This window comes from Leptodactylus fuscus, chromosome 2 (genome assembly GCF_031893055.1).
Source record: "Leptodactylus fuscus isolate aLepFus1 chromosome 2, aLepFus1.hap2, whole genome shotgun sequence".
In the NCBI taxonomy this organism is placed as follows: Eukaryota; Metazoa; Chordata; class Amphibia; order Anura; family Leptodactylidae; genus Leptodactylus; species Leptodactylus fuscus.
The window spans coordinates 25,040,141-25,146,271 of NC_134266.1; the positions used below are offsets into that span (position 1 = coordinate 25,040,141).

The 106,131-nt window shown below is 43.8% G+C and overlaps 2 protein-coding genes across 4 annotated transcripts; one reads left to right on the plus strand and one right to left on the minus strand.

The window, feature by feature from the left end:
* The first annotated feature begins 382 nt into the window (after positions 1-382).
* TTC3 (tetratricopeptide repeat domain 3) lies at positions 383-83,303 on the plus strand. 2 transcript variants are annotated; one of them, XM_075263519.1, is made up of 46 exons: positions 383-536; positions 7,271-7,338; positions 9,939-9,987; positions 12,139-12,271; positions 13,615-13,708; positions 14,296-14,361; positions 14,905-15,046; positions 15,138-15,223; positions 21,620-21,714; positions 22,287-22,349; positions 30,885-30,939; positions 40,098-40,260; positions 40,789-40,837; positions 42,418-42,499; positions 46,629-46,683; positions 46,760-46,817; positions 48,753-48,807; positions 50,067-50,204; positions 51,664-51,744; positions 52,194-52,306; positions 52,933-53,059; positions 53,231-53,353; positions 53,909-54,010; positions 54,118-54,210; positions 55,696-55,760; positions 56,206-56,333; positions 56,423-56,746; positions 57,973-58,248; positions 58,771-58,817; positions 61,154-61,213; positions 61,620-61,693; positions 63,414-63,572; positions 63,827-64,532; positions 66,288-66,353; positions 70,329-70,478; positions 71,146-71,285; positions 71,611-71,679; positions 71,864-71,963; positions 72,780-72,883; positions 75,310-75,388; positions 77,133-77,231; positions 77,639-77,982; positions 78,143-78,287; positions 79,309-79,434; positions 79,844-79,936; positions 80,417-83,303. In XM_075263519.1, exons 2-46 carry the CDS (start codon positions 7,273-7,275, stop codon positions 80,522-80,524), a joined length of 5,550 nt encoding a protein of 1,849 aa, XP_075119620.1. In that variant the 5' UTR covers positions 383-536; positions 7,271-7,272; the 3' UTR covers positions 80,525-83,303. The 2 variants fall into 2 exon arrangements, with proteins under 2 accessions (XP_075119620.1, XP_075119621.1); XM_075263520.1 differs by lacking the exons at positions 383-536; positions 7,271-7,338; positions 9,939-9,987; ... (6 more) ...; positions 22,287-22,349; positions 30,885-30,939 and adding an exon at positions 34,412-34,562.
* A 1,663-nt stretch (positions 83,304-84,966) lies between these two features.
* VPS26C (VPS26 endosomal protein sorting factor C) lies at positions 84,967-104,328 on the minus strand. Of its 2 annotated transcripts, none has more exons than XM_075262584.1 (9): positions 104,210-104,328; positions 94,926-95,007; positions 93,321-93,464; positions 91,142-91,291; positions 90,772-90,852; positions 88,283-88,357; positions 86,100-86,250; positions 85,361-85,513; positions 84,967-85,268 (listed from the first exon to the last, which is right to left on the minus strand). In XM_075262584.1, the coding sequence occupies exons 2-9, from the start codon at positions 94,980-94,982 to the stop codon at positions 85,186-85,188; spliced, it is 894 nt and encodes a 297-aa protein (XP_075118685.1). In that variant the 5' UTR covers positions 94,983-95,007; positions 104,210-104,328; the 3' UTR covers positions 84,967-85,185. The 2 variants fall into 2 exon arrangements, with proteins under 2 accessions (XP_075118685.1, XP_075118686.1); XM_075262585.1 differs by lacking the exon at positions 104,210-104,328 and adding an exon at positions 95,523-95,578.
* Between the last annotated feature and the right edge of the window lie 1,803 nt (positions 104,329-106,131).

A 106,131-nucleotide genomic window follows, 5' to 3' on the forward strand; every position in this document is an offset into this window, starting at 1 on the left:
TTTTTCAACGTCACCGGTGTCGTAGTTCCTGTCCCACCTACCCTGCGCTGTTATTGGAGCAAAAAAGGCGCCAGGGAAGGTGGGAGGGGAATCGAGTAATGGCGCACTTTACCACGCGGTGTTCGATTCGATTCGAACATGCCGAACAGCCTAATATCCGATCGAACATGAGTTCGATAGAACACTGTTCGCTCATCTCTACTACCTACCCTTTTTGGCTTGTTCCTTTAGTGAGCTGTTATTCATCATCACACCGGCAGGTGGCGCTGGCATGGAACGCAAACAATGTGACCCAAAATCTTCGGTTTACAGGCTGTTCTGCCATTTCACCAGCAGATGGCGCCAGTAGAGACAAGCTGATGGATTTTAGCTGTGACTTCTCCTTCCTGTGTAGTATTTTGGACACTCCTCGTCCTGCTTTGTATTCCTTCTCGTCATCACATTGCGTCTCAGTAGGAGCCTGGCATCTGCAGGGATCTGCTGAGGGTCTGTGAGGGGGCAAGAAGGGGCTTCAGCCTCTACTTGTGTTTCTTTAGGTGAGTGTCTTATTACCCCAGGCGGGGGCATCATTGGCATGGTAGTGGTGTGCTGGGGGCATCTCAAGCATGTCCGTATGGGGGGAGGGGGAGAGAAGGGATTGGCGCCAGGAGAGAGGCTGGAAAGTGAAATTATCGCAAAAACTTCCTACAGACACTTTGTAACAATGTATCAGCCCCTATATACCCTCACTATATACAGGGGTCTTATAGGAAGCCTTAGATACAATGTATATCACACTGGAAGTCATGCAACAGGATATAACCCCCCCCCCTTTATTACACTGCAATATACAGGGGGGTCTTATAGGAAGCCTCAGATACAATGTATATCATACTGGAACACATGTAACAATGTATCAATCCTCCGTATTACACTACTAGTGCTAAACCCTCACTATATACAGGGGTCTTATAGGAAGCCTTAGATACAAAGTATATCACACTGGAAGTCATGCAACAGGATATAACCCCTACCCCCTTTATTACACTGCAATATACAGGGGGGGGGGGGGGCCCTTATAGGAAGCCTGAGATACAATCTATACCATAGTAGAACCCATGAAACAGGATATCAGACCACTCCCCCTTACTACACTGCTATATACAGGGGTCTTATAGGAAGCCTTAGATACAATGTATATCACACTAGAAGTCATGCAACAGGATATAACCCCCCCCCCCCCTCCCTTTATTACACTGCAATATACAGGGGGGATCTTATAGGAAGCCTCAGATACAATGTATATCATACTGGAACACATTTAACAATGTATCAATCCTCCGTATTACACGACTAGTGCTAAACCCTCACTATATACAGGAGTCTTATAGGAAGCCTCAGATACAATGTATACCATAGTATAACCCATGAAACAGGATATCAGACCCCTCCCCCGTACTACACTGCTATGTACAGGGGTCTTATAGGAAGCCTCATATACTTTATCCCATTATGTATCAGTGCTCGCCTTCCCTACTTACGGTATATTACTCAGTCCTATAATAACCAGACCCCACATATACTATATCCAGATGTATAATCCTATACCGTAGTCGCCTTGTGGTCTCATATACTGCAGAACCATAGGGAACGGTCTTTGCCTGCAGATGATGTCTTGTAGGAGATCTTGTAATAGTGTACAGTATATCTCACATTCTAGGATATGGTTACACCTAGGAGATATCTGTAGAGTGGACATTCCCATGTGACACAATATGAAGCTGATAATATTTCTGTGTTATGGGCTCCATGATCACTATTGTGGTAAGACCCGCAGACGTCTTCACATACATATATCTGTAGTCATGTACTAGGCTATAATGTATATACTAAATGTAGATTATTAGTAATATTCATCTATTCTGGTCATAGCTGCATATAACAGTATAATATATCTATCCCTGTCTGTAAATACCCCTGTATGTATCTGCGCTCTCCCTCCTTATATATGGGTCATTCCACATCAAGTGGACCAAGTTTTTAAAATCGTCCCCACTCGACCTTCTCCGATTTTGCTGAAAATTTATAAGGATGTACATGTATGTTTGAAACGAGGTTCTGTAAATTTTTAGGGCCAGATAACAAATACCTGGAGCACTGTTGACCTTTCACTGGAGGTTCCACCAAGACCGCGGCTTCAGCTAAGAGGATTTTGCAAACTTTGGCACATAGCCATTAGAGTTCTATACTGGCTATGATCCTGAAATTTGACATACTAGCTCAACTTCTGCTGCTAAACACGGTAAAATTATTACCGGCTATCACAAAACAATATATTGGCCGCAATTTTGTGTCAAAGTAGCTTGAAAATCACGCCGCATGACATTTATGCCAAACTTTGCCCAAATATAACTCAAGACCAAAAACCAATAGTAACTGGTGCTTTGCCCTGTACACCAAACATCTACATGACTTTGCAATATCATGGTCAAAGCAGATGTATTTGTGGAGATATTCACACCCACATATGATGAAAAACGGAGAAAATTCAAATTTTACCTATTTTTAGGTCAAATCTCTCAAAAAGGCTACCCCTAAAATCTATTAATTCTGATATCATTGGAAAGAGCACATTTTTCTCTACAAGGATCATCAAGGTTTTTTGGAGTCTCTCAGTTTAAGAAAAGAAAAATGCCACTGAACATGGTGTTTTTTAATCATACGCAATGAATAGTAACTGCACTATTCAAACTCTTGCGTTGGTCCATGGTGGTTATAGCACTACCGATTCCCTAAGAATTGGGATTATAATCCTATTAAGAATTGTAATAATGCTGTCTTTCGAGAATTGGCAGCCCCATCGCCTAGGAGCCATGGCCGATAGCCGTGCAAGGCCGAAGCCTGCAGGTTTCCGAAGCCTGAGGGTGGGTGTCTTTGCCTAGGATCCCAAGCCTAATATTGGGTATCTTTTGTTGGTTCCCAAGCCATAATGTTCAGTCTAAGTGGTCTGGAATTGTTACTGAATTTGCAACATAATCGGTTCAGAGAAGCTGTATTGTCGTCCCATTGCTGTTGCAGCTGGTACTGGAAGTATTGCAATGATTGATTGCTCGGGAATCCAGCAGGTATCATTTCTCGCTGGTCCATGAGGATGCATAAAATGTATTAATGCATCATGGTCGTCGACTGAAATTTCAGAAATATTTCCAATCCACCAGTTGCTATCGTAAATGCAGGCAATGTATTGCCCTGGCTGGAGGTTTGCAATTGGCACAAAAGGCATTTCTGATCTGACAGATCTATCTACATGGGCAATGAAAGATAACGTGTCATTTGACACCCTTGAAATGCAAATCTTTTTGTCATCAGTTGGCACAAACTGGTGATTTTCTCTTGTTGCAGCAATTGTATGTCCATCTTTGAACCTTTCCTCTTGAACTACCCGTATTTCGTCAATTTTTTCTTTTGGAACCAAAAAAAAAACTTGATTCCATGCAGTTGCTCGTTGCAAAAGTTGAATAAATCCACCGGGGTCAGTATTTGGTTTTCAGTTGGGCGTTGAAGACTGGCACGAGCTGCCAACCTCTTTGCTGTCCCTCCAATCCCATCATAGGGCGACTTTCCATGACTGGTACCAAAAAAATTCCATTCAGCGCTGATATTGAAATCAACATTGTGGTGGCACAGGTTGAGAGAATTTTTGAAATTTTTGTACTGGGCTGCAGATCCATCGCTGAAGTAGTGGATATGACGAATCCCATAGATGAGAGTCTTGAGATACTCCACAATTACTGTTAAGAAAGTGTGGACTGCAACTGTGTCATGTCGTAAGCAATCACTGATTATGCACAAGCTTATATTATAAAGGTTATAATAGACATTGCTAGCAACAATACGACTCTGTAATCAAATTAAGAATGTGATAAGAATCTGAAAATCAAACACAAAATCAATGCATTACGCGCATAAATAACCCCATGCTCAGTGGCATTTTTCTTTTCTTAAACTGAGAGACTCCAAAAAAAACCTCAATGATCCTTGTAGAGAAAAATGTGTTCTTTCCAATGATGTTTTTTGGTCTTGAGTTATATTTGGGCAAAGTTTGGCATAAATGTCATGCGGCGTGAAATTGCGGTCAATATATTGTTTTGTGATAGCCGGTAATAATTTTATCGTGTTTAGCAGCAAAAGTTGGGCTAGTATGTCAAATTTCAGCATCATAGTCAGTATAGAACTGTAATGGCTATGTTCTGGCCCTAAAAATTTAGAGAACCTCGTTTCAAACATACATGTACATCCTTATAAATTTTCAGCAAAATCGGAGATGGTCGAGTGGGGAGCACTGGTCCACTCGACATGGAATGACCCATATAGAAATTTATGACGACACTCCAATATACCCCTAATATATATATATATATATATATATATATATATATATATATATATATATATATATACACACATCTCTGGACCAGACATTACCTCCCTGCTGGCCAGAGTTCCAGATTGTTTAGTGGCTGTAGCCTCCTTTCTCTCTCCTCCCGCTTTCTCAAACTCATCTTGGAGAAAACTCATCTTCACCCCACCCCGTATGGCCCCTCTACCTGACCCATCTATCAGATTTAACAGAACCACGCTTACCCCCATCCCATGGGTCTGCTGCCTTGGGGTAACCCTGGACTCCGACCTATCCTTCAAGTTGCACATCCAAACCCTCAACACTTCCTGCCACCTCCACCTCAAGAACATCCACCGAATCCGCTCCTTCCTCACCCCAGAAACGACTAAGATGCTTGTCCAGGCCCTCATAATCTCCCTCTTAGATTACTGCAACACCCTTCTCCATGGACTCTAACACCCTCGCCCCCCTCCAGTCCACCTTAAACTGCGCTGTCCGCTTAATCCACCTCACCCCCCCCGATCTTCATCGGCTGCTCCCCTCTGCCAGTCCCTCCACTGGTTACCTATAGCCCAGCAAATTGAGTTCAAGCTACTAACGCTAACATACAAAGCCATCCACAACCTGTCCCCTCCTCCATATATCTCTGACCTAATCTCCCGCTACCTGCCCACACGTAACCTCAGATCCTCCAATGACCTCCTACTCCGCTCTCATCCGCTCCTCACACAACAGTCTCCAAGATTTCTCCTTTGCATCCCCCATACTCTGGAACTCCTTACCACGACACATAAGACTGATCCCCACAATCACAGGATTCAAGAAGGCCCTGAAGACTAAAGGAAGGCCTCCAACCTCCAATAACACTATCACCGCACTGTACAGTCTCCCCCCTCTCCTTCTGTCTCTATTCCTCTCCCTCATAGACTGTAAGCCCTTGCGGGCAGGGCCCTCTACCCCCCCATGTGCCAGTCAACCACTGTTAGGGTATGTTCACAATGAGTTTTTTGCAGGCGGATTTTGATGCGGAATCTGCCTGCAAAAATGGCTCCCATTGACTTCCATAGGAGCCGCTTGCCTTTCTTTTCCCACTAGCTAGTATCGGAAAAAAGAAGTGACATGAATTATCTTGCCATGGATTTGCAGCTGAGTCAGCCACGGCATCCGCGGCTCAAGACACGCTCCTGTTTAGGCTCATTCATTCAGGTCTAATCGGAAGCGAGATGCTGCGACACGTGGAACTTTACATGGTGGAAACCATTTTCCGTAGTGTGAACATACCGTTAGTGTTATACTTGTTTGTATATATTGTGTACTGTATGTAAACCTTCAAATGTCCAGCGCCATGGAAAGAATATAATAATGTCCAGCGCCATGGAATGAATATAATAATGTACAGCGCCATGGAATGAATATAATAAAGTCCATCTCCAAGGGAATGAATATAATAATGTCCAGCGCCAAGGGAATGAATCTAATAATGTCCAGCGCCAAGGGAATGAATCTAATAATGTCCAGCGCCAAGGGAATGAATCTAATAATGTCCAGCGCCAAGGGAATGAATATAATAATGTCCAGCGCCAAGGGAATGAATCTAATAATGTCCAGCGCCAAGGGAATGAATATAATAATGTCTAGCGCCATGGAATGAATATAATAATGCCCAGCGCCATGGAATGAATATAATAATGTCCAGCTCCAAGGGAGTGAATATAATAATGTCCAGCGCCAAGGGAATGAATATAATAATGTCCAGCGCCAAGGGAATGAATATAATAATGTCCAGCGCCAAGGGAATGAATATAATAATGTCCAGCGCCAAGGGAATGAATATAATAATGTCCAGCGCCATGGAATGAATATAATAATGTACAGCGCCATGGAATGAATATAATAATGTCCAGCGCCATGGAATTAATGGTGCCATATAAATAATAATAATATACAGGTTCATCACAATAAACTATAATATCTATTTCAATAATTCAATTCAAAAAGTGAGGCCTGGTTCACATCTGTGTTCAGTAATCCATTTGGGGACCCTGCAATGGGGACCCCCGAACATAATACCGAACGTACTGAGAAGTGGTGAGCTTATGAGACCACATAAACTATAATGGGGTCCGTGTGTTTTTTGTGCAAAGTCCACGTGGGACCTGCGGAGAGAAAAGAACTTCATGAACTACTTTTCTCTCCGCATGACTTGTGTGGACAGTGCGCGGAAAACACACGGACTGAGTGCTCTCATAAGCTCACTTTTTATCGATGCGTTCGGTATTCCGTTCGGCGGGTCCCCATGCGGACTCACCAAACATAAATGTGAACCAGACCTTGTAGATTTATTCCCCACGCAGGGGGATGTAGTGTGTGTGGTCTGGTTCATTATGGGGAAGACTGCTGACTTGACAGATGTCCAGAAGGCAGTCATTGACACACAGGGGCAGCCCATAAAAGGTCATTGCAAAGAAGCCGGCTGGTCACAGAGCGCTGTGTCCAACTATATTAATGGAAAGATGAGTGGAAGGAAAAAATGTGGTAGAAAAAGGTGCACAAGTAGCAGCGATAACCACAGCCTTGAAAGCATTGTCAAGGACACGCCATTTAAGAATTTGTGGGAGATTGACAACACTAGGTCAGCAGATGCTCAGCGCTGTTGTATCTATTAAACTTTATTCAGCTTAGACCCCCACCCCTGTGCAGGCAGCCCCTCCTAGCTGGGTGTAGAATATAAATAGATAAATTGCTACAAATAGGCTCACACATCTAGGTTTTGGGTTATCTTCCCCTCTGTATCAAGTATTATTTTAACTTTTTGAATGGAATTTACTGAAATAAATGAACTTTTCAAAGCCTTTCTAACTTACTGCACCCCTATGTGTTTTATTCTAGCCATGTCTACCGAGGTTACAGAATTCGGCATACGCACTACTCGGCTTATTCTAGGCAAATGTGATTTGGTAAGTAAGTGATTCAAAGACGGAATTTGTGAGACTTCTGTCCTTAATGTAATTCCAGTCTCTTCCTATGTACTTACAGTAGTTTACATTACAGACACTTATGCCCTATGCACAGGATAAGGGGGGGATGTGTCAGATTGCTGGGGTCCGATCGCTCAGTGATTATAAGGACAGAGACCCTTGAAGACTCCTTGTGAATGAAGTGACAATGCTCTTGTGTGACCGGTGCTCTATTACTTCCATGGGGCTGCTAGAGATTGCAGGCACAGAAGTAGTTGTAGTGAATACACTGGCACTTCAGTCATCCCAGCACCCTGACCCCCTGTGAAAAGGGAAAATGTGTCTTTAACCCCTTCCCGACAACCGCCATACTAGTACGATATATGCCAGGTGGTTAACTATGGCAGCCACACTGGAGCTGGGCTGCCTGGTGTCTGCTGTTTTATACAGCAGACACCATGTGCTAATGCCTGCAGTCGGTGCCTGCACTAATCACAGACATTAACCCTTTTGGCGCCTCAGTCAAAGCTGACTGAGGCGCCATTTTCCCAATGGCGTCTGTGCGTCACCATTTTGCCGGTGATCACGGGCACCCAGAGCAAGCTCCGGGGCTGACGTCACGTTGGCATGAGAGCTGGGAGCCTTGTAAAGGTTCCCCGGCCTGTCTGCAATGATTTTCTTTTACAGGCTACTCTATGTAGCCTGCAAAAGCAATGATGATTTTATTGTAGTGCATTGCATTAGTGATCAGTAAAAATACTGTAATACTGTGAAACACACACATTAGGTGTCCAAAATCGCCCGCTCTACAAATCTATAAAAATATTTTTCCTGTATGCTAAACGCTGTATCGGGAAAAAGTCAAAAGTGCCAAACCGCTGCTTTTCACTGTTTTGCCTCTGATAAAAATTTGAATGAGAAATGATCAAAGCAAAAGCAATTCCCCAAAATAGTAGAACTGAAAAGTACACCTGGCCCTGCAAAAAAGACGCCCTATGCATCCCCGTACACGGAAGTGTAAAAAAGTTATGGGTGTCAGAATATGGAGACTTTTCGGAAAAAAAAACATTTTTGCACAGTTTTGGATTTTTGTTAAGGCATTAAATGTAAATAAAACCATATAGATTTGGTATCCCAGGAATCGTACCGAAACACAGAATACAGGGGACAGGTCATCTTGGCTGTACAGTGAACACTGTAAAAATGAATCCCGTAATAAAGTCGCACAAATGCACTTTTTCTTCAAATTTCAGCGTCCCAGTACATTGTACAGAATAATTATTGGCGGCATCACGAAGAAAAACTTGTCCCGTAAACATTAAAGGGATCCTATCATAGAAACCTTTTTTTTTTTATGAGTACCACGTCAGAATAGTCTTAAGAAAGGCTATTCGTCTCCTACCTTTCATTGTCTTCTCTGCGCCGCCGTTCCTTAGGAATCCTGATTTTCTTCGGTATGCAAATGAGTTCTCTCACAGCACTGGGGGCGGGTTCCAGCGCTCAAACAGCACTGGGGGCGTCCCTAATGCTATGAGAGAACTCTCTCCAGCGCCGCCTCCATCTTCGTCAACAGTGTAAACGGCATCTGAGAAATACTGGGAGGAAATTTATCAACTCTGCCATTATACTGGCGTCGAGGGAGCACATTAGGAGCAAAGACCTTTGTTGTGCCAAACCTGCCCCTGTTTAATCCCTCGCCGACCACATTGTGCCTCTTAAGACTGATGTCAGAAAAAGATCACATAGTCTGTCTAGTCTGTCCTTATGTTGTTTTGTTTTTATCCCTTAGGATAGACATTTTTGTAATCCAAGTTTTTATGTACATCTTTTTCTTTTTAAAATTTATTCCATGTCTATTTCTTTTATTTTTTTTTTAACATACTTTATGTTGCAATTTTTACTTTAGTCACTTAGCCTTATAATTGAAGCTTCCAATTCTGTTGGGATTTTTGGAGCAGTTAGTTATTTTCACAGACTGTATTAGAATAGAAGAGAACACCTCTATAGAAAACACCAATGACCCATCATTACATCAGCTACAGACAATAGATGATGTCACAGGATAGCTCCTCCCCCTACTTGCACTGAGTGTCTAGAAAACTCTCCCCATAGTTCTCAATGACTCAGTTCCAGCCCATGGCCATGACTGTGCAAATCACTATATGCTGTTAACAGAGCAGAGAAGAAGCTCAGGCAAGATGGCCACCCCCCATTATCATGTATAGAAAAGAGAATAAAAAAAAAAATCAGATATGGGGGTCAACTTTTGGTCCGGTACTCAGGGCTGCGTTATTTTTTTCATGGAGAATACACGTATTTATTAAGAAATGATAGAAGACATGACAGATCTTCTCACCATAAACTGTACAGATACTCCTAGATGGGTGAGGGTTTTGGAGAGGCAGTGAATGCACTTTGGACAGAACTGTAGTCTCCCATAGAAGCCATGCCTTATATTAGGGGTGCTGTATCCTTACAACGTGGTTGTCTGCACTAGGCACTGTTCGATGTTTTAAGTTCCGTGACTTCATGTATTGTTCTATTCTTTAATGTAACAGATTATTTATGATTGATTACTAATAAATTGTCTTTTGTTTCAGAACCATGATAAATTAATAGAAGTGCCTATGATTGATATTGTTACAAAAGGTAATGTCCCGTCTGTGACGCTATGTAGAGGGGAGGTGATGGGAGTTATGGCATTAAAGGAGTGTATAGGTAGTCTTATTTACTTCCTGTGGGGTTTTTAGATGCTGTACCTACAGTCATGGCCAAAAGTTTTGAGAATGATGCAAATATTAATTTTTACAAAGTCTACTGCTTCAGTTTTTCTAATGGCAATTTGCATATACTCCAGAATGTTATAAAGAGTGATCAGCTTAACAGCAATTACTTGCAAAGTCAATATTTGCCTATTAAATGAACTTTATCCCCCAAAACACATTTCAACATCATTGCAGCCCTTCTTTAAAAGGACCAGCTAACATCGTTTCAGTGATCGCTCCATTAACAGAGGTGTGGGTGTTGATGAGGACAGGGCTGGAGATCAATCTGTCATGATTAAGTAAGAATGACACCATTGGACACTTTAAAAGGAGGCTGGTGCTTGGCATCATTGTTTCTCTTCTGTTAACCACGGTTATCTCTAAAGAAACACGTGCAGTCATCATTGCACTGCACAAAAATGGCCTAACAGGGAAGAGTATCGCAGCTAGAAAGATTGCAACTCAGTCAACAATCTATCGCATCATCAAGAACTTCAAGAAGAGAGGTTCCATTGTTGGCAAAAAGGCTCCAGGGCGCCCAAGAAAGACCAGCAAGTGCCAGGACCGTCTCTTAAAAGTGTTTCAGCTGCGGGATCCGGCTACCAGCAGTGCAGAGCTTGCTCAGGAATGGCAGCAGGCAGGTGTGAGTGCATCTGCACGCACTGTGAGGCGGAGACTCTTGGAGCAAGGCCTGGTCTCAAGGAGGGCAGCAAAGAAGCCACTTCTCTCCAGAAAAAACATCAGGGACAGACTGATATTCTGCAAAAGGTACAGGGAGTGGACTGCTGAGGACTGGGGTAAAGTCATTTTCTCTGATGAATCCCCTTTTCGATTGTTTTCAATGAAATGGAAAGACGGCGCTCTCAGGTCACAACAGGATTTTATTCAATAAGACAATGATGCACAACGCTAAAAAAAATCGCCGCGTTTCGGGCACACCTGCCCTTTCTCAAGTGCGTAACTTCACACAAAGCTCGGTCAGTCCGGAAGATGTATACAAATTTATCAGACATTCTACACTATATAGTGTGCTCGGTGTCTCTTTTTTTTTTTTTTTTTCGATTGTTTGGGACATCTGGAAAACAGCTTATTCGGAGAAGACGAGGTGAGCGCTACCACCAGTCTTGTCTCATGCCAACTGTAAAGCATCCTGAAACCATTCATGTGTGGGGTTGCTTCTCAGCCAAGGGAATCGGCTCTCTCACAGTCTTGCCTAAAAACACAGCCATGAATAAAGAATGGCACCAGAATGTCCTCCAAGACCAACTTCTCCCAACCGTCTAAGCAGATTGGCGATCAACAATGCCTTTTCCAGCATGATGGAGCACCTTGCCATAAAGCAAAGGTGATAACTAAATGGCTCAGGGAACAAAACAGAGATTTTGGCCTGGAAACTCCCCAGATCTTAATCCTATTGAGAACTTGTGGTCAATCATCAAGAGATGGGTGGACAAACAAAAACCTACAAATTCTGACAAAATGCAAGCATTGATTGTGCAAGAATGGACTGCTATCAGTCAGGATTTGGTCCAGAAGTTGATTGAGAGCATGCCAGGGAGAATTGCAGAGGTCCTGAAGAAGAAGGGTCAACACTGCAAATATTGACTTGCTGCATTAACTCATTCTAACTGTCAATATAAGCTTTTGTTACTCAGAATATGATTGCAATTATATTTCTGTATGTGATAAAAACATCTGACAAACACACATAAAAACCAGAGGGCAGCAGATCATGTGAAAATATAAGATTTGTGTCATTCTCAAAACTTTTGGCCATGACTGTAGGGGTTCTGACAAAAAACAAAAGAAACAAAGTACTCTAAAAATTAACTTTCAATAATTCAATTAAAAGGTAGAATCATCCAGACAGCGCAAACTCCTATTTAGATGTACAAGTCTCCATAGGGTATGTAGGGTGTTCATAAGCCCTACAAGATTATATGTGTTTGATAAACAGCGGCACTCCTGTCCATAGGTTGTGTCACTTGAGCTGCGCAGCTATAGGCAGTGTCTTATTCTTTCTTTGCTCACACAGTGGATCCGGTTGGTTTTTGGCTTTCCCAGTCCTATGAAGAGATTAAAACCAACTGTGATTTAATGAAGATCTATATGGTGTGGTCAATGATGGAGCCTAAAAGTGGAGATAACGAACCGCAATGTGAGCCTGGGTAAGTTACTCTTCTCTTTATCTATATCCAAGACCACTGGTTCCCATCCTTCTTAAAGGGAGTGTGTCACCAGACCCCAGCATATCACACCAGGTAGATAGTTTAGGGTCACTTGAATCTAACACTAGTTGGGATCTGGTTACACACTCCTTTTAAGTGAAGGGAACGTCCAGGACACTCCACTGTAAAATCCTAGTGCCTAGATTCCTCCTCAGAAAATGGTGACAGGTTGTTCACTCCCACCCCAGTCAAAGAACTGATTTTAAGTAGAAAAGGCACAGCTTGGTATTTCTTCTGTGGTGACATGGTATAGATCTTGGTGATGCTGACCTGTCACCAAAACAGCTAACAATTGGATTCAGCGGTCACATCTTCGTGTCGCGATGTCGCTGCAGAAGGTCAGTATATACTGTAGAAACAATGGGGGGACTGGGAACATTAGTACTGTATATACTCGAGTATAAGAAGAGTTTTTCAGCACAGTTTTTGTGCTGAACAAGCCCGCTTTGGCTTATACTTATAGGAGTCAAGCGGTAGCAAGACATCTGTGGCCGGCCACTAGAGCAGTGCTGCTGCCGATAGGTGATTGGTGAAGCAGTAACTGTCTCCAGATGTTTCCAGAGTGTCTTCTCTGCCTTTGAAACATCTTGGGGCAGCCCTGGAGAAAGCACTGCTTCACCACTCACCTATCGGCAGCAGTGCTGCTCCAGTGGTCACCCACACTCAGCAGCGGGCCTCCGCTCCAGTCCCCGCCCCCCACGGCTACATCACACACAGGGTAACGTGGCCACGTAAGCTCAGGTCAGTGAGTAGGCCCGAGCCCAGGCTGCGATTCCACTGCCGCTATTATATTCGGGGAGGGGGGTCTTTTGAGACCCCCAAGTATAATAATTGGAGCCCCAGGGGAGGTGAGAGAAAATAATAAACAGTTTTACTCCCCTCTCCAGGATCCGATGGTAATCCTAGCCGGCTTCAGGTCTATATGGTAATATCCCAGACGTCACGTGGTCTGGGATATTACCATATAGGCCCAAATCCTGTGCTACTAGTAATAGCCTGTTACTGCTAGCACAGGTTTTAGGCCTGTATGGTACTGCTAGCATTTTTCCCCCTCAGCTTGTACTCGAGTCAATAAGTTTTCCCAGTTTTTGTGGTAAAATTATGGGTTCGGCTTGTACTCGAGTATATACGAATATATACTACTTTTATTATTTTTATACCATTTTAAACCACCCTAAGCCACTGTGAAAGATGTAAGTCCAGGCCATTAGGGATATTAGACCTGAATCCATAACCACTCTACACCACCCTGGATAAGAGTGTTTAATAAATGTATTTCTCAGTTTCAGGTTTCTACAGGCTGTAAAAATGTCTATAAGGGACTTGAATTTCATCGAGCTATTAGAGGACCTTGCTGAGCTATTTAAGAGAGTAGCGGTAAGTAACGTAGAGGTGCAGATGCCTGAAGTACAGACACTGTGAAAGTATAAAGGTGTTTTATATATTTTTCTGCAATATGGCCATGTACAATGTTACAACAGGGCTGACCAGTTCCCTTTAAAGAGGACCTTTCATCAGATCGGGCACTATATATACTGCTGGAAAGCCGACAGTGCGCTGAATTCAGCGCACTATCGGCTTTCCCGATCTGTGCCCGGTGTAAAGCGCTATCGGTCCCGGTACCGTAGGGCTTTACAGTCAGAAGGGCGTTTCTGACACTTAGGCAGGGACGCCCTTCTGCCCAGCAGATCCTATCGCGCTGTACTGTGGAGTGGGGAGGAACGCCTCCTCCCTCTGCTCACACAGCTCGTCCATAGACAAGTATTATCAGGAGCGGGAGGGGGGAGTTCCTCCCCGCTCACACAGTACAGCGCGATAGGATCTGCTGGGCAGAAGGGCGTTTCCAGCAGTATATAGAACTGCCTGTGCCCGATCTGATGAAAGGTCCTCTTTAAGAGATGGGAACGATACTTTGGTCCATGTAATTTGTGGCTTTTACTGACCTCAGCTCATTCTCTTTTCAGGATAATCGCCGCTTCATTGAAGGAATACTGAAGATAGGAACTGAAATGGAAAGCTTAATGGACGAAGTAAGTAATATTCATAGGAAATAAAAATGATTTGTCTCCATTTGTAAGTTGTTGCAGACTTGAGTTCATTAAAAAAAAAATAAAAAAAAAAATAAAAAAAATTTAAATTTAGATTGTGACTCCCATATAGGGATCACAATGTACATTTATTTTCCTATCAGTTTGTCTTTGTAGAACGGGAGGAAATCCACGGGAAGAACATGCAAACTCCTTGCAGATGTTGTCCCTGGCGAGATTCAAACGCAGGACTCCAGGGCTGCAGTGCTAACCACTGTGTTGCTACCTATTAAGAAAAAACAAAAAAAAAATCTTTGTATTGAAGGGGATGTCTCCATGTTGTCATGTCTGTAGCAATTTCTTTTTTCTTTCAAGGCTTTTATTCATATGTCGGAAACGGGCATAAATGGTTCCAATACACCTACTCCTGTTGTTTCTCCTAGATTAAGGCTGGTGCCCAGGTGGGGATGGGAGACCTGAATGCAATGAAAGTAATGTTTTTTTTGTTGTTGTTGTTTCTTAATATTCCAACTTGTTTTTGTTCAGCCTGACGATGAACCAAAAATGATGAGCATCGCAGAAGCAGTATATTGGGTGAACATCACCGAAGACCAAGTTATGCTTAAAAAAATCATGAACTCACCCAAAGATCTTCGTAATAAAGCTCTCTTCACCTTCTTCTACCAATGTACGTAATGACGCCGCCTTAAAGATAACACTGTGATGTCCTGTATACGATGATCAGTTTTATTTATGGTGTTCTTTACTCTTGCCAACAGATTCTTATTTATTGACTAAGATGGGGGAGGAGTGTTATACATTGACGGATAAAGTAAGAAAACGGGAGTGTGAAAAGTGTGATGAGGTAAGACACCAGAGGCAGGAACATCAGTAAGACTAAGACTAAGCTCCTGCACAAGTCATTGAGTGCTGCTGAGGATCAGGTTTACCCAAAGTGTTAATTTTAAGTTGTTAAACTCTGTTCCGATGTTTCTTGGTGACCATTGAATTGGTCCATCAATAAGATGACTCCTGTTCACATGATTTGGACGTATAGAAGTCATAGGGGAAGCGCCTATATTAGGAGATTTTTGACAAACAACTATTAGGCATTGTTAAGTTTTGCATCCAAACTACAGACCCATAGCCCACTTGAACACGGATTTGAAGCTCTTTACGAAGATTCTTGCTAACAGGCTTAATGCTTGGCTTCCGTCCTTGAGCCATAAGGACCAGGTGGGTTTCGTCCCTTGTTGTCAAGGAGGAGACGACACCAGAAGGCACTTGGACCTAATTGACGCACCCAATCATTCTGCCACTCCTACCCTGCTCCTAAGCCTTGATGCAGAGAAGGCCTTTGACCGCCTAGACTGATCCTTCTTGTTGGCCACTCTCCGATCCTTTGGCTTCTCAGGGGCTTTCCTCATGGCGATCGAGGCATTATACTCTTGTCCTGCTGTGGCAAAACTCCCTAACTCTATGTCTGCCCCTTTCCCCATTCGAAACGGCACGCGTCAGGGATGCCCCCTCTCCCCTCTTATTTTTGCTCTATGCATTGAACCCCTTGCGGCCCAGATCTGCGCCCATCCTGATATTAAGGGGGTCTCGGTGAGAGATGGGGACTTCAAAATTAGCCTATTTGCGGATGATGTCCTTCTGACCCTAACCAACTTGCAGGCTACAATGGTCAGGCTATAAAGTTAATCCTACTAAGACGGAGGCATTGCCCCTCAATATCCCCAACTCTGATTTGCGCCTGTTGAGGTCTAATTTTGATTTCCAATAGAGGGACCGTTTCATTTGATACTTGGGCATTCAGTTGTCCACCTCCTATTCAACACTGTATGCTTTCAATTATCCTGGTCTATTCGCTGAATTATGATCCCTTCTGGATAAGTGGCGTTCTCTTCGCATTTCTCTATTGGGTCGTATAGCCGCGGTTAAGCTGTCCCTTCTCCTGAAGCTACTTTGTCCATTGGGGAGAGCTTCGTGCTCTTCAGAAGTCGATTTTCCAATTTATATGGGATGGCAAATGTCACTGCATCCCCCGCTTGGTCATGCTTGCAGGTAATGGGGGGGGGGTGTATTCCGTTCTGGGCAGTGTCTCGGGCGTTGATGAAATGGGCAGAGATTGAAAAACTCTGGCTGGCCCCAGTCCACCCCAATGCTTTTCTGTGGTCCTGTTCTCCCCCTCTCCTTGGCCCCATCCGCTTTACGCGGTCTATCTGGGCCACTTGCTCGAAACTTTTCTCTTTGGCAGCCCCCTGTTCGTCCATGATTTCTTTCCTCTATAACCCTCTCCTCCCAGAGGGACTTATTGCAGGGATGGTACACCCGTGGAGTAACTTGGGTCTTTTTCATATCACAGACCTGATTGATCCCTTGACTTTGGAGCTCAGGCCCTTTGACTATTTCTCATCTGTATTGCACTTGCCTACCTCTGAATGGCTACACTATAGGCAGATCGCTCACTTTATGGTTTCTCAATTTGGCTCTCTGAAGGGCTCCTTGCCCACGGTTTTTGAAAGAGTTTGTAAGGCGGGCACATCCACTGCTGGTTTAATCTCAGGTATCTATAGGCTTCTTGCTTCCTCAGGAACGAGTGACCCTCCCTTTCATAAGTACATGGACCGGTGGTCTAGGGCATTGAATAGGGAGATTTCCCCTGGCCAATGGCAGGTCATTTTGTCCCGCGCGGCCAAATCCTCCAAGTGCATTGCATTCATAGAGACTCAATACAAATTGTTAATGCACTGGTACCTCATCCTTGCCCTTCTGCATTCACTCAACCCCAGCGTTCCATCTTTTTGCTGGCGTTGTGGGGCAGGAGTGGGTATCCTGTGCCATATTTTTTGGGACTGTCCAGGTATCCGCTCCTTTTGGCGGGAAGTGCAGTCTCTCACGGAAGCTCTCTTTATTCGAGAGGTTTCCTTGGACTCTTACCTATCTGCTCAATCTCCCTCCCCCTCATTTGGGTAGATATACATCTAAATTGTTCTTATATCTGTGTACGGCCGCCAAAACCCTCATTGCCTTGCACTGGAAGCGTACCTTACCCCCCAATGGTCCTGACTCAGTGGCCCGTCTGAAAGACGTGCGTAGCACGGCTTCCCTTAACCACACCCTAGATCAGGGGTGGGCAATTAATTTTCCCATGGGGCCGCATAAGAAATTTCAACTATTCTAGAGGGCCATGCGCGTTGCGGCAAATTTAGCTCCACGCACTTCTTTGACTCCGCCCATTCTCAATCATCTTTTCATGTGCCCCCACAAAGTGTAACCCTCCTACAGTCACCCGTACATTATATGCCCCCACATTATAATGTTCCCTTCCAAATGCCCCACATTATAAGGTCCCTCTCCTGGTGCCCCAGTTTAAACTGGTGGAAACTAGAGGGGAACATTAAACTCTGGCAGCTGGAAGCAACAATTAAACCGTAGGGGTAGCTGGAGGGTGACATTAAACTGGGGGCAACTAGACAGGTCCCCATCCGCTACCTTCACGGTTTAATGCCCCCTCCAGTTGTCCCCAGTTTAATGTGCCCCCTTCATCTACCCCCAGTTTCATGTCCCCCCTCCACTTCTCTACCAGTTTCATATCCCCCTTCATCTGCCCCATTTCATGTCCTCCCTCCATCTCTGCCCCAGTATAACATTCCCCCTCCATCTCTTCCCCCGGTATAACATTCCCCCTCTATATCTGCCCCAGTATAACATTCCCCTTCCATCTCTGCCTCTAGGTTACTGAGACACAGACAGACAAACACACACACACACTCTCCACCCTGCATCTCACATCCCCCCTCAGTACTTTATGACACACACCACACGTCTCCATCTTCTTGCACTGTCCTGCTGGCACTAAGACACACCTCCCTAGCCAAGCTATGCAGGCCGGACTGAATCAGTCAGGGGGCCGGATATGGCCTGCGGGTCGTACATTGCCCAGGTCTGCTCTAGATGCATTTCAAGCAGTATGGTCATCCTGGGACGCTTACTGTGTACTGAATGGCCTCTGATCCCCCTTCCCTTTTGTCTTTCCCTTTGTGTTGTGTGGTCCCCTTGTCTTATTTGTACATTTTTTGATCTGTTATAACACTGTTTTATACGTGCCCCTTTTTACTCTCTTGGGCTTTTGTTTTGTTGTTTTATGTATTTTGAAAATCCTTTCAATAAAAATTACAATTTAAAAAAAAAAAAAAAAAAAGTTTTGCATCCAACATTGCCATGACACAGTGATGGATCCAGCAACAGGTGACTGATTTAATCCCTGACTTATTACAGGTTCTGGGTTCATCTTTTTGATGTGAAATAAGCCCTACGTGCAGCATTATTCTGCCCATGCAAAACAAAATCTGTGATGCAGATGCCTGACACAGCCTCTGATGCAAATTTGAATATGGCCTTACCTACTTGCTCTAATATTGGCCTGTACATACGTAAAAGGGGTTGTCCCACACTGTAATCTGACAAGGACCTTTTGTATGTTCCTCATTCACCCTGACCACAACCAGGCTGAATGTGGGTGTGACTAGGTGAGACTGATGACATCACTGCCATTCACGTCACTTGTCAGTTTACTTCATGGGACAACACCTTTAAAGTGGCTCTATCAGCAAAATTATGCTGTATGAGCCCCACATATGCGTGAATAGCCTTTAAAAAGGCTATTCAGGCACCACTAAACTTATTTTACCCCCCAGTTTTAAAATAATACCATAAAAACATAGATGAAAATTATACCTATCGTGCACGCTGGGCGGTCATGCACGGTCCAATGTCATCTTCTGGCACGCCTTCCTCTTCTTTCTTTCTTTCTTTTGGCGACGCCCTCCAGTCCAGGCTCTTCACAGGCTTCATCGTCCTCTTCCGGCGGGATTGGTTCAAATCCGGCGCGTGCGCAGTATCGCTTGCCTCAAGGACGCGAGCATACTGCCATTGAGAAAAATGGTGCCGGAGGGAGCACTACTGCGCACGCACCGGATTTGAACCGATCCCGTCTGATTTTTTTGGGGGAGAAGAAGGGTGCGTCTTATAGTCCGAATGTGACCGCAATACAGACCCAGCATCCGCTGTAATAGGAAGGCGGATGCCGGGGAGGGTTGGACGCCGGCACATGTGCCGGGGCCTGAGACATCGCTACACTCCTGCCCTGCATGAAGCCAGCAGTAGCAGGAGTGATGCTGCTATTCCCCCCCGACAGTTGTATTGCCGTCTATGGGACTTGCAATCAAATGACCGCAGGTTCAAGCCCCCTAGTTAAAAACAATACAAAACACAAAGCTTTAAAAATATATAATAAAAAAGATGAAATAAGAGTTTGAAATCACCTCCTTTCCCTAGAATACAATGTGGCCTTGCAGCTGTTGCAAAACTACAACTCCCATATATTACCGTATTTTTCGGACTATAAGACGCACTTTTTTTTCCCCAAAATTTTGGGGGAAAAGAAGGGTGCGTCTTATAGTCTGAATGTGCCTGGCCTGGCACCCGCCGTAATAGAGAGGCGGATGCCGGGGAGGGATAGACGCCGGGGCCTGAGACATCGCTACGATCCTCTGCCCTGCCTGAAGCCAGCAGCGGGAGGAGTGATGCTATTCCGCTCCTCCGTCCCCCCGCCGCTGGCTTCAGGCAGGGCAGAGGATCGTAGCGATGTCTCAGGCCCCGGCGTCTATCCCTCCCCGGCATCCGCCTCTCTAGTACAGCGGATGCCGGGTCTGCAGTCTGTCAGCTGCCTCTTCTCCCCCGGGGCCGGTCCCCACCGGCCCCGTACCTGTAAAGTTGCAGGCCGGCTCCTGCGCGGCGATATCGCAGGAGCCGACCTGTCCGGGTGACAGCCGGGAGCCTAATGAGGCTCCCCGGCCTGTCACTGCTATATTAGTATTGCGGCTGGTCTCTATGACCAGCCGTAATACTAATAGACAGAATGTCCCATAGACGGCAATACACTTGTATTGCCGTCTATGGGACTTGCAATCAAGTGACCGCAGGTTCAAGCCCCCGGGGGGGGAATAAAATAGTAAAAAAAAAATAAATAAATAAAAAAAAAATAAAAAAATGAAAAATAAAAGTTCTAAATCACCTCCTGTCCCTAGAATATATATATATATAAAAGTAGAAAATCATATGTCATAAACCACCGGGTTTTTTTTCAATACAAGGTGATCTAAGCAATAGATATTCCCCAATATAGTCCAGTGCGTCTTATAGTCCGAAAAATACGGTAAATATTTTTACCATTTTTTTTGCTTAAATTTTTTTTCCCTATTTTCCTCCTCTAAAACCTAGGTGCGTCTTATAGTCTGAAAAATACGGTACATGTCACCTGTATTCTATGTTTCGGTAGTATTCTGGAGATACCAAATTTATATGATTTTATTTACATTTTAACCCCTTAACAAAAATCCAAAACTGCCCAAAATTTCTTTCTAAGTCTCCATATTCTGACGCCCAGAACTTTTTTTTTATACTTCCGTGTACGAGGATGCATAGGGTGTTTTTTTTTTTTTTTTTTTTTTGCAGGGCCGGGTGTACTTTTTAGTTCTACCATTTTGGAGAATTGTTTTTGCTTTGATTGCTTTTTATTCTAATTTTTATCAGATGCAAAACTGTGAAAAACCAGCAGTTTGGCACATTTGATTTTTTTTTTTTTCTTCCCGATACAGCTTTTACTGTACGAGAAAAATATTTTTTATAGATTTGTAGTGTGGGCGTTTCTGGACATAGTGATAACTAATGTGTGTGTGTTTCACAGTATTTAAGTACGTTTATATGTGTTCTAGGGAAAGGAGATGATTTGAACTTTTAATACTTTTTAATTTTTTTCTTTTTGCATTTGTTAGACCCCCTTGGGGTCTTTAACCCCAGGGGGTCGGATCACTAATGCAATGCATTACAATGCTAATGCATTTCAAAATACTGAGGCTTCTATTGCAGGCTACATAGAGTAACCTGCAATAGAACAAACAGAATGACAGGCTGGAGAGTCTTCACAAGGCTCCCGGCTGTCATATCAACGTGACGCCGGCCCCGGAGCTTACTCCGGGTAAATGGTGGCTCCCACGCACTGCAGGGAAAATGGCGCCTCTGTCAATTTTGACCGAGGCACCGGAGAGGTTAATGTCCGCGATCGGCATATGTCAGGAAGGGGTTAAACAAGTAGAAGAGCTGATATCTCAAAAGTAGTAGCTTTCAATAAATTTTACTGTAACTTAAATACTTAAGATTTATATTTTCCGCTCTCTGTTATTCATTGTTTCAGGAATGTGACAGGAAGAAACTTTATGGCAATAAAGCCTTTCAAAAACAGCAATATACCTGCGCCATCCAGTTTTACACTGAAGCAATGCAATACAGGTAGGCCTAACAATTGGGGATTTCGAAAACTATAATGTAAGGAACTTTTGTGCTGATTTTTTTTTTTTTTTCTGTAGTCTGTAAATGGGTCTTGCTTAAATCCCATCCTTTATACTACTAAAGCAGGCGTCCGCAACCTTCGGCACTCCAACTGCTTTGAAACTACAATTCCCAATACACTCCATTCACTTCCTTGGGAGTTCCCAGCAGAAGAACAGCAGAGAAAATACAGATGCATGCTGGGAGTTGTAGTTTTACAACAGGCGTGCTGAAGGTTGCCTATCCCTGGACTACAGTATATCACAGCAAGTTAGTATGCAATAGGATAGGTCATGATTATCAGGTTGGTGGGGATCCGACACCCAGGACCCCCAAAAATCAGCTGTTTGGGTGAGTGCTGCAGCCACTGACGACTAAGCACAGTGCTGTATGTTTTATAGGGTTACTATAGGTAACCTGTGGGTAGTTTAGGCTCCCAAATAAACCTGACTGTTTTCTTTTAGTATATTGGCTATGGCAGAATATAATTTGGATGATTACTTAATGCTGTCATTCTCTTTCTCTCTCTTAAGCCCCCATAATCATATCTTGTTTGGTAATCGGTCGCTCTGCTTTTTTCGTATGAGGAACTATTGGTAAGTTCTGCATGTGTGTGTGTGTGTATACATATTGTAAGCCGATGGCTGGTCAGGTAATGGAGGGGGTGTACATCTCACGCAGACTACTAAGGTGGGTGAGATGAGAAAACTCCAGAAAGAACATTTCTCAGCAGACAACTATTGTCTGCTGAGGGTTATTTCAGAGTTCCGGTTACTGGGCTGACAGGTAGGATTGGTAGTGGGACCTGTCATTCCACCCCCCTCCAGTCCACACTTTGGGGATGTTCCAGCAGCAACTCAGCTGCAGAGAGTCTGCTCATCAAGGAGGCTTAAAGGGGTTGTCCCATAACAAGTTTCTATACTGCTAGTGTATGTGGATATAAGACTTTTCCTAAATACATTAGTTTATCAAAACTAAACTGTGCAGTCTATCTTAAGCTTTTCCACTTATCAGCCTGTTTAATTGAATTTGGCTGATAAGGGCTGAGATAAGGAGTCCTTTACTTCTGTATGTAATGCAAGCTGACTCAAATCCAGCTCTGCTACATCAGTTTCCACATCAGCGTCATACTGTGGATCATAGCAGATAGCAGAGCAAGTGAAACCCTCCCACCAATGTGCGAGAAATGCAGGAAACTTTGGGGCAGAGTTTGGCTGGAGAGCCAAAGAGAGAGGTCGTTTTTTGGAGCTGTGTCCTGAATGATTCTACTGGTTTTTGATTTCTGTTATTCTAGGTGAGGTAACCTATTCCATGTTTAGTTAGAGCCTAGCCGGGCAGGGATTTATTTTTGTAGTTTCCTTTTGTTGCTGCACTATATTTTGAGTGAAAATAAAACTCTACCTTTGTTTTGGACTAAAGAAACTGGACTTGTGTGTCTAAGCCACCCCACCTAGCAACCCCAGACCCTGACAGTATAAGCATTACAGTCATCACTAGCACTGTTGGACCATATAAATATTTTAGGACATAAACATTTTACCTTTTATAATGGCGTTTTAACCCTTAGTTAAAGCCTTCAGCATGGGGACATCTGTCCTTTTGTATTTTGGGTGACCCTCAGATGAATTGACGATGAGTAGAATAGCACAATGGGGCACCATTTAAAATCACACCATGTTATACCATTAATAGGTGATGGCTCCGCTTCTGAAAATAAGATTACAAAAACAGTAGTCTACACTACATTAAAGAACTAAGCTGAAATACCAGACACAGCCATAGACAAGAGTGGTGCTGTTACATTGTGGTAATTTTGACTTAATAAATCTTTATGTATAGACAAGAAGGTCTTGTACAGGCTGATTCAAAAGAATGGTGCAAAATGATATTCTTGATATCCGGAACTGAAAGAATATGATAGAAAAGTATTAACATGAAAAGACTGACAGTTTACCCAAGTTTTATCTATCTATACACTATAAATGTTTAATGTGATATCCATTGGTGGCATGGCAGATGTCCAGGCAGCGCTCCAGTCCTAGGGGGGTGGGGGCATCATCAAACTGAAAGAATGACTTAAATAGGTTGTAAGGGGACTCTTATTTACCTGCCCTGGGTTATTGCAGCTGATGGACAACATCAAGACCCTTGTGTCATGTGATCAGAAGCCTTCAGCCTCCTGGGCTGCTCTGCCCTCCTCACATAATTACCGTGTTGGCCAAAAATATTGGCACCCCTGCAATTCTGTCAGATAATACTCAGTTTCCTCCAGAAAATGATTACAAGCACAAACTCTTTGGTAATATCTTCATTTATTTTTCTTGCAATGAAAAAACACAAAAGAGAATGAAAAAAAAGTCACATCATTGATCATTTTACACAAAACTCCAAAAATGGGCCGGACAAAAGTATTGGCCCCCTCAGCCTAATACTTGGTAGCACAACCTTTAGACACAATAACTGCGCACAACCGCTTCCGGTAACCAGCAATGAGTTTCTTACAAGGCTCTGCTGGAATTTTAGACCATTCTTCTTTGGCAAACTGCTCCAGGTCCCCCCTGAGATGTGAAGGGGGCCTTCTCCAAACTGCCATCAAGAGATCTCTCCACAGGTGTTCTATGGGATTCAGGGCTGGACTCATTGCTGCCACTTTACAAGTCTCCAGGGCTTTCTCTCAAACCATTTCCTAGTGCTGACCTGAAGTGTGTTTTGGGTCATTGTCCTGCTGGAAGACCCATGACCTCTGAGGGAGATCCAGCTTTCTCACACTGGGCCCTACTTTATGCTGCACAATGTGTTGGTAGTCTTCAGACTTCATAATGCCATGTACACGGTCAAGCAGTCCAGTGCCAGAGGCAGCAAAGCAACCCCAAATCATCAGGGAACCTCCGCCATGTTTGACTGTAGGGACCGGGTTCTTTACTTTGAAGGCCTCTTTTTTCCCCCCTGTAAACTCTATGTTGATGCCTTTTCCCAAAAAGCTCTACTTTAGTCTCATCTGACCAGAGAACATTCTTCCAAAATGTTTTTGGCTTTCTCAGGTAAGTTTTGGCAAACTCTAGCCTGGCTTTTTTATGTCTCTGGGTAAGAAGTGGGGTCTTCCTGGGTCTCCTACCATACAGTCCCTTTTCAGTCAGACGCCGACGGATAGTACGGGGTGACACTGTTGTATCCTCAGACTGCAGGGCAGCTTGAACTTGTTTGGATGTTAGTCGAGGTTCTTTATCCACCATCCGCACAATCTTGCGTTGAAATCTCTCGTCAATTTTTCTTTTCCGTCCACATCTAGGGAGGTTAGCCACAGTGCCATGGGCTTTAACCCCTTAACGACCGGCCCATAGGGAATCTACGTCGGCAGTGACAGGTCCTTCCTGACTGCCCTATAGGAAAACTACGTCGGGCAGTCAGGGAAGGATTCCCTGTCAGTGCCGACGTGAATGGAGCGGATCTTAGCTGTATCTTACAGCTAAGACCCTGCTCCATAACCCCCCATCGGAGGGGTCTCCGATGGGGGGGGTTTTAACCCCTTCAGTTCCGTGATCAAACATGATCACGGAACTGAAGCGGTTCCGTGATGGTGCCGGCGGTATCGGCACCCCCCGCGGCGAGATCGGAGGGTGCCGATATACAAAACATGCAGTCTGGGGTCTGGCCAGTGACCCCAGACTGCCTGAGCCCCCTGTTACCTGGTTGATCCTGCCCCTGTTGTCAGGAAGCCAAGCGATGCATCTACATCGCTTGGCTTCCTGACACAGACTGGAGACACGTGCAGCCTGTGTCTCCTGTGTCTCCAGCCTGTAATACTGATTCAGCAATGAAGTCATTGCTGAATCAAGTGTCCTAAGAGGGACACATAAAAAAGTGAAAGAAAAAGTGAAAAAAAAGTGAAAAATAAATAAATAAAGCTTTTGAAAAAAATGAATAAAGTTATAAAGCCCCAAAAGTCTTCTTTTTTCTATAAAAAAATGAGTTATGTAAAAAAAACCCTAAAAAATAAAAACAATACATATTTGGTATCGCCGCGTCCGTAACAATCTGTACAATAAAACTGAAATAATATTTAATGTATACGGTAAACGTCGGGGGAAAAAAAACGGAAAAAACCCGCCGGAAGTAGTGATTTTTCACCATCTCACCTTAGAAAATATGCTATAAAAAGTGATCAAAAAGTCATATACACCCCACAAGAGTACCAATAAAAAGCGCAGGTTGTCCTGCAAAAAATAAGCCCCCAACCAACACTGTCCACGGAAAAATAAAAATGTTACGCCTCTCAGAAGGTGGCGATGCAGAAATCACTGATTTATGTCCCCAAATGTGTTTTTGTTCTGCAGAATTAGTATCGCATAAAAAAAAATACTATAAATGAGGTATCGCCGTAACCGTACCGACCTGCAGGATAAAGGTCACATGATACTTATACTGTACGCTGCATAGCGCAAAATTTAAAAGGGAAAACTCAATGCCAGAATTGATTTTATTTTTTTAAATCCAGCAAAAAAAGAGTTAATAAAATGTACTCAATAGATTGTAAGCACCCAAAAATGGTGTCATTACAAAATACACCTCATACCGCAAACTACAAGCCCTTATATGGCCGCGTCACCAGAAAAATTAAGAAAATATAGCATCCAGCAATGTGAAGACAAAATCCCGCAAAAATCGCCAAATCATTAGAATACAACTGGCTGCGGCAGGTAGGGAATATATAAGCTGTGCGAGCGAATATCAGGGGACACCCCATATTTACAGCTTATGAGGGAACGGACACCAGAAATGACCCCCAAAGTGACCCCCAGAGTGACTCGACTAATCATAGGAGCTACTGGGACATAGTAGGGAATTTGGTGTCTGCAATGTCCTCCGCACTGCTTATATATTCCCTCTTCGCCATCCGCTGTGCAGTCACGTCCGGATACTAATACTCACTACACCCCCTGATAAATTCTTTGAGGGGTGCAGTTTTCAAAATGGGGTCACTCCTTTGGGGAATCCACTTTTCTGGTACCTTACAGGCTCTACAAACATGACATCGCGTCCAGATACCAAACATCAAAATCTGTACTCCAAAAGCCGCATCGCGCTCCTTCCCTTCTGCGCCCTGCTGTGCACCCAAACTGCAGTTTATGCCACATGTATGACACTGGTGTACCCGGGATAATGTACGTAATGTCATATGTGGTATAAACTGATATTAGGGCACAGCTGGACACAGAAGGGAAGAAGGGTTATTGGGTTTTTGGAGCGCAGACGGTTTGGTTTTTGGATGCCATGACACTTTTGCAGAGCTGAAACGCCAGTAACGTGGAATCCCCTGATATGTGACCTTATTTTGGAAACTACACCCCTGAAGGATTTATCCAGGGGTACAGAGAGCATTTTTAACCCCTAAGTGTTGCTATAACTTATTATCCATAAATGAATACGAAGCTGATTGTGAGAAGTGAAAATACCAATTTTTCTAGGAATCCGTCATTTCAATGCGTAATATGTTGTGCCCGACTTGTATCAGAAATGAACGCTCTGAAAGCTGTTGTGCCCGGGATACCCACTTAACAATTTTTGGAGTGTGTATCTCTGCTGACATAAGTTGGGCACAACATATACTGAAATGGCGAATCTCTGGAAAAATTTCATTTTTAACTTCTCATTGTCAGTTGCGATTTCATTTCTGGAAACTAAATAAATGCAACCCTCAAGGGTTAAAAGCGCTCGCTACGCCACTTGATAAATCCCATCAGTGGGCTAGTGTCCAAAATGGGGTGACATGTCTGCAGATTCCACTTTATTGGCAATTCAGGGTCTTTGCAAAAGTGATGTCCAGAAACCAAACTGTGCGCCAAAAAACAAATTAGCGCTCCTTCCCTTCTGTGCCCGGCTGTGCCCAAACAGCCGATTCTACCCACATATGGCATTAAGTCCGTTATCCGGGGTACACCAGTGTCATACATGTGGGCATACACCGCCATTTGGGTACACAGCAGGGCGCAGATGTGAAGGAGCGCTATGTGCTTTTGGAGTGCAGATTTAGATTGTTGGTGTTTGGACACCATGTCATATTTGCCGAGACCCTAAAATTGCCCCTACAAAATGGGGTCACTTCTTAGGGAATTCCAGTTTACTGGAACCTCCAGGGCTCTGCAAAAACATCATGGCGCCTAGAGGGTCCCTCTAAATCTGTACCCCAAAAGCTAAAAAGCGCACTGCTCCTTCTCTTCTGAGCCCTGCTGTGTTCCCAAGCAGCAGTTTACACCCACATATATAATTTTTTGACCCTCGGGATGGCCCCTTAATAGTTTGCAGAGTGCAGGTCTCTGACAACACAAAGTGGGTGCAACGTATTGGGCACCGAAATGGCATATTTCTTTCAAAATTTCAATTTTCATTTTGTACATTAATTTTTGGGAAGCATTTTTAGGCTCAGAGTGATAATACACCTTGATACATTCTTTGATGGGTGTAGTTTTTAAAATGGGGTCACATTTGAGGGGTTTCCATTGTATTGGTACTTTAGGGGTTCAGCAAATGCGACATGGCACCTGAAAACTATTCCAGGAAAATCTGCCCTCCAAAACCCAAATAGCGCTCTTTCCATTCTGAGCCCCACCATGTCCCCATACAGCAGATTATGGCCACATATGGGGTATTGCCGTGTTCAGGAGAAATTTTGTAACAAAATGTGGGGGGCTTTTTCTCATTTAACCCCTTGTGAAAATGAAAACTTTGGGGCTAAAGGGACATTTTAGTAATTTTTAACCTACACATCCCAAGGTTAGTAAAATCTGTGAAAAGGCTATAGGGTCAAAATACTCACTATACTCCTCAATTAATACCTTAAGGGGTCTAGTTTATAAAATGGGGTCATTTATGGGGGTTTTCAATTGTTTTGGTAACGTAAATCTTGTTTGAATGTGCAATGGGCCTAAAATATCTGCAAGCAAAATTTATGTCTTGAAATTCAGTTGGCGCTCCCATCTTTTTGGGCCCTACCGTGCGTCCGTACATAGGATTAAGGCCACAAAGTGTACATTTTTGAAGACGGGAGAAATGGGGCCATCTATTTTGGGGTGTTTTTCTTTATTTTCATGCCTTGTGTGCAAAAAAACTGCCTTTAAAATGACTCTTTTGTGTAAAGAATATGACAATTTTTTGTTTGACACAAATTCTTTTAAAACATATGGGGTCAAAATACTCACTATACCCCTCAATGAATACCTCAAGAGGTCTAGTTTATAAAATGGTGTCATTTATTGGGGTTTTAAATTGTTTTGGTAACTCAAATCTTGTTTGAATGCATAATGGGCCTGAAACATTTGGAAGCAAAAATTGTGTCTTGAAATCCAGTTGGTGCTCCCTTCTTTTTGGGCCCTACCGGGCGTCCGTACATAGAATTAAGGCCACAAAGTGTACATTTTTGAACACAGGAGAAATGGAGTAATCTATTTTGGAGTGTTTTTTCTTCATTTTCATGTGTTATGTGCAAAAAAACTGCCTATAAAATGACACTTTTGTGTAACAAAATGACATTTTTTTGTTTGACGCAAATTTTCTAAAAACATATGGCGTCAAAGTACTCACTATACCCCTCAATGAATACCTCAAAGGGTCTAGTTTATAAAATGGGGTCATTTATGGGGGTTTTCAATTGCTTTGGTAACTCAAATCTTGTTCAAATGTGCAATGGGCCTAAAATATCTGCAAGCCAAATTTGTGCTTTGAAATCCATTTGGCCTTCCCTACCTCTTGGGCTCTACTGTACGTGCGTATATAGGACTAAGGCCACAAAGTGTACATTTTTTAACATGGGAGAAGTGGGGTGATATATTTTGGGGTGTGTTTCTTCTTTTTGACGTGTTGTGTGCAAAAAAACTGGTTTTAAAATGACACATATTTGAAGAAAATGAAAATGTAATTTTTTTTCATCATTTGTAATAATTCTTGCAAAACAATATTTGTTTGATCAAAATGCTCACTGTACCCCTCAAAGAATACCTGAAGGGGTCTAATTTTACAAATTGGGTCATTTAATGGGAGGTTCTGTCATTATGTCACCTATTCTTGTCTGCAAACATAGCTTGGTACAGGAAAAAATCAAACTCAAAATTTCCAAAATTTGCTTTTAAATTTGATAAACTTCTAAATTGTTTAAATTACTCAAATATGCTAAAATTATTTCAAATATGCTTGAAACACAAAAGGAACATTTGGAAATATATAACTAGTAACTTTTTTGCCCTGTATTATTGTGCATATGTGAGATATCGCAGCTGAAAATGGAAAACATTGTAAAAATTTCAAAATTTTCACCATTTGCGAGTTTTTAAATAAATTTACACAAGTTATATCAGTCTAATTTTACCTTCTCAGTAAAGTACAACATGTCACGAAAAAACAATATCAGAATCGCTTGGATGCGCTATACTGTTACAGAATTATTCACTGATAAAGTCACACAGGGCAAATTTCCAAAATTTGGCTTGGTCATTAAGGTCTAAAATAGGCTGGTCACTAAGGGGTTAAACTTCTTGATGACACTGCACACGATAGACACAGGAACATTCAGGTCTTTGGAGATGGACTTGTAGCCTTGAGATTGCTCATGCTTCCTCACAATTTTGCTTCTCAAGTCCTCAGACAGTTCTTTGGTCTTTCTTTTCTCCATGCTCAATGTGGTACACACAAGGACACAGGTTGAGTCAACTTTAATCCATTTCAACTGGCTGCAAGTATGATTTAGTTATTGCCACCACCTGTTAGGTGCCTCCGGTAAGTAACAGGTGCTGTTAATTACACAAATTAGAGAAGCATCACATGATTTTTCAAACAGTGCCAATACTTTTGTCCACCCCCTTTTTATGTTTGGTGTGGAATTATATCCAATGTGGCTTTTTTTACAATTCTTTTTGTGGTTTTCCATTGCAGACAAATTAAATGAAGATAATACCAAAGAATTTGTGATTGCAATCATTTTAAGGAAGAAAACGAGTATTATCTGGCAGAATTGCAGGGGTGCCAATACTTTTGGCCAACACTGTATATTTGCATTCTACCTACCAATAATCTATTGCTCTTCCACTTGCTGTAAGCTATGCCGGTGATCTGTTACTATCTTTTATCTCCATGTATTGTAGGCATGCTCTGAGTGATGGGAAGAAAGCGGTCGTGCTTAAGAATACCTGGCCTAAGGTGAGTCTTGTCAGCAATCTTATTTATTTCTTATGGTGGTTAACCTTGGTTTGGGGACATTTTGTACCCCTGGTAGCCAATACAGTCGTCAGACATTTGACCTGTACAAATTTAAAGATGTTTTCTAAGATCTCATATTTATGTCCAATTCTAAAGATGGGACAAATATCAGATTAGTGTATTGTCTGAGCTCAGAGTTTATGTGCTACCACCCAAGGCCTGGTAAAATGTTTAGGCATGCTGGGAGTTTAATACTTGGGCTGCGATTACCATGGAATTGAGTGTTGAGCAAGGGTCTGTTTGCGGCCACGGTCTGTTTTGCTTTTTTTTTTTTTTAGTAGACTTTAACCCCTTCTTCACGTCATAATACATCAAGATGTCTGGCAGAGGCAGGTATGCAAAGATCTCTGGAGATGTGCCCTCTTCATACTCAGTGGGTGCCAGCGATATTGTATATCTGTTTCTTAGGCCCCTTGCAGACGACTGTGGGTGAGATCTGTGTGCTATCATTGTTTTTCACAGATAGCACACTGACCCATTCACTTCTATGGGTACATACACACGATCATGTTTTTCACTGATCCGTGTGCGAGTTGTGATTCCGCACCAGATAACATGTCCTATTCTGTTCTGTTTTTGCAGAATGGACTCGCCCATAGAAGCCTATTGCTTCGTTCACACTTCCGTCCATCATGAATCTGCCTAAATATCAGAAAAACAGATTGGGATCGGTTTGCAAACTGTCTTTCAAAGCCCATTCACTTCAATGGGTTTTTAAAACAATCAAACAGGTGTCCATTTGCAGCCTCTTCACCGTGTAGTCACATTGTTTGGACAGACACAAAGTCCTGCATGTCTGACTTAGATCTCCGTCCAAAACAGCGGATGCATGGCAGAGAAGCTGCAAACTGACACCTGTGGATTGCTTTAAAAACCCATTGAAGTAAATGGATTTTTTAATAGGACCATTTGCAAACTGTTCCCAATGTTTTTTTCTGATCTTAAGGCAGATTCACGAACGGACGGATGGACACCAAGTGCAAGTGTGAACACCCCCTATGGGAGACTAAAAACCTAGGACACAACCTTCATCAGACACCAGACCAAATAGGATAGCATCCATCCTCTGCTCATGTCCTGATGCTTTTCTCCTTGCTCCTTGCTCTGATATCTGAAGAAGGTCATGTTCTGACCAAAATGTCGTCTATTTTGAACTATAAATATTGGAGGTTTTTTTCACATGAAGTATGAGAGCCGGATTTTATTTATATGTAATGTCAATGGGTTGAGCCTCTCTCCGTGCACCTGTTTCTGCCGATATATTAATATCCACATTTTCAGGGCAGAAACACCTCAAAATCGGCAGCAGATTTTGTTTTGTGAATGGTCTCTTAGGCCCCATTCCCATGGAGTAATGCGCCGCTCATTTAAACACATAAACACGTGTCAGAGTGATGCGCTTCAAAACAGATCCCATTGACTTCAATGGGTGCCGGTCTTATGCGCGCTACACATTGAAATCAATGGGTTATAAAGCCTCCCATTGATTTCAATTTGTAGCGCGCATAAGACCAGAACCCATTGAAGTCAATGGGGTCTGTTTTGAAGCGTCTCACTCTGACACGTGTTTACGTGTTACTCCGTGGGAACGGGGCCTTAGAGTGTCTTCATATCTGCATCGTTTGAGGAACAGAAGAACTGAATAAAGACGGATCCATCTAAGGTCCTACGAAGAAAACCGCAACTAGAAATGCATTTCGTTTTTTTCCACGGTGGTTTTATTTGCTCATTAAATCTAGAGAGATAGTATTCGTATTTCGGCAGATAAAATTAACACACAGTCCCCCCCCCCCCCCCGCAGTGAGGATAGGATTTACCAGAATGTCGTTTGTTTTGCTGGTAACATAAAAATGCTGCGTTTTTTTGCTACGTTTTCCATAACGTGGGGCCTCAGCCTAAAGATCATTAATGCCAGAGAGTTGGGCATCCAATTTTTTTTTTTTTTTTTTGTTCCCTGACCTCACTGGGACGAAGGTCAAGTTTATGCCAACATCCATACTGCCCAACCGTCCGGATTTCCGCGGGACACTCACGCTTTCCTACCCCTGTCCCGCTATGTCCCTTTAATGATTTACTGATCAATCATTCCTCCGATCACCGCCTGTTCTTATAACAGATAAGAGGCTGCGGTGATCGGAGGAACGCTTTACTATGGTTCAAGGACCTTGTGTGACATCACACGGTCACGTAACTAGGTCCCGTGCAGTGAAGAGATCCGTGTAAGGTACTGAGGGGGAAGGGGGGGATCTGAGATGCAGGATGGAGAGAGAGTGTCTGTCTGTCTGTGTTTGTCATTATACTGGGGCAGAGATGGAAGAGAGGACATGAAATGGAGCAGATAAAGGGGGCACTTAAACTGGGAGACAACTGGAGAGGGCATTAAACCGTGCAGGTAGCTGGAGGGGGACCTGTCTGCCTCTAGTTGCCCCCAATTTAATGTCACCCACCAGCTACCCCTACGGTTTAATGTCTGCTTCTAGTTGCCCACCGTTTAATGTCCCACTTCATCTGCCATTTATTTATTGCCCCCTCCAACTACCCCCACTGCTAATGTCCCCTCCAGCTGATCCAGTTTCATGTTTAAACTGGGGCACCAGGAGAGGGACTTAATACTGCGGGACAGTTGGAAGGGGGACATTACAATGTGGAGACATAATGTACAGGTGACTGTAGGAGGATTATACTGTGTCGGGGGTCATGGAAAAATGAAAGAGAATGGGCGGAGTCAACATATGTGGGCGGGGCTAAATTAGCGCACCGCACATTTTGTCCCTCTTTCTGTTGTTCACAAGTTGGGCGGTATACACATCTATATTTTATATCGACCAGTTTTTCTATTTCTATGCCATTAGAAAAAAAAAATAGGTAAAATAATACGCCTGCGAGGCCAGCCATAGGCTACCAAATACGCCTGTGAGGCCAGCCATAGGGTGTGCGCCAAATTTGTAACCATAAGAATGCTGTGGTAGGGCCTAAGGATTGTGCAAGAAACAAAACTGACAGAAAACTGTATTGTGTGAACTCCCACTAAAGTAAAGCCGTGGTCCGGTGCCAATACGGTTCTGTCATTCTGTCTAATATTTCGCCTCTTGTGTTGTACTTGTGTATCACCGTGTTGTACTTTGTGTATCACCGTGTTGTACTTGTGTATCACGGTCTCCATTGCTATGGATTTTTACCTCAGACGGCCCGACAGCAGCAGCTTTCCGTCCAGCTCGCGTTTCTCGCGCCCTCGGTTCGGCCAATGGGGAGGCCGGGCGCGGGTCACGTGACATTCCTCGGCTCCGTCTGCGCTCTCTCATTACCTCACACGGCTGAGGTTATGTTCTGTTCCCTCAGCCAATGGGAGCGCAGGAGACGGGTCACGTGTGATAACTTCCGTCTATGTTGTGCCTGTGGCGTGTCGGCGCTCTGTTCACACTATGGAGCCGTCCCTGCCGCCCCACTACTGCCCTTACCCTCCTTGTACCCTCCCTCCAGGCTGGCAATGGGATGCTAATATGGATGAGCACGTGAGTGCGGAGCTCCTGAGCCTCCCCAGGACGTCCATTAAGAAAAAGAAGGTGCGTTATTGTCTGACGGCGGTAGCGGACTTGTCTTGAGTGCTACATTCACACCCTGCGGTCTGAAAGCGTCCTGGGGTGCGGTTATGTCAAATTTTTTTTTTTTTTTTTTTTACCGCACTGTGTGAATGCTCCCTAGTAGTAGATGACATCACAAACTCACTGCAATGAGTATTTACCTTGTGCTCCGGTGTAAATGTATTAGGATTAGATAATGGACCTAATCTGAATGGGGTGGTAACATGGGGGATTCGCCATGATCTGGTCCCCACCCCCATGAGCTGTAAAAACTTCAGTCTTGGGCTACGTTCACACTCTGTATATGGCCAAAATCGCAGAACGAAAAAGGACAGAAAGTCTCATGGTTTTAGTTTTAAAGAATGGACATGTGACCGATCCCTTTCTAGTTAATGGGGGTCTGTATTTAGCTGTGGTAGTGGTCCTCTGATGGACCAGAACAACGGAACAGGCTCACAGTAGTGTGAACCTAAAACGAGAAGATGATCGGGCAAAACATTTTAGTTCTAATTTCACTTATAAAATTTTGTGATTGTCTCTGTCTCTGACCTGCCCCGGACAGTGGGAAAACTTGTTGGCCATTTATCTTATCCATATATACCGTATATATATATATGTGTGTGTGTATGTATAGATAGATAGATAGATATATGAAAGCAAGTATGGTAGACTGTCCTTATGCCCATCAGAAACAAAAAAAATATAATTATATTATATATATATTTTTTTAAATCTTGACCTATATGTAAATGAATGATGGATGTAAAACAAAAAAAATTAAACCTGATTGTAATGGAGCCTGAGTCTTTGACGGTCTGGTTTTTCCGATCTTGTAGACTAACAGATTGTAGGTGGTTTTTACGGTCCCCTGGCTGGTCATGTGATCACCTGATTCGGATTTTTAATCTGCAATGAATTCCCACTAAATAAAAAAATAAAAAAAATTTCTTTCATTTCATATCCACTGGCTAACACGGTACAAGGATATATATTTTTTCTTTCACTAAATTTACAGCGCAGTGGACAAGTGTCTGGTTTCTAAGGCTGAGTTAGGGGCCTCTGTCTGGTATGTCATGCAGTGTTACCGCCCACTTGGCTAATAGACCAGATTTATGTCGTTGGGTTTTGCAGACCTGGTGACAGATCTTTAAACCGCCCTATAGTTCAGGCTTAGGGCTAGTTCACACGTGAACTGCCCGCGCGGGTTTTGACACAGAGAGAGACGCGGCGAGCCGCGTCTCTCTCTCGTCAAAACCCGCCCGCCGCGACCATCGCTGTCGCGGCTTAACCCTCTGCTGTCGGCTCAAATGAATGAGCCGACATAGGAGGGAGCTGCCGGGGGCGGAAGCCGCGCGACTGAGACAGCGCGGCTTCCGCCTGAAGAAAGGACATGTCCTTTCTTTTCTCCGCTAGCAGCAGCTCGCCGCTAGCGGAGAACAGAAGCCCGGCGGTCTCCATAGACCACCATTATAAGGGGAGGTTTTGGACGCGAAATCCGCTGTCAAAAACCTCCCCTTATACTCACGTGTGAACTAGCCCTTAGGCTACTTAACATAAGTGTGTGCTGCGGATTTCGTTGCAGATTTAAGGCTTCATTCACTCGCCAGAGCCCCGTAAAACAATTTCACAGATTCCCAATAGACTCAAGTATATTGAGAGATTCATGAACTTGGCCTGAGAAATGACAGTGCTGGCTATTAGTACAATGGCTAACTCGCGCCCACCAGACCCCGTCGTGTGAACAACTAGAACTTTAGTGAAAATGTTCCGGCACTTTGGCTTTGCATTCTTTTACTGAGATAAGCTTGGTCTGTTTTTGTTCAGTTTTTGGCAGGGGCTGCCGGACTGGTTAGTGCACATGCCTGGGCCTTGCTTCATATGATCTCATAGGCTGCCATATAAGAGGGCTGTGTCATAGAGCAGGAAGGATATTACACAACGTCCTCCAGAACTAGATTAGGATTGTGAAATATCACATGGATAGCTTTTTACATATTTAACTATTGTATAACAAAAAGGGCAGCTTTAAGTGATACTTTGTTTCTGTTCCTTACTGTTTGTGGCCTGTGAATGGAAACAAAACTTGCAAAATCTGTGCACCTCACTACTGCGCTCCTAACGGCTGGGCTTCTGAACTCGCTGCTTTTACCCAGAGCCCAAAGACTCCATTAACTATTAGGGTTGAGCCGATCTTGAGATTTCAGGATCGTTTTTAAAGAGGACCTTTCACCGCTCCAAGCCTGTGCAGCTTTCTGCCCCATGTTATAGATGCAGCTGTACAGACTCTGGGGCACTTTGAATTATGTCTGATGCCCCCCTCGTTTTGGAGCTCTGATCCCCATTAATTCTGGCGCCCTGTCTGTTAATTATGGGCTTCACTGTCATAAGGGCGTTTCTGACAATGAAGAAAGCAGCTACATCAGTCTAAGGGCCCATTCACACTATGGATACGCTGACTGATTCTGAACATTAAAACACGTTCAGAATCAGCGCGTATAAAGCAGATCCCATTCACTTCAATGGGAGCGCTCGTAGAGAAAAAAACTGCCCATTCATTTCAATGGGGAGCGCTCCTATGCCGGCTCCCATTGAAATGAATGGGATCTGCTTTATACGCGCTGATTCTGAACGTGTTTTAATGTTCAGAATCAGTCAGCGTATCCATAGTGTGAATGGGCCCTTAGACTGATGTAGCTGCTTTCTTCATTGTCAGAAACGCCCTTATGACAGTGAAGCCCTTAATTAACATACAGGGTGCCAGAATTAACGGGGCTCAGAGCTCCAAAACGATGGGGCTACAGACATAATTCAAGGTGCCCCAGAGTCTGTGCAGCTGCATCTATAACATGGGGCAGAAAGCTGCACAGGTTTGGAGTGGTGAAAGGTCCTCTTTAAAATCCAATCATTTTCCATTCAAACCCGATTCCGATCCCAATGCAAGTCAGTGGGATTTTTTTAATAATCGAAGATCAGATTTTAAAAACAATCCTATTCACTACACAGCATGGAGTCTAAAAATTGAACGCTTTAATTGTTAGACTCCACGCTGTGTAGTGATTAAAAAAATCCTCTGGCTACTTAGTCCCCCCTGGTGTCTACTTACCTGCCTCCCAGATTAGTGTTACAGACCTAGGAAGAAGGCGGGGTTTGTGGCTTAGGAGCGTGTGGGCAGGTACGGGAGGGGGGGGGGGAGACGTGAGTGCTCCCCTCCCAGTACCCGCCCACACTCCCCTAAGCCACAAGCCCCGCCTTCTTCCTAGGTCTGCAACACTAACCTAGGAGGCGGGTGCAGCGAGGCTAGAAGAGGATCGAGAACAACGCGGACCGGACCAGCGATCTGTGCAGGTAAGTGTTAGCTACTAGAGATGTTAGCTAGTCTCCCATTAGAATTAATGGACGTGGCCGGCGTGCAGGGGGTTAAGCAGCTGGACGCCAACACAGGCTGCGTGCTGGCTGCATCCATTCATTCCTATGGGACCTAGCTAACATTGTTAGCTTTTCCCACAATGCTTGGCCAGTAGCAAAGCATTGTGGGAAATAACCTCCAACTTCGATCCCGCCTAAAGAAAAAAAAAATTGGGATCGGAATTCCGATCGCGATCGTGAAATTTACACGATCGCCGATCGGAATCTGATCTTTTCCGCTCAACCCTATTAACTATCTCTTCACTGTCTGGATGATGTCCAAAGATACAGGTCTACTTGTGTTGGATATCCTTTGTCACTCAGACTCCTTGAGTGTCCTCCCCGAGGGCACTGGCAAAATCTTGGTGACCTCCAAGTCTTCGCTCTCTAGGTGGATCCACTTTGCTATCACTAAAGCCTATAGGGCTGACAGAAGTGCCACCATCGGGGTCTGCTCGCTCTGCCTAGATGGTTAGAGCTTGCTGGGTGCTTTGGCATCAGTATGTCTTACAGGTCGGTGAGGCGGCGGTCATCTGGGCTTCTGCCAACATTTGTCAGGTTTTACCAGATTCATTCCATGGCTTCTGCTAATGCCAGTCTGGGTTATAAGGTCCTGCTATTGGCTGAATTTATTTGGTTGTATTTATTCTTTTCTCCGCAGTGTCTGATAGATACAGGTCTCGCACCAATCTGTGCACGCACAAGTATAACTTTGTTGGGTTTTTTTTGTTTTTTTTTAGGGGAGATAGAGTGTTGCACGTAATGTAAAATCCCTTTTTTTGCGTAAATTTGTTGAGGGACACGCCGCCTGGATTTAGGCTAGCCCATAGGAAGTTGGTACTTGGTATACAAAAAAAAAAGTGTCCGATCCGCCCGTTCTATACTTTTTTCACTATACTTATCAGTTTGTACTGACCTCAGAAGGAAAGAGATCACAACGAGCGTCTGAAACATAAAAAAAATAAGCAACATGTCCTAAGCCAGGAAGAAAGAACATCCTGTGATCAGGAAGTCTGTTAGGGTGAGATCTGTGTCCCCAGAGAAGGTTTTTACAGTGAGTATAAAAATCTTTTTTTCCCCCCTCGATTTGGTGACTGTAGAAAAGAAGTGTAGGAAGCTTTGCCTGCTCCGTGACCTCTCCATTCACTGTGATTAGAGTGTAAATCGGGTGGGGACCCTGCACCCCCATCATTGAGCAGCCGCCGCACTCTTGGCTCACATCTCATCACTTACAGATTTGTTCTCCGGGTCAGACTTTCCTTGTAATAATAACAAATACATGATGGAGTTACTGGCCTGGTGCGTCTTGGCCCTTGGCCGTATATACTCGAGTATAAGCCGACCCGAATATAAGCCGAGGCCCCTAATTTTACCACAACAAACTGGGAAAACTTATTGACTCGAGTATAAGCCGAGGGGGGGAAATGCAGCAGCTACTGGAAAATTTCCAAAATTAAAATGGTCGGAGTTTTTGGGTACTGGGGAAGGGGAGGGGGTGTTTTGGTTGTCTATCTGCCCCTTCCCTGAGCTTGAGGACTGATTGTTGAGTTTTTGTTTTTTTTTTCCCACTTGGAATTCAGTCTGGTTGGATATAGGGGATCTGCAGTGCTTCTATTAACCCCTTCCTGATGGAACAGGAGCACTGCAGATCCCCTATATTCAGTAGACCGGGCACTGTCAGACACAGGGACACCTAATGTGTATGTGTGTCACAGTCATTTTCTACTTATATATGTATTCTAGGGAAAGGAGGGATTTACAACTTTCATTTTTTATCATATATTTTTTAAAGCTTTTTTTTTTTCTTTTTTCTTTTTTTACAATTTTATGGGAGATTATATACATTACTATTGCAGCTGGTCATAGACACCCCCCCCCCCAAAAAAAAAAAAAAAAAAAAATTATTACATTTTTTTTTTTTTTTTTTTTTTTTTTTGCTTGACTCGAGTATAAGCTGAGGGGGGCTTTTTCAGCACAAAAACTGTGCTGAAAAACTCGGCCTGTACTCAAGTATATATGGTAAGTACATATTAGTTTGTGTATTTGATTATTTTTCTATATTGGGTGTTCGTGTATAGCGTTCATGTGACTGACCATACTTGCTTTATTTAGGGCCACTATCGCTTCTGTGAAGCCCTTTTTTTACTTGGAGAGACCGAACGTGCAGTGTCATCGAATAAAAAGGCACAGGAAGTATGTAAATATTGCCCTGATGGTATCCGGGACCTAATCCAACAACATTCCCGATTCATCAAAGATATGGAGTTGACAGCAGGTGAACACCATTGTGTTGTTGTACTGGTGTATGTGTCTTTCTATAGTTGTCAAGTGCATAAGCCAATAAGCCTAATAGACTGAAACTTGCCAATTCTGTAAGGGATAACTTGGGAGCCTCATTTACATCACAAAGTATTACAATAGAAGATAACACCTCTATAGAGAACATCACTGATCCATCACTGACCATAGATGATGTCACAGCTTAGCTCCTCCCCCTCCCTGCACAGAGCATGTCTAAAAAAAAAAGCCCCAAAACTCTCCCATAGACCTCAATGAGATGACTTCAGACTGTTACTCTCTATGGCCATGGCTGTGCTGCAAAGCAAGTTACTAAATGCTGTTAACAGAAAAGAAGCTCAGGCAAGATGGCCGCCCCCATAATTATGGACAGAAGATAGAATAAAAAGTCTAGAAAATAAAAACAGTATAGGGGTCACACTTCTTTATAAGCTGGTATTGCCGAGAGATTTGAAAGTTTTCTACGTTTGCTTATTTTATTTATTTTTTTCCCAATGGGTTCTAGGAATAAAAGTGAGGAAAGCCTCTAAAAAGAAACGTTCCAGTGAGAAAAAGTGAGTAGTCTGTATTTACCCTATTGGGCTTTATTCTTTCTCTTCTCCTTCCTATATGAAGTTGTTGTGAATTATTCTTTTATCCTTGTAAAACCTCTTACATTCTACACATATCAGCAGTCCATGATATCTATCTATCTATCTCATATCTATCTATCTCCTACATGGGTGAACCTGCCCTTTTCGCCGCCCGAGGTGGGCGACAGAAAGCCCCTCCCCCCCCCCGGGGCTTTCTGTCGCCCGGGGCGGGGCGGAGGGGACGTGGCAGGGTGAAGTGAGCGGGGCGCAGCGAAGGGGGCGGGGCTTACCAGCGTTCGCAGGCAGGGAGAGGACCTGCTCTCTGCCTGAGCGTGAGTGGAGGCCGCTGGAGCAGTGCTGCGTCCACAGGGCCTCCCCAATCCACCGCTCGGTGCTAAGCCAGTCCAGCACAGCTTGTCCTGGACTGGCTTAGGTAAGCAAAAATGCCGCCCTCCCTGGGGCCCTGGCATAGCGCCGCCTGAAGCGGTCGCTTCAGGTCGCCTCATGGGAGGTGCAGTGCTGATCTATCTATCTATCTATCTATCTATCTATCTATCTATCTATCTCTCTCATCTCTATCTATCTCATATCTATCTATCTCTATCTATGTCTTGGAGTAAACCCTTCTAACTGTGGTGGCTTGTAAGAAATGCTAACGTTTGATACAAGCAACATTTTTAGTGGATGTAAAGAGTTAAAGAAAGTAGAAAAGTTAATGGCAAAACATTCTTCTAAGAACTCTCCAAGGTTACTGCGACTCCCCACTGAAGCCTGAAGTCCTGCCAAGGTCGTCTTGCCAGAATGGCAAAATCTTCTAGTTTTTGAGATCTGTTGTCACCTGCATTTACACTGGATGTTCTAAAGTAATGTCTGCAGCTGCCGTACACATCAGTTTTTAGGCTGGTCTTACACGACCGTATTGAATGTACGGTCCACAAGTTCCTGATCGGCAACATAGATTCCGCAGACGTCCGTGTCCTGCCGCACTCGCCCATAGAGTTCTATGGGCGAGTCCGTGCAGTGCCGCAATTCACTGCCATTACGGACATGTACTATAAATTGCGGACCACGGTTGCGGCCCAGCCACACCACGGATAAAATATCCGGTGGTGTAAGAGGCCGCATTGAGTATAATGTGTCCGCAATTGAAAACCCTCAATTGCGAACTTACATTACGGCCATGTATGGGACGTACTGTCGCCCATATATATACAAACAACCATCAGCAGACTTAAGTCCTACAGCTTGATGCTGTGTGTACGCTATAGCGGTGGTAATTCAGAGTGTCACTGTATGATCCTATGAATTGTCTATGTCCAAGCTGATGTGGGGTCAGCAAATCACATTGTAGCCCTGGGGATTTTACGAACTGTACCAATTACAACATCTTTGGGGGTAGAATGCAACTCCATTCACTTACACTGGTGAGAGTCACAGGGCAATACAGCAATCCTTGGTCACATGATGGGAGTCGCAGCCCTAGCCCAAATCATCCTTTCTCCTTATCCTATCTGCTTACTGTTTGGGTCACCAAGTCCATTAATGTATTGTTTCTTTTCAAGGATTGCAGCACAATTCACATCTGTTGTAGAAAACAAAGACGTTAAGGACACCCCAAGCAAAGTAGAAGATGTTCATGATAAGGTGCGTGCTCTTTGAAGAATTTTAACCATTGTCCTAATATATCGTCCCTGTACATTAAGTTTAAAGGGGTGCTCGGGAACTTGGAAAAGATAACTGGTACTTGCCCTGGTAGGTGACTAAATACCCCTACTAAGGTGCAGCAGCTCATTGTGCCTATGGAGCAGAGACAGAATATATACTACACTACTACATTGCTCATGTATAGATATCGCTTGTATAGTACAGTCTCTGGGAGGTCCTGGTATCTTAAATTCAAAAATTAAAGTAGAGATAACCAATGCTACGTGCCCAGTTAATAAACAAAAATTGGAGATAGGTAGGTAACTATCAGGGACGTATTTAAAATTTCACTTTTATTGATATGTATTAAAAGCTATACTTAGTACAAGACAACATAACAAAAATGTGGTATAAAATACCCCAAAATTCACAAAGGTAATGATTATGTGCAACCACCTAGCCTGTGGGGGAGTGGGACACACCGTCCTCCACAATCGTTTATTTACCCCACTAGTGTTACACTTCTTATCTTTGTTGTGGATAATGGGTTAAAGAGCAAGGCTGGAAAAACGTGTGCTATAGCCGCCTATGTTATCTATAGAGTACTGGCTGGCAAATAACTCCACTGCTATAGATTTTTCCTTCCCATAAGCTGGAGCTACAGTTAATAATTAATTTTGTTAAAACACTGAAGCTCTCTGCTGTGCAATAAAGTGCCTACAAAAGAGGACTTGTTAGCAGGCTGGTATACAGAGTAACCGGATAGTAACACCTATCTTAAGGCTAAAGTAGTTATACGGGTAGAGCTGCTCTGCTGCTGATAAAGCTGCTTTATCAGCAGCAGAGCAGCTCTACCCTTACCCCTACTTTAGCCTTAAGATAGGTGTTACTATCCGGTTACTCTATACCAGCCTGCTAACAAGTCCTCTTTTGTAGGCACTTTAATGCACAGCAGAGAGCTTCAGTGTTTTAACAAAATGAATTATTAACTGTAGCTCCAGCTTATAGGAAGGAAAAATCTATAGCAGTGGAGTTATTTGCCAGCCAGTACTCTATAGATAACATAGGCGGCTATAGCACACGTTTTTCCAGCCCTGCTCTTTAACCCATTATCCACAACAAAGATAAGAAGTGTAACACTAGTGGGGTAAATAAACGATTGTGGAGGACGGTGTGTCCCACTCCCCCACAGGCTAGGTGGTTGCACATAATCATTACCTTTGTGAATTTTGGGGTATTTTATACCACATTTTTGTTATGTTGTCTTGTACTAAGTATAGCTTTTAATACATATCAATAAAAGTGAAATTTTAAATACGTCCCTGATAGTTACCTACCTATCTCCAATTTTTGAGGTCCTGGTATCTCCTGCATTTGATTTTTGGTTCAGCTTCCTGTAATGTAACTTCTTCACTAACCCATCTCGCCTTACTCTCCCCTCCTTCCTTTTTTCCTCCCTGCCATACACCCCCTCTCAGTCTCTCAAGCTATCCCGCCCTTCCGTATCTACTCAGCCCGACCCCATTATATACTTATCCTCCACACTTCTTCCTGTTTGACGGCCCTGCTTCCTCCCTGCACTGATTCTGCAGGCACATGCTCTTCGCCATCACTGCTCTGTTCTCTGCAGCGATGATCCACCTCTACTTCACATGCGTGGAAACTGCGCAGTGGAGGTGGATCATTGGCAGAACAGTGCTTTGAGAAGAGCGTGCCGGCAGAATCGGTAAAGGAGGAGCGGTTTTCCCACAGGAAGAAGCGTGGATGGGAAGTATAATGGGGGTGAAGGGGAGTAATAGTGACTATCCGTTTCCGGAAATTAATTACGTTATTTAGAAAGTAGAAGGATGGGGGGGGTGTATAGATTAGTGTTGGGATTTCCAGTTATCCTGGACAAATCCTTTAACTTCTAGGATGGCATGATCAGTAGCTTTCACCCCTGCAATATACCGAGTATCACTGTGTATGTAGGAGCGCAAGCTGTGCAAAAATATGTATCCCATAGGGGCTAGTTGACGCGTAAAAAACCTCCTGGCTTATTTTGGTCCTGAAAAAAAAACGCTTCCTAATTAGCAAGCGGTTTTTTGACCTTGAGGTGTTTTTTTGGAGCTTTTTCTGGAGCAGTTTTTGGTAATAACTTCTTCAGAAAACGACAGGCGGTTTTCCCCTCCCCTAAAGTGAATGGACTGTAAAAAAAAAACAACAACCGCTAGGCATTTTCAATCGCTGTTTTTTGCCTCCCATTCACTTCTATTGCAGAATCCGCCTGAAGAAAGGTCGCTTCTTTTTTTTTGCTAGCGGTCTCCATAGACCACCATTGTACGGAGGCAGATTTTGAGGCTAAATCTGCTGTCAAAAATCTGCCTCCTTGCCCCTGTGTGAACGAGCCCTATGGCGAGTGCCCCAATTAAATAAAAAAAAAAAAATAAAGTGAATGGTGTCCATATAATCTACAACTTGCAATAAAAACAACCCGACCCTAAAATGGCTCCATCAACAGGAAAAACGGCTATGGACATCAGAACACGGTGACCACTGGCAGATCATTTATTTTAGAAAATGACGTTTTTATTTTGCAAAAGTGCTAAAATATAATAAAACCGATATAAACGTGGGATTGCCGTAATGACTCGCTGGAGGAAGTTGTAATGTCTGGTTCAATCACATTCACTCTACATTAAACAGAAGTGCAAAAAAAATGTATGTCTGTCTTCTGTCTCTTTTACTGCCCCCAAAAGAAAAATGTTCCCCAAAAATAATAAAAGCCAGTCCAAACCTGTCTACTCCAAAATAGTTCCAAGTAAATGTACAATTAGTTGTGTAACGTGGGAGCCCTCAGGGCTGTGTCCGCAGGGGAATAAAGGAAAATAAGTGCATGTAGTGACCGAACTCTCCCGCACCCCTAAAGGGGAATCTGTGTCGTCCTGCCTTGTCACGAATGGCTGTGTATGAATAGAATACGCCATAAATACCTGATGGTTCTCAAGAATGGGAAGGCAAGTGAATGAGGACACGACGCATATGGAAGTTTCTCCATTCACTTGTAAAGGACTGGTGTTTTCATAAGCGAGTCCTCCGTTTGAGAGGAGGGGCTGCTTATGGAGACCCCTGCAGTTGCCATATTTAAATACCTGGCATCTGTTGTAATGATATGGCCAGTGTAGAGAAAGGATTATTTATCATAGCGGGGGGCGCTCTAGTCTCCACATGGTGCAGCCCCATCACATATATTTGCCTTATGAAGGTGCTGCCCGGCATGTCGCCTAGTAAATCCTCTGCATTGTGTGTATTGCAGAGGGATAGTTTACTGGCTTTAGTTCAAGCCATGATGTTTGTGTGTATGGGTGCCAGGTGCCGTGGGCAGTGGTTACCAGGCGTGTTATGGCTGCTGGTGTGATAAGCTTACAGCCGCGCCTGGGAATGCCATGGGTGCCCTGCTATGGGAGACGTCTCTGTGGATTCTGTTTCTGCTCATAGAGCTAATATTGTTACTGGAGTCGAGGGAGACTACTAATATCTGCAGATCGGTATGTATTTTCACTAAATGTGTTATGTGTTTTGGAGTTCGCCCCCGTTTCTATGGTGGGCGAGGAATCCTACCTTTCGGACTTTCATGTGGATACATCATGTCTCTGCTAGCAAACCTTTATATCAGCCACAATGCATTTCCTCTCTACTAACACACAATGTATTCTAATGAATCTTCGTCCGTATGTAAACTTTTTCTTTTCTTTTTTTTTTTTTTGCCCGCCTCAATTGAGGGCGTTAACCCCTCCAGCGCTTTGGTCAAGGCGCCATTTTCCCGGCGGCGCGTGGGTGCCACCATTTTCTTGGCGATTGCATTGCCATGACAGCAATGACCGGCCTTTCATTCACTGGATTCTATTGCAGGCTACTCTAGGTAGCTTGCAATAGAAGCCCCGGTATTTTGCAATGCATTAGCATTGTAATGCATTGCATTAGTGATCAGACCCCTTGGGGTACAAGACCCCTAGGAGTCTAATAAATGCATAAATTTAAAAAATAAATAAATAAAAAAAAAAAAAAAATATATATATATATATATATATATATATATATATATATATATATATTTACTATAACACAACGATCCTTTTACTTCTTCTAGGAATCTCCCACTGAAAGTAGCCTCGAAAATAAAGAAGGTCCAGAACATGTGAGCGGTAAGAGAAAGCTCCGTCGGCGTCTGCCGTGTAGTCTGTGAAGCGCCCACTAATGTCCTGTCTTTATTGATTGTAGTTCGACAACCCAAGAAGGCAAAATCAAAAGGGAAGGGGAGCGATTCTGAGAAACCAAGGTGACTGACATTTGACCAATTTACTTGATTAACTTTCTCTTTCCCACGCATCTGTGTATTGACTATGGACTTGGAGTAGGGGGCTGTGTCAACTGTAGAAAATGAGGTTAGAGGAGAGTCACTTCACTTCATACGCCAGAATCTGAGTATTTTCCGACTCGGTTAACTACACTCAGCGCAACATAATAGTACAATACAGAGCAGGAAGGGGTTAACATGGGAGCCTATGGGCAGTGTATGCCACTGTATACTAATGCAGGTATACAACTGCATCTTCCTCCAATGTACACGGGGAATGTAAGGGAATACACCCTTAGTTAGCTTACTACAAAGTCATATGATTTGGTGCTTATTAGAGATGAGCGAGTACTGTTCGGATCAGCCGATCCGCACAGCACGCTCGCATAGAAACGAATGGACGTAGCAGGCACGCGGGGGGTTAAGTGGCCGGGCGACGTCAAAGCGGAAGTACCAGGTGCATCCATTCTTTTCTGATCCGAACAGTACTCGCTCATCTTTAGTGCTTATACATAACTAGCCTCTGCCTGCGACTTTGTCTGCAGGTTGTTGGCATCGATGATCCGCCTATATTCAGCAAATTACTGCCATCAATGGTTTGGCTGCTCCAGCGTTTTGGCAGCTCTCAAGCCTGCCACTGAACTTGTTCCTCGCGCTGTGCCCGTGATTGTTCTGGCAGTCACTGGGACACCATATAATGAGCATGTTGTTGGCGTCAATGATCCCTCTCAGCTCTGCTTGTGGACAGTTTTGTGACTTCTGGATACCTTTATAGCTGTCATTGTTTGCGACAAATTAGATTTTCTTTTTCCCGGCATGTTTAAAATTGGCAAACTGCCAAAAAGGTGATTGCCCATGTCAGTTTGTCTGCACTGCCTGGAGCAGATCAGATAATATGCAAATGCATGAACACAATCCACTGAGGGTTAGCTGAGTGTTTACACAGAGAGATAACAGACCTGGCTGACATAAGGCTGCTGCAGGAGCAGTGTAATATAGTATGTGAACATAAATTCATAACAGTCATGAATCCATGTCATTTACCGGGATAAAAAGTAGCCGATGTTTTAATCGAGATCACAAACTATCTGTGTGCCAGATTTCATTCAAATCCATTCAGCTGTCTATGCGTGATTGAGGAACAAATATCCAAACATTCACATTCGTAATATTAATAAGATTATATATATATGAAGAGCTCAATGGAAAAATGGCCTAAGTCCAAAAATCAATATTGTGAGAAAAACGAAATTTAAAGTTTTAGCCTAAAGCAAACGTAATGTAATCAGTTATGCAAACGTAATGTAATGAGCAAACCAATGTAATCAGCTAATGAACACCGTTAATCCTAATCATAAATTGTATTATTTATTAAAAAAATTGCAGCTTCATGTATAAATATTATTTATTTAATATTATTAATTAATTACTACTATTATTAAACGATGAAGAATAATAATTACCTGCCTCCCTTTTCGGTGCTAAATATGTGCAAAAGTCGATTTAGAGCCTTTTAAACAATAAGACAAAGTTTTTACACTAATATAAACAACAGACCGGAAGTCACGATTTCAATGAAAAAATGACCAACGAGAGTGAAGTAAGTAAGTTTGTATTGGACTTAGGCCATTATTCCATTGAATGTAAATTCTTCTGCATTGAAATATATGGACTTAGGTCATTAATCCTAGGTACCTTGTAAACCCAATGCATAGAACGAGGTACAAAGAAGCTTTCTAGGTAATAATTTGAAATATGACAAAATGTGGACTTAGGACATTTTTCCGTTGAGCTCTTTATATATATATATATATATATATATATATATATATATATATATATATATATATATTTTTTTAATTATTATTTTTTTTTTAATGGTTTTTTTTTTTGTTGTTGTTGTTTTTCATTTTTTAGAGTTTCAAATCCGAGCACTGAAACCCAAAAGATTCCATCTCCAGGTCCATCACAGGTAAGAAGATAAGATGTATTATACAAGAAGTGTCATTGGCAAACTTGCTGGTGCAGTCCTAAGTTGAAGGCGTATTCCCAGATCAGTATTTAAGCCTTTTAACTATCTGGTAGGTTCCACCTCTGAGACCGCTCCATCTCTCAGCTATTTATGACATATTACATGGATATAACCAGGAATGATATGTGAACCTTGGATTTGGACTGTTCAGTACTCTACTTTGCTTCATTGCCCTTTAGGGCCCCTTCACACAGCGTAAGTGCGCCGCTCATTTAGACACGTATACACGTGTCTGAGTGCGGCGCTTCAAAACACGTGTCCGAGTGCACGCGTCCCATTGAAATCAATGGGCTCTGTTTTGAAGCGCCGCGCTCGGACACGTGTATACGTGTCTAAATGAGCGGCGCACTTACGCCGTGTTAAGGGGCCCTTATGGTGCTGCTGCTTCTGAGAATACGAATTAGGTTAGGTCTACACAGCAATTTTAGACACGACGCCTGTCCTCCTTAGATCAGTGTGACCCCTTCACTAACATAAGTGAACTGAGACACATTGCGACACAGATGGTGCACCAATTGCGACTTCTAGTTGAAAAAAGATTAACAGGGCTTGAATTTTTTTGCAACTTGATGTTGCACCACTTCTCTGGAATGCTCTACCCCGGACAACCAGATTAACTCCAAATTTCTACAGCTTCAAGCGCAAACTAGACACACATTTTCAGACAGGCTGATCACAATTCCTAATGTAAACCCTTCCACAGTTTGAATCCTTAAACCGATCCCTCCTCTGTTCCCTCTCCTGCATTACCCCACACGGTAGGATGCAGATGGTCTGTATATTGCAGATGGCGCCTGGACATAATAACGTTAAAGGACACGACTGCTGACAGCTCATACAGCTTTATGTTTGTGTAATGACACAAAAATGTCTGACCTCTGTATAAGCAATGCCGCCCCTGCTACTTCTTGTCACCCCCTCTACCTCATAGATTGTAAGCTCTTGCGAGCAGGGCCCTCAGTCCCAGTGTGTGAAATGACTTTCTTTGTAATGTATCTTTCTGTCTGTACTTGAACCCTACTAATTGTACAGCGCTGCGGAATATGTTGGTGCTGTATAGATGTATCATCATCATTATTATTATTGGGCTGACATGACGCCTTACATCACACAGCGGGGTCACTGCCGGTCACTGTGTAGCCCTGACCGTATGGAGCAGAATCTTCTCTATTTTACCAACAATGAAATCTGACTTGCAGGTTAACTTGGTCGTAGTCCAGGATACAGTCAGGTCCCTTGTACGTGAAGCGTATGAAGCACTAAATGACAAACGCTGCCGCAACGCGGAGGGAATATTCTCTAAGCTCCTGGACATCCTGGGACAAAATGACCTCCAGGTAAATCTCCTTAGAGAAAGTGGGGGTATTACATGGTGGTTACTAATATCAATGCGTGGCACTTAGCGTGTTTTGTAGAACAAGGGTGGTGAATTAGAGATTCTTCTGATATGGCCGCTTATTCCTTGTCCTGTTCTCCTAAAGCCTGTTTGTGAATAGAGTGCCAGTGTGACCTGGGCCCCATTCACTTCTAAGGGGCTGCGGCGCTGCTGGAGATTAGTCCCAGTAGACTTATAGAAGTAAATGGAGCAGGGTTCACGACAACACACTCGCAATCCATTCACAAGGAGGTTTTCTGTCCCCCGTTCTCCTAATGACTGGTGTTTGGAGCCCCCTGTGATTGGACACTTGTCCTGTGAATAGGGATAAATGTCCGTAACAGCAAAACCTCTTTAAAGTATTCCTATCATTGGATTCCCTTTTTTTTCTCCCTAACACATAGGAGTAGCCTTAAGAAAGGCTATTCTTCTCCTATCTTTAGATGTCTTCTCCTCGCCGCCTTTCAGCAGAAATCCTGGTTTTCTTCGGTATGCAAATGAGTTCTCTCACAGCACTGGGGGTGGTCCTCAATGCTGCGAGAGAACTCTCCAGTGATGCCTCCATCTTCTTCTGGAACGGCCTCTTCACAACGTTGTCTTCCTTCTTTTCAATTTTCTAGGCCTCGGGCCAAGCCGATTGCACATGTCTAGGCCACAAGAAAATGTCCGTTTACACCAACTTACAGTGTAAGTGGCCATTTTTCTTGTGGCCCAGGCATGTGCAGTCGGCTCAGCCCGAGGCCTAGAAGTTTGAGCCCAGCTCTGGAAGAAGACATAGGGAGAGGCCTTTCCTGGAGAAGATGGAGGCAGCACTGGAGATTTCTCTCGCAGCATTGGGGACACCCCCAGTGCTGTTTGAGCGCTGGGCACTGCACCCAGTGCTACAAAGAGAACTCATTTGCATACAGACGAAAGCCGGGATTTCTACCGAACGGCAGCGGGGAGAAGCCTTTCTTAAGGCTATTCCTACGTGTTAGTCAGAAAAAAAGGGAATCCAATGATAGGATCCCTTTAAGTCCGTTCTACACTTTAGATAGCTGTCGGCTGTATGTCTGACTCCTACATGAAAATAAAATCCGTACGAATCTTTGTCTGAGTCCTTACTGCCTGCCAATTGCTCTAAACTAACCACAGTTACTGTGGACACCCCCGAGGTGTTGGCTGCCTTCCTAAATCTGCATTTTTTTGCTGTATACAGTATCCTCCCTAGTTTGGTTGACACAATTGCGGAGTCCGATTCTGCACTTACGCCTTATTTTACACTCATGTCTCACCCATTAAAGAGGTTTTCCGGGCTTTATCCTATCATGATCTATTCTTAGCGTGCTTGGTTTTCTGTAAAGAGGCCACAATGGTCATGTGATCGCCCCGGTCTCTTCATGGACAGGACAGATGTGATTTGTTTCTCTTGTGTATTGCAGAGCTTACAGCTGACAAAGCTAGATTATCTAGTACTTCAGTATGGACATGCAAATGCTTTACTCGGTATTGGACAATGTGTGGTAAGTGTTTATGGATCGTTTTGATGTTTAGTATATGAGGATTTTGCTGGCCATGAATATATAAAGTGTTTGCACATGACTTTTTACAATAATGTTATTTACAATGACAGGAAGAAACCAGAACTGCTGCTCCATAGAGATCATAATCACCATAGAGGTGCTGGTTGGGAGGGAATGGGGTCACCTGTCGCACTAAAACATAAGGGGGTCCTCTGGATGCATTAGAGATGTAGGTGGCTAAATCATGAGACTGCGGCCATCTTTGTTGGAGAGTGCCACATCCATTGTTACACATCCAGCCTATGGGCAGCAGCGTCCATGGAAATGGGAAAACGGAGGGGGTCTAGAGGTCCCTGGCACACCAGTTTATTAGAAATATTAGACATTCCACCAAATTTTTTTTGCATTTGATTTTGACACTTTATTCATTATTTGGACTTGTTTTGTAGGAGTTGGTGAAGGCTGAAAACCAGCTGAAGGGAATTATACAGCACCACTCTAAGGAGAGGTTCAACTGCCTGGCGTTCTATGGAATCGGCAATGTGTATTATAGGCAAAATCGGTAAGTTGGATGTAGGTAATAAATAATAAAAAATATAATTTAAAAAAATACACATTTTAATTGATTATTATTATTATTTATTATTATTATTATTATTATTATTATTATTATTTTATTTTGAACCTTTCATTACAACTAGATTGTAGCCCTGTGTAGATCGCAATTGTTTCTTGTGTATAGGGTGTACTGGACGCCTGTATAATGTAAGGATCAGGGTGATGAGCATTGGCAGATATATGGGGATGATCAGGGAGATCTCGTACCTATGTGTTGGTTTTGTAAGGAGTTGGAGGCACTATAGTGTAGTACCCAGTAGTATAGGACAACAACCACTCAGTGCATGCAATATCAGGGGGACGGCGTTAAGGGGCATCCATATATATATATATATATATATATATATATATATATATATAAAAATATATATATATATATATATATATATATGTCCAAATAAGCTTGCTGGTGACATCTTGTTTTATCCCTTCCCTGGTTGGGCAGCACACACTGGTGGCCAATAATTGTACTGTAAGAATCCGTACTGTTAGTTCATTGAATCAGCAGTTCCAATAGACATTCAAAGGTCTAGAAATGAAGGCGTGACAAATCTGTCTTGTTTGTCTCAGATTTTCAGATGCATTAAATCAGTATATTAAGTCTAAGACCATGGTAAATCACAAGATGGTTCCTGGTGTCCTAACCTGGCCAACCACGTCTGTTGTCATTGAAGAAAGTAGGCCTGAAAAATTACAGGTAAGTGTTAATGGGGTCTTCCTAGCTAAACCACCTTAAATTGTTAGATTCTATCTATCTATGTGTATATCTATCTATCTATCTATCTAGAGAGAGAGATATGTGTCAGTATTCTGTGCCTATATCAGGATTTTACCTTTAATCGCTGTTAACCAGGGTTTGTTTCTTTAGGTTTTTCTAGATAACTGCATTGAGGAGTGCAAGTTTCCGCCTAAACCGGATGCCATTTGCCGCTATGAGCAGTGTTTAAGCTTGCCTAAAGCTCAGATATATTTTTCAGACCCTGATTTCAAGGTAGGCCGGAGCCCTGGCAGTAATGGCAGCCTTCCTATAGGGCCTTGTATATGAAGTCTAGTACAGAAGTGAGCGGGAGGTGTTACCTAAAGCAGCCGATCTCATTCTGACCTGAAGGCTGAAATCGGATTCTTGCATAGGGTGATGAGTTTGGCTTTTCTTCTCTGAAGCCCAAAATGTCTGCTGTAAGATCAGCTTTATAAAATTGCGACATGTGGAGTTATCTTGGATTCGGGAAGGGTTCCATTTTGGGATAGATGGTTTATTGAGCAGTCCTCAATACTGGTCTGCTTGTATCTTGTTTGAACTACGCCCCCTAGCGTGTCGCAAATTTTACGTCATCACTGGACAATGACTTAAAAGGGAACTTCTCAAGGGGATTTGGAGACGAAATCAGACGCAGGTCCTTATGGACTGGGGGTTTAGTGCCCCAAATCCCCCTCACCGGTTTCCTTTAAGGCACTTTTTGGTGTAGTTTCTGGCATGTCACCTCTAATATTCCTGCTATTACTGTATATGACTTCTTTTGACTCCTATATTTCTATCTCTGGGTAGGGCTTTATACGTATGGTGTGCTGCCAGTTCTGTAGAGTTGAATTTCATGTTTGCTGTTGGAAAAAGATGAAGGCCACGTTGTATTCTGATAAAAATGACAAGGTAAAGATAGACTCTGTCCACCATAGAGTCCTTTTGATTTCAGGATAAGAATATGCCATAACCAAATGACATTTTCTATTGGATTGTGCTTTCTTTTGTACACACAGGATTTCCTAAAGTATACATGTCTCACCCCGGACTGCAGAGGGGTCATCTCTCATATAGTAATAATTGACTCCATGGCACAAGTGAAATGTGAGGTATGTTATGTCACCGTCATTGTAGTAAAGACTGTTGGCCCTGTTCACATTGGTGTGTTAAAGGGATCCTATCATTCAGACGACATTTTTTCTAAGTACCACGTCGGAATAGCCTTAAGAAAGGCTATTCTTCTCCTACCTTTCGTCATCTTCTCCGCGCCGCCGTTCGCCTACAATCCCTGTTCTTGTTAATATGTAAATTGGCTCTCTCGCAGCACTGGACCCTAGCGCTCAGACAGCACTGGGGCAGACCCAATGCTGCGAGAGAACTCTCTCCAGCGCCGCCTCCGTCTTCGTCAGGAACGGCCTCTTCATTCTCTTCTTCCGGCGTGTCTTCTTACTTCTAGGCCTCGGGCAGAGCAGACTGTGCATGCCCACAAGCCCCGAGAAAATGGCCGCTTACAATACTATGCAAGCGGCCATTTTCTCGTGGCCTATGGGCATGCGCAGTCTGCTCTGCCCAAGGCTGGAGGCCTTAGGGCTAGTTCACACGCGGGCAAAGGGGAGGTTTTTGACAGCGGAATTCGCTTCAAAAACCTCTCCTTTAACATGGTGGTCTATGTAGACCACTAGCTTTTTTTTTCCTCCTAGCGTTTTCCGCCTGAAGAAGCGACATGACCTTTCTTCAGGCGGAAAACGCCTGAAGAATTGCATAGAAGTGAATGGGAGGCGAAAACCGCGCGGTAAAAAACCGCGCGGTTTTTTGCACACAAAACCGCGCGGTTTTCGCCTGCAGTTTCTATAGCACATATAGGGAAAAAAAACCCTAGCGAAAACTGCTAGCGAAAACCGCGTCAAAAACCTAGTCAAAAACCGCGTGGAATGCAAAAAACAGCGTCTAAAAAACTCCCCGAGGTTTTTTACCTCGCACAAATAAGCTAGGCGGTTTTCACGTGTGAACTGACCCTTAGAAGTTACAAGCCACTGCCGGAAGAAGAGGCTGAAGATGACGCTGCTGAAGAAAAGGAGGCGGCGCTGGAGAGAGTTCTCTCGCAGCATTGGGGACAATCCCAGTGCTGTCTGAGTGCTGGGGCCCGCCCCCAGTGCTGTGAGAGAGCTAATTTACATACCAACAAGAACCGGGATTGTAGGCGAACGGCGGCGCGGAGAAGACAATGAAAGGTAGGAGAAGAATAGCCTTTCTTAAAGCTGTTCCGACGTGCTACTTAGAAAAAACATCGTCTGAATGATAGGATCCCTTTAATGTTTCCACTATGAGATTTCTGAATGGTAGGAATAATCCAGTCTGCTATTCCTGCCATCAGAAATAATGGACGCCTATTTATACTGGATAGACTCATTAGAATTCAGGAGGGTCTGTCAGGACTTGTTGGGATTTTCTGAAAACGGATCAAGTCTGTCATGGTGATGTTATAGACAGAAGCCATGGTGCTAATGTGAACAGAGCTTTAGAAAAAAAAATAATAATTTTTTTACTGTTTTAGTCCAAAATTCACACTTCTTTACAATTTTCTTTTTTTATAGTTTGAAGATAAAACCTTAAAGAAGAAGGAAACACAGAAGCCGACTGGAAAACCTAAAGCCACCAGGTAAGGTTTCTACACATTGAGCTCCAGAAGAGAGACCGACCCTCACAAGCAGTTGTCCATTTATTCATGAATTTTTAGTAGGAGTAACAGAGGGACAGTAGAATTCAGAATTGTAAAAAAAAAAAAAAAAGATTGTCCAGAATTGTTACAAGTATGTAAACAATAGACAAGTCAGGAGAAGAGAAGAGTATGTTATTGTTATTATTATTTATATAGCAGCATTAATTTCATGGTGCTTTACATTTGGGGGTTACATACAGTACACAAAATATACAGGTAGATATAATACTAACAATGACTGAGTGGGGTAGAGGGCCCTGCCCGCGAGGGTTTACAGTCTACAAAAAAAAAAAAAAAAAAGGTCAGGAGGGGAGACAGAGCGAGACTAATGATAAGACCTGTAATAAGGAATAATTGATTTTATTTTTCTCTTGTAACATCCAAGCCATAAAAGCAATAAAGTCAGGTATGAAAATAAATCTGAGCGCAAGAAGGCTATAGAGGAAGAGTCTGTAGGAAATCCTGAGGACAATAAAAAGCAGCCCCCAGAAGCCGTGTCATCTGATGCCGTCGGTAAGTGCACACCCGGCCCCTGGTGCGGCGATGTCCCTACTCTATAGCACCACAATGCATCTCCATACGGTTTGTTTCTTTCTTTGCAGTGACTAATGGCTGCCGTGGCAAATTGGATCCTTTGTTAGCGCAAGTTGTAAAGAAGGAGGGGCTGATAAAACGCGGATGTCCTGCGTGCTTCCCAAGTTTTTGGGACTCTGTATGTGTATGGAGGCTTATAAATCAGGAGAAGCTGGAGGAGCTGGAGCGGAATAGCAGTGCACAGTCCAGTAGTAAAATGAAGGGTTTTCTAACCTATCTGTACAAGATAAATGATATTGTGAAGACCAGAATATTTCTATATTTACTGCTCTTACAGGATGAACATATAACCAGTAGTCTGCACGACTGGCTCCTTATAGTAAATAATAAAGGTATTTTTATTCAGATTTAATCTGTTTCACTTATCTGAACATATACTTTGCCTATACTCTATGGTTTATTTATTCTTGCTGTAAGTGACTGCTGTGGGAAGGGCCAGCACTTCAGTACCGGGCCAATTTGTGGTCCAAGGATCAGACACATTTTAGGGGGTTTTTTGAGGGCTGTAAAAAATTTTTTCTCATGTCTCATTCAACTATTTTTTGTGTTTTTGTCTTTTTTTTTCGGGGACACATAGGGCTTTATTTTTGTTTTTTTATATATATCCAGGACAATACAAACAAAATAGGAGGGAAATTGACTGGTTTTCACTTACAGTTACAGTAATTTTTATTTTGTATGGTGTCGTCAGGGATGGGGCTGTAACCTTTAATAACGACGTTTTATTGGTGTATTATTTTACTTATTTTTTTAAATTATATTATTTACATTTTTTTTTTCAAAACTTTTTTTTTTTTTGTCTCCCCTTAAGGTCATAAGAGACCTTTGGGGACATGTGATCACTTTTTTCTTTGTCAGGGAGGCTGATTTCCCCTATAACGGGGCAGCAGGAATACAGCCTCATGCACAGTAGTATACACGGCTTACAGAGCTGATCTGGGTCCTGTAGGCTGTAGCTCTTGTAAGGCGCTGAGCTCGGCAGATCACATGACCACCGGGTCAGAGGGTGGGCCCCATCATGGTGGCACCCATAGCTGTGTATACAACGCTCATTGATCGTTGTATACACAGCGAGCGAGACGGCAGGGGAGGTAATAAACTTTCCTGCCTTCTTTCTGAGAGCTCCGGCTGAAGTTACAGCCAGCTCCCAGTATCAGCAGCTGCATGATCTCGTACCGGCACGTCCTGTCAGAACAAGGCAACCACCTTCCGGACATTTATAGTCTATGGGCGGTCCGGAAGTGGTTAACATGCCTAATTTCTATTCCTTATTTCTGAACAAACATGAGCCACAACCTGGGCCAGTGGTCAGAACACATGCACACTTGGTCTTGCTTACATGTAAGTATAGGTGGACCTGGTAGGATTAGCTGTAAGCCAAATGTGACCACTCTATAAGGTGTATGGTCACTTCAATATTTCACTTTATCAGATTTTATATAATATGGCCACGTTTAGTGTGTTGAGTCTCTCCTGTGTGAACAAAGCCCAACGATCAGGGAGAGACCCTATGAACATTATTTTGTCTTATTTTATTCTTTTTTTTTTTTTTCTTAAGGTTTGGAAGCCGCAGTAGATTTTCGAGACCGTAATAGAGAACGTCTGAAAAACATTAAGTCAGAGACGTTAGAGCACATATGTTACGTATGGAATGATACCTATGGGAAGAACATAAACTATAAGATGGACTATCCCCTAGAAAATGTGTTGGACGTCCTAAATAGTATGAGTATAGAAGGTTTCCGGTGTTTCTTATGGCTCTTGGAAGAAAACAAGCCTGTCGCGTCGGAGTGTGGCCTGGAAAAAGAACTAGATAAATATTTTCAAGAGATGGGTGAGCAACAGTCAGGCTGATCTTATCAATGTTAAAGGGGTTGTGCTGTTAAGGACATTTAACCCCTATCCAAAGGGTCCCCAAGAAATCAGGAGAATGGGGGGGGGGGGCAAAAGACTCTTTGTGAATGGAGCACCATTGCGCTTTCATGGCCGGCGCTCTATTCATTACTGAAAGGCTGGTAAGCCTGTACAAGTGAATGGAGGGCCGGACACACAAGCTCAAAGGGGCACCATTCACGTGGAGGGTTTAGGGGGAATTCGGTTTTCTATTTAACTGATTGTTGGGGAGCTCAGCTGTTGGGCCACAGGCGATCGGATACTTATACCCTGTCCTGTGGGTAAGCAGAGAAGTCTCGCTAATGGCACAAGCCCTTTCAGTAAAAAAACGCACAAGTTTCTGTAAGACAGAACAGAAGGAGACAACACATTTTTGTGTTGCAAAAAATAAAAGCCAAAGACTTATCTGTGATGTGAACGGCCTCTAATAAAGAGTTGTAACTTTTTTTTTTTTTTTTAACAGATATACCACGTGGTCAGGTACCTAAGCAATCCTTTGAAAATTACAATGTAAGTTAAATGCTCGTTGTTTAGTCACCAGTATTAATTTCTGATGTACCTGAATATCAAATGAGCTCACAAGGTTTGCCTCTTTATGACAACACCTGGTGGTGTAGAAGTGTATGTGATCAGTAGATCCCTGGGCAGTCTGCCATGTGATCAGTAGATCCATGCGCAGTCTGCCATGTGATCAGTAGATCCCTGTGTAGTCTGCCATGTGATCAGTAGATCCCTGCGCAGTCTGCCATGTGATCAGTAGATCCATGCGCAGTCTGCCATGTGATCAGTAGATCCATGCGCAGTCTGCCATGTGATCAGTAGATCCCTACGCAGTCTACCATGTGATCAGTAGATCCCTACGCAGTCTGCCATGTAATCAGTAGATCCCTACGCAGTCTACCATGTGATCAGTAGATCCCTACGCAGTCTGCCATGTGATCAGTAGATCCCTACGCAGTCTGCCATGTGATCAGTAGATCCCTACGCAGTCTGCCATGTGATCAGTAGATCCCTGCGCAGTCTGCCATGTGATCAGTAGATCCCTGGGCAGTCTGCCATGTGATCAGTAGATCCATGCGCAGTCTGCCATGTGATCAGTAGATCCCTACGCAGTCTACCATGTGATCAGTAGATCCCTACGTAGTCTACCATGTGATCAGTAGATCCCTGGGCAGTCTGCCATGTGATCAGTAGATCCCAGTGCAGTCTGCCATGTAATCAGTAGATCCCTACGCAGTCTACCATGTGATCAGTAGATCCCTACGTAGTCTACCATGTGATCAGTAGATCCCTATGTAGTCTACCATGTGATCAGTAGATCCCTGCGTAGTCTGCCATATGATCAGTAGATCCCTGCGCAGTCTGCCATGTGATCAGTAGATCCCTGCACAGTCTGCCATGTGATCAGTAGATCCCTACGCAGTCTACCATGTGATCAGTAGATCCCTACGCAGTCTGCCATGTGATCAGTAGATCCCTACGCAGTCTGCCATGTGATCAGTAGATCCCTACGCAGTCTGCCATGTGATCAGTAGATCCCTGCGCAGTCTGCCATGTGATCAGTAGATCCCTGGGCAGTCTGCCATGTGATCAGTAGATCCATGCGCAGTCTGCCATGTGATCAGTAGATCCCTACGCAGTCTACCATGTGATCAGTAGATCCCTACGTAGTCTGCCATGTGATCAGTAGATCCCTGGGCAGTCTGGCATGTGATCAGTAGATCCCAGTGCAGTCTGCCATGTAATCAGTAGATCCCTACGCAGTCTACCATGTGATCAGTAGATCCCTACGTAGTCTACCATGTGATCAGTAGATCCCTACGTAGTCTACCATGTGATCAGTAGATCCCTATGTAGTCTACCATGTGATCAGTAGATCCCTGCGTAGTCTGCCATATGATCAGTAGATCCCTGCGCAGTCTGCCATGTGATCAGTAGATCCCTGCGCAGTCTGCCATGTGATCAGTAGATCCCTGCGCAGTCTGCCATGTGATCAGTAGATCCCTGCGTAGTCTGCCATGTGATCAGTAGATCCCTGCGCAGTCTGCCATGTGATCAGTAGATCCCTGTGTAGTCTGCCATGTGATCAGTAGATCCCTGTGTAGTCTGCCATGTGATCAGTAGATCCCTGTGTAGTCTGCCATGTGATCAGTAGATCCCTGTGTAGTCTGCCATGTGATCAGTAGATCCCTGTGTAGTCTGCCATGTGATCAGTAGATCCCTGTGTAGTCTGCCATGTGATCAGTAGATCCCTGTGTAGTCTGCCATGTGATCAGTAGATCCCTGTGTAGTCTGCCATGTGATCAGTAGATCCCTGTGTAGTCTGCCATGTGATCAGTAGATCCCTGTGTAGTCTGCCATGTGATCAGTAGATCCCTGTGTAGTCTGCCATGTGATCAGTAGATCCCTGTGTAGTCTGCCATGTGATCAGTAGATCCCTGTGTAGTCTGCCATGTGATCAGTAGATCCCTGTGTAGTCTGCCATGTGATCAGTAGATCCCTGTGTAGTCTGCCATGTGATCAGTAGATCCCTGTGTAGTCTGCCATGTGATCAGTAGATCCCTGTGTAGTCTGCCATGTGATCAGTAGATCCCTGTGTAGTCTGCCATGTGATCAGTAGATCCCTGTGTAGTCTGCCATGTGATCAGTAGATCCCTGTGTAGTCTGCCATGTGATCAGTAGATCCCTGTGTAGTCTGCCATGTGATCAGTAGATCCCTGCACAATCTGTCTTGTGAAAATATAGCTCATCCTCTACTTGATTTGCATACTAAGCTGATTGTACTTGAACATAAATAACCCATTTTCCTTTTTCTTTATCTTTTTTTCTTTTATTCTGTCCTATAGAATAATTTGATGAATCTTAAAATTAAACATAAAAAAAAGAAACGGAATCAACCTGTAAAGGTAATTGACTTTCCTCTCCCTTTCCCTTCTGTGGTTGTCATGTATAATGTTGCGTTACATAGTTACACCAGGTTCCCTTTAATGCCGGGTGTCCGTCCTTTGGAGGACCGTACTACACAATAGCGGATGCCAAAGGAGCCCGAGGTATTACATTGACTATAACGGGGTCCGTTGGATGTTTCCTCACTTACTCTTTGTAAGTGGAATCAGTAGATGAAAAAGTCAGGCGTCCATTTCTATTGGATTCAATCGATACTAGACCTAACCTAATGTTATAGCATTTATGGATTTAGTTTTATGTCTCCATATCTTTCCATTTCTTTCATTTAACACAACATCTCCTTTGTTGATAATTATTGATTTTCATTATTCTATAGATCTAACTTTGTGAAATTTTGGTTTTCAGACAACTTACAAGCTGTCGGGAGCAGTCAGTACTAGATCACAGGATGATGATATCTTTACTGAAGAAAATACCTTGTAAGTCTGTTCTCTTTACAGTTTCCAGTTTCTCTTTGGATTTTCTATGATATTGTAGATTAGTCCTGAATTAAACCAGAACACAAATACAAAATAAGGCTGAAAATAAGTGAATCCAGTATTAAACATATAACGCAGTGTCAAAAAGACAGGATAACTTTTATGAATAAAAATACAAATATTTATTGAAATAAAGAAAATAATATATAATTACCACAGATATGTTAAATATAGGAAGGACCAATACAAAAATATATACCATAGTGGGGTAGCTACTATGTTATGAAGTAATGGTGGTACATCTGTGTTGGGTCAAATATGAAAAAACTGTGTAAACAACCAATGAACCTTAAAATAATTTACAGTGCCAAAAGCATACCAATAATAATGTGAACACAGAACATAAGGCAACAGTGAATAACAACACCCTAAGGTAAAGTATAAGAAGACCCAGCACAGAATACAATCCACATTGTCATGAGCCTACCCGGTTATGGAGCGCCCGACGCGCGTTTCGCCACTTCCTGATATTTAACATATCTGTGGTAATTATATATTATTTTCTTTATTTCAATAAATATTTGTATTTTTATTCATAAAAGTTATCCTGTCTTTTTGACCTTCGTTATATCTGAATTAAACCAGGTTGCTGAGCTAACAGTTGAATGTAGCTTCCTGCATTATGTAAGGAATCACTGGTGGTCTAGAGTAATGAAGGGGTTTATATAAGGAATCTCTGGTGGTCTAGAGTAATGAAGGGGTTTATATAAGGAATCACTGGTGGTCTAGAGTAATGAAGGGGTTTATATAAGGAATCACTGGTGGTCTAGAGTAATGAAGGGGTTTATATAAGGAATCTCTGGTGGTCTAGAGTAATGAAGGGGTTTATATAAGGAATTCCTGGTGGTCTACAGTAAAGAAGGGGTTTATATAAGGAATCTCTGGTGGTCTAGAGAAAAGAAGGGGTTTATATAAGGAATCCCTGGTGGTCTAGAGTAAAGAAGGGGTTTATATAAGGAATCCCTGGTGGTCTAGAGTAATGAAGGCGTTTATATAAGGAATCTCTGGTGGTCTAGAGTAATGAAGGGGTTTATATAAGGAATTCCTGGTGGTCTAGAGTAAAGAAGGGGTTTATATAAGGAATTCCTGGTGGTCTAGAGTAAAGAAGGGGTTTATATAAGGAATTCCTGGTGGTCTAGAGTAAAGAAGGGGTTTATATAAGGAATTCCTGGTGGTCTACAGTAAAGAAGGGGTTTACGTATGGAATCCCTGGTGGTCTAGGGTAATGACGGGTTAAATGTAAGGATCTTTGGTGGACTAGTAAAATGGTTAAAGTGTACCTCCAATTATAAAACAATTCCTAAATAAATAAGATTTATTACAAAGTTTCTTATATTCACCTGTACTATTCTCATACTCCTCTATGGAAAGTTGTTTTATTATTCAAGATGAGCTTTAATTCTAGTGTCCCTGATGGAGGGCTTAAGGGATTTCCTGCTTACTTAGATTGATGGTTTGTACAACGAGTGAGCAGAGGGGCTCCCACCCTGCCTATGCACTGGTGATTTCCAGGGGTCCCGGTCGTCAGGCCCCCTCAGATCTAATATTGATGGCCTTTCCTTAGGATAGTCCATCAGTCTTGGAAAACAGATAACCCCTTTCAATGCTTCGTACCTGTGTTATAATGTCTTACGTCTGTCTTTGCATTTCTCGTCTTCAGAAGCCTTTTGGACCCCAATGAACCCTTTGTGGTTCCCGAGTTGTTGCGCAGTGGCGTAGAGGAGTTGGAAGCCATTTATGAGCTGGATTTATATACAGACCGTGACCAGGTGCTGGTGGATGAAATCATGGAGGAGCCCATCAGGGAAACCCTCTATGAGTAAGAGCTTGTTCCTAAATGCCGTAAAACAGTCCACTGTTTAGCCGATGATTTACAATTTAACCCATTAACCGCTGTCATTTTTAAGTTGCTGGAAAATCCCTTTAACAGGGAAGCCAGACTCCATGGTTTTCTCTGAGTGGGTCTCGCAGGGTCACCTGACCATATAGAAGACAATAGACTGAATATGACTGGGAAAGTGGCCGATGACCCTGGTTCAGTTTCCTCATTTCATTCAGTTTTTTTTTTTCTAGGTATTTCTCTCAGATATTAGACGAATATGGCCCATTAAAACCGGACGATGAACGTTTAATAGAACAATATAAAGACTTTCCTGAAGAGACGCACAGGATGGTGGAAGCGGCCGGTGGTCTTAAAATTTTTCTGTTGCAGTCAGACAAATTTACTATTGTGGATGACCTGATAGCGCTGTCGGCTCACTATAATACTCCCTTTAGAGAACCTAGATATCAGCTTAATCCCACCGCCGAGGAGTTCAGGCCTTCCTATAGTACCCTTGTACTGAATAATGTAGAGCTGTATTGTGCCTCCAGCCATAAGTATCATATGTCTGACTCTGGGGCCTCTGAATGTAGTGAGCTCTCAGCCCATCATAGCGACTTGGATCTAAATTATCGGAAATTTGCTGAGCCCTTTAACAGCCCCCACCTTACGACTCTCCCTGGATCGGCGTTTGACCTGAATGAGAATCACGCCTTTGACAGTCCCGTCCTAGATGATGATCTGGATGAAGTACATAGCTTAACTAGCAACGGGTCCGAATTATTTAGTATAGATGAGGAAGACGAAGAAGAAGAGGAGGACTCCTCTCCGGAAGCTGATACTGATATAAGCCAATGTGAATCCTCTACGGAAGACTTACACCAGATTAATAATATATTCTCATCCAAGAATAAAATATATCCCAAAAATATTCAGACTGCTATAGTATCGGTGCAGGTAAGGTTATAGTGCTGTGTGGCCGTGTGTGTTGTGTGAGTGGTCCTAAAAAATACCCTGGTGTAGGTCATTAATAGGTGATATTTGGAGGTATGAAACCAGGGACCCCTACAGATCAGCTGGTCAAAGAGGCTGAAGCCTCTTCACTGAATACCAAACACAGCGCTGTATATGGAGCAGGAACTGTGCTTGGTATTGTAGATCAGCCCCATTCACTCAAATTGGACTAAGTTACTCCTCTGCCACGTGACTAATGTACGTGATGTCCTTTACACCGGGAAGAGTTTACTGCCCTTGTACTGTGGCGTCATGATCATCGGTCCCATGGTATAATGGCCGACTAGGCCTGAGCCCCTATGTTATGTCACTGTGTAGGATATACCGTAGGGAGACTAGTGCTTATCCGAATACTGCAACCAGGTGATCTGTGAGAGTCCAGTGTCTCAGACCCCTGCAGATAGCCTATTCTAGAGAGAGGTCATCAGTATGTCAGTCCCAGGTAAAGCCTTTTGTCATGGGGTTTTACCTCTGCCGGGGGTGGGGCAGGTTTTCAGCCTTTGTATTGCAAATGATACAAACCACATAGAGCCTACTGTTCAGAGCCGACAGTGCAAGAACATTTGTGCTGCAGCTTTTTTCAACAGTATGTAGATGGGATTTGTTGAAATTTTCATCTTGCTGAAACAAACATTAGGCACGCTTCTCTCTAAGGGTAAGTTCACATGGTTTTTTTTTGCTCTGGATCCTGAGGCGGAGGCCGCTTCAGGTTCCGGACCAAAATACGGGTAGCTGCGACTGGATGCTGGTGTAGTGCACCCCACTCTGGATTAGGCCCAAATGAATGGTCCTAGTCGGGAGGAGGGAGGGTCTTCAGGCGGATGTCGCGAGATGACTCTCCCGGAAAGAATGAGCATGTCGCATGGAACAAATGGCTCCCGGAAAAAAGAACTGACCGGCTCCCATTGATTTCAATGGGAACCGTCTTTTTGGTCAGGATTTTGAGGCGGATACGGCCTCAAAATCCTGATAAAAAAAAAAAAAACCTTGTGTGAACTTACCCTAATTGTTCTCATCCCCTTCCAGGGTTAGTGTTCCTTTATAGAGGCCAAAGGCCTCCTGTATACAGTAGTATTTGGGCTCTTAGTACTGTTTTACTGCATTGTAGTGTATATCCCCCATTATGGTAACTGCGGCATGTTCCAATAATCCGATTTCTCATGTAAAACTGAAAATGCAGTAGGGGCCACGGCACTGTTCCATTTTCCAATCACACCTTGGGTGCATGACACATATCTCGGCTTGTAATACTCTGCTCATGTGTGATATATACCTTGGCCGGTGGAGGTCGGGTCTGCGGCATACGTTGTACATTTACTCCATCACTGCATGCTGGTACATAGGCGTGTATACAGATATTTCACTAGATAGTGAGTAGTGCAGCAGTATATGCAGGGATCTGCCCCAGATAGCCACCATGTATGAGACAGAGGACTTTCTCATCCCTTTAGTTTTAATCCTCTTTGGTCTGTACATGCCCTAGTAGCATAGGCCTAATAGGGCCAACCAAGAACTGTGGGATGGAAGTACAACCCAGCTGTCCATAGGCGCATAAAGTATGTCCATTTTGAAGCAATTATTATCTGCCCATGTTGGTTTATTGTAAATTGTATTAACTGAATATTAATAATTGTGAATTGCTCCCTTGTTTCACAGCAGGATTAACTAAATGTTCTTCCCCTTCTCTTGATATTCCAGGTCGACATAGAATATTCTCATCATGAAGTTAATACAGAACCCTTTCAACCCTTCGAGACACAGCAGGTAACTTCACTTTACTTCTTCAGGCCAAAATTTATGTCCATGTACATTAAAGGTTCACTAATGGGTATATAGAACCTGCCAAAGGGGTAAAACATCTCTATAGAAAGAAATAGAAATATACACAACAGTATCCTACGTAAAATGGATGTGGGATTCTTGGGAATTGTAGGCGGGGGCCTGTTTGGGGCTAACCAGTACTAAAGGCTTTTTTCCAATCTCAGTGTTTCAGCAGCCTGCCTGCAGTCTCATCTTCTCGCTTTCTGTATTTGTATTAGAAGTGATGGTGCTCATGAGATCGGTTGCTGTGACATCAACAGCCGAGTCCCATTCAAGTCAATGGGGCTGAGCAGCAAAACTAAGCGAAGACTCTATGCTATGTACGGGCGAATTGACCTGAAGAATGAGCATGTCGCTTCTTTTTTTTCCCGGAGCTGGAACAAACTGCTCCCGGAAAAAAGAATTGACCGTCTCCCATTGATTTCAATGGGAGCCGTCTTTTTGGTCAAGATTTTGAGGCGGATTCGGCCTCAAGATCCTAACGAAAAAACCCCGTGTGAACTTACCCTTACATCCCCACCGATCACTGTAATATCCAACAGCTTCTCGCAGCCCCGTAGAAGTGACTGGAGCATCGGTCACCTAAGCGCCCTCCTGCCAACACAATAACAAAAAAATAATATGGATCCTGGAAAACTTCTTTAACCCTATCCAATCCTCAGCCACAGCCCCAGGTTCCTTTCCGCGGGCTATAAACTCTCTGCAGTAATATGAGTTAGGTGGACAAGGTCTATAGTGTTTGTGTAGAGAGAATTCCCCATTAATGAGTAACCAGCCGGGACAACAATAGTGAAAATATTACAGATACTGTATGAGATGGACTTACTGGACTCTGACCCAGCAAACGTGACTGTAAGTCTGGCTGCAGAAGAACTAGGCCCTGAGTTATGGTTGGACATGCAGAATCCTCTGGGGTCTGTGCAGGCGTTGTGCGCGGTGCTCCGACCATACACGACCTCCATGTACTGACTGTAGGACTCCGCAGCTGAGTAATATGGCCGCCTTCTTAGCATGGAGACACTACACTCGCTGCAGGTATTTATTACAGCTTTCATATGTGCTAGTCTGTGTTATTGAGAGGGAAGTCCGCCTGCCTCTGTCTGTCAGAATTGTGAGGTGAGAGAGGGAAAGCCGGGGCGATATTGGGTTCCATGTAGGTGTTAAGATTTTAGATTTCTCCTCCCAAGATTACACTGGTCAACAGCAAAAATGTTTCGGGCATCAAACCAGTTGTTCTTAACTAATTTTGGGGTGCTGAGATTGAAATTGATGCTAAAATTTTAAAATTGGCTTTACTTTTCATGATATAGACGTGCATTTTATATTTCTATTTATATTTGCTTAAGAAAGCCTACCACCTGTATTTTGGCTGCAAAATAGGCAACCAGGAAAAGAGTTGGGCTCCACACATATGCTGGAATACATGTACTTCAAATCTCAGACAGTGGTTGAACCGGAAGAGACAGTCTATGCCGTTTGCAGTGCCAATGGTCTGGAGAGAGCCATCTGACCATAGTGACAATTGCTACTTCTGCAAGGTGCCTCCAATTGGGAAAGGAATTTCAAAAAGAAAGAAGTGGACTTTACAGTATCCGAATATTCCATCTGCGATACGCCCAGTAGCTCATTCTGAAGAATTGCCAGTTCCAAATGCTCCAGAAACATTCTCGCTCGATTCCACTGACGAGGAAGAAGAAGGAGTTTGTCATGAACCATCTACCTCGTCAGATCCAGACTTTCCTGCATCACTCTCCACTGAACCGCACCTTATATCGCAAAGTGAACTTAACGATCTTGTTAGAGATCTAGACCTGCCCAAGAGTAAGGCCGAGCTCTTAGGTTCCAGACTTCAACAGTGGAATCTGTTGGCAGATGATGTTCGAATTTCTTTCTTTAGGAACCGTCAACAGTCTCTTGTCCAATTCTTCTTCATGGAGGGTGATCTTGTTGTATGCAATAACATTTGTGGTTTAATGGATGCTCTCAAAATCAGCTATAACCCCGATGAGTGGAGGCTATTTATCGATTCATCAAAGCTAAGTCTTAAAGCTGTCTTACTTCACAATGGCAATGCACTACCATCAGTTCCAATTGGTTATGCTGTTCACATGAAGGAAACCTATAACAACATGAAAGAGCTCTTCAGATGCATAAACTATGATCAACATCTGTGGTGTCTCTGTGGTGACTTGAAGGTGGTAGCGCTAGTGCTTGGTCTACAGGGAGGATACACCAAGTACTGCTGCTTCCTATGTGAGTGGGACAGTCATGCAAGATCAGAACACTACAAGAAAAGAGACTGGCCACTCAGAAAGTCACTGCAGCCAGGGACTAAAAATGGTATGCATCCAGCACTTGTTCAAGCAGGAAAGATTCTGTTACCTCCTTTACATATCAAGCTTGGTCTTATGAAGAATTTTGTAAAGGCAATGGATAGAAATGAAGAGGCATTCAAATATCTCCTCTGTAAGTTTCCAAGGTTGAGTGAAGCAAAGATAAAAGCAGGAGTCTTTATTGGTCCTCAGATTCGTATGCTTCTTCAAGATGACGAGTTTTACCATTTGCTGCGTGGCAAAGAAAAGACTGCATGGGAAGCATTCAAGTTACTCGTGACTAATTTCTTGGGAAACACCAAAGCAAATAATTATGAAGAGTTGGTTGAAAATCTCCTGAAGGCATATAAAAACCTGGGATGTAACATGTCTTTAAAGATTCATTTCTTACATTCTCATCTAGACTTCTTTGCACCAAACTGTGGAGCGGTGAGCGATGAACATGGTGAACGATTTTATCAGGAAATTGCGACTATGGAAAAGAGATATCAGGGTAAATGGAACCCATCAATGCTTGCAGACTACTGCTGGACAATTATCAGAGACAATCCCATGTCTGAATACAAGAGACGTGTGTAAAGGAGCCGAATAGCAATTCAATAAGGATCTACGTTCCAAAGTTCAATAAACATACTTCATTTGTAAAAAAAAATTCTTAGATATGGCTATAAATTATAGTTGTTTTTAGATAGAACTAAGTTTCCTAAGAATATATTTCCAAAATTTTAAAAACAGTAAACTTGCACCTCTATTATTGCAGAAGTAATAAATATGTATCATATTCTATACAATTCACAAAACAGTAAAATGAGAACCCTTCGATATCATAGAAACTAGAGCCAATTGACAGTTTTCCTTGTGATATTTGAATTCAGCACGTAAAAATCATTAGGGAATGACTCATTTCATTTCAGAAACAAACAACTTTTGAAAATTTGTTGACCAGTGTTATCATTAAAGGGATTTTGTGAAACTAGATCATTGATGACCTATACTTCGGCTAGGTCATCAGTGGATGATCCGTGGGGTTCTGACACTTGGGACCCCCATAGATCAGCTGTTCCCTTCTCCCTGAGCACCACTTTGCTTCACACACCATGTGATGTCCCCATTACTGGAGCTGTGACCAATAAAGGGGCTGAGCTGTGATACTAAGCTGTTCGGCGCTGTTCTTCAGAAGCACTAAAAAGAAGGCAGCGCTTGCCCAAACTTCTTTAATGATCTGTTATAAGGACACGTCATCCATTATGTAGCCTGGCAAACCCCCCCTTTAAGAGTTACCCCACAATATATTATTAATTTATTCTGATCATAAGTGAAAAATATTGTATAATATTGTTCTTGCGTTTTAAATATTGGTTTGTGTACTGGTTTGGCGCCCCCTGGTGTTCTTTTGAAAGCCTCTCAGTATGTCCACCAATTGTATCCTGTGGGGTGGTCGCACATGCTCAGTAGTCTGTAGTCCCCAGCACCAGACACTTTAGGTGAAGGTTCTTAGAAGGAACCCTAAGCTATAGCCCTGTATGAGGACAGCATGCTTCCCCTATGGTCCTTCCATATTAACTGACTTTCCCTTTTATTTCAGGGGGATATTTTGCGTATGGAAAAAGAACATCTAGTACTAAGCGATCAGCTGCAAGAGGCCACGGACAAATACGATAATCTGCAGAAACGCTACCAAGAGGAAATCACAGGCCTGGAGGAGCAGATAAGAACGACTGTAGAAAGTAATAAGGTTTGTGCCGTGTTCATGTCCTTGTTTGTCGCGGTGTTGGTCTAGGTTATGACCTGCTCATGTGTCCGCTGATATACACTTACATGTGCAGTAACTGTTCCTGCCTCTGCTTCCTCATGATGTTGTGGTAAACTGCTGCAGAACCTCTTTCATGAGAGCTATGAAATAGTACATGCAGCAGGGGTAGGCAAGTGCCGTACGTTTATAGGTCTAGTGCTATGCCTGGCTGTTTAACCCCTCAGATGCCACAGTCAACACTGAACATGACATCTGAATGGTTGAATAGACCAGGATCGGTCATCGGGTCCAGGTTAGTTGAGGTCGGACACCTATAACCCCATCAATTATCTGTTCTCAGCAGCTGAGAAAGCGGACAGCGCCACTCTCTGTGTGGTGGCTGAACTAAGTCATTGCAGCTTAGGTCCTAAGGGGAAGCGACCAGCAGAACCTGATCTGGACACTACCTATATATGTTGTAGGAAAACACTATATCATTGCTGTTTTGTCCCCTCCCCCCAAAAAATAAATGACTAAATAAAAATATATGGATATGAAAATTACAGGTGTGAGATCTGTATGGTAACCACAAAAGTCAGGACGCAAGCGGTAAATCATTTTCTTTGCAGCTGTCTCTTTATATGATGTATATAATTCCCTTCCTCTATAGATTGCGAAGACAGAACTGGTTTGGCTTCAACAGGAATATGAAAATGAGACCAAAAAATGGCTGCAGGAGAGGAAAGAAAACCAGGAGAAGCTGAAGACTCTGAAGGCCAACATTAAATCAGTTACAGAAAGTAATGAGCGGTAAGTCGTCTTCATGGGTCTGCCATGTACGTGCCATTGAACATGATCTGGTGAAGAAATGGGACACTAATTTGCATAGTATTGCGCCACCTGGTGTTTGAAGTGTATAGCAATATGCATGTCCACCTAATGAATGGACGCACATGCTCAATCACTCTCCACATTGCCAGGTCTCTGCATAGTGATCTTCTGTTCAGTGCAGGGAAACCAATAGCAATATGGCAGTATCTGGGGATGGAGGTGATGTCCGGTTTCTTTCTGTATTTGACCTCGTCTGATTTTTCCCAAAATTACATTTTCTTCTTTCTTTACTAAATGATCACAGATATTCAAGAAATATAGAAGAGAAGAAAAAGAAGTATGAAGTCTACATCGAGGATTTTGCAAAAATACAGTAAGTTACATCTGGTTGTGTAGAATTTCATAAATCTGCCCCCTATTGGAAAGAATGAGGATCTTCTATAATGTCCATGTTTTGGTTACTCCACCATAAAAGTATTGACATTGGAGAGCGCAAGCTTGGAAGACAATCTTAGAAAGGACCTGGAAATAACATTCTTATGTGTTTGTTCACACAGTTGCAGTAAATTTGAAACTGAAAGCGCAAAGTTGGAAAATCAGATTAGTAAGCGCATGGCAGAGAAAGAAGAAGCCGCACAAAGGGCTGCTATGGCCGAGGTAAGGCCCCTTTCACATGACGTGGCATACGGATACATGGCCGCCTGACTGATACGTTTTTATAGCTGTTTACGCTGGGTTCACACCTGCGTTTGGGGTCTCCGTTCTATGGTTTCCGTCTTCTGCATGCCAGAAGATGGAAACCATAGACCGGGTCCGGCCGTGCGCGGCGGTGAGCGTTTTGCGCTCTCCGCCGTGAAACCGGATTTTTTTATCCGGACACAGAGTACTGCATGTCCGACTCTGTGTCCGGATTATAAAACCCGGTTTCGCGGCGGAGAGCGCAAAACGCTCACCGCCGCGCACGGCCGGACAGCTTTCTCACCCATTCAAATGAATGGGTGAGAGTCTCCTGCAGGTTTCCGTGTCCTGCCTGTGTTTTAGGCAGGAAACGGAAACCTAAGTACGGAGACCGGGCCGCAGATGTGAACGAGCCCTTACCTTATAAAAAACATGTCACTCACCAGGCCTATTGCCCCCCTCCCCCACATGTGCTTCACCTAATACCATCAGGGGCAGCACGTGAGGGAGGCAGCCATTAGGGATTGATTGTTACTAGAGATGAGCGAGTACTATTCCAAACTCCCGTTTCGAATAGCACGCACCCATAGGAATGAATGGATGCAGCTGGCCAGCGGCAAAGTCTGCGTGACGGCCGCTTCCATTCATTCCTATGGGTGCGTGCTATTCGAAACAGCCATTTGGAATAGTACTCGCTCATCTCTAATTGTTACCCCTGATGGCGTTAGGGGCATCCTCACATCTGCCTTTTGTATCCTTCCCTTTTGTGTAATCTGCCGCCTCTTCTTTCTGCAGGTTATGGTCTTGGAAAACCAGAAACGAGCTGAATTATTAAAACTGAGCATGAAAGCCTCGAATGCAGAGCAGGGTATTACAATGTTAAAACAAGGGGGCTCCAGGTAGGTGGATTCCTTTGTCTTGTACCTCCAACTATTCACGGTACAAGTCAATTAAAAAAACTTTGTAATAAAATACTTCCTTCTCCATTTATCAGGCTGCTTTCTTTCCCTCTTCCTTATGACTAATAGAACCTGTATCCAGAAAGGCAACAGACTGATGGTCTCATGCGCATATCAATTTACAGCTAAAATAGAAGTGTATGGAGAGGGGAGGAGATTCCTATACACTGCTGCTGTCCCTACAGTGCTAGGGTTATCTTATAAGCAGCAGGGATCTCTGCCCCTTCTCAAAAGCTTTCTGTGGTAACTCAATCTATATGTAAGGCCTCATGCACATGATCAGGTGTGTAGCCTAAGGCTCTCCGCAGGGGTTTCGGAGTCCCCCCATTGATATTAAAGGAGCATGAAAATCACTGGGATATCAGTGAATTCAATTAGAAAAAAAAAAAAAGTGTCCCTCCCCGTGCGGGCTGCACTCACTGCCATGTGCATGAGGCAGGATAGAGATTTCATTACTGATAGACTGAGTGGAAGGAAGGGAAGAAGCTGCTTGATAAATGGAGAAAGTAGCACTTTTCTTCCAAAGGGTTAGGGAAGTTTTTATACAATGAATTCATAGCACTGTATAAACTTGCTTACTTCATAGATGGGGATCCCCTGTCGCCCCCTGTTTAAGCTTTACAGGACTCTGCACTACTGTGTCTACAGGTCCATAGAGTAGAGCAGAGTGGGTCATGTGACTGAGGCTGAGGTGCAAACCTAATCATTTTGGATCCGGGAGACCCCACATAACCCCTTTAATAAGAGATACTAAAATGATGGGGTCAAGGATATATCATAATAAATAAAACTTTGCTTTTATTAATACTACTAAAATAAGGACAGAATACAGCCACACACCCTGGTGTTATTGGGGGACTGAGACCATATGAGGTGTGCGGGTCTCTGTATCCTCCACACTATTACCGTTCAGAATGGGAATATGATCCACAATACGTGGCCCAGAGCACAAAGCAAGACAGACCTACTACAGCCCGTATGTTACATCTCTGGGGAGAATATATACAATATATGGAGGGAGGGAGGGAAGGATCATAGGAAACCCCTGCAACAGGAGGTCCCAGACCAGGTGCCTCGAAATCCCGTGTCTATCATAAAAATGGGGAGGGAAATATATATTGGGGATCTGAATTCACCCCAAAAGACATGCACACACCACTACCATTAGGATAGTCCTATAAGTAGCTCATGCATATACCGGAGTGTTTAGTGCAGACACTCCTGCTCATGTCAGGGTTATGAGTTCGGGATTTTGTTAGTAATCCCCCTAAGCACCCTGAAGGAGACGAGGAATAATGATCCATGAGGGGTCTTGGTGGGAATTGAGATTAGATAGATCCCCCCCCCCCCTTCCTCATTTCTATGCAGGATAGACAAGGGATTTAGAGGGACCTGGGCTGAGTCATTCTGTTGCAGGTCTTTCCTGTGATCTCTCCTTCCATGTATTGTGTGTATATTCAGCCCACAAAGATTTAACATACGGGCTATAGTAGGTGCTTCTAATCAGATGTGCGCCTTGTTGGTGGATACATCTGATTAATGTCGGACTGGATGACGTTTACTTTCTATTTGCACTTCTATAGGGTTTGTGTGAATCTTACCCTTATGTAGATGAGCCACCTATTGTCTGCCCGGCCAGTGGGGGGAGGGGAGAATTGTATTATTTGTCCGTCTGCACCTTAGATTAGGGATGTAGGTGCCTCCTGACGACCCCATGTGGAGACTGGAGCACTCGGCTCTTTGTCTCTGTTTTTTATCTATATGCTGGACATTGACCCCTGCGGTGCCTGAATTCAGGAGTGGGGAGTTATGCTGATATGTGATTGATAGTCGAATGGCGAGTACAGGACCCTGCGGAGACCTGGGATACAGGAAGAGGTTATTGTAATCTCAGAGGGGGCGGGATAGGCTTTGTAGATGCCTGTTGGGAAGGGGCATTGTTATTCATCCTAAACCTGAGAGAGCTGAGTGAGAAGCTTTATATAGAGCTGAGACACTAGGACTTGTATTAGGAGAGCGGCGCTGAGCCTGCGCATCATCTGAACACCTTTGGTAAGAAATTAGAGACTTGTCTATGGCTCCCAGGTGGAGAAGGGAGCTGATACTACAGCCAGCGCCCCCATAGATTGTCCCTAATCCCTTCCTGTACTGGATGGCACCAGCTTTTATGGTGTCTGTTCCTTACCTGTTCAGGCGTACATGATCATTCAGGAAAGAGCAACTCTGATGTTTAAGAATCTTCCATGTTCTATAGAAAGGCAGCAACTCTGTAACAAGGGGAACATATGAACATGCACCTAGTGCCCAGTAGCCCTCATATCTGGATTATTGGATTCTTGTAATGTTTGGGCACTTTCTCTTCACAGCACTTCGTCAACTTTAGAACAGATTCGCACTATGGAGTCTTGTCTGACAAAACTGAGAAAAGAAATGGAGACCGTGCAGGTGAGACCCTCACACTATTAACCCCTTCCCACTGCAGGGAGTTTTTTTGGGGGGTTTTGCCTTCTAAACCCCATAACTTTGATATTTTTCCATTCACAAAGCCATAGGAGGGCTTAATGTTTGCAGGACAAATTGTGGTTTTTAATGGCGTCGTTTATTAATCTGTACAATTTATTGCGAAGCTGGAAAAAAAATTCAGAATGGGGGGAAATTGGAGGAAAAAAAAATGTTTGGGCGAGTTTTTTTGACGGGCTTTGTTTTTACAATGTTCACTCTGCATCCAAAAAGACATCACCTGTATTGTATATAATTATATTTCTGTGTATGGGGATGGGCGGGCTCAGATGTACTTTTTTTTTTTTTTTAGTTAAACCACTTTGGGAATATCTGATGTGTTTTGATCTTTTTATTTAAATTTCTATGGAATTTCTATTGATTTAGTATTTTTTATTTTTTCCGACTGCTGGGGAAAATATTTTTATGTTTGTAAATCGGGCATTTTCAGATACTGGATGTATAACATGTTTTTGTTTGTTTAGCTTTACATATATAACATATATATATATATATATATATATATATATATATATATATATACCCCTTGTACATACTCGAGTATAAGAGTATAAAATGTTTTTGGGTGCAGTAGACGCAGTCTGTCTGCCCCTTCCCTAAGCTTGAGGACTGGGTTTTTTCCCCCACTTGGAATTCAGTCTGGCTGACTATAGGGTATCTGCAGTGATCTTATTAACCCCTTCCTGATGGAAGAGGAGCACTGTAGATTCCCTATATTTAGCCTGGCTGTAGTCAGGCTGAATTCCAAGTGAGGGGGAAAAAACCCAGTCTCAGGGAAGGAGCCGTTAGACAATGTTTTTTTTCCCGTTATGGCTTTTACCATACAGGAAAAATATTTTTATAGATTTATAAAGCGGGCGTTTTCGGACACAGTGATACCTAACATGTATGTGTTTCACAGTGGTAACTGTATTAGTTTTATATGTATTCTAGGGAAAGGGGGGGGGGTGTTTTTAATTATTTTATTTAACTTTAAAAAGATATTTTTAAATTTTTTTTGCATTTACTAGACCCCCTAGGGGTCTTGAACCCCAGGGGGTCTGGTCACTAATGCAATGTATTACAATACTAATACATTGCAAAAGTCGTAATTTCTTTTGCAGACTGCAAAAGAAAAGCACTGCAGGCCGGGGAGCCTTTACAGAAGCGCTGAGGGCGGACCTGAAGGAGAACCTCAGCCACTGGACAGAAGCGATGAGGGGAATCCCCGGCTTCCAGGTATTCCCCTCAGCGTATCTGCCGGCGGCCGGCCACAGTTTTCCTTCAGGTCCGGCGGCCGAGGTCTTCCTTCAGGTCCACCCTCAGCGCTTCTGCCGGCGGCAGGGGATCTCCCTCAGCGCTTCAGGTCCGCCCTTGAGAGAGCGGTCGCACCCACTCCCTCCTCTCTCCAGGGGCATGGCGGCGCCTGCTGCTTTCCCGCAGCGGTTCCCCTTGGAGGCTTCAAGTTCCATCCACGGAGGGCATCTCCGCTGTAACTCTAAGGGAGCGTTCACACTACCGTCTGTGTCCGACAGGTAGTGTCCGCTCAAAATCTGACACTGGCGCTGTGTCCGTGACACCTGTCATTTATTTAAATGGACATTGGGTGCATTCTTTTTCTTTTCCCAAAATGTAGGTTCGCCGATTTATCCGATATGACAATACTAATTTTTTTATATCTTTATCTTAGGATGAGTTTGAGGAAAAAATTTCCGCTGTGAAGAAAAAAGCAAAGTTGAGTCCTACTGCAATGAATGCGTCTGGTACCGTAAACCTGCCATCTAAGGCTGTAAGTATAAGCTGATGGTGTATACAGTCAGTGAGGAATATCTCTCTGGAGCAGGACTCATATATACGCGGCTTCCCTGTACATGTTGTTGCTGCTGCTGTGTCTGGCATTGCTCAGTCTCTTTCACTTAAAGGGGTTTTCTAGGCTTATCAATTGATGACCCCTGAGGGTCCAACACCCAGGACTGCTGTACATCGGCTGTGCTGCTTTGTGACCAATGAACGTCAAGTTTATTGGTCATGTGGCCTGTTCTCAGCTCGGTCCCAGTGTTAGACCCCATAGATCTGATGGCCTGTGTTACTTAGGGGCAATTTCACTATTATATATAATATTTAATATATTTTTCTCATTTTTAGATTATATTTCTATACTGTCACGTTTCTCACAATGTGTTTTCCTCATTTCAGGTGTCGCCAGTTTCTTCTTCCGCTAGTTCCATTCCTGTAACAACTAGCCCCATCCCATCACCTGTCAAACCCTCAAATCCGGTTCCTCTAAAATCTCCAGCTAAGAAAGCCGCTGCCAATAAAAAAGGCCAACAAAAGGGTGCCGAAAAAATCGAGACCCCTCCTGCATCTAATAATCCTAAACCCAAGACCCTGGCACCTCCCCTGGGGAAGGTTCACGGGGCAGTGGGTCCGGTCCGATGGGGATTTTCACAGCAAGAAACCAAGCCCTCCCCACTAGCAAAACCAACATTGTTTGAGAAGATCATCAAGGAGCTCCACGACATATTCCCACACTATAAAAGGTACCAGCTTGTCTTTCTAATGCCTCGTCTGCACCTCCCATAATGCATTGTCGTTATTAGGAGTTTACAATTGTATGGAACGACCACACAAGTTGTAACGTGAGCATTGGTAGAAGGTGGTGAAATGGTTAATGAACAAGAATGTCTTTTGTCTGTGCAGCGCTGAACTCGCCAACTTCATCAAGAATTTCCGCATTCGGAATAACGGGACCCTGGCCGGCCTGTCACATGAGGAGATTATTTGTCGGGTAACAGAACATATCCTGGACTTCCAGGCCAATAGTCCTCCATCTGCAGCCTCCCAGGTAAGAGGAGTCCGGACCAGCTGAGGCGGAGTGTACCCCAACTTTATAACGGCTAGAGATTTTCTTTTAGCATTTGTTTCCGAGGTAATAGTACAGCAGGGGTCGAGTACTTACATATGGTGGGCGCACAGGAGCGGAGTGGCTGTCATAGCCCCCGGGTGTCTACTGTATTATACTGATCAGGGCTCGTTCACATCTGCACCCGGTCTCTGTTCTGCAGGTTTCCGTTTCCTGCACAAAACAGAGGCAGGAGACGGAAACCTGCAGGACTCTTTCATACCCATTCATATGAATGGGTTTGAAAGATGTGCGGCGGTGAGCGTTTTATGTTCTCCACCGCGAAACCGTTTTTTTTTTTTTAAAATCGGACAGTCGGACATGCAGTACTCTGTGTCCGATTTAAAAAATCCGGTTTCGCGGCGGAGAGCATAAAACTCGCTCACGGCCGGACCCGCTCTGACAGGTTTCCGTCTTCTGCATGCAGAAGACGGAAACCACAGAACGGAGATCGAACGCTAGTGTGAACCTAGCGTCACAGGGCATAAACCTCTCACCAGTCTGTCTTACACCCGCACTCCCCCAGAAGCATTAAGTATGTTCACACAGAGCTTTTTGACGTAGAATCCGCCTCATAATCCGCTGCTAAAAACTGCTCCCCTTGACTTCAATGGGAGCCGCTCGCTTCTTTTTTTCCGCTAGCTAGTAGCAGAAAAAAGAAGCAACATGCCCCTTCTTCCTGTGGTTGACTCATCTGCATCGTCCTCCTTCCCAATTAGGCCTATTCATTCGGGCCTCATCCGGAGCAGGATGGCGGTGCGCCTCATTGGCATTCCGTTGCGGCATGTTCACGCGCAGAATCCAGTTTCTGCCGTGTGAACATACCCTAATGCTAATAGAGGATTGGGACAGAAAGGAGACGGAATCCATTAATGAAGTGAATTACACATGTTCTTAATGACACTGGTTACTAGGACGTTTGGTTCCGCTTTAACCTTTCCACTTTTCTTTCAACTTTCTACAGGTAACAAGTGGACGGTCTAGTCTGGGGTCCGGCATTGCCCAGCCGTCTCCACTTAGACCAAAGCAGCCATGGAGAGTGGTCACTGGAGGAGCCAAGAATAGATGGCAGAATTCTGATGACTTAGAGGTGCGATATTATTATTATGCGATATTATTATTATTAGATATAGATTTCCATATTAGATGCCTCTCGTCAGTGACTACCGCAGCCTGAGCGGGGGCAGCTGGGGTGTAACCCTTCCCTCATGAATACATTGGGCTCATAACTGAGTTCACTGCTCCTGATAGCTAAGGGAAACGACTTATATTCATTTTGGTAGGGGGAGGGGATAATAGGAGAACTGGGAAATATTCAGGTGACTTCTCATTTCATCTTAAACTTTCTTCCCTTTAACATACTCATTTGCATCCGCACCTATGGTGGCAGACCTATATGCTCTGATCCTTGTATACAAGTTTATAGGGAAATTAGTGAATTTTCCAGGAGAGCCATCTGGATTTAGATACTAATCACATCTTTGTCTTTTTTTTTGCAGTCGTTTGGTGACGATCCCTGTATAATCTGCCATGATGAGTTGAAACAGTCCCCGGTACATAAGCTGGACTGCGGCCATTACTTCCACAAGCATGTGAGTATTGGATGGATCTACAGAGAAGTTTTGTTATAGGGGATGGTCACTAATCCTGACCTGTCATTTTGGCTCCTTTGTATGAAATCCTGCAGTTCTGTCTCTTTCGCTTCTTTATTGAGATCTGTCCCTGTTTCTCATTGTTCCCTCCCATAGGGAAACCAGTCATGTAGATTTGCATTGCATGTACAGTCACTACTGGAGCCTTCATTCCTTAGTGTATATATGGTCCGAGCTGCTCTGCGATGTAGGCGGTGTACGTCTCTACAGCCGAATCCTTTCTCTCTGTAATCGGATTCTTCTTTTTTCCACCTCTCTATATTGGGATGTTTGTTATAGATGTTTGGCTACTTACGGATAACGTTGGGGCTGGTTCTGGGCTAAGGAAACCCTGTTGTGTTATTTTTCTCCCTCCAGTCTGTGCACTGGTCACTTGTTCAGGTTCCTCCGCACTGACGTTGCATCTTTTTATTTCTGCAGTGTATAAAGACCTGGCTGCACACACAGAGCACTTGTCCGACCTGCCGTGAGCACGCTCTCCTGCCGGAAGATTTCCCCGTCCTCTCGGGAAGGATGAGAACTGCATAGACACCCGATGCAACATTAGGTCCCCCTTCACACAGAGGATACGCTGGCTGATTCTGAACGTGTAAACGTTCCGAATCAGCGGCATTTCAAACAGATCCCATTGCTTTCTATGGGAGCCGGCATACGTGCGCTCCCCATAGAAATGAATGGGCTGCTTTTATCCAAAAACTAGAAATGCCCTCTATAGACTGGTTGCAGTATAACACGCTAGATCGGTATACAGCGCTTTGTGCAAGAATTAGGCCTTATTCACACTTCCACTTTCTGTGTGTTTTATGGACACATTCATTTCAATGTAAATGTTCACCTGTCCATTGTATGGATCATGGACACCTGTTAATATCTGTGCCCATGGGCTAAAAATAGAGACGAGCGAGTACCAATCGAAACGGCAGTTTCGAATAGCACGCACCCATAGGAATGAATGGACGCAGCCGGCACACAGGGGGTTAAGCGGCGGGACGCTTGCCCCATCTGCGTGCCGGCCGGCTCCATTTATTGCTATGGGTGTGTGCCATTCGAAACTGCTGTTTCGACTGGTACTCGTTCGTCTGTAGCTAAAATCAGACCGCCTACGGGTGTCATCCATGTTCTGTCTGCTTTTCATGGCTCAAACTCCATACAAAGTTTTGTTGTTTTGTTTTTTTTTGTTTTTTTTCCTTTTCCTAAAATTTGTTGGCCATTTGGGTGAATCACTGCCACAACACGAAAAAACCAATCCACAAAAGTCGCCGACTGCGACACGGATGTGTGAATAAGGCCTTATCTATTCGTCATGGCTGTACTCACATGGGTTTTGTGCCAAATCAGGATCCAAAAAGAAGGGGAAAAAAAATCTAAAGCCCGATACCTTTTGGCTCCAAAACCTTGTGATTTCAGCCTTTAGGTTGCGCTTTTGGTTTTTGGCTTCTTTCCTTCCATCTTTTTCGTGTGGTGCCTTGTATAATATTTTCTGTGCCAATATGGGCTCCCTTATCAATTTACTCATATTTTGCGCCGTGGATAAGGGTGGGCGCAGCCTTAACGGGGCAGGGACTGCAAATTTAAAGGGAATTAAATTTTTTAATTTTTTTTCAGTTGAAGTAAAGGGAATTTTCCAAATGAAGAATTATATTTAATAATAAAAAAAAATCCGAAAATTTTTAATTCTAACATAGAATTAAGCGTAATACTGTGAAAACCTATTTTCTATATCCTAATACATTACTATAGCGCCAACCTATTCCGCAGCACTTTACAAATGGAAGGGTTAAGGTCCAGACAAAATGAGACCTTACAGAGTAATAGAAGGGTCATGGACACCGTGGATGGGAGTCTTCTGGGCACGCTCTATGACCCGGGCAGAGGTCATGTATAGAGGGGGAGTAGATAAACTGTGAAGTCTATGGAGACTGGAGGATTCTGTGTCTGCATGAAAGAAGGTTCCTAAAAAGTACACAAAATCCCCTCTATTCTGCCTTTTTCTGGGAAAATTGTGTGACGGCCAGTAGGGGGCACCATTGAAACTTTCCTTGGCTTTCTCATTGTATATGGGTTTATATAACTGGCTAATATGGGGACACTGATGGCTATAGGGACTCACTTATTCTTCAGCAATATTTAACCTCTTCATGACTGCATCTGCTGTCACCTATATGGTTTTTTATTTTATATGAAACTGTTGGTATAAATAATTTTGGGCACAGTCATAATGTACTTCAATAGGCTCTGTAGTGATCGGTTCTGGGGTCGGGGGTCATACAAATAAGCTAGACATGTGATTTTGTAAGAGCGGGTTCACACCAGCCCCCGATCGCCGTTCTCAGCTTTCCGTCTTTTGCCAACAGAAGACGGAAACCTGGTAGACAGTGTCCGGCCGTGAGCGTTTTGTGCTCTCCGCGGCGAAACTTTTTTTTTTTTTTTAACCGGACACAAAAAAAAAAAAAAAAAACCGGTTTCGCTGCGGAAAGGCACAAAATGATCACGGCCGGACCCTTTCCAAACCCATTCAAATGAATGGGTTTGAAAACTGTGTGCAGGTTTCCGTCTGCTGTCCAGTTTCTCAGCAGGAAATGGCAACCTGCAAAACTGAGACCGGGGCGCAGATGTGAACCTGCCCTGAGTCTGTTTTCTTTAATACAAGGCATAAAAAGACCAATTTTTGCACAAATAGTGACATTTTGTACTGTTAACCCCCACTTTCATAGATGGTGCTGTGGGGGCTGCACTACATTTATTATTTACACCCGCTCAGTGGTGTAGATATTACATTCTCATAAATGAGGTGCAGCCTGGCCAGTGCTGGGGATTTGGAGATCCCCCCCCCCCCCCCCCATTCAGCTCCTCACTTAACCTTGCAGTAGTTTCAGACCCCATGTACGTCACCCAGTGTGCACCAGAAGGCATTCACATAACACTCACACATCCAAGTATATTCTGTCATACATTCACATTTTTGGGGGCTTCCAATGACACCGTGCAGGATAGGAATCCTCCGTATCATCAGAAGCCCCCGAAAACGTGACTGTGCGATAGAACGTACTTGAGTGTTATCCAAATACATTCGGTTAGAAGCTCGCTGGGTCGTGGGACCTTAGACTAGGATAACAGATGGTGAAAAAAATTGTTCATCCAAAATCTGCATTGTATGCCATACAGCTCACTACTGCGGTGTGTGAACTCACTCTTAAGATTATGGCTGTTGCACTGTAGCTGCTGTTATGCCGGACAGTGTTAAGGATTTTCCCACAATTTGGGGGTTTCTATGTTTTCACTTTTTATTGTATAAAAAAAAAATTATTTAGCAGTAAAATAAATTGTTTCCTTTAAATTTTGTTTCTTTTATTTTTAATGGCTTGGCCAGGATAAGAAGTGTGAGGAATAGGGGGCAACATGGTGGCATAGTGGTTAGCACTGCAGCCTTGCAGCGCTGGAGTCCTGGGTTTGAATCCCGCCAGGAACAACCTCTGCAAGGAGTTTGTATGTTCTCATGTTTGCGTGGATTTCCTCCCATTCTACAAAAGACATACTGATGTATGTAGTGTGAGGAATAAATGGAGTCTACCACACCGAAATCTCTTGTGTAACCTTATATGTAGGGGTGGGGGGTTATTACTGACTGCAGAAACATATCTGCATTGCATCAGGTCATCCACCATCACAGACCTGGGATCAGACTTGTACAATCCCCTACACTTGTATCTCTGCCACCAATATGGACGTGTATAGGACCTGCGCCGTAACTTATGGGTAGTTTTTAGAGATGAGCGAGTACTGTTGGGATCAGCCGATCCGAACAGAATGCTCGCATAGAAATGAATGGACGTAGCCGGCACGCGGGGGGTTAAGCGGCCGGCCGACGTCAAAGCGTAAGTATCAGGTGCATCCATTCATTTCTATGGAGCGTGCTGTTCGGATCGGCTGATCCCAACAGTACTCGCTCATCTCTAGTAGTTTTTATGGCTTAGACACTGATCATTTAAAACCAAGGGTGCGTGTATGGGGCCATAGAAAGAACTAGGCCTGTATACATTGCAGTTGTGGATAATATACAGAAATCTACAGTCATGTTCATGGGGCCTAAAGGTTTTCTACATTAATAAGTATCAATTTTGTGGAAATAGAACTCCAATGTATTTTTTCTTTGCCTCCTGTCATTGTTTACCATCTTTTATTACATTATTTTTACCGCTCTGGTCTATATAAAGTAGCCCTGTTAGTGAATGGAGTCTTATGTGACGTTGCGGGTGCCGTGACTTGGAGTAGTTTGACACTTTTCGCAGTGTGATGCCATTCACTAACATAATGAAGGAGATGCAGCGTGACCGGCCATCAATATTGTTGTGTAGCCTCTGTAATCATTAGAAAGTCGGCAGCGCTTACTCCTTCAGGTCTCGGTGTAATGGAGGACGGGTATGGAACCATTCCTATAACTGTGGTCAAAATCATCCATAAGGATCCATGCAGTAATAGAAAGATGGCGCTCACGTTTTGTAGAAAAACACTCTTTACTTTATTGTGCGCTCATAGCTGCAAAAGCTGATGGACAACAGCCATTTTGAATCTACACACGTCTTCAGGCCTAAGTCCTGCTATAAGCAAATAATAAAGGAAGGTTTTCTTCCCCCAAATGCGAGTGCCATATTTCTATCTATCTTCTTTAGAGATGAGCGTCCATAGGAATGTCTGGAAGCGTCGGGCACGCAGACGCAGCCGGCCGCTTAACCCCCTGCGTGCCGGCTGCGTCCATTCATTCCTATGGGTGTGTGCTATTCATAACAGGAGTTTGGAATAGTATTCTTGCTCATCTCTAATCTTCTTGATTCCCAGAGTTAGTAATAAGACGGGGCGCTGTCTGTGATCTCATCTCTGATGGTTTTTGCGGTGGATAACGCTGCTGTCCATCCATATAACTTTACAGCACAATTGAGACCCGACCCCTCTGAAATTCTAAGACAAGGCAGTTATGGAAAAGACAAGTTTTACTGTAGCAATGTATGAAAACTTATCGTACTGTAGTCACTCGGCCCTGTAATATGTGTAACCACCAGGGCAGGAGACAAGTCTCTATAATGGCTGGTGACTCTCCGTAGTAAGTGCTTGTTACCGGCCATGAGCAAAGAGTTGCGGGGTCCAGAGCTTCTTGGGTCTGCTCACAACACAGAGCGATGGGCCAAGGATGTTTAAATTCTATACAACTTGAGCGGGAAGTTCTCGGTGATGAGATGATCGTCCTGAAGAACCACCACAATGTTCACTTCAAACTCTGCCGAGGACACAAGACACCGACATCATCATCATCGTCTGTAAGTATCATCGTCTTGGATTAACAATGTTATACAGACAGCGAGGACCTACCTATTTTAAAATTGGTAGTTTCCAAAGTTGGGCAGGTGAATAATCTGGGAAATACCATGTAGATGGGAATGGGGAGACCTCGGCAGACATCTCCTTCGGCTATCTGAATATTCTGTATTTCTGTGGCGTCTCTGGCGTAGCCTTCTGCGCAACCTTAAAAGCAAAACAGAACATTTCCCACTATGGTCATCGGGTCATTTTTATAACCAACAGCCTTGGGCTCCATGCACACGGTACACACGACTAGCACATGGACCCATTATTTTCTATGGGCTCATTCCTGTGTATTATCAAAGGGCCATGAGCCTGGCCCGAAATTCAGAACAGGTTTTGTTCCGATCAGTTTTATAGCGTAAAAAGAATGGGTCTGTAGGGGGCACACTATCCTCAATGTGCTGTTCATACAGTTTTCCTGTAAAAGTCCATGTAACCTTACTACAGTGTGTTCCCTCATAGTCACACAGTAGAATGCTGACACTGATTGCCTTCTGTCACCACTAGAGGGAGCACACTGCACAGTCTGTATACACTATATACTCCCCCATCTGCAGGCAGGCAGTCACCTTTCAATTCTATGTAAGGGATCAAACATGGCCTTATAACTAGAAACCACTTGGCCAGTAGTGATGCAGCCATTGCAGAACTACACCTCCCAGCAAACCCCAACAACTGCTTGTTCCTTTGCATTAGATCGATCGCTCCAGAATCCAGCAGTCCTTGTTCTTATTGCTTCACTCACCACAGGTTTCGACCCGGACCAGCTGCAACTCAATACTTTTGATAGCAACTTCTGACGTCTCAACCATAAGGTCTCCGGTTAGGGGCTGGGTGATGATGCAGTTGGTGGAGTCAAGATGTCCTCTGATGAGAAACCTGGGCAGGGAGGCTCTCTGCGAAAAAATATAGATGGCACAGTTACTAAGGTACCTGGCAGGGTGTGTGATGTGACTGAACGCTTTGTGCGCTACTTGAGCTGATGTCCCTGCTGCATTGTTATGATCCATTCAGATCAGGCATAGGATCAGAACAACAGACTGAAATGTTGCATCTGGAGACCCATGAAAAAAAGGCATGTGTGACTTTATCCTGTTTAATAGTAGACTGCAGAAATCCTCCATCATATTTAATAGTTACTAGAGATGAGCGAACACTGTTCGGATCAGCCGATCCAAACAGCACGCACTCATAGAAATGAATGGAAGCACCTGGCACGGCGACCGGCCGCCGGCAAAGTGTACGTGCCAGGTGCTTGCTTCATTTCTATGGGTGCGTTCTGTTTGGATCGGCTGATCCGAACAGTGTTCGCTCATCTCTAGTCGTGAGCTGCTGGAGATGGGAATACCCCTTTAAATCCAGTCTTTCTAGATAGTCTATTTCTCGCCGCCGCCAATCGTGTCATTATTAAGTGCAGCTTTAATAGGTTCTGTACAACTTGTTCTGGATCACAGGAGGCCGCCGAGCATTGACATCTCTAGTTTATAAGCATTTGGCTCGGAAGGTCCGTCCTGTCCTCTTCTGCAGGCTCACAGTGTCCCTTCTATCCCTCCCTGTGCCAGCTTATCACTAAGCCACACGGAGGGGTAATATACGGAACGGCTGAGGGCATCAGGGGCTCTGCACAGCACAATGCAGAAGATTTCTAGGTTTGGGTGTAATCCAAAAATTATGTTAAAGGTTTATATTCAATAATTTAAAAAAAAAAAAAAAAAGTGTATGGTCTGCGCCTTTCCTACACTGAGCAGCAGATGGCAGCACTGATTTACTATGGCAATTTTACAAGGGGTTGTGCTGTTAAAGTTACTAATCCCCTATACAAAGGACAGTGTCCAATCGCTGAAAGAGGACCTTTCATGTCCTTGCAGATGGGCAGTATTATATACCGCTAGAAAGCAGCTTTGCTGGTACGCATGCTCACGCTATGGTGCGCACGACATCCACCGACACCCTGGTAAGATCACTGCAGTACTGGAGAGTCTAAAGCATTACCAGTCACAGGATGTCTGTGCCATCAGGAAGGGCTGAACCTCCACCAAACATATGTATATAACGTATACCACCAGGCCTTAAAGGGGTTGTCCAGCTCATTTTTTACTGATAACCCGTCCTCAGGATAGCTCATCAATAAACAATCAGTGGGGGGGTCTGACACTGATCCGCTGTTTTAAGATGCTAGGGTGCTTGTGCGCGCACGATGACCCCTCTTATGTCACTCTGAAACAGTCCGTGTCCAAGTATAACAAATAGCTTCTTCCATGTTCTGGATCTACTCCTGGTTTTGGCTTAAAAACACTGATCAAATAAAGTGGCCTTTAAGGGGTTGTCCAAGACTCGGCCTATCCTTAGAATAAGTAGTCACTATGAGATGAGTGAAGATCTGGCGCCCCCACTAGTCAGCAGGCGGCTTTGTACACTGTGTAATGGCGGGGGGTTGATTTGTGCTCTCCGCAGTAGTGTGGCCACTATCCAGTATATGGAGCCTCAGTATCCAGCTCTATATGTTGTGCAGATATCAGCCAGTCTGTGACACCCCAGCCAATATGACACTAAGGAGATGCCTCAATATTCAGTCTTGGACAATCCCTATTTTTTGGGGGGAGTGAAGAGCTCTTCTTAATATGGAAGCCTAGATGTGCAGACCTTCTACATCTTCATCTGCCAGCTTCTTTGTTGTGTCCATCTAATAGTAAGACTAAGTTACAGCAGCCATTTCTAGTAACTATCGATCTGTCATGTAGTCACAGAGTCACCCCAGCTTTATATACCTGCACACTCCCTGCTCTCCCCACCTAATAGGACGTGCGAATCTATTGCAACATAGACAAAAACCATGTAAACTATGAGATTGTACAAGGAATCATCTCAATGAGGGGTTGTATCCAAAGATCCCCGTTTATTCTGCCTCCCTTCCCCCGGGTCACTTACCTCTTTAACATTCTGTAAGGTCTCTGGAGTTATTGTGAAGTCCACCGGGCTGGGGGTCTGCTTTCCCTTCTGAGGCTTAGATACAGTAAAGGAAAGTTTACAAATGCGTATAACTGTATAGAGCGAAACCTAAAACTTCTCTCAGCTGAGGGTCTGTTACATTTCTATCCAAAGCTACTGCTATATGGCTCTTCTGTCCTGATAGTTTGTTACAATGTATCAGTGCAGTTAGAAATTTTTCCAGTTGGAGCTCGGGCTACTTACTTCACAATGGACTGTCTACACTAGATTTAAGGGGCAAATTTATTAATAAAGGGGCCGACCTCTTAATCTGGTGAATGCCCGGGCTCTTTAAATATGCAAATCCTCTTGTGACTTCCCATTTATTTCAGGTCACTTAGTGGTAATGATATAGATGTGCAGTGTCCTCTGGGGGAGGGCGGCCATCACATCTAGTAGGTTGTGTTCTCTTACGCAGGCACACGGTCTGCTGGCAGTTTTATGGGCACAGCCTGAGACGTCCTATAGCTGTGACAGCGGCCGATGAAGCAGCAGCAGTCAGGGAAGACTCTGTGTCTGGGAAAGTGATTTATCTATATTAACACTATTACCAGAGACCGGTTTTCATTCCTGCACTGGATGAATCTGCTGTATTAGGTGCTTGGGGTGGGGGGTGTCAGCTCATACTGCCCTCTATGGGTGATAGATGAGCACAGCTTGTAAGTACCCTGTTTATTAACCAACCATCCCTGCAGTCTAGGCATGGATCAGCATCTGCTGGCATCTTAAAGGAACAGTGCAGAAACATCCCACCTTCCCCCAACACACTGATACATAACATGGGCTCAGTCAGGTCCTGTTACAGTGAATAACACAACAGCCTGGTGCACTTGTCCGTAACGTACGTGTGAACATAGTCTGACTGACTTAAGTACAGATATATCTGGAGGTTTACAATGACACACGGTCTCTATGACCGCGCTGTATCGGACAATGCAAAGGGAACGTGTGCATCGTCAGGATATGGGCCTGGACTCTGAGTGATCGGGTCTCATCATAAATGGAAGTTTTTATCATCTGCCCCCATATAAGCCCCTTTAGTATATAAGGTGTGGTCATGTTGGGGATGATTTGTTTTCCATTATAATGTGTGTGTTCCTATTTAACAAATCTAATCTTATTTTGTTTCAGACGATCGGTGATGTCATGATTTGACAAGGATTTAGAAATTTCCCCACAGGTCAAATTGTGTATGTTGGCGTTTTTTTTTTTTTGTACAAATTTACAGTATTTTGGTTGCCATTCTGATAATGGGACTTGACGGCACCATGTGAATGTGCCAAGGGTGTAAGCAAAACAATTACCAGAGGCTGAAGCCCTACATGTCAGCCACTAGGTGGCATAAGAGCAGAGAAAGTGTGAGAATAGAGAAAGGCACTTCCAAAAACTGATGTCCTATCCATAACACAGGACATCAATGTTAGCAGAGGTCTGACAGGAGGTGCTCCCTGCATATCCATGGAGAGTACTGCAGCGGTTTACTCATAACAAGCTCATCTGTGGGGATATCAATTTTGAAAAGCTAAATAATCCGCTCAATTTTATTGTGCAAAAGTCCCTTTACAACAGGTAATAGGGGAAGGGGAGTCAGTCTCCTGGGGTCTTCATGGACATGAGCAAGCTGGCTGCACAAGTCTGATCACATTTTACTGACCTGGATCACTGGAGTACAATGTGACCAATCCACATGATAGGTGATACATATCTGATCCATTAATCCCATAATCAATGGTGCAATGCTCACACGTGGGGACTTGCGAACCCCTATACCCATGATGGCGAACCTATGGCACAGGTGCCAGAGGTGGCACTCGGCGCCCTCTCTCAACTGTGGAACAGATTGTACTGTGTGGGGGCCACTGTGCAGCAGATTATACTGTGTGGGGACCACTCTGGAGCTGACTGTACTGCGTGGGGGTCACTGTGGAGCTGACTGTACTGTATGGGGACTACTGTGGAGCTGACTGTACTGTATGGGGACCACTGTGGAGCTGACTGTACTGTGTGGGGGTCACTGTGGAGCAGAAAGCTCTATAAAGCCCCATTCACATGACTGTATTTTGCAGGTCTGTAATTGTGTACAATTGTGGATCCGCACATCATTAAGTTTAAATTCCTGTGTTGGCACTTTGTGATGAATTAGTGGGTTTTGGGTTGCAGTTTGGGCACTGTCTCAAAGGTTCACCATCACTGGTCTATACTCATGTTAGACATTACTTACACAGTGTTTTCTGGCAATGATTGTGAATAAGAATTAAATACGGTGACCAATTCCCAGCTGTTTCTAATGAATGGCGATTACTGAGGGACTGAACACGAGACAACTTGAAGGGTCACTTGATCCTCCATGTGGACACCCCCTTTAAGTTCTATCCCTATAAATAAACAGGCTGGCTTTTGTGTACTTATGTTTAGCTGTGGACACTTACTTGTGAATGAATGATGAACTCGCAGTTCTTTGTCAGGTCCTTTGCTAGCAGAGATCTCTTCATATCACAGCGGAGGGTATACTGTGGGCACAGGAGTATTATATAACACACAGCACAAACCTCCTATCCTGGTAAGTTTGCTTCAATATAACATTGTGGAGTCTGGGCAGAATGTCTAAACTGGATACAGCTGTGACAAGTATCAGGTCTGTGCGGATGTCCAGTCTCTAGTAAACATAAATGCTACAACTCACTGACTGCAAGCAGAGATCTTGCCAGCAGTATATTAGAGTAATAAAAACAAAACTAAATGCAGAACTGGTCATATCCCTGGTGTGACTGCTGCCCCCTAGTGAAGCCCTGCACTCACCTGAATGTTCACAAACACTCCATGGTATGTCTCGTACAGAACCTTGTTGCTCTTTGCAAGAAGTGGGAACTCAAAAGGGATTTCCGTCTTACCGCTGGGGAGTTTGCCGGGTTTCACCATTTCTACTGTGTTGCTGATGATCTGAATTGGCTGCAATAAATCAACAGGAAGCCCCGTACATTTACGTCTCATGGATAAAACAAAGTATCATAGCAGAAGGCCCGGAGCTGCTCATGGCCCCAGAGGGATCCAGCAGACACAGGGGATGGGAGCACATGGCTCATACAGCAGCAAACACCATATCACAAGCCTGGATCTAGGGGTTAACCCCCAACGTGTGTGTCATAGGGACAACAGAGAAGATTCTGAACAGAACAGAGAGCGAGGATTAAAGCAGCTGGAGCCGGTCTATAGAGTGTCTAGGGGAATCCACTGCAGAGAGCAGCTATAACCAACCTGGATGGGGGGCAGCCACACTCCACTGCCACACAGACACACACAAAAATATGTAAATACCAATATCCCTGCGTTTATTACCGCTTGTAGTGGACTAAGCCCGATACGCACTGCATATCTACTACAAGTACCAGCCCTACCCCCAGCAAACCGGAGCTGCGAGTGGACTGGGGATGCTATTAATGCTGTATATCCTAGCAGCACGAGTATACGTTTCCGTATCACACAGTAAGAAGTAAAGTTGATATGTGTTGGGTGGGAAGTATAGGGGATGTATTCACATGGAGCAGCTGGGATGCACTTACTACTGTTAGGCTGGGTTTCCACAGGGTTTTTTGGTCTGGAACCTGAGGTGGAGGCCACCTCAGGTTCTGGACCAAAAAATGGGTAGCCGCGACTCCGCTCTTGAAGAATGAGCATGTCCGTTCTTTTTTTTCCAGGAGCCAGAACAAACAGCTCCCAGCAAAAAGAACTGAACGGCTCACATTGATATCAATGCGAATACGAACTCAAAATCCGGGCTAAAATACCCCGTGAGCAATCAGCCTAAGGGAAAAACAGAATACAGCTTTGAAGTAGATTTTTGTGAATTTTCCTAATTTTACAGGTGAAAAAATTAAAATTTTTACAATTAAAATCTATGCTACAAAATGAAACTGAGGGGTTTTTTTGTCTTTTGGCAAAAATTTTTTGACATGGTTTCCCCCAAAAGTAATTTTTTTTCACAGGGATAAGACATAAAACTGTATGCATTGCTATAGGTGTAATCAGATTTTAATACACTTTCAAAGAAGTTAGACACAGCATGGTGGTCAGAAATAAAAAACACAATAACAAATGTAGAACAGGGAAAGAAAGGGCCATACGCCTAAGGTTAGACAGAGAGGCCACGCAGAGCCAGAAATGAAACATACGCCATGGGAAGGACCCCCGCAGCAACAACATGTAGTGGAAACCAAAATAATTCAAAAGGGAACAGGGGTGAGACCCCTAACGAACTAGAGGGAAGGGGGAGACAGACGGCATGTAGAGCAGTCACAAGAAACAGGAGGGGGAAGACATAACAGACAGGAAACAAGAAGGGGGAAAGGGAGAGAGGTCACGGAGGAGGCAGAATAGGAGAGGACCCACTCCGGCCGTCTCGGGGCTCTATGCACTGCTATAGAATGGGGCCACCTCCTAGGCACATATGATTGAGGCAGCATGGGGAATAAACCTTACATGTCTCATTTATATTGATTATATAATATATACAGGTATATAATATATACACACGTGTGTGTGTGAGATCTGTCCAAACAGCTGATGTCTAATCATAGGAGTGGTTCTAAGAACTGCACCAGTGTCCCATCCAAGTGTATGGGAAATCACCACAGTACTCATGACTGCCAATATAAGAGTTACTGCACAGTCCTGTAAAAATAGCTGATCGGCAGCAGGTCCCAGACATTGATCAGATCATCAGTATGTGATTTGGGAGGGTCTGACACCTAGACTCGCTGTTGCTGCAGCCCCCGGGTGGATTGGGAGCGCGAGCAGCACTGCTACTATACAAGTAATAGGAGTGGCATTGCAATTCCTCCAGAACCACCTCCCGGATCACATACTGCTGAGCTATCCTATGAATAGGTCATCAGTATGAAAGATTGATTTGGGGGCTAGAAAACCCCTTAAAGGACAGGCCATCAATTTGATTAAAGAAAGGAACCTATTGTTTTCTTACCTTCACTGAATTATAGAAAGCCTCAAAGACGCCAACACTCTTGGCACTGAGCTGCAGACTGACGGAGCCCTCCATGGTCAGCATGATCCCTTGGTGCTGAACTGAATCTTTGCTCATGACTACGACGACTCCGGACAACAACTCCTATAGGAGACAAGAACAAGGACATGACTGATAATGCAATGGGAGCGATTACTGGAGGAGCGAGGGCAGGTAATTGTATAAATAGGGACTCCTGTATTCAGTGGTACCAGTACAATGTCCTACCCTGTACATGTATAACAATCTGCCTGAATAGGGATGGAGTAAGCCTAGAGTCCCACGACCGAGCCAAGACTTGCCTGTGTGTTTAATGGATCAGTTTTCACTTAATAGGCGAGTCATGTCTGTGACAACAATCCTGATATTCCAAGTCATGAAAAAATATAGCATGCGCTATATGCCATCACAGATCACGGGCACCTCATGTCCAATAAACTTGGTCATCTGAATAGGCTCTAACAAATATAGTAACTAATACATTATTAAAGGGGTCAAATCAATTATTTGTAAAATAGGCCGGGGGAGGGAAAAAAACAAAAAACCTGTGACTGCTAAGGCCAATCAGTGGCCTCAGGAAGAGACCCGGGGACGTCACAGGTAGTGATATCACATGCCGTTTGCTGAGGCCGCTGTCCGCTGAGGTCACACTACCGCCGCTGTCCGCCCCGAGGTTTCCATCCTAAACCCCGGGGTAACTGGGCAGGGGACAGCTTGAAACCCATTCATTTGAAGGGTTATTAAAGGTGACCGCTGGTGTCTGTACACAGCCTCTCTGCATGGAAACCGTTTTTATTTTATTTTTTTTGCAAGGACACAAAGTCGTACATGCAGGACTTTGTGTCTGTGCAAAAAAACAAACCCCCAAAAAATGGTTTCCAGGCGGAGAGGCTGTGTACGGACACCAGCGGTCACCGTTAAAAACCCTTCAAATGAATGGGTTTTAAAGCCGACTGCCGCAAGCCGTCCCCTGTCCAGTTTGTCTGGGGTTTAGGAAGGAAACCCTGAGGAGGACAGCGGCGGTAGTGAGTGTGGATGCCCCCTTAGCGGACTGCGCTGGGAGGAACCGGGAAAAGGCTAGAATGATTTTTTTATTTTTTTTTGTCACTGCCCTCAGCCAATTCAAAAAGTTATTTTGGTGTCCATTTTTGCCTGGACAACCCCTTTGACTACATACACCAGTGCTGCAGACCCTTCAGGCTCGGGATGGGTAGGGGTCCCTGCGGTACAATTAATGATACACTTTTTTCTCGAACACTGAAAGCGCAGGGAGTGTGGTGTAGTAGGGAGTTTAGCAGGAGCTCATCCAATACACCCACAAGGGTCAATTGTTTGTACGGGGACCCAATCTACCCATCAGCAGATGTTGCCCTTGGCTAGATTTGGACCCCCAGGCTGCAAGGCAACAATGCTAACCACTGCCCTAAAATACCCCCTACCCATAGAAACCAAAATCACTGTGGTCTGTAACCTATAGATCTACTGACACTGCAGCACTACCACCCTTACATGCACAGGGCATGCTGGGAGTTGTAGTTCTGCAGATGACAGAGCCCCTAACCTTACCCCCTCCTTGTAGACTTTATTGGCTCTCTTGATCTTGATGTCCAGGACAGTCCCCATCTTCTCTCCTCCACTAGTGTACTTCCTATGGAAGAAGAAAGTCACATGACTAGCCGCACACATGACCAACTGCTATCACGTGAGCATTCGCTCCATCATCTTTTTTTTCTCCCATCAACCAGCTTTATTGACAACGCCGCAGACATAAACATCCTGTGGCTCGCCCCACCCCCTGAAAGTTGTCATGCCAACAGATAGGCGGTGACGTCACGCTGGTGGCGCAGTTAAATTAGAAATGCGCGGGAGAAGCCGTGCACTCCGCTGACTCATGACTAGCACACGCTGGCGCCCGGAGCGCCTGTCATTGGCTCACAATGGGCTATTTGTCAGGACCGTGTGACGGCGGTAACATCATTATCCCCGTCCAATGCGTATTCGTGGCACATACATAGTAAATAATACGCTGGCGGCGGATTGACGTATTCAGCCGCGCTGTGACGCACGTTTATTATTCCCCAGACTTAACATTGAGGTAAACAAAAGCGCCCTGCGTGTGAGGCACAGGGGAGGCTGAGGTATAGCCTCAGGTGTCGACTTTACCTGTCAACTACCCAGCCGACGGATCCGATTGGTCGCTGAGATCTGAGCGGCGCCGGTGATTGGCCGGTTCTCGGGGAGGTGGGCGTGGCTCGCCAGCCTCTTCCCGCCTTGTTGTACGGCGCGCTTTGGACAGATTAACTATTGGCGCGCCGGAGGGAAGTCAATGTATCGCTTCCATTTTTGCCCAGTAACTGGTGTAGACAGTGCAGGGTTATGTCCTAGTCAGGGAATCGCCAAATTATAGACGTTTATGAGGAGAAAGAGACTAATTTACAGAGATTGTAAGTCATCATGAAAATAATATATCACATAGGACTTGAACTCACTGTCCTGTCAGGCAACATGTCTGACAAAGATGAGTGACCATTAGTAGGGTTGCCATTGCTGACCTCAGCGGGTCTTACCATGTTTTCCTTGGTTCATGAAAACCAAATCTAGCCAGTACACAGTCGGAAAACAAAACATGGTGTAGACCTGGAGCTGTCACGTGACAGACATCGACGGCACCAAACAGACCCAACTACTGTATACTGGCCACTGTCATTGTGTCCGTCGCTTTATCGAGAAATTGTGCCGCATCCTGTGTTACCTTTATGGCAAACGAAGAATTTATGACGGTGGCTCCCAAAGAGACCTCCAATGTAGATGTGACCCTAATCGTCTTCACTACACACCATAAAGTGAATATCGCCCTTCGGGTACATCTGACCTCACCTGGCAAATAATTGTGCACATGAAGAAGAGCTTGTGGGGCTCAAAACGCGTTGTGCAGTACGATTTTGTCCAATAAAGGTCATATAGTTTATTCGCCTTGTCGACACTCCAATCTGTGGACCAGAGAGCGAAGACGTCCATCTAGCTGCGGGCCTCCTTCCTATACCCTTAGGGGGGCATTCACACCATACATACCAACATTTGGTTGACAGTGTCCAGGAAAACGCCTTGCAAAGTGTTCTGAAAATTTTTGAACTAAGCATTACCCCTATTGGTGTGACAATACTCCTTGTGGAAAATGCCACGCCCCTTTTGTATGTTCCTACACCACTTTCTTGCGTCGTGGTCACTAATTGGACTGGCCACACCCTCTTTAAGATACGACCGGCACATAAAGTGCCTAAGTCAACTATAAAGGGCTACCCTAACAACTCAGAAGATTTGACAGCTCTTGTGGGAGTCCCTGTTTTGGGAGCCTTGGAAAAAAATGCAAGCCATTCTAAATTCTTTGGTGCCGTTTTCTTTTGCAGGTGCAGGTTTTACAGGTGAAACATTTTAAAATAAATGTTTCACCTGTAAAAATAAGCAGTTGCACAAAAAACTGTATTAGAATTAGCAGGCACCTTCTAAAACTGCTATGTGATGTATGCGATTCGCACCCTTTCAAACATACCTCATAAACATCCTGTTTTTTGGGGGGATGGTCCCATGAAACATGTCAGAAATGAACAGAGCTAATGTGAAGATGCATAACGCAGGAATTCCAACAACTAATATTCCTGGTTAAGAAAAGATTATGGATAGTTTTGACATGGCTGGTCAGATAGTGGAGGGGGTGTACATCTCACCCAGACTACTAAGGTGGGTGAGATGAGAAAACTCCAGAAAGAATGTTTCTCTTATCATACAGATAAGGGGAAAAAAGTACATTGTGAGCCCTATATGGGGGCTCACAATCCATATTTAAAAAAAACATACAGCAAAGGAACTCTCAATGGAAGTAAAGCAAACAATTAATAGGCTGAAAAATAAATAGAATCCATCAGAGAGATTGCTGAAATGTTAGGAGTGGCCAAATCAAACGTTTGGTACATTTTGGTTTACAAAAAAAAAAAGTGCTCTGATGAGCTCAGGAACTCTATGGAATCAATAGTGGTGACTGATCAGAGAATCCTATCCATACCCACGATAAAAATAATAATTAAAAAAAACCTTCACAACATCCACCGAAGTGAGGAACACTATCCAAGAAGTAGGAGTATGAGTATCTAAGTCTACCATAAAGTGATTAATACTCTCCAGGAAGTTGGTTTATTAATACTTCAGTCTACCATAAAGCGAAGACTTTGTGAGAGTAAATACAAAGGGTTCACCACAAGGTGCAAACCAATCATCAGCCTCAAAAGTAGAAAGGCCACAATAAATTTTGCCAAAAAAAAAAAATCTAAATAAGCCAGTTCTGGAACATTCTATGGACAGATGGAATTAAACTCAATCTGTATCACGATGATGGGAATAAGAAAGTATGGAGAAGTCTCGTAACGTCTCATGATCCAAAGTACACCACATCCTTCGTAAAACATGGTGGAAGCAGTGTGATGGCATCCAATGGTACTGGGCCACTAGTGTTTATTGATGATGTGACAGAAGCATTCGGATGAATTCTGAAGTGTACAGGGATAGACTTTCAGCTCAGATTCAACCAAAGTTGATTGGACAGCACTTCACATTACAGATGGACGATGACCCAAAAACATTGCAACAGCAACTAAGTGGTTTGGTTTTTTTTGTTCGTTTCAAAGGTATTTATTGAATTATACATCTAAGGGCTCGTTCATATCTGCGTTGTTCGGTCCTTATTGCAGGTTTCCGTTTCCTGCATAAAACAGATGCAGGAGACGGAAGCCTGCAGGAGACTTTCTCACCCATTCATTTGAATGGGTGAGAAAGCTGTCCGGCCGTGCGCGGCAGTGAGCGTTTTGCGCTCTCCGCCGCGAAACCGGGTTTTATAATCCGGACACAGAGTCGGACATGCACTACTCTGTGTCCAGATAAAAAAATCCGGTTTCGCGGCGGAGAGCCTAAAACGCTCACCGCCGCGCACGGCCGGACCCGGTCTATGGTTTCCGTCTTCTGCCATGCAGAAGTCGGAAACCATAGTACGGAGACATGAACGCAGGTGTGAACCCAGCGTAAAACAGAATCTAGAAACAAATAACAAAACAGTCATAATATTAGTGCAAAAATGCAAAGCAAGCATAAAGTGAGAAACCTATACACAGCCAAAAATAGCATGCTTACCCCATAAGAAAAACGGAGTAAAAAGGCATTATAACTGAAAACTAACACAAGGGGAGTAGAGGGTTGGAGAGTAGTGCCATAATATGAAGACTGGAGTGTGAATGGGAGAGGGTTCCTGCCTGGGGAAGGGAGGTTAGAACCACGCTCAATCACATCTGAAGATAGTATAGCAGGCCTGGCATATTGGATCTATTACTTCAAGGTGTCCAAACTTTATCAAAGAGTGGACAGGTGTCAGATATGGTGGCATAAATGATTTCATGGATCAACTTGCCAAATAATATCTGTCAATGAAGGAGATGATGATATGATGTTGGCAATATGGATGTGTGCAGCCATCAGGATGCATTGAAGTAGTTTATATTGGACACATCTGAGATAAGCTGGTTTAAAACTATGGAGAAAGCTTGCCTTTGTTAATGGATGTGCAACAGTCAATCCATTGAGCTGGAGTTAAGGTGGAATCAACGTCTTGTTCCCAGGCCGCCATAAAGTCTAGAGTAGTATCGGGAAGGAGTTTTCAGTAAACTGTATATAAAAGAGAGAGAACCCCATCTACTGTTCTAAATAAACATACCGTGTTGGCCAAAAGTATTGGCACCCCTGCAATTCTGTCAGATAATACTCAGTTTCTTCCAGAAAATTATTGCAATCACAAATTCTTTGGTATTATTATCTTCATTTAATTTGTCTTCAATGGAAAACCACAAAAAGAATTGTCAAAAAGCCAAATTGGATATAACTCCACACCAAACATAAAAAAGGGCGTGGACAAAAGTATTGGCACTGTTTGAAAAATCATGTGATGCTTCTCTAATTTGTGTAATTAACAGCACCTGTTACTTACCTGAGGCACCTAACAGGTGGTGGCGATAACTAAATCACACTTCCAGCCAGTTGAAATGGATTAAAGTTGACTCAACCTCTGTCCTGTGTCCTTGTGTGTACCACATTGAGCATGGAGAAAAGAAAAAGACCAAAGAACTGTCTGAGGACTTGAGAAGCAAAATTGTGAGGAAGCATGAGCAATGTCAAGGCTACAAGTCCATCTCCAAAGACCTGAATGTTCCTGTGTCTACCGTGCGCAGTGTCATCAAGAAGTTTAAAGCCCATGGCACTGTGGCTAACCTCCCTAGATGTGGACGGAAAAGAAAAATTGACGAGAGATTTCAATGCAAGATTGTGCGGATGGTGGATAAAGAACCTTGACTAACATCTAAACAAGTTCGAGCTGCCCTGCAGTCCGAGGGTACAACAGTGTCAAACCGTACTAACCGTCGGCGTCTGAATGAAAAGGGACTGTATGGTAGGATACCCAGGAAGACCCCACTTCTTACCCAGAGACATAAAAAAGCCAGGCTGGAGTTTGCCAAAACTTACCTGAGAAAGCCAAAAACGTTTTGGAAGAATGTTCTCTGGTCAGAGGAGACAAAAGTAGAGCTTTTTGGGAAAAGGCATCAACATAGAGTTTACAGGGAAAAAAAAAGAGGCCTTCAAAGAAAATAACACGGTCCCTACAGCCAAACATGGCGGAGGTTCCCTGATATTTTAGGGTTGCTTTGCTGCCTCTGGCACTGGACTGCTTGACCGTGTGCATGGCATTATGAAGTCTGAAGACTACCAACAAATTTTGCAGCAAAATGTAAGACCCAGTGTGAGAAAGCTGGGTCTCCCCCAGAGGTCAGGGGTCTTCCAGCAGGACAATGACCCAAAATACACTTCAAAAAGCACTAGAAAATGGTGGTGAGAGAAAGCCCTGGAGACTTGTAAAGTGGCAGCAATGAGTCCAGCCCTGAATCCCATAGAACACCTGTGGAGAGATCTCTTGATGGCAGTTTGGAGAAGGCCCCCTTCACATCTCAGGGGGGACCTGGAGCAGTTTGCCAAAGAAGAATGGTCTAAAATTCCAGCAGAGCATTGTAAGAAACTCATTGCTGATTACCGGAAGCGGTTGTTCGCAGTTATTTTGTCTAAAGGTTGTGCTACCCAGTATTAGGCTGAGGGTCCCAATACTTTTGTCCGGCCCATTTTTGGAGTTTTGTGTAAAATTTCTATTGACACACGGACTTAAGAAGTGAGAGGCAGATGAGTGAAAGAGAACTCTGAAAGATTAAAGTAGCTCAAAGGGGAATTAACCCTGCCGTTACCTAAACTAATCAAGTGGGTCTGTGAGCTTCATTGATTAAGCTGGATAGTAAAACAGTGTGACTATGTGAAACAAAGAGTCACTGTTATTGCCTCCTGGCAGTGTGTGTTTGTTTAAAGTATACAGAAAGATTTTAGAGAAAACGTTATTAAAAGTTATGTTTTATTTTTTTGAGAAGTGGGATTCGTAGGTGTATACAAAATTTGTGTAAAATGATCAATGATTTGACTTTTTTTTCATTTTCTTTTGTGTTTTTTCATTGCAAGCAAAATAAATGAAGGTATTAATACCAAAGAGTTTGTGCTTGCAATCATTTTCTGGAAGAAACTGAGTATTATCTGACAGAATTGCAGGGGTGCCAATACTTTTGGTCAACACTGTAGGTTCTCAAAACAAATGATAGATTTCTGAGTTCAAGTAAGGTGAGAGAATGGAGGAAACAAGACACTTGTGTAGTCTGATGGAGGCGGGAAGGAGGTGCTGACAAAATATTCTTTGGTGAAGACCCGCTGGTCACTGAAGAAGTTGGTGAAATGGCAAAACTAAGCATGTCTCCACCAAATCAACACCTCAGGGGTATGATAACCAATGCCATCTTAACCAAATGAACTCTATCAATCCAAGAAAAGGTAGGGCAGTGCCATACAATAAGATCCTTCAAAAGCTCTGGGATCAATGTGACAATTTCAGAGGTTAATTACCAGGTATGGTAGAAATGTATCCCTAGTTTGAAAGCTGAAGGTCACAGCAATCGATTTTGCAGTGGCCATTGGGGGGGGGGGGGGTTTAAGGAAAATAAGTGGAATATTCTACAATGGTCAGAGTCAATCACCAAGTCTTATCCTGATCGAGCATGCCTTATACTTGCTTAAGAGAAAACTTAAGAGAGATGCACAAACAAGCAACAACTGAAGACAGCTGCAGTAAAGGCCTGGCAAATCATAACAAAGGAGGAAACCCAGAGTTTGGTGATGTCCATGGTGTCCAGACATCAGGCAGTTATTGAGGAGTCATAGAAAAATTGTTATAATTTTTAAACATTATACAGGACATTTTTGTTCAACCCCTTGTATTAAAGGGATTTTATCATTAAAATGACATTTTTTGCCCCTAAGGGCCCGTGCACACAGAGTTAACGGGAGCACATTTTAGCATAATACACATGTATATAATACACATTTAAAAATAACACTCCGATTGACTTCAATGAAATTTTTTTACATGTGTAAAAAACGCTTCAAAATACGCGTCACTTTTTTGGCGTGTATTTTGACGTGTTTTTTACACGTGTAAAAAATTTAATGGAAGTCAATGGGAGTGATATTTTTACACGTGTATTATGCTAAAATGCGCTCGCGTTAACTCTCTGTGCACAGGCCCTAACACGTAGGAATAGCCTTAAAAAGGCTATTCTTCTCCTACCTTTAGATGTCTTCACCGCACCACCGTTCAGTAGAAATCCCGTTTTTTTTTCAGTATGCAAATGAGTTCTCTCACAGCACTGGGGGCGGGCCCCAGCGCTCAAACAGCACTGGAGGTGTCCCCAATGCTGCTTGAGAAATCTCCAGCGACGCCTCCATCTTCTTCTGGAACGCCTTCTCCCTGTGTCTTCTTCCATCTTCTAAGCCTCGGGCAGAGCAGACTGTGCATGCCCACAGGCCACAAGAAAATGGCCGCTTACACCAGCTTACTGTGTAAGCGGCCACAAGAAAATGGCCGCTTACACAGCTTACTGTGTAAGCAGCCATTTTTCTTGTGGCCATGGGCATGCACAGTCTGCTCTGCCCGAGACCTAGAAGATTGAAAGCCAGGACGGAAGAAGACACAGGGCGTTCCAGAAAAAAGATAGAGGCGTCCCTGGAGATTTCTCTCGCAGCATTGGGGACGTTCCCAGTGCTGCGAGAGGACTCATTTGCATACTGAAGAAAACCGGGATTTTTACCGAACAGCGGCGCGGAAAAGACATCGGCTATTCCTTTGTGTTAGGGACAAAAAATTGAGTACTATTGCTAATTGGAAAGCGCAGAATTACAGATCAGCTGTGCCAGCAGTCTCCGGGAGCTGGAAGCGGCTGGTGGATTGGGAGCACATGCAGGCTGCTCCTATTGAATTAGCCCTATCCATTGCATAGTGGTTGTTTCAGGAATTGCAGCAATGCTACTACACAGTCCAGTCATATTAATGTGACCACCGCCTACTTTTGATGTCAACGTTAAATAACCAATCGCAGAAGGCACGTGTTATCAGCCATCTGGGTGCACTCTTCATTGTGGAAGGCACGATGGATCAACACAAGTATGCATCTATCCTTGCGGACCATGTTCACCCCTACATGCGAAATGTTTTTCCTCAGGATGATGGCATCTACTGGCAGGACAATGCCACGTGTCATAAAGCTCGCAGTGTACATGCGTGGTTCGAGGAGCTCCAGGATGAGTTTACTGTACTCCCTTGGCCAGTAAATTTCCTGGACTTGAACCTATTCGAGAATTTGTGGGACCACCTCGATCGGGTTGTTCACGCCATGGATGCTCAACCGCGTAACCTAGTGCAGCTGGACACGGTACTGGAGTCGGCATGGCTCAACATCCCAGTGACATCATCACAACATCCCCTCTCATCCTGCACGTCTTGCAGCGGTCCGCTCTGATAAAGGGGGTTATTGTGGATTTTAACAGGTGGTCACATTAATGTTGAGCAGCCTGCGTTCACTCCCTATCAACTGCATCAGCTTCCACCACTTGGAGGCTTCCGCAACAGCTGATGCTTGTGGGGTCCGGGTCTCCGATAAGTCATCGGTATAAAAACTCCATTTGGGACCAGAAAACTCCTCTAATCCGTCCCCCTTCTGGGGGCAAAATCATTAACAGGCTCTGGCCTCTTACTAATTCTGACATATCTCAGGAGGTCCTTTGTGTCAGAATTGAGATCTACATCAGCCAATGACTGACGTAGATTTCATCTATAGCTCACAGCAGGTTTCCCCGTCTGGGGGCATTACTTCACCTACTATCAGAAAAAAGGAGTAGAACGGAGAAACGACAAAGAGAGTGGCACATCTTTGGTGCAATCTGAGCCTTGTACTAAAGACCTCATTTGTACTCGTTTTCTGGCATAGGTCATTTAGTAAATTCCCCTTTTTGTATATACAAAATAAGGCTGCAAACCACAAATGGTCCATTGCCATAATTGAGGTTTTGGGTTCTCTTCTTTCCCAGTGTTCACTATATAACTCTGTAGGCAAGGTATATACTATACGGCACTCACTGGGTATGGTTTGACATTCTGTGAGCACCCATTTGCTCTATTTGGGCATTGTTTCCTGTTATTTAGGCATTTTTTCATTGTGGTGCCGCACAGCACCATGTGGGCACTGTTTGGCTCTGTGATGTCAGTATGATACAATTGGCACACTTTATGCTCTATGCAGGCAAAGTGTATTTATATTCTGTAGAATAGTATTATTATATGAGCCTTATAGTATTACATTTTATCCCATTTACTTTGCTGCTCATTTGCTACTCACCTCACCCAATTCCAGTGCCTCGTCCTGACAAGCGGCTGTGGCTCCTGTATTTCAGATACCTGCTGGATCCGGTTAGCTGTCCTGATCTATGGCTGCATTATGTAGCTAGGTGAACTGGCAGCAGAAGATCATGTCTGGCCTAGCAGTCTATTTAATCATGCCGTCATCCCTGTCCTGGCTTGACTCTGGATCCTGACCACAACCTTGTTTCTGGATATTTCCAATGTGTCACCCCTTGGAATGCTTGTCTGGTACCTGTTATTGTACGCCTAACTTTGGCACTTAAACCTCTCACCCTCAACCTCGGGACCTGGAGATCATCTGCAAAAAAGTCTATACTTCTTTGCAGGGGGTTAAGGTGAAGATCAGTAGATTCCTTCAACTCTTTCCCACAGTCTCACCAGTGTCAAGCGGATGCTGTTTCGAGTTCTATGGACATGAATCTTCTTTTTCTTTTTATATCCCTACCACATGATCAGTTCATCACAAGTATTAATGGACAGCCGGGGGTGGGTGAGTTGTTCGCTGTGATATTATTCAGACTGTAGCCACCATGGTTACCTTGCTTTTTGTGTTATTAGATCTTACAGGGCATCTGTACATCTTGGAAGCGGAAAACGTCTCTTATCTTTGCCAATATTCAACAGCTTGAGCGCTCGTATCCTCCAGAAGGAGGAAAAAGAAATGTTTTTTTTTTCTCCCAGATTACAAAAAAAAAACAACTTTCATGAGCCAAAACCTTTCTTTTGCTCTTTCCCCAAACTCTTTGTTTTTGAGACTTTTCTATGTAAAATTATTATTTGAATTTATTTATTTTTTTATTCTATAGAAAACTGGTGATTTTATATATTAGAATATGGATAATTACTATATGACTTATGTGATAAGGGTAAGCAGTACCAAGGGTAGCATGTGTCTTAGACTTTGAGTTTGGTCGTACTAAGGGAGGCTGTAGATATTAGATGATGGTTGTCTGCACACCAAAGGTGGAGGATCAAGATAGTGAAGACTGAGGTGCTCACCTTGTTGGGTTGTGCAAAAATAGACTCAACACTACAAAGAGTCTGATGTCTTAGTGTAGGAAAGTTCGACTAAATAAGTGGGTCGTACAAGTTGTAAAATTTTGTACAATATACGGCTAGACATGATGAAGGGGGCCACCAACCATTAAAACATGCTGCTACATTTTACCTGTAACCCCTGTACTCAAACTGGCTGGCAGAGCAAATTTATTCTCTGGTTTTTATCTTTCATTTCAATAAGGTCGGGGGAAAATGGTACAAATTATCTTCTCGAAACCCAAGGGACGGAGGAGACTAAAATCCTAACCTCTGCAGTCTTCTTTTCAAGTAGAAGACATTACATACACAACTAAAAAGAGATCAAATGATACAAACATCCAGTTTGACGCTGGCCATACACATTAGAGGGGTATCGGCTGAATCTGCAGATTTTGATAGGTCTGGTTGACTAGCTAATGTTTATGGGACAAGAGCACACCTGAATTCTGTCCCCATCAAACCCCCGGCCTTTCTAAAAGGCACCTTCCACCCTATGGAAGGTGCCTAAGTAATATAGGTTCCTAGTATGCTGGTTCTAGTGAGGTTTTCTGCTACATTTAGAGGGCTGTTCCAGGCTGTCCCAGTATGTACACATTCCAACTCATCTATGTTCTCTGGACAAAGATGAGTTAAATACAGTGGTAAAGTGGCTCCCTGCTTCACCAGTCGGCTCCTGGGGTCTTGTGGCCAGTAGGTGTAGTGTTGCCCCTGAAGCCTCCAGGAGCAAAGAAAGAAGAAAACCGGAACAGGGAAAGGTGACTATTAGGCCCCGTTCACAAGGGATGGCGTATTTTGGTCCTGATTTTGACGTGGGAAGCCGCATCAGAACAGGACCAAAATGCAACTGTCGCGGCTTCCCGC

Bases quoted from the DNA above. Each gene is read 5' to 3' on its own strand.
- VPS26C (XM_075262584.1), bottom strand. From the start codon at position 94,982: ATGGGGACTGTCCTGGACATCAAGATCAAGAGAGCCAATAAAGTCTAC. The intron at 91,292-93,320 runs GTAAGAAAACAA...GATTTATTGCAG, and splicing joins CTTTCTATAATTCAGTGAAG to CCAATTCAGATCATCAGCAA. The intron at 85,514-86,099 runs GTGAGTGAAGCA...TTTGCTTTTAAG, and splicing joins GGTCCGGGTCGAAACCTGTG to GTTGCGCAGAAGGCTACGCC.
- TTC3 (XM_075263519.1), top strand. From the start codon at position 7,273: ATGTCTACCGAGGTTACAGAATTCGGCATACGCACTACTCGGCTTATT. The intron at 21,715-22,286 runs GTAGGCCTAACA...CTCTCTCTTAAG, and splicing joins ACTGAAGCAATGCAATACAG to CCCCCATAATCATATCTTGT. The intron at 55,761-56,205 runs GTAAGGTTTCTA...GTAACATCCAAG, and splicing joins GGAAAACCTAAAGCCACCAG to CCATAAAAGCAATAAAGTCA.